The sequence below is a fragment of the Rhinoraja longicauda genome, chromosome 42, assembly GCF_053455715.1.
Source record: "Rhinoraja longicauda isolate Sanriku21f chromosome 42, sRhiLon1.1, whole genome shotgun sequence".
NCBI classification, from domain to species: Eukaryota; Metazoa; Chordata; class Chondrichthyes; order Rajiformes; family Arhynchobatidae; genus Rhinoraja; species Rhinoraja longicauda.
The window spans coordinates 10,484,917-10,629,095 of NC_135994.1; the positions used below are offsets into that span (position 1 = coordinate 10,484,917).

At 48.4% G+C, this 144,179-nt stretch overlaps 1 protein-coding gene across 2 annotated transcripts; it reads right to left on the reverse strand.

Moving 5' to 3' along the window:
- Positions 1-15,162: 15,162 nt before the first annotated feature.
- Positions 15,163-84,080, reverse strand: cd63 (CD63 molecule). 2 transcript variants are annotated; one of them, XM_078431256.1, is made up of 8 exons: positions 83,951-84,080; positions 83,162-83,250; positions 30,485-30,673; positions 28,895-28,969; positions 26,414-26,506; positions 24,719-24,850; positions 20,968-21,051; positions 15,163-17,791 (listed from the first exon to the last, which is right to left on the reverse strand). In XM_078431256.1, exons 2-8 carry the CDS (start codon positions 83,225-83,227, stop codon positions 17,726-17,728), a joined length of 705 nt encoding a protein of 234 aa, XP_078287382.1. In that variant the 5' UTR covers positions 83,228-83,250; positions 83,951-84,080; the 3' UTR covers positions 15,163-17,725. The 2 variants fall into 2 exon arrangements, with proteins under 2 accessions (XP_078287382.1, XP_078287381.1); XM_078431255.1 differs by lacking the exon at positions 83,951-84,080 and adding an exon at positions 83,658-83,889.
- Between the last annotated feature and the right edge of the window lie 60,099 nt (positions 84,081-144,179).

Here is a 144,179-nt window from a genome sequence, read left to right on the forward strand (position 1 = left end):
GCAATGGATAATTAATGCTGCATCAGCAACCTTTACTGGGTTGCTGCAAAACCTTTACTGGGGTGCCGACAGTGCCACTGGCCCCTTGGATGAAGTATTGAGAGTTCCTTTACCACAAGTCTTCCAGCGTGGAATCAGGCCCTTCGGCCCAACTTGCCCACACCGACCAACATGTCTCATCTACACAAGTCCCACCTGCCACCATAACCTGGTGCCCAAAGTCCTTCTATTCCATCGAGATTCAATAAAGACAACTTCAGTACCCAAGCTACGATCTATTTTATGCAAACCTTTGATTTACTATGACCACTGTTAGCTATCCACCATATTATAGGAAATATGTTCTCAAGTTGGAAAGGGTACAGAGAAGATTTATGAGGATGTTGCCAGGACTCAAGGGCCTGAGCTATCGGGAGAGGTTGAACGTTGGTTATCCATTGCACGCATTCAAACAGCTAGGAATCCATGGCAAGAGCTACAGGTTATCGCAGGGTGCCTGAGTGTGGGAATCAAGTCAGTCACGACCTGCTCCTGATGGTTATGTGGTTTTGTGCAAGTGGTGCCACAGGAGACTCCAGTTCAAGAGTCAAGAGTGTTTCCCTTGTCATATATGTACAGAGAATGGAACGATGACATTCAGACTTGCTTCAGCTTTACCGGCACGCTAACGCAACAACGCGACTAAATGTGGAATAAACAAGACCCGGGTTCCATCCCCACTATGGGTGCTGGCTTTATGGAGTTTGTACGTTCTCCCCATGACCTGCGTGGGGTTTCTCCGAGATCTCCGGTTTCCTCCCACACTCCAAAGACATACAGGTTTGTAGTTTAATTGGCTTGGTAAATGTAAAAATTGTCCCTAGTGGGTATAGGATGGTGTTAATGTGTGGGGATCGCTGTTTCACCCAGAGAGTTGTGAATCTGTGGAATTCTCTGCCACAGAAGGCAGTGGAGGCCAATTCACTGGATGTTTCCAAGAGAGAGTTAGATTTGGCTCTTAGGGCTAAAGGAATCAAGGGATATGGGGAAAAAGCCGGAATGGGGTACTGATTTTGGATGATCAGCCATGATCATATTGAATGGCGGTGCTGGCTCAAAGGGCTGAATGGCCTACTCCTGCACCTAGTTTCTAAGTTTCTATGTTTCTAACAGGAAGTTCTTTGGAGTGCAGGAGGATGAGGGGTGATCTTATAGAGGTGTATAAAATCATGAGAGGAATAGATCGGGTAGACACACAAAGTCTCTTGCCCAGAGTAGGGGAATCGAGGACTAGCGGACATAGGTTTCAGGTGAAGGGGAAAAGATTTAATAGGGATCTGAGGGGTAACGTTTTCACACAGAGGGTGGTGGGTGTGTGGAACGAGCTGCCAGAGGAGGTAGTTGAAGCTGGGACTATCCCAACATTTAAGAAACAGGCAGGTACATGGATAGGACAGGTTTGGAGGGATATAGGCCAAACGTGGGCAGGTGGGACTAGTGTAGATGGGACATGTTGGGCTGAAGGGCCTGTTTCCGTGCTGTATCACTCTATCACTCTCTGCCACTACTACTGTACTACTTTTGTGAAATGAAAGAACATAAACCAATTGAAGTCATGATGTAATGATGTGTTCTGAGCTATTTAATTTATTCCATGAATAATGGTCCACATGTGATGATAAATGGCTTCTGCAAACTACCAATCTCTGCATCGCTCAATATTAGAGGATTATAATTTGACAAAGTAGTTTGCTTCAGGAATAATAAGTGACAAGGTTGTGTCCGGACTAGGCGGTTCATTACTGCTGCCGACGTCTGCGTTTCCATCTCACATCTGGCAGCATCATCGGACGTAGATGGCTGCGTGCCCAAGGACATCAATACTAACACGCAGCAAGCTTGTGTCTGCACTGCATCAACAGCTCGGCCTGTCTGTGTTTGTAACAGCGGCTCAATCAACCGCTGGGGATAGAACATCTTGTAGCGAGTTATGAACAATGTAGAGATAACAACCCCCAGCTCACCGCGCCGCGCCACGCCGCTAACGCTGCTTCATTTCCCATTACTTTGTGGACGTGTTCACAATGAATTTCCTCAAGAACATTTCATTTCAAAATTGGGTATTTGTACATAAGGTCATAAGTGATTAGGAGTAGAATTAGGCCATTCGGCCCATCAAGTCTACTCCGCCAATCAATCAAGGCTGATCTATCTCTCCCTCCTAAACCCCTTCTCCCCATAACCTCTGACACCCGCACTAATCAGGAATCTATCTATCTCTGCCTTAAAAATATCCACTGACTTGGCCTCCACAGCTGCCTGTGGCAATGAATCCCACAGATTCACCACCCTCTGACTAAAGAAATTCCACTCCTCCTAAAGGAACATCCTTTAATTCTGAGGCTGTGCCCTCTGGTCCTAGACTCTCCCACTGGTGGAAACATCCTCTCCACGTCCGCTCTATCCAGGCCGCTCACTATTCAGTACGTTTCAATGAGGTCCCCCCTCATCATTCTAAACTCTGTAGTGCGGAGGAGATGGGTGCGGAGGTGCCGTGTCGAACTCTGCACTGAAGAGTTTACTCGAGTCATGAACCAAGGGAAGGCAGAGTGGGAAAGGGGAATGGTGGTTGGGGGGGGGGGGGGGGGGGGGGGGGGGGGGGGGGGGGGGAGGGCTGAGATGGGCTGGGATCTTTCTTCAGATGCGTACAATGTTGCAACGCAAAAGCAGCAGATGCATTCCTGCCCAATGACAGTACTGTCCTACCCCAGCCCTCGCCTCTCTCTCCCTCTATGGCCCCCTGTTCCATTCCAACGTAAGATTGAATTGATTTCCGGATGGATCAAGTCTGCAAACAGACATTCCCTTGTTCTCTCCACGCCCGCATCTCTGCAACTTAAAACACAAGCGTTTTCTCGGGGTCCCAGTTCCGAGGGAGGGTGGTCCACCTGAAACGCCAATCCTGTTCCTCTCACCACTGATGCTGACTGACCTGCTGAGTGTTTCCAGCCATTCCTGTTTCGATTGTCTCTCACCTCCTGCCTTGGCAATGAGTGGTCTTTGAATGACCACTCCCTTAAGGTCAGAAGTGATAGGAGCAGAATTAGGCCATTCGGCCCATCGAGTCTACTCCGCCATTCAATCATGGGTGATCTATCTCTCCCTCCCAACCCCATTCTCCTGCCTTCTCCCCATAACCCCAGACACCCGTACTGATCAAGAATGCCTTCAGCCATGCCTGCATCTGCATTCCTGCTCAGCACCACTGCACCAGTGACAGCCATACGTTCAGCTGCCAGACTCCAAGTGCGTGTGTTCCATCCCCAAGGCTTTTGGTGTTTAATTTTGGTGTCTCCTCGAGTGTCTAATACTTGTCTGCTTTCTCCAGGCGTACGGTAGAGAGCGTGGCCAGCTTGCATCATGGACCGCGTGCATCACGGCCTGGTTTAGCAACTCAAACGCCCAGGAGTGGAGGAGATGACAGAGAGTAACATCACATCACGGGTACTGACCCCCCCACCATCGAAGGCATCTACAGGAGACACTGCCTCAAAAAGGCAGCCAGCATCATCAGAGACCCACACCACCCTGGCCACACTCTCATCTCACCCCTGCCATTGGGAAGAAGCTGTCCTAATTTGAGGAAGGACGTCCTTGCTTTTGAGGCAGTGCAGTGTAGGTTCACCAGGTTAATTCCCGGGATGGCGGGACTGTCATATGAGCAAAGATTGGAAAGACTGGGCTTGTATTCACTGGAGTTTAGAAGGATGAGAGGGCATCTTGTAGAGACGTACAAAATTATAAAAGGACTGGACAAGCTAGATGCAGGAAAAATGTTCCCAATGTTGGGGGAGTCCAGAACCAGGGGCCACAGTCTTAGAATAAAGGGAAGGCCATTTAAAACTGAGGTGAGAGGGAACTTTTTCACCCTGAATTTGTGGAATTCTCTGCCACAGAGGGCAGTGGAGGCCAATTCACTGGATGAATTTAAAAGAGAGTTAGATAGAGCTCTAGGGGCTAGTGGAATCAAGGGATATTGGGAGAAGGCAGGCACGGGTTACTGATTGTGGATGACCAGCCATGATCACAATGAATGGCGGTGCGTACAGGCTCGAAGGGCTGAATAGCCTCCTCCTGCATCTATTCTCTGTGTTTCTATGTATCTAAGGAACCTGAAAACTGTAACATCCAGGTTCAGGAACAGTTTCTTCCTTACATTATTACTTCAGTTTTTGCACTAGTATTACAGTTATTGATCTTTGAATTTTAAAATATCAGGTCTTATCTGTGTATATTGTGTGTAGTGGCTTGCTGCCATGCTGCAAGAGAGGAATTCATTGTCAGTACATTTGAAGCAGTTTTGACTTGACTCGGTGACATATGCGTCTTTCACCAATCCCACAAAATGTTTGTATTCCACAAAAGCATGCCGCAAATCCCAACAGACAATGTGTTTGCTGTTCCGCTGCGGGACCAGGGTAGTCGGCATGCTAGGAGGGGTCCTGATTGGAAAGATGGCGACACATAGATGCACCCCGACCATTCAGCTCCACACTGCTGGAGACAGCAAACGCAGCCCCGGCAGGTCCCTTACCGTAGTAACCATGCAGTAATTCTCATTCCAGGCACCGCAGCAACCAAAGAAGGCAACAAAGTTGATGATCACGCCGACTATAATGATGACAATGGGAGCTCCAGAGGCAGCAACACTGGTGATGTGTAGCGTGCCATTCAGCTTGGTCTGGACAAGAATCCCAACCACAATGAGTGCAATGCCCGAGATCTGGAATGAGGAGAGACACAGAGTTAATATGAATCTGGGGGGGGGGGGGGGGGGGGGGGTTATAAAGCAAAAAATGCAAATATCTTAGAAATGTAAGACATCAGTCCGAAGAAGGGTGTCGACCCAGTGGGGATGGAACCCGGGTCTCCGGCGCTGCATTCACTGTAAGGCAGCAACTCTACCGCTGCACCACCGTGCACCACTGTGACTCGAACCACATTTGAGAAAAATAAAGGGCAAACTGCTCAAATACAGCAGTGGCAGTGAGAGAACTGCAGAGTTGTGGGCAGATGTTGAATTGGGAGCAGGTTGCCGTTTGGTCTCCTGAACCTTCTTCAGTCAGTCAGATCCAATTACCAGGTGCTGCCAAGCAAATAGCCCATGGGAGAGGCCATCCCAGTGAGTGCCTGGAATGGGCAATTCAAACGTCCCCCACAGCCTTGCCAGTTCTTTCTCACCTCATGTAGAAAGTCAAAGCCCCTTAGAACATTACTGAATGTGCAGGAAGGAACTGCAGATGCTGGTTTACAACGAAGATAGACACAAAAAGCTGGAGTAACTCAGCGGGTCAGGCAGCATCTGTGGAGAGCATGGATAGGTGACGTTTCACAGAGTGCTGGAGTAACTCAGCGGGTCAGGCAGCACCTGTGGAGAACATGGATAGGTGACGTTTCACAGAGTGCTGGAGTAACTCAGCGGGTCAGGCAGCATCTGTGGAGAACATGGATAGGTGACGTTTCACAGAGTGCTGGAGTAACTCAGCGGGTCAGGCAGCATCTGTGGAGAACATGGATAGGTGACGTTTCACAGAGTGCTGGAGTAACTCAGCGGGTCAGGCAGCATCTGTGGAGAACATGGATAGGTGACGTTTCACAGAGTGCTGGTGTAACTCAGTGGGACAGGCAGCATCTCTGGAGAGAAGGAATGGGTGACGTTTCGGGTCGAGACCCTTCTTCAGACTGATATCAGGGGAGTGGGCGGGATAGAGATAGAACGTAATCAGAGACAGTAAGACTGGTGGGAGAACTGGGAAGGGGGAGGGGATGGAGAGAGAGAGGGAAAGCAAGGGCTATTTGAAGTTAGAGAAGTCAATGTTCATACCGCTGGGGTGTAAGCAAAACCCAAGTGAAATATGAGGTGCTGTTCCTCCAATTTGCGCTGGGCCTCACTCTGACAATGGAGGAGGCCCAGGACAGAAAGGTCAAATTGGGAATGGGAGGGGGAGTTAAAGTGCTGAGCCACCGGGAGATCAGGTTGGTTAAGGCGGACTGAGGGGAGGTGTTCAGCGAAACGATCGCCGAGCCTGCGCTTGGTCTCGCCGATGTAGAGAAGTTGACACCTGGAACAGCGGATACAGTAGATGAGGTTGGAGCAGGTGCAGGTGAACCTCTGCCTCACCTGGAAAGACCGTCAGGGTCCTTGGATGGAGTCGAGGGGGGAGGTAAAGGGACAGGTGTTGCATCTCCTGCAGTTGCAGGGGAAAGTGCCTGGGGAGACAATAGACTATAGACAATAGGTGCAGGAGGAGGCCATTCGGCACTTTGAGCCAGCACCGCCATTCACCGTGATCATGGCTGATCATCCACTATCAGTATCCTGTTCCTGCCTTCTCCTCATCTCCTGCCTATCTTTAAGAGCTCTATCTAGCTCACTCTTGAAAGCATCCAGAGAATCAGCGATGATCACATTGAATGGCGGTGCAGGCTCGAAGGGCCGAATGGCCTACTCCTGCACCTATTTTCTATGTTTCTATGTTTCTAATCGGCCTCAACTGCCTTCTGAGGCAGAGAATTTCACAGATTCACAACTCTCTGACTGAAAAAGGGGGTGGTTTGGGTGGGAAGGGACGAGTGGACCAGGGAGTTGCGGAGGGAACGGTCTCTACGGAAAGCAGAAAGGGGTGGAGATGGGAAGATGTGGCCAGTAGTGGGATCCCGTTGGAGGTGGTGAAGGTGTTGGAGGATTATGTGCTGTATGCGACGGCTGATGGGGTGGAAAGTGAGGACAAGGGGGACTCTGTCCTTGTTACGTTTGGGGGGAGGGGGAGCAAGAGCGGAGCTGTGAGATATCGAGGAGTCTCTGGTGGGAGCCTCATCTATAATGGAAGAGGGGAATCCTCATTTCCTAAAGAATGAGGACATCTCGGATGTTCTAGTATGGAACACCTCATCCTGGGCGCAGACGGAGGAATTGGGAGTAGGGGAGAGAGTATTTACAGGAAGCAGGGTGGGAAGAAGTGTAGTCTAGATAGCTGTGGGAGTCAGTAGGTTATAAAATCGAGTTGTCCAGCGGTGAGCAGTTTAATAATTGGCAACTAGCTAACACACAGGAATCACGATAAAACTGATGCAATGTCTCACAAATCTGATTGATTTTTTATGAAGACGTGACCAAAATGTTCGATGAGGGCAGAGCTGTAGATGTTGTGTACATGGACTTCAGTAAGGCATTCGACAAGGTTCCGCATGGTAGGCTGCTCTGGAAGGTTAGATCGCATGGGATCCAAGGAGAGATAGTTGAATGGATAGAAAATTGGCTTCATGGAAGGAAGCAGAGGGTGATGGTGGAAGGTTGCTTCTCAGACTGGAGGCCTGTGACTAGTGGTGTGCCTCAGGGTTCAGTGCTGGGCCCGTTACTGCTTGTAACTACATCAATGATTTGGATGAGAACATAAAGGGCAAGATGAGCATGTTTGCTGATGATACAAAAGTGAGTGGTTTTGCAGATAGTGAAGATGGTTGTGAACGATTGCAGCAGGATCTGGATCGATTGGCCAGGTGGGCGGAGGAATGGTTGATGGAATTTAATACAGAGAAGTGTGAGTTGTTGCATTTTGGGATGTTGAACAAGGGCAGGACCTACACAGTGAATGGTAGGCCTCTGGGTAGTGTTGTAGAGCAGAGGGATCTAGGAGTACAGGTGCATGGTTCCTTGAAGGTCGAGTAGCAGGTAGATAAGGTGGTCAAAAAGGCTTTTGGCACTTTGGCCTTCGTCAGTCAGAGTATTGAGTATAGACGTTGGGAGGTCATGTTGCAGTTGTATAAGACGTTGGTGAGACCGCATTTAGAATATTGTGTTCAGTTCTGGGCAACATGTTATAGGAAAGATATTGTCAAGCTTGAAAGGGTTCAAAGAATATTTACGAGGATGTTGCCAGGACTGGAGGGTGTGAGCTACAGGGAGAGGTTGAGTAGGCTGGGTCTCTATTCCATGGAGCGCAGGAGGATGAGGGGTGATCTTATAGAGGTGTATAAAATCATGAGAGGAATAGATCAGGTAGATGCACAGAGTCTCTTGCCCAGAGTAGGGGAATCGAGGACCAGAGGACATAAGTTCAAGGTGAAGGGGAAATGTTTTATTAGGAATCCGAGGGGTAACTTTTTCACACAGAGGGTGGTGGGTGTATGGAACGAGCTGCCAGAGGAGGTAGTTGAAGCTGGGTCTATACCATCGTTTAAGAAACAGTTATTCAGCCCATCAAATCGATGCCAATTCTCAGAGCAATCCCATTGCCCCACATTCTCCTGTTTTGTGTTGTGTGGGCAGCACCGCGCCAGAGACCCGGGTTCGATGCTGACCTCGGGTGCTGTCTGTGTGGAGTTTGCACGTTCTCCCCGTGACGGTTTCCTCCCACATCCCAATGTTGTGAGGGTTAGTTGGCCCTCTGTAAATTTCCCCTGGTGTGTATGGAGTGGATGAGAAAGTAACGTAGAATTAGTGTGAACGGGTGATTGATGGCCGGCGTGGACTCGGTGGGCCAAAGGTTCTGTTTCCATGCTGAAGATAGACATAAAAAACTGGAGAAAACTCAGCGGGACAGTCAGCATCACTGGAGAGAAGGAATGGGTGACGTTTCAGGTCAAGACCCTTCTTCTGAAGAAGGGTCTCGACCCGAAACGTCACCCGTTCCTTCTTCTGAAGAAGGATCTCGATCCGAAACGTCACCTGTTTCTTCTCTCCAGAGATGCTGCCTGTCCCGCTGAGTTACTCCAGCACTTTGTGTCTGTCTTCGGTGTAAACCAGCACCTGCGGTTCCATGCTGCATCTCTAAACTAAACTAAATCTGCACTCCTCATAATCCCATCAATTCCAGGTTTTACTACTGCACAGCAGGAGGAATTTTCCGTGGGACAATTTACCTCCCAAACCAACCCTTATTTGGACCGAAACCCATGGGGTCACAGAGAGAATGTGCAACTTTCAGAGATAATGCTGGAGGTCAGGATCAAGTCAAGTCAAGTATATTTGTCACATACATATACAAGATGTGCAGTGAAATGAAAGTGCCAACACCTGAGGATTGTGCTAAACTACAAAACAAAATAGAAAAAAAAAATTTAACACAAAAAATAAGTTAATACAGTAAATTAAATTAGTCCCTGGAGTTATAATAGTTAACAGTCCTGATGGCCTGTGGGAAGAAACTCCGTCTCATCCTCTCTGTTTTCACAGCGTGACAGCGGAGGCGTTTGCCTGACCGTAGCAGCTGGAACAGTCCGTTACTGGGGTGGTAGGGGTCCCCCATAATGTTGCTGGCTCTGGATCTGCACCTCCTGATGTATAGGTCCTGCAGGGGGACGAGTGTAGTTCCCATGGTGCGTTCAGCCGAACGCACTACTCTCTGCAGGGCCTTCCTGTCCTGGGCAGAGCTGTTCCCAAACCAGACTGTGATGTTGCCGGACAAGATGCTATCTACAGCCCCAGAGTAGAAGCACTGAAGGATCTTCAGAGAGACTCTGAATTTCCTCAACTGTCTGAGGTGGTAAAGACACTGCCTTGCCTTACCCACCAGTGCGGCAATGTGCGTTGCCCATGTCAGATCCTCTTTGATGTGGACTCCCAGTTATTTAAAACTGCTCACCCTATCCACAATAGACCCATTTATCTCTAGTGGCGTGTACGTCCTTGGATGTTTAGCCCTTTTGAAGTCCACAATCAGCTCCTTTGTTTTAGTGACATTCAAGAGGAGGCTATTGTCCTGACACCAGAGTGCCAGATCAGCCACCTCCTCCCGGTAGGCCTTCTCATCGTTGTTGGAGATCCGGCCCACCACCACAGTGTCATCAGCAAACTTGATGATGGAGTTTGAGCTGAACCTGGCCCCACAGTCATGTGTGTACAGGGAGTACAGTAGGGGGCTAAGGACGCAGCCCTGGGGGGATCCTATGTTCAGGGTGAGGGAGCTAGATGTGTGTTCCCCCATCCTGACCACTTGGGGCCTGGCAGTGAGAAAGTCCAGGACCCAGGCACACAGAGGGGTGCTAAGCCCCAGTTCCAGCAGCTTCTCAGCCAGTCTGCTGGGGACTATTGTGTTGAATGCTGAACTAAAGTCAATGAACAGCATCCTCACATAGCCCCCCTGGCTGTCCAGATGAGAGAGAGCGGTGTGTAGAACCTGGGAGACCGCATCATCCGTGGACCTGTTCGGACGGTATGCGAACTGTAGTGGGTCCATGTTGCGAGGAAGGAGGGCGCAGATGTGCTTCTTGATTAGCCTCTCAAAGCATTTCATGACAACCGAGGTGAGGGCCACCGGTCGGTAGTCATTCGAACCCACATCTCCGGAGTTGAGGCAATAACTCCGCGTCCTACACGTTCTATGCTGGATCTGTGCCCACTGCAAAAGCCACCTACTCCTCCTGTCTTAAACCCACCAGTAGGTCAGCACGGTGGCACAGCAGTAGAGTTGCTGCCTCACAGCGCCAGAGACCCGGGTTCCATCCTGACTACGGGTGCTGTCTGTACGGAGTTTGTACGTTCTCCCTGTGACCTGCGTGGGTTTTCTCCGGTTTCCTCCCACACTCCAAAGACGTGCAGGTTTGAGGGTTAATTGCATTGGTATAATTGTAAAATTGTCCCTAGTGTGTGTTGGGTAGTGTTAGTGTGCGGGGATCGCTGGTCGGCTTGGACTCAGTGGGCCGAAGGGCCTGTTTCCACACTGAATCTCTAAAGTAACGACCTGTTGGGTCAGATGACCGAGGAGCCCAATAACGTCACACAATCACCGCCTGCCCACAGATCCTTCTCCCGAGGACCTCTAGATACCACAGTGCTGCCCCTGTCACCCCACCTCCACTGCCACAGGCCTGTGCATGACGAAGGAAGGCCTGCTCTCTCACCCAGCACGGGGACTCCATATGCAGCGATTCTTTTTTTTAAACTAAATTAAATGTATTGTTACTTACAATAGAAGCTACAGATCAAACTATGACACCCGGTACCATATACAAAACTGCCAAATATTCCTTACAACTCAACATCAAAGTGCCCAGTGCCAGCGGTCCCAGAGTTCCCAGAGTGGCGCCAGTGGGAACCACGTGTTCATTTTCAACGGACACCCGGGCACGGACGTAGCCCTGGAAAAGGGGCAGGCAGTGGGCTCGGGCAGAGCCCCCGTGAGTTTTCATTGCCCTGGTATTCTTCATTGTTTCATCTTGTTTTGAACTTTTGTTTAAAAAAAATAGGAGCACATGGAATCCAAGGCAAGCTTGATCCAAACGTGGCTTGGCAAAAGTCATAGAGTCACAGAGTGATAGAGTGTGGAAACAGGCCTTTTGGCCCAACTTACCCACACCGGCCAACATGTCCCAGCTACACTAGTCCCACCTGCCAGCATTTGGCCCATATCCCTCCAAACCTGTCCTATGCACGTACCTGTCTGTTTCTTAAACGTTGGGATAGTCCCAGCCTCAACTACCTCCTCCGGCAGCTTGTTCCATACACCCACCACCCTCTGTGTGAAAGCGTTACACCTCAGATTCCTATTAAATCTTTTCCCCTTCACCGTGAACCTTTGTCCTTGACTTACCCTTCACCTTAAACCTATGTCCTCTGGTCCTTGTCTTACCTACATCTACCCGATCTATTCCTCTCATGATTTTATATATTGCAATAATACCTGCTTGGGACTCTTGATGTTTGCGATGCACATTGGGTGTGGGATTGTAGGTTAACACATGCGGGTTTATCGGTTAATCGCACTCCAAATTGCTCCCAGTGTAAAAAGTAGACGCAAAAGCGGGTAACGCAGAACTCGTGCACCTGGAGAGGCCGGATAGCACTGTGAGAATCATGTTCTGTGATATCTCCTGTGCGTTCAACACCATCCAGCCTGGGCTTCTGGGGGGCAAGCTGGAGCGCACAGGAGTGGATCACAACCTCACATCCTGGATTCTGGACTCCCTCACCAACCGACCACAGTATGTGAGGACGAAGGACCTGGTCTCAGACAGGGTGGTCTGCAGCACTGGGGTTCCGCAGGGAGCAGTGCTAGCTCCATTCTTGTTCACCCTGTACACTGTGGACTTCAGCCACAGCTCTGCAGACTCCTATCTACAGAAGTTCTCTGACGACTCTGCCATCGTCGGCCTCATCACGGGAGACGAGGACAGTGCGTTCAGAGAACTGATCAAGGAGTTTGTGGACTGGTGTCAGCGGAACTGCCTCCGGATCAACGTGGGGAAAACCAGGGAGATGATGGTAGATTTCCACAGGGCACAGCCAGGTCCCCCCGACACCGGTGAACATCCAGGGAATGGACATCAGGAGGGTGGACTCTTATAAGTACCTGGGTGTCCACCTCAACAATAAACTGGACTGGACTGAAAACACCGATGCGCTATACACAAAGGGCCAGAGCAGACTTTATCTGCTGAGGAGACTCAGGTCCTTTGGAGTGCAGGGGGAACTCCTAAGGACCTTCTACAACACGGTGGTTGCATCGGCCATCTTCTATGGAGTGGTCTGCTGGAGCAGCAGCATCTCAGCGGCAGAGGGGAAGAGACTCAACAAGCTGGTCAGGAAGGCCAGCTGTGTCCTGGGTTGCCCCCTCAACTCAGTGCAGGTGATGGGAGAGAGGGGGATGATGGCAAAGCTAACATCGCTGCTGGACAACGACTCCCACCCCATGCAGGACACTGTCACTGCACCGAGTAGCTCCTTCAGTGACAGACTCCTTCACCCCAAGTGTGTGAAGGAGAGATATAGGAGGTCCTTCCTTCCCGCCACTGTGAGACTGCACAACCAGCACTGCTCCCAGCAGACCAGTCAACAATAACAGTAGTCCACCTGCCGCTTGCCTTTGAAAGACCAGTGCCATTCGCAGGCTGTTACATCTACACATTATGCCAAAAGTTCACCTCCTGGTTGATAAGGGATAGATCTATCACTGTGTTGACAGAACTGCATCAAAACATCGACACATAAAGCACCCAATCAAGTGCCATGAGATGACCAGCATTCGCTTGGTGCTTGGCCAATGTCCGTTCCTTGCCCAACCAGTTAGCGTGTCTATCCAGTTATTTCATTCACTGCAGGATTAGGCGGCAGCAAGGCAGCAGAGTTGCTGCCTCACAGCGCCAGGTTCAATCCTAACTACGGGCGCTGTCTGTACGTTCTCCCCGTCACCTCGTGCGTTTTCTCCAGTTTCCTCCCACACTCCAAAGACGAGGTTAATTGGCTTCTGTAAATTTCCCCCTAGTGTAGAACAGAACTAGTGTGTGGGTGACTGCTTGGCAGAGTCAGTGGGGCCAGTGCAGGCTCGGGGGGGGGGGGGGCAGTGCGGGCTCGGGGCTAGTGCAGGCTCAGTGGGGCCAGTGCAGGCTCAGTGGGGCCAGTGCGGGCTCGGGGCTAGTGCAGGCTCAGTGCGGCCAGTGCAGGCTCAGTGGGGCCAGTGCAGGCTCAGTGGGGCCAGTGCAGGCTCAGTGGGGCCAGTGCAGGCTCAGTGGGGCCAGTGCAGGCTCAGTGGGGCCAGTGCGGGCTCGGGGCTAGTGCAGGCTCAGTGCGGCCAGTGCAGGCTCAGTGGGGCCAGTGCAGGCTCAGTGGGGCCAGTGCAGGCTCAGTGGGGCCAGTGCGGGCTCGGGGCTAGTGCAGGCTCAGTGCGGCCAGTGCAGGCTCAGTGGGGCCAGTGCAGGCTCAGTGGGGCCAGTGCAGGCTCAGTGGGGCCAGTGCAGGCTCAGTGGGGCCAGTGCGGGCTCAGGGCTAGTGCAGGCTCAGTGCGGCCAGTGCAGGCTCAGTGGGGCCAGTGCAGGCTCAGTGGGGCCAGTGCAGGCTCAGTGGGGCCAGTGCAGGCTCAGTGGGGCCAGTGCGGGCTCGGGGCTAGTGCAGGCTCAGTGCGGCCAGTGCAGGCTCAGTGGGGCCAGTGCGGGCTCGGGGCTAGTGCAGGCTCAGTGCGGCCAGTGCAGGCTCAGTGGGGCCAGTGCAGGCTCAGTGGGGCCAGTGCAGGCTCAGTGGGGCCAGTGCAGGCTCAGTGGGGCCAGTGCGGGCTCAGGGCTAGTGCAGGCTCAGTGCGGCCAGTGCAGGCTCAGTGGGGCCAGAGGACCAGTTTCCACACTGTATCTCTAAAACTAAAATCAAAATTAAAGGACCCAATTGGGAGGGTTTCAGAAACAAATGTCAAATGTAATAACTTAAATATTTTGGAATCGGAATGATTACTCATTGTTTCCCTCACATCAACCCAAGTCTACTGTCGTAAAACAAAGTTATTGCTGGGGAAGTCTGCTGGGACAGTTGTCACATCACGAGGGAACCACGGACATTTACTGTCCATCCCCACCCACTTGCTGGGCCATTGAAAGCAGATGAAAGGCAACCAGAGGGTGTGGGTCTGGATTAACATTGATCAGACCCAGCATGAACAGCCAATGCTTTGCTCTGTGTAGAGAGGAACTGCAGATGCTGGCTTACACCAAAGATAGACACAAAATGCTGGAGTAACTCAGTGGAACAGGCAGCATCTGTGGAGGGAAGGTATGGGTGACATTTTGGGTCAAGACCCTTTGACTTGAAGGGCCAAATGGCCTCCTCCTGCACCCGAAGGAAACATTTTCTATGTTTCAGACTGAGAGTCAGGGGAGAGGGAGTCTAGAGATATGGAATGGCAAGGTGTGAAAACGACAGATCATAAGGAAATGTCAAATGGTTCATTGTTCGTGGAGGGGAAGGTGACGATGAGGCACACAATCAGAAATATTTATTCAGGAGGATAGTGAAACTAGTTAGAGAACTAGGATGGGGAGGGGCAGAGAGAGAGAGAGAGCAAGGGTTACTTGAAGTTAGAGAAGTCAATGTTCATAACGCTGGGGTATAAGCTGCCCAAGCGAAATACGAGATGCTGTTCCATCAATTTGCGCTGGGCCTCACTAACCATGGCGGAGGCCCAGGACAGAAAGGTCAGTGTGGGAAAGGGAGTGGGAGGTCGTGTAGGCCTAGGCAGACTGAGCGGAGGTGTTCTGCAAAATGGTCACCTTTTACTGCTTCTTGATGTAAAGTTTACAATTCCCCAGGCTCTGACCAGATTCAAACTCTTATCCATATCCCAACTGTTGACTACAAGTCACCATGCAAACAGTGCAAGAAGCAGAGGGTGTCAATGAAACGAGAGATTACAGACATGGTGTACAACCTAGAAAACTTTTATTTTGCCACATACAGAACATGAAAAGTCTCGACACTTGAATATACAGGGAGCCATATTGGTAAATAGCATGCAATCACGTTTCCATGCCAACAGACTGGAAAAACCCCCCATCAAATTTAGAATTCTACACAAGGGATCCTAACCCTCTCTACTATAGTGGTCAGAAAGCTGGAGCGTAGTAGTTGCATGCAGGCATTGTTCTGGGGTTTGGGGGGGGGGGGGGGGGCAGGAGAGAACAGAGGACACTCCAATATATTATAAGACTTAGAGGTGCTTCACCCATATTCCTGTAGGAGGTGAGCATTGACTTGAAGTTAGGATGCCTTCAGAAAGGGGAGTGGGACTTTTCAATGTTTTTTTCTGGGGGATGGGGGCAGGAAAGCAAACTGCACCCTTCCCCACACTACTCAACTTACAGAGGCGCTGGTGACGTGGGATGCAATGGATCCAAAGCTTCAGATTTGAGCTCCCTTTTTGAAAAGCTGCTTCGCTTGACTAAGTCAGGTGGTGGTGAAGAGTGTGTTTGGGGGGGGGGGGGGGGGGAAAGAGGGCGGGGGGGGGGGGAATGTACAATTCACATTCCAGACTAAGCCTCAGCAAATGATGTATGTGGCAGGCCCCGTTATTCCCACAATATATTAAAAAGACATTTCCTCCACATATCCTGTGGAGACAGCAAAGACCCCATTGCAGTAGCCCAACCAAAAGCCTGGTTCCAAGAAACAAAGCATATTTTTTCGTTTAAATGTCCTGGCCTGCCTTCCAAAATCACCTTTGACAAAAATTCAATTGTTGTTTGAGCAAGGCCGACCGCCAAAGTTCAGGTGAAAATGGAAGAAGGTGCTAAAGGAGATGGACACAAAACGCTGGAGTAACTCAGCGGGATAGCAGGCAGCATCTCTGGAGAGAAGGAATGGGTGACGTTTCGGGTCAGACTGAAGACGGGTTTCGACCCAAAACGTCACCTATTCCTTCGCTTCAGAGATGCTGCCTGACCTGCTCAGGCACTCCAGCTTTGTGGGTCTATCTTTGGATTAAACCAGCGTCTGCCGTTTCTTCCTACACAAAATAAAGCAAAGGTTACTCTTCATTTTGCCATGCTGCTTGTTGTCGGTTTCCACATCTCATTGTGGACCAGCACAAGGAGAGAGACTGTGCCAGTTCAGCAAGGTAATGCAGTCCTGGGTACTGGAGGCATAAAGGACAAAGTGCTGGAGTTACTCAGCGGGCCAGGCAGCATCTCCGGAGAACAAGGATCGGCGACATTTTTGGGCAGGACCCATCGTCAGACTAAAGAAGGGCCCCAACCTGAAATGTCACCTGCCCATGTTCTCCAGAGATGCTGCCCGACCTCCTGAGTTACTCCAGCACTTTGTGTCCTTTAATGCAAACCAGCATCTGCACTTCTACTGCTGGAGGTGTACTTGGCCAAAAATGGCCAGCTACCCAGAGAACAAGGCAAAAGGGTCAAAGAATACATGGGCATTTTAAATCTCATTTGTTTTGGTAGTGGATAAGTCAAATCAAACAGGACACTCACATAGACTCTGAAAGGAAAGAAAGGGTTTTCCCTGAAGAAAATGTTGATCAAGTGGAACTGTAATCCAGCCCCTGTGAGCAGGGGCACTGGTAGACGGCCGGGCAAAGAGCACTTTTGGAATAAAAGCAGAAATGCGGATCATCCTTGGCAAGGGAAAGCAAATGGCTGCTGTGATCAACACCCTCTCCATTGGGAGTCATCTCGTTGCTTTAAGCTGCAAGGTTAAGTGGGCAGGGAGTGTTGTTACAAGCCATTCACCCTCTCTCAAAATAAAAACTTTCAACCTGTTCCCCTTCCTGACCCTTCTCCCCTTTGAGACAAGGAATGCATGAGCTCAGGGGAAGGCAAGCAGTGGGTCTTGCAGCGTAAAGCAACGAGATGACTCCCAATCTCGTCCTGTAGCCCCTTGAACAAACACACACACACACATGGAGTGTTGCCCAACTGAGGGTGAGCAACAGAGAAGCCTGCTGGCAAACTGGCTGATCAGAGGGCTCTTCTTGAAATGGGGGAGAACAATGTGGAATTCTCTGCCACAGAAGGTAGTGGAGGCCAATTCACTGGACGCTTTCAAGAGAGAGTTAGATTTAGCTCTTAGGCCTGACGGAATCAAGGGATATGGGGAGAAGGCAGGAACGGGGTACTGTTTTTGGATGATCAGCCATGATCACATTGAATGGCGGTGCTGGCTTGAAGAGCCGAATGGCCTACTCCTGCACCTACTGTCTGTTTCCCAGCCCATTTTGAGTAGCTCACAGCATCCTAATGAAGCACCCTAGTGGTATGCAAGAGACAAGCTTGGGATAGGGGGTAGAAAACGAGCAAAGTTTGCTGGGTCACCTAGGTTACATTATAGTGCTCATACATTTTAAAAAATGTCAAAGTTAATGAAGAAAGGCACAGACATTCATTTTCTTTTAACCAAAGAATATTGGGATCAACGTTCACAACTGCGGCAAAAAAATACAAAGTATCCAATGAAGATTGGCAGTTGAGGTGAAGATTACATGACTTCATAGCCACGCTTTATGCCCTTCATCAGCACGCAAGCAAAGATAATCCCAAGGATCTGAAAGGAGAAAACAAAAGGTTGTAAAAAGTGACATTACACTAAAATGTAAGTAACTGGCAATTTGGCCAATTGTTTGAGGGACTGCAACATACATTTGCCAGGGGAACATCTCTCAATGATAGATTAGACATAGAAACATAGAAAATAGGTGCAGGAGTAGGCCATTCAGCCCTTCAAGCCAGCACCACCATTCAATATCGAAGGTATCACAAAATGCTGGAGTAACTCAGCAGGTCAGGCAGCATCTAGGAGAGTGGGAATGGGTGACGTTTCGGGTTGAGACCCTTCTCTCTCTCTCTTGTCACCCAATCCCTCTCTCCTAGATGCTGCCTGACCTACTGAGTTACTCCAGCATTTTGTGATACCTTCGATTTGTACCACCATCTGCAGTTATTTTCCTACACCGCCATTCAATATGATCATGACTGATCAACCAAAATCAGTACCCCGTTCCTGCTTTCTCTCCATATCCCTTGATTCCCTGTGCTCTAAGAGCTAAATCTAACTCCCTCTTGAAGACATCCAGTGAATTGGCCTCCACTGCCTTCTGTGACAGAGAATTCCACAGATTCACAACTCTCTGGGTGAAAAAGTTTTTTCTCATCTCAGTCCCAAATGGCCTACCCCTTATTCTTAATTCTCTTTTGATTTTATTCAGACCAAGATGGTAGCAGTCTCCTTGGACAAAATTATTATCAATGTGATATTGGACCATAAAAGAGTCACCAAGACAATTCGACGATTGGACATAATTGAACCTGCAACCTCTAGCACCAAGGGCAGGACACACCAAGCCGCTATCTGCACAGCACCAGTCACATACATACCAGTCCAACTGGATCCAAATTCTGGAAAAGGTGCAGAGAAAAAAAAACTGCAGATGCTGGTTTAAATCGAAGGTGGACACAAAATGCTGGAGTAACTCAGCGGGTCAGGCAGCATCACGGGAGAGAAGGAATGGGTGACGTTTCAGGTCGAGATCCTTCTTCAGACTGATGTCAGGGGAAGGGGCGGGACAAAGATGTTGGCTGTGGGAAGGTGATAGAGTTATGCAGACAATGGACCATTGTGGGCTCCACCTTCCCTTGATCATCGTTACTTGTTGCATATCTTTCATTCATTTATTCTTTGTATCGTTTGTTTCCCTTTCCCCTGACTCTCAGTCTGAAGGGTCTCGACCTGATACATCACCTATTCCTTTTCTCCAGAGCTGCTGCCTGACCTGCTGAGTTACTTCAGCTTTTTGTGTCCATTTTCAGGTGACTAACCAACATGGAACATTAGTTGGTCTCTCTGCAGATGCCACCTAATCTACAGAGAATTTCCAGCTTCCACCATTTGGTTTTGCCCCAATGTTCGGTACCCAAGAGAAACAAAGGCCAACTCTTCAAGTAGATGGAAGAATTCTTGGCCAATTCTTCATTGGAAACACACCAACAGGCTGGCTGTAAAACAGCGCGGGCTAGTTGACCAAACAAGTTATTTAAGACCAATTGCCTGCATTCTACCCTGACAGTAGATTGCATTGAAAGTCAATTGTGAAATTAGTAGGAAGGAACTGCAGATGCTGGTTTGAATCAAAGATAGACACAAAATGCTGGACTAACTCAGCATCTCTGGAGAGAAGGAACTGGTGACGTTTCTGGTCGAGACACTTCTTCAGTGAAATCAGGGTATAGGGACAGGAGAGCAAGGTGCCTTTCATTCCAATATCCAACTCGCAGATACTAGCCAGCGTGAACAGTAACTGGTCTACAATTGGGTAGATACCCTCCTAAAGCTTTTGACAATTACAAGGCAGCTGGCGTTGAACACAACAGGCAAGGAAGCTTGCAGTGTACCCAGCTCATTGGGACCCACGTTGCAAGAGTCAAACTACCCCTGCCGCCTGCCTTCCCTTCCCCACCAAATGATCTCTCAACTCAGGCCAGGAAAAGGACTTCATCTTGGTCCAGAATCTTGGGTAGACACAAAAAGGTTGGAGTAACTCAGCAGGTCAGGCAGCATTTCTGGAGAACATGGATAGGTGAGGTTTCACAAAGTGCCTGAGTGACTCAGTGGGTCAGGCAGCATCTGTGGAGAACATGGATAGGTGACGTTTCACAGAGTGCTGGAGTAACTCAGCGGGTCAGGCAGCATCTGTGGAGAACATGGATAGGTGACGTTTCACAGAGTGCTGGAGTAACTCAGCGGGTCAGGCAGCATCTGTGGAGAACATGGATAGGTGACGTTTCACAGAGTGCTGGAGTAACTCAGCGGGTCAGGCAGCATCTCTGCAGAACATGGATAGGTGACGTTTCACAGAGTGCTGGAGTAACTCAGCGGGTCAGGCAACATCTCTGGAGAACATGGATAGGTGACGTTTCACAGAGTGCTGGAGTAACTCAGCAGGTCAGGCAGCATCTCTGGAGAGAAGGAAAGGGTGATATTTCGGGTCGAGATCCTTCTTCAGACTGATGTCCGGGGAGGGGGCGGGACAAAGATAGATATCTTTGTCCCGCCCCCTCCCCTGACATCAGTCTGAAGGGTCTCGACCCGAAACGTCACACATTACTTCTCTCCCGAGATGCTGCCTGACCCGCTGAGTTACTCCAGCGTTTTTGTGTCTACCTTCGATTTGAACCAGCATCTGCAGTTATTTTCCTACTGGTCCAGAATCTTGGTGCCTTTTCTACCTGCATGGAACAGACTCGTGTCCGGAACCTTCCTCTGGTCCATTTCCACTTGGGTCATTAGCAATGCCTGACCCAAGGAAGAAACAGTACCAATAAATAACTCAAATAGACCAGATTTTGAATTTGGCTTCAACTACTGAGGCTATGCAATCCAAATGTAAGGGGGCAGGGCTTCCTCGATTGGTTTGTGAAGGTGTCTATCCATTGCCTGATAGGGTTACACACACTTGCCCAAGAGACGGTTCTTCCAAATGCTCAAATCAGTGCCCTAAGGGGCGGGCTGGAGGGAGCAAAGCACTGGGCAGCAGCAGAACCAAGGTTTCCCTTGGCCAGATCTGCTCAGGCCAAAGCAACATGGAGAAAGAGGCCCAGCAACAGGGAAAGGGTTTATTCACTGCCTGACAAGAGACACGGCTGGTGGAAAACAACACTCTAGAGCAAGCTGTCAAAGTTGACATCTCCAATGGTCACTTTGGCCTTCGCACAGAAGAATCTTACCTGGAATATGGCAATCCCAAGCGCCACACCAGCCACGATCGCAATGTTGTTTTTAAGCCAATCTTTGATCAGATTCACACAGCCCTATATTTAAGAAAATAAAAAAAATTAGCGACAGACATAGAGGCGACAAAGAATGAAGCAGCAAATCATGAGAGCCAGGCATCGGGCCCAGTGTGTGGGAGCGTCAGGATGTCCCAGGCATCTTGGTTCAAAGGGCAGGCACGCTGCATATGCTGGACAAGCTCAGCAACGCGGAAAATAAAAGTGAGAACAGAACGTTGGGGCCTGCAGACAAAGGGATGCTCACTCTGGAAGCACCTACCCAATATGCCACAGCATTCCAGGCCACGTCCCATGCAAAACCAGGACTCTCGGAAATACAGGGAAAAACAGGACCCCCCCCCCCCCCACCCCCACGAAAGAGCACATCCATCGAGGGACTACAACTCGCCCGACCTGAACCTTGCATGATGTGCCCACTCTAGTATTCCTTGGCCATTCCTGGACATAACAGTGGCATGCCCGAACACGAGGGCAGGCACAGTCTGAGCCCGTCTCACACGGACGGGCACAGTCTGGGCCCCTGTCACACGGATGGGCACAGTCTGGGCCCCTGTCACACGGACGGGCACAGTCTGAGCCCGTCTCACATGGATGGGCACAGTCTGAGCCCCTGTCACACGGACGGGCACAGTCTGGGCCCCTGTCACACGCACGGGCACAGTCTTGGCCCCTGTCACACGGGCGGGCACAGTCTGGGCCCCTGTCACACGGGCGGGCACAGTCTGAGCCCGTCTCACACGGGCGGGCACAGTCTGGGCCCCTGTCACACGGATGGCCACAGTCTGGGCCCCTGTCACACGGGCGGGCACAGTCTGGGCCCCTGTCACACGGACGGGCACAGTCTGGGCCCCTGTCACACGGACGGGCACAGTCTGGGCCCCTGTCACACGGATGGGCACAGTCTGGGCCGTGTCACACGGACGGGCACAGTCTGAGCCCGTCTCACACGGACGGGCACAGTCTGGGCCCCTCTCACACGGACGGGCACAGTCTGGGCCCCTCTCACACGGACGGGCACAGTCTGGGCCCCTGTCACACCGGCGGGCACAGTCTGGGCCCCTGTCACACGGACGGGCACAGTCTGGGCCCCTGTCACACGGATGGGCACAGTCTGGGCCCCTGTCACACGGACGGGCACAGTCTGGGCCCCTGTCACACGGACGGGCACAGTCTGGGCCCCTGTCACACGGATGGGCACAGTCTGGGCCCCTGTCACACGGACGGGCACAGTCTGAGCCCCTGTCACACGGACGGGCACAGTCTGGGCCCCTGTCACACGGACGGGCACAGTCTGAGCCCCTGTCACACGGACGGGCACAGTCTGGGCCCCTGTCACACGGATGGGCACAGTCTGGGCCCCTCTCACATGGACGGGCACAGTCTGGGCCCCTGTCACACGGACGGGCACAGTCTGGGCCCCTGTCACACGGACGGGCACAGTCTGGGCCCCTGTCACACGGGCGGGCACAGTCTGAGCCCGTCTCACACGGGCGGGCACAGTCTGGGCCCCTGTCACACGGATGGGCACAGTCTGGGCCCCTGTCACACGGGCGGGCACAGTCTGGGCCGCTGTCACACGGACGGGCACAGTCTGGGCCCCTGTCACACGGACGGGCACAGTCTGGGCCCCTGTCACACGGATGGGCACAGTCTGGGCCGTGTCACACGGACGGGCACAGTCTGAGCCCGTCTCACACGGACGGGCACAGTCTGGGCCCCTCTCACACGGACGGGCACAGTCTGGGCCCCTCTCACACGGACGGGCACAGTCTGGGCCCCTGTCACACGGGCGGGCACAGTCTGGGCCCCTGTCACACGGACGGGCACAGTCTGGGCCCCTGTCACACGGATGGGCACAGTCTGGGCCCCTGTCACACGGACGGGCACAGTCTGGGCCCCTGTCACACGGATGGGCACAGTCTGGGCCCCTGTCACACGGACGGGCACAGTCTGAGCCCCTGTCACACGGACGGGCACAGTCTGGGCCCCTGTCACACGGACGGGCACAGTCTGAGCCCCTGTCACACGGACGGGCACAGTCTGGGCCCCTGTCACACGGATGGGCACAGTCTGGGCCCCTCTCACATGGACGGGCACAGTCTGGGCCCCTGTCACACGGACGGGCACAGTCTGAGCCCGTCTCACACGGGCGGGCACAGTCTGGGCCCCTGTCACACGGGCGGGGACAGTCTGGGCCCCTGTCACACGGGCGGGCACAGTCTGGGCCCCTGTCACACGGGCGGGCACAGTCTGGGCCCCTGTCACACGGACGGACACAGTCTGGGCCCCTGTCACACGGACGGGCACAGTCTGGGCCCCTGTCACACGGACGGGCACAGTCTGAGCCCGTCTCACACGGATGGGCACAATCTGAGCCCCTGTCACACGGACGGGCACAGTCTGGGCCCCTGTCACACGGACAGGCACAGTCTGGGCCCCTGTCACATGGACGGGCAGAATCTGGGCCCCTGTCACACGGGCGGGCACAGTCTGGGCCCCTGTCACACGGGCGGGCACAGTCTGGGCCCCTGTCACACGGACGGGCACAGTCTGGGCCGTGTCACATGGGCGGGCACAGTCTGGGCCCCTGTCACACGGACGGGCACAGTCTGGGCCCGTCACACGGACGGGCACAGTCTGGGCCCCTGTCACACGGACGGCATAGTCTGGGCCCCTGTCACACGGACGGGCACAGTCTGGGCCCCTGTCACACGGACGGACACAGTCTGGGCCCCTGTCACACGGACGGGCACAGTCTGGGCCGTGTCACACGGACGGGCACAGTCTGGGCCCCTGTCACACGGGCGGGCACAGTCTGGGCCCCTGTCACACGGACGGACACAGTCTGGGCCCCTGTCACACGGACGGGCACAGTCTGGGCCCCTGTCACACGGACGGGCACAGTCTGAGCCCCTGTCACACGGACGGGCACAGTCTGGGCCCCTGTCACACGGACGGGCACAGTCTGAGCCCCTGTCACACGGACGGGCACAGTCTGAGCCCCTGTCACACGGACGGGCACAGTCAGGGCCCCTGTCACACGGAAGGGCAGCTCCCTTTCTACAAAAAGTACAAGGATAATGAAGCCATTGTTTTTCAAAGACAACCCAAGAGCTTCAGTCACTTCTTTACATGTTAAACTTAAACATCCCCAAAATGACCCGGTGGACTAGAAACTCATTCTGTGCATGGTGTGGCATTGGCATTTATGACCACGGAGTGTCACTGTGCCCCACGAGGGCACAGGTTCAAATGCAGCCACAAGGTACAGTGTGATGGCTTCACACACTGAGTCTACAACACCAGATGCACAGGGTGTACAGACACTCCAAAGACGTACAGGTTTGTAGGCTAATTGGCTTGGTAAAATTGTAAGTTGTCCCTAGTGTGTGGGGGATCGCTGGTTAGCGCGGACTCGGTGGGCCGAAGGGCCTGTTTCCACGCTGTATTTCTATACTAAACACTACTCCCTCAACCACGCCATTCTCTCCCACAAAACGTTCCGAGCGGGCCAGATGAGAGATGTTGAAAGCAACAACAATGAGAGATTCCACCAGCATCTCCTCTCGCCATGTGAAGCGGCAAGCGTTGGGGGCAAAGTCCCAGGGGTTCCTAGCCCTGAGAACAGCCTGGAGTACACCCGCCCTCGTGGTTTCAGCGCGGCAGAGGACCCACCATGACCCACCTGTTGGTTGATGACAGCAGCAGTCGTGTTGCGGCCACAGTTTAGTATGTCAATCTTACAGCAGGAATCCGGCACTCTGTTGTTCAGTTGACGGAACCAATCAGTATAATTGGCAGCGCCACAGCATTTGAACTGCAAAAAAGGGAACATAAAGATTGAAGTTAACAGGTTATACACACACACACACACATCACAATGGGAAAGAACGACATGTGTTCACACTTTGTTAACAAGAGCTCAGAGGCTCAAGATTATTAGTTCAAACCACTGGGTTAGCAATATCAGTTGAATACTGGATGGATCCCAGGTCTCTGGCGCTGTGAGGCAGCAGCTCTACCCGCTGCACCACTGGCGCTGCACAGGAGGATGAATGCAAGGGGAAAGTGTACAGTTGGTAGCAAGACCCTCAAAAGCATTGATGTAAAGAGGGATCTTGAGGGTCCAAGTTCATAACTTCCCGATATTGGAAACACAAGTAGATAGAGCAGTAAAGAGAGTTGGGGCTAACGGGATCAAGGGATATGGGAAGAAGGCAGGAACGGGGTACTGATTGTGGATGATCAGCCATGATCATATTGAATGGTGGTGCTGGCTCGAAGGGCCTCCTCCTATGTTTCTATGTTTCTATGTATGGTAATGCTTGCCTTCATTAATCAGGGCATGGAGCACAAGAGTCAGAAGGTCATGTTGCATCTTTATAGGACTTTGGTAAGGCCGCAGTTGGAGTATTGCGTGCCGTTCTGGCTGTCTGAGGGATTCCCGTCAAAGACTCTAGTTGAAGGCATAACTCCACTCTGGGGGGGGGGAGGGGGGGGGGGGGGGGGAGTTCACAGAGACTCCATGCCGGTCAAGTTTATGTAGACAGAATGGCGAGTGCTTGTAACTGGCTGCTGGGAACGATGGTGGAAGCAGATACGATCGTGGTGCTTAAGTAGCTTTTAGATGGGCCGAGGAATATGCAGGGAGAGGGGGGATACAAATCACATGCAGGCAGTTCGTTTAATTTGGCACCATGTCCAACAAACATTGTGGACTAAATGGCCTGCTCCGCACTGCACTGATCCATGCAGAAAGCAACTGCAGACGCTGGCTTAAACCCAAAATGGACACAAAAAGCTGGAGTGACGCAGCGGGTCGGGCAGCATCTCTGGAGAGAAGGAATGGGTGACGTTTCGGGTCGAGACCCTTCTTCAGTCTCTTCTCTTCTGAAGAAAAGGGTCTCTTTTGAAGAAGAGTCTTGACCCGAATCGTCACCCATTCCTTCTCTCCAGAGTTGCTGCCTGACCCGCTGAGTTACTCCAGCTTTTTGTGTCTTTCTTGGGTTTTATGTTCTCTTCGCCCAGGCCCCTGGAGAACAATAATACAAATACAAGCTCAAAGCATTAGTCAGTGCTCATCTCCAGTCAGTTCTCACTCCAAGTCAGTGTTCATCCACAATTAAATTAACATGAGCCTTGAGAAGATTTTACAGTGGTTGCCTGGAAATGCTCACGCTTGCCAATAGGGGGGGGGGGGGGGGGGGAAAGCAGGGGTGAAGAGACCACAGACTATGATACCACTTGCACAAAGACACCTCTGCTCAAGTACGGTTATTCCCTTTCCGTTAATAAAAAAGGAATATCTCCTTTAAATGTTTCACCATTGACCCAGCATAATGAAGCTAACAGTCAAGAGGCTCCTCGAAGGTACACTCACCCTTTTCTGCAAATTGTCAACGTTGGCAGCATTATCTGACTGGTTGTAATTGGTCATGGTTTCATTAAATGTCTTCTCAAAGGCATCTCGAATCTGTCAGGTACAGACAAGAACAATACTTGAAAAATCAAAGTCTAGCTATCAGCGCGACAGAACAAGGGTGCCCGCCAGTTCTCAGGCAGCGGAGGTGAATACTGCAATGAGAGTTTGATGCTCAGTCACCAACAACCTCATGTTTTGTGCTGTTGTTACTCAAGGCGACAGAAGTAGAGGCAGTGACAAACCTCACTGATCGGTGAGGAATCAGGTGGACAGGGTGGTGAAGGCAGCTTCTGGCACACTTGCCCTTCGTTGGGAAGTGTTTCGTTTAGTTAGAGATACAGTTTAAGGATACAGCGCGGAAACTGGCCCTTCGGCCCAATGGGTCCTTGCCGACCAGCGATCCCCGCACACTAACACTATCCTACACACACACACACACGCACGGGTCAATTTTTTTAAAACATTTACCAAGCCAATTAACCTACAAACCTGTACATCTTTGGAGTGTGGGAGGAAATTGAAGATCTCTGAGAAAACCCACGCAGGTCACGGGCAGAACGTACAAACTCGGTACAGACAGCGCCCGTAGTCGGGATTGAACCCGGGTCTTTGGCTCTGCAAGACAGCAACTCTACCGCTGCACCATCGTGCTGCCCAAGTGTAGTGCGTGCAAACGTTGGGACATGGTAATGCAGCTGGGAAAGCCTTTGGTGAGACCACACTTCGAGTTATGGTCGCTCAGCCATAGGAAGGATACAAGTTTGAAAGGGTGCAACAGCGAGGGATGTGTTACCAGGGCTTGAGTTAAAGGGAGAAGCTGGATAGGCTGGGACTTGCCACTTTGCAGCGTAGGAGGGCGAGGGGAGATCTTTGAGGTTACGAGATAATGAGGGGCATAGATAAAGTGAACAGTCTTTTTCCCCTGCCCCATGTTTGAGGATTCCAAAACTAGAGGGCAAATGCTTAAAGTGAGAGAAAAGAGGGCCCACAGAGCAACTATTTTCTACTTAAGAGGAGAAATTATATATGGAATGAGCTGCCAGTTCAATCTATAAAAGCGGATTAAATTTACAAGCTTTAAAAGACATTTTAACATATGGATGGGAAGGATTTAGGCCAAATAGGCCTAGCCCAGTGTGCCATCTTGGTCAGCACAGACAAGGTGGGCTGAAGGGCCCATTTCCATAGGGTACAGCTCAATGACTATGACCATCACTTAGAACTTTGTTCACTGCTAATGGAGGGCACATTTTAATCACGGTGGCGCAGCGGTAGAGTTGCTGCCTCTGCAGCACCGGAAACCTGTGTTCCATCCCAACTACGGGCGCTGTCTGTACGGAGTTTGTACGTTCTCCCCGTGACCTGCGTGGGTTTTCTCCAAGATCTTCGGTTTCCTCCCACACTCCAAAGACGTACAGGTTTGAAGGTTAATTGGCTTGGTAAATGTAACAATTGTCCCTAATGGGTGTAGGATAGTAACAATGTGATACAGTGAGGAAACAGGCCCTTTGTGAATCATAGAGTGATACATGTCCTTCGGCCTAACTCGCCCACACCGGCCAACACTGTCCTAGCTACCCTAGTGTCACTTACCTGTGTTTGGTCCATATCCCATCCAAACCTGTCCGATCCACATACCTGTTCAGCTGTTTCTTAAACGATGGGATAGTCCTAGCCTCAACTATCTCCTCTGGCAGCTTGTTCCATACACCCACCACCCTCTGTGTGAACAAGTTACCCCTTGGATTCCTATTAAATCTTTTTCCCTTCACCGTGAACCTGTGTCCTCTGGTCCTCGATTCCCCCACTCTGGGTAAAAGACTCTGTGCGTCTACCTGATCTATTCCTCTCATGACTTTGTATACCTCTGCAAGATCTCCCCTGTAGTCACCACCTGACCTGCCAAGTATTTCCATCAACTCTAGTTTTTGATTTTAGACAATAGACAATAGGTGCAGGAGGAGGCCATTCGACCCTTCGATCCAGCATCGCCATTCAATGTGATCATGGCTGATCATCCACAATCAGTACCCCGTTCCTGCCCTATCCCCAAACCCCCTGACTCCGCTATCATTAAGAGCTCTATCTAACTCTCTCTTGAAAGCATCCAGAGAATCGGCCTCCACTGCCTTCTGAGGCAGAGAATTCCACAGATTCACAACTCTGAGTGAAAAGGTTTTTCCTCATCTCCGTTCTAAATGGCCGACCCCTTATTCTTAAATTCTTCAGCTCCATTTTGATTTTAGAATGCTCAAAATCATTGAAATCCAGCAAACATTCTTACAAAGTGGAAGAAGTTCCTTTGAACCGTCCAACCTTGTACTAGTTTCAAAAGGCATTATCCCATCCAATACAAACCACCTACTGCGTCAAAATAACATTTTTAAGGTATCCACACACATGCAGCAGTGCCCAGAGATGGAATAATACACCACTCACTTCATCCTTGAAAACATAACCAGCAATGGAAGCAGCAACCTCCACAAGAAAGATGACGACAAGAAGGACTGCAAACTAGAAGAGAAAATATAATGGTCATTTCAACAGGTTGGAGACCAGCTTCTTAACTTCAACTGAGAGAGAAGTACAATTACTAGATACTGTTCCCTTCAAGAAATTTACTTAAAAAACCCCACAGAAGACTTCATTCTTGAAATCAGAAGGCATTCAATGTTATTGTTCACCATTATATATATTTTTTAATTGGACCAACAAACGTCTTGGAGATAACCCCACGCATTCCACTTTACTGGATCATCTCAGACAGATGAATGGGTGGTGAGAGAAGGGAAAGAAAAATTGGCAAGCACGCTGGATCGCTAGATATCCCAAGTACCCAGCAACAGTGAACAGTCAACTAATGGGCATACAATCCCAGTATTGTGTGCAGTTCTGGTCACTCCATCACAGGAAGGACGGTGGAGGCTTTGGAGAGGGTGCAGAGGTTTAAACATAGAAAATAGGTGCAGGAGTAGGCCATTCGGCCCTTCGAGCCAGCACCGCCATTCAATATGATCATGGCTGATCATCCAAAATCAGCACCCAGTTCCGGCTTTCTCCCCATATCCCTCGATTCATTTAGCCCTAAGAGCTAAATCTAACTCAGGTTACCGGAAGGCTGCCTGGATTGGAGGGTTTCAACTACAGGGAGACGTTGGACAGACTTGGATCTTTTTCTCTGGAACGTCAGAGATTAAAGGAAACCCGATAAAAGTATATAAAATTATGAGAAGCATAGATAGTGTAGACATCTACACTTACACCCACCCCCCCCCCCCCCCCCCAAACACGAGAGGGCATAGCTACAAGGCGAGGGGAAAGTATAATGGAGATGTGTGGGGCAGGTTTATTGTTTTAAACCCACAGTGGCTAGGGCCTGGAACACAGCCAGGAGTGGTGGTGGTGGAAGCAGGTAAGAGAGTGGCATTTCAGAGGCTTTTAGATAGGGAATAGAGGGATATGGATCAAGTACAGGCAGATGAGATGAGTTTAACTTGGCATTGTGTTCAGCACAAACCTTGTTCCTGTGCTGTACTAGGAAAATAACATTGGGAATGCCAAAGAAGCCGGGAGACATTGCCCCATCATTCAGCTTGTTGAACCTGCATTACAGGCATTTACATTTTTAATTTTTTTTGTTTGGTGTTACAGCTATTTCCCCAGGACCAAAAAGGGTATTCAATATTCAACAACAACAAAAAATTGTTGAAAACATTGGCGACGCAGTGGTGCTGGTTTCTGACGGGCACGGTGAAGGACGCCCCACACATCTCTGTCCTCCATACAGCTGGCCAGCACCTCTTGTGTCTCTACATATGCGTCTTTCACCAATCCCACAAAATGTTTGTATTCCACAAAAGCATGCCGCAAATCCCAACAGACAATGTGTTTGCTGTTCCGCTGCGGGACCAGGGTAGTCGGCATGCTAGGAGGGGTCCTGATTGGAAAGATGGCGACACATAGATGCACCCCGACCATTCAGCTCCACACTGCTGGAGACAGCAAACGCAGCCCCGGCAGGTCTCTTACCGTAGTAACCATGCAGTAATTCTCATTCCAGGCACCGCAGCAACCAAAGAAGGCAACAAAGTTGATGATCACGCCGACTATAATGATGACAATGGGAGCTCCAGAGGCAGCAACACTGGTGATGTGTAGCGTGCCATTCAGCTTGGTCTGGACAAGAATCCCAACCACAATGAGTGCAATGCCCGAGATCTGGAATGAGGAGAGACACAGAGTTAATATGAATCTGGGGGGGGGTTTAAAGCAAAAAATGCAAATATCTTAGAAATGTAAGACATCAGTCCGAAGAAGGGTGTCGACCCAGTGGGGACGGAACCCGGGTCTCCGGCGCTGCATTCACTGTAAGGCAGCAACTCTACCGCTGCACCACCGTGACCAACCGTCCTGTGACTCGAACCACATTTGAGAAAAATAAAGGGCAAACAGCTCAAATACAGCAGTGGCAGTGAGAGAACTGCAGAGTTGTGGGCAGATGTTGAATTGGGAGCAGGTTGCCGTTTGGTCTCCTGAACCTTCTTCAGTCAGTCAGATCCAATTACCAGGTGCTGCCAAGCAAATAGCCCATGGGAGAGGCCATCCCAGTGAGTGCCTGGAATGGGCAATTCAAACGTCCCCCACAGCCTTGCCAGTTCTTTCTCACCTCATGTAGAAAGTCAAAGCCCCTTAGAACATTACTGAATGTGCAGGAAGGAACTGCAGATGCTGGTTTACAACGAAGATAGACACAAAAAGCTGGAGTAACTCAGCGGGTCAGGCAGCATCTGTGGAGAGCATGGATAGGTAACGTTTCACAGAGTGCTGGAGTAACTCAGCGGGTCAGGCAGCATCTGTGGAGAACATGGATAGGTGACGTCTCACAGAGTGCTGGAGTAACTCAGCGGGTCAGGCAGCATCTGTGGAGAACATGGGTAGGTGACGTTTCACAGAGTGCTGGAGTAACTCAGCGGGTCAGGCAGCATCTGTGGAGAACATGGATAGGTGACGTTTCACAGAGTGCTGGAGTCACTCAGCGGGTCAGGCAGCATCTGTGGAGAACATGGATAGGTGACGTTTCACAGAGTGCTGGAGTAACTCAGCGGGTCAGGCAGCATCTGTGGAGAACATGGATAGGTGACGTTTCACAGAGTGCTGGAGTCACTCAGCGGGTCAGGCAGCATCTGTGGAGAACATGGATAGGTGACGTTTCACAGAGTGCTGGAGTAACTCAGCGGGTCAGGCAGCATCTGTGGAGAACATGGATAGGTGACGTTTCACAGAGTGCTGGAGTCACTCAGCGGGTCAGGCAGCATCTGTGGAGAACATGGATAGGTGACGTTTCACAGAGTGCTGGAGTCACTCAGCGGGTCAGGCAGCATCTGTGGAGAACATGGATAGGTGACGTTTCACAGAGTGCTGGTGTAACTCAGCGGGTCAGGCAGCATCTGTGGAGAACATGGATAGGCGATATGTCGTGTCGGGGACCCTTTAGAAGAATTGTAGTAGGGGAAACCCCTGGAAAAGAGGTGGTGACTGGACAAAACCTGGCAAGCGATAGGTGGGCTTTAAAAAAAAAAAAAGGATGAGAGATAGGGAATCAAGTATACAAATGCAAACATATCAGAAATTTAAGAAGCGGCTTACGACAACTAAACCACCAGAGTAGATTTAGAAAGGTTTGCAAAGAGTCGAGGGGGGTTTAGAAACATAATAAATAGGTGCAGGAGTAGTCCATTCAGCCCTTCAAGCCAGCTCGATCATGATCATGGCTGATCATCTGAAATTAGTACCCCGTTCTTACTTTCTCCCCGTATCTCTTGATTCCTTTAGCCCCAAGAGCTAAATCTAACTCTCTTGAAAACATCCAGTGAATTAACCTCCACTGCCTTCTGTGGCAGAGAATTCCACAGATTCACAACTCTCTGGGTGAAGACGTTTTTCCTCATCTCAGTCCTAAATGGTCCACCCCTTATTCTTAAGCTGTGACCCCTGGTTCTGGACTCCCCCAACATCAGGAACATTTTTGCTGCATCTAGCCTGTCTAATCCTTTAAGAATTTTATATGTTTCTAAAATCCCCTCTCAAGCCCAGTCGACCCATTCTTTCACCATACTTCAGTCCCACCATCCCAGGAATTAACCTGGTGAACCTACGCTGCACTCCCTCAATAGCAATAATGTCCTTCCTCAAATTAGGAGACCAAAATTGCCCTCAATACTCCAGGTGTGGTCTCACCAGGGCCCTGTACAACTGCAGTAGGACCTCCTTGCTCCTAAACTCAAATGCTCTCGCAATGAAGGCCAACATGCCATTAGCTTTCTTCACTGCCTGCTGTATCTGCATGCTTACTTTCAGTGACTGATGTACAAGCACACCCAGGTCTCGTTGCACTTCCCCTTTTCCTAATCTGGCACCATTCAGATAATAATCTGCCTTCCTGTTCTTGCCACTAAAGTGGATAACCTCACATTTATCCACATTATACTGCATCTGCCCTGCATCTGCCCACTCACACAACCTATCCAAGTCATCCTGCAGCCTCATAGCATCCTCCTCGCAGCTCACACTGCCACCCAGCTTTGTGTCATCGCAAACTTGGAGATGTCACATTTAATTCCCTCGTCTAAATGGTTAATATATATTGTAAACAACTGGGGATCCCAGCACCGAGCCTTGCGGCACCTCACTAGTCACTGCCTGCCATTCTGAAAAGGATCGTTAATTCCTACTCTTTGCTTCCTGTCTGCCAACCAGTTCTCTATCCATGTCAATACCCTACCCCCAATACCATGTGCTCTCATTTTGCACACTAATCTCCTGTGTGGGGCCTTGTCAAAGGCTTTTTGCAAGCCCAGATACATCACATCCACTGGCTCTCCATTATCCATTCTACTTGTTACATCCTCAAAAAATGCCGAAAGACTAGCCAAGCATGACTTCAGCTTCATCAATCCATGCTGGGGGTGCTAGTGAGCAGGAATGGAGTAAGCAGTGTTGTGCAGAGCTCTTCAGAACTTTTTTTTATTTAAGTATTATTTTGGCGTAATATAAAGAAAAATACCTACAATATTTCAACCAACTTGTTCACTAACTGAACGGAAAAACAAACTATGGCTGGTAGAAACACTAAAAGTCGCAAAACTAACATTGCAACAACCGGGCCGGTCAAGATTAATCAACCGTTTCCCTCCAGGGCCTCGAGTAACTCGAGTGATTCAGGTGACCCCGCTGCACAATCTGCAACAGCAGGAAGCTCGATTGATGTCATGGCCTTTAAGAACGAGCTGCTGTCAGCGTTGCGGGCGGATTTTGCGGCTGTTTAAGGATGAGATCGAAACTGTGCTTGAAAGTGAAATGTCTGCTTTTAAATTAGCGATACAAGCTGCCAGAACCGAACTATTTAACTTTAAAGTTGCTATAAAAAAAACAAGCTGTCAGTGATAGGAAACACCGTGGAGGAGATGGAAAAGGGACTTTCTGGATGGTCGGATGATGTTGCGGTTTTACAGCATACAGAGCAACAACTCTCAACACAGGTTGCTGCCTTAGTGGACAAATGTGAAGATTTGGAAGGGAGGTCCAGGCGCAATAATGTCCGAATAGTAGGGGTACCAGAAGGCCAGGACAGTTACAACACAACAGCAGTCGCTGTACTGCTGAAAGACGCTTTCCAACTCGAAAAGGCTCCTTTGTTGGACAGAGCACACTGGACCCTACAACAACCGCCGAAACAAGGGGTCCCTCCTAGAGCCATAGTGGCCCGTCTTCACAATTTCCAAGAGAGCTCCAACATCCTACGCCTTGCCAGAGAACGGAGGCGAGTGACGGTAAATGATCTAACCATTTCAGTCTACCCGGACTACACAGCGAAAGTCGCTGGTGCATGAGCAGCATACAACAGCATCAGACAGCAGCTGTGTGGGATCGAGGGGCTTCACTTTGGCATACTCCACCCGGCACAACTTCGTATTACCTACAATGCAGTGGAGAGGTTTTTCAACTCACCCGATGAAGCCCAGAAATACATCACACGGGACATTACAAAACAAGTGACTGCTGCCTGTTAACCTCTCATGGAAGGAGGAGACTATCTCTGACTGTATTTATTACTCAAACTGACTTAAATTAGCCTGTCTGGGTAAGTGTTGTGCCAACACTGTAATTATATCAAGTTAATGTCAGCATAAGCCTGTTACTGTACAATTTGCATTACACAGTATTATACAATGTTTAGGTGGCAATTGCAAATATGTTTAACTTCCTGATGTGAGTTTAAGTTTAGTTTAAAATTAGCTTGTTAAAGCATTGTTTGCCAATATTCCGTAAATAGATTAGGCTGCGTTATGTTTATTAATTTTGGTATACCCTATTTGGCTTGACGTAATTTAAATCAGCCTGCTTGACTACATATTTGGGGTATAAAGTGACAAGCCGATGTCAAATTTAACGTCAACATCCGCCGATTGGAGTGTAAGGTGATGTACATTATTTACATTCTATATTATTTTGAGTTATTCGCAGTAACATTAAATCTCTTGATGCGAGTTCAAACATAAATAATGGAGGATTAGAGTGAGCTAGTTAAAACTAGATTAAAAAAAGGGTTCTTTTACATATTGATACCTACGCCTAAAGGATTTTTTTCATGTTCTGTCGAGTTTAGCTTTTAACTGAGTAGTTTCCCTAATATAAGCACATTGTGTGGATGTTGTTACAATGGGGAAAGGGCTCAACCCAGTTAGGATGGGTGAGAAGGGAGGGGAAATGAGGGACTTAAAGATGTTTTTCCATTCAGATTTATTCTTCCATTTATTCTTCTATTTATTTATTTTTATTTTTATTTTTTTAATTTATGTAACAATAGGGGCCTGACATGCAAATGATCATTTGTCTCCAGATATACTCATTATCTCTGGTCATGGCACAGAATGTGACTAGAGGAGGAATGGCTACTTGCCCAATCTCGTTTGTGAGCTGGAATGTTAAGGGGATGAACCGTCCTGTGAAACGTAAAAGAGTCCTGACACATTTACACCAGTTAAAGGTGGACATTGCTTTCCTTCAGGAAACTCACCGACATATATCTAGCCATTCACGTTTGCGTGCTAGATGGGTTGGTGAAGTTTATCATTCGCAGCGCAGCGGTAGAGTTGCTGCTTTACAGCGAATGCGGCGCCGGAGACTCAGGTTCGATCCTGACTACGGGTGCTGCACTGTAAGGAGTTTGTACGTTCTCCCCGTGACCTGCGTGGGTTTTCTCCGAGATCTTCGGTTTCCTCCCACACTCCAAAGACGTACAGGTATGTAGGTTAATTGGCTGGGTAAATGTAAAAATTGGCCCTAGTGGGTGTAGGATAGTGTTAATGTACGGGGATCGCTGGGCGGCACGGACTTGGAGGGCCGAATAGGCCTGTTTCCGGCTGTATAGATATGATATGATAAGTCAAAAGGGGCAGCACTTCTTATTAGTAAACATGTGCCTTTCATCTCTTCCCAGATCGACGCAGACACTTTGGGCCGATATGTCATTGTTACAGGCAAATGATATAACACCCCAGTTACCTTAGCTAGTGTTTATGCCTCTAATTAGGATGACGCTGCATTCTTCACTCATTTCTTCTCCCGATTACCTGATTTAAATGAACACCATTTGATAATAGGTGGAGATATGAACTGTGTGTTGACCCCTAGCCTAGATCGTAGCTCTGTTAAAACTATGCCAACCTCTAAGGCTGGGCTTTCAATTCAGTTGTTTCTTGATACCTATGATATTGCTGATGTTTGGCGTACACTTAATCCCACTGCTCGCAAGTATTCCTTTTTCTCAGCTGTTCACAAAACATTCTCATGCATCGATTATATTTTAATGGATAAGTGTCTTATTCCTTCGGTTCGGGAATGTGACTATCATGCGATCGCAATTTCTGATCATGCTCCCCATAAACTGAAGCTTAATCCACCAGCCACAAAACCTGTTTATAGGCCTTGGCGTCTCAACCCACTTTTACTTTCAGATAAAACATTTTCAGATTTTATCTCATCACGGATTGATCTCTTTCTAGAAATTAATCAAACACCAAATGTCATCATCAACAGTATGGGAAGCACTTAAAGCATACTTAAGAGGTCAGATTGTTTCTTACAACGCACAGTTACGAAAAATCAGAAATACCCGTACAAATGAATTGATGAATAAGATTAGTAGCCAGTCTGAAGAAGAGTCTCGACCCAAAACGTCACCCATTCCTTCTCTCCTGAGATGCTGCCTGACCTGCTGAGTTACTCCAGCATTTTGTGAAAAAATACCTTCGATTTGTACCAGCATCTGCAGTTATTTTCTTATAAGATTAGTAACCTTGATTCACAATTAGCAACATCCCCATCAGCTGATGACATTAAAGAACGCCTACTCCTCCAAAAAGAATTTGACCTACTAACCACACTAAAAGTGGAGAACCTCTTGGTTAGGTCCCGCCATGCTTACTATGAGCATGGCGATAAAACAGAGAGGATCCTTGCACGCCAACTTCACCAAAAAGCAGCAAGTCAGGCAATCCCTGAGATCCGGGATGAATCTGGTATGATCTGTATGGATCATTCTGTCATCAACTCATGCTTTATGAGGTTTTACCGTAACTTGTATTTATCTGAATCGCTGAAGGATGATCAATTAATTAAATAATTTCTTGAAAGCGTTGCGATCCCTCACATCGACCCTGTGTCAGCAGCCGAGCTAGAGTCTCTGTTTTCAACAGGAGAAACTGAGATGGCCATTAGGAGTATGCAATGTGGAAAATCCCCTGGTCCAGATGGATATCCAACAGAATTCTTTAAGAAATTTTCTAATCAATTGGCTCCCATTTTTAAATCTGTGTATAATGACCCCTTGTCAGTTGGCTCACTGCCTGAAACATTGCAACAAGCTACCATTTCACTTATTCTGACAAAGAGCAAAGATCAACAGGAATGTGGCTCCTATCGTCCTATCTCTTTGCACAATGTGGACAGCAACATTTTTGCAAAAATGATCGCTCGCCATCTTGAAAAAATCCTTCCAACAATAATCTCACCAGACCAGACGGGCTTTATAAAACGTCGGCAATCCTCCTTCAACGTTAGGCGCCTGTAAAACATAATCTATAGCCCTTCTCCACCGACAGACCGCTAGATGCTGAAAAGGCTTTTGATCGGGTGGAGTGGGACTATTTATTTCATACTCTTGAGAGATTTGGATTTGGACCAATTTTTTTATCAGGGATCAAAATTCTATACAGCTCGCCAATGGTGGCAGTACGTACTGATAATAATATATCACCTGATTTTTGCTGACACGAGGGACAAGGCAGGGTTGTCCACTGTCCCCCCTCCTTTTTGCGATTACAATTGAGCCGTTGGCTATAGCCTTACGTAGCAATAAAGATATTAAAGGTATTACAAAGGCAGGATTGGAACATAAAATCTCCTCATCTCTTCATGTTCATTTAAAGACATGTTTATAAATGGTTTGTTTGCATCTTTTGCACAGATTGTTCAGAAATTCAATATCTCTAGGTCACACTTCTTTAGGTATATGCAAATTCGCAGTTTCATATCTTCTAATATCACTCAATTCCCTTCACAGCCCTCAGACACACTCCTAGACTCAATTAATAACATTACATCAATCAGAAAGGGAAAGATAGGTGACATCTATTCTTTACTAATAAAAGAAAACATGACAAGTCTTAACTCCCTAAAAGAGCAGTGTGAAGGGGATCTGGGTATGAACATTTCAGGCTCCATCTGGTCAAAGCTGATTGGGCGTATATACACATCTTCCATATGCATGAAGCATACTGTAATGCAGTTTAAGATTTTCCACCGACTGCACTGGACCAAAGCTAAGCTAGCCCAATTCACACCCAATATAGACTCCATGTGTGACCGCTGTAGGCAGAACCAAGCCACTTTCATTCATATGTTTTGGCATTGTCCTAGGTTATCTAATTTTTGGCAATTAATATTCGATATGCTCTCCCAAACTACTAATGAATCCTTAGAACCATCTGCTCCCCTTGCTTTATTCGGCGTGGTAACACAAAATCTTGCATTAAATAATAATAAACTAAATCTTTTGTCTTTTGCCACGCTGGTGGCCAGACGACAAATCTTGATCAGATGGAAAGATTGTAACCCTCCAACATTGGCACAGTGGATTAGGGATATGTTGTATTTGATTAAATTGGAGAAGATTAGGTATACTGTTAGGGAATCAGCTGACAAGTTTACATTGAACCTTTTCTTAGTTGTATTGATGCTTTAGTCTCTGATAATTTTATGGTTGAGTAGTCTTTGATATGTGTGTATGTAATTAAGAATGGAATTGAAGTATGAGAATGGTCCCTGAAATGTCTTAACATTGATTTTTCTGCTTCCTTCCTCGGTTTTTAGGCGTGTTAGTGCCCTAGATAATATGGTGTACTGCTAGAAACCTCTAACAATTTATCTTTTTTTAAAAAAACATTTATTTATTTATTTATATTAATTTTATTTTTTTCTTTGCCTTTTTTTTATGCTTATGTTTATGTTTACTTATTTACTTATTTTTCTTGCATATCTTAAGTTGTATACCCTCTGTGGGTGGGGGGATATCTATCAGCACTAATGTGTTCATGCATTGAATTGTCAAAGCTGTATTAATTAAAAAATCAGAAATAAACTTTGTTCAAAAAAAATAATCCATGCTGACTTTGACCGATCCTGTCACTGCTTTCTAACTGTGCTGCTATAACACAACTCAAGCATCTTCCCCACTACTGATATAAGACTAACTAGACTTTAATTCCCTGTTTTCTCTCTCCCTCGTTTCATAAAAAGTGGAGTCACATTGGATCAGTTCCTGTGGACTGGAGGGTAGCCAGAGTCGAGAGAACATTGAAAAATGATCACCAATGCATCCACGATTTCTAGGGCCACCTCCTTGAGTACTCTGGGATGCAGACCATCAGGCCCTGGGGATTTAACTGCATTCCGTCCCAATAGTTTACCTAACACCATTTTCTGACTAATGTAGCTTCCCTTCAGTTCCTCCCTCCCACGAGATCCTCAGTCCCCTAGTATTTACGGGAGATTGGTTCTGTCTTCACTAATACACAAACAAAGTACTCGTTTAACTGCTCTGCCATTTCCTTGTTTCCCATTATAAATTCACCCGTCTCTGATTGTAAGGGACCTACATTTGTCTTCATTAATCTTTTCATTTTTACATATCTAAAGAAGCTTTTACAGTCCGTTTTTATATTCCTGCACGCTTTCTTTCATGCTCTCCCCCCCCCCTCTTAATTAACTCATTTGTCCACCTCTGTTGAGTTCTAAATTTCTCCCAGTCCTCCGGTTTGCTGCTTCACCCATTCCTTCTCTCCAGAGATGCTGCCTGACCCGCTGAGTTATTCCAGCACTCTGTGAAACGTCACCGATCCACGTTCACCACAGATGCTGCCTGACCTGCTGAGTTACTCCAGCATTTTGTGTCTACCCCCAAAAACCATGCTACATATCCATTTGACGAAGGGTAATGACAAACATTAACTGTCCTTTTCCCTCAGTGCTGTCCTGATTCTGCCAGTCCTGCAGAGTTCCTCTAGCACTTTGGGGTTTTTTGTACAAGGCTAATTACTTGCATTAGTGCAAGTGCATAAAGGTTGGCAAGATTGCTTCCGGAGCACTACAAACCAGGGGAAGACGAACCACAAGCTTGACGATGGAGGCTTCAACGGGAGCTAAATGGCCCAGTCCTGGTTTAGTTTAGAGATACAGCGCAGAAACAGGCCCTTCAGCCCACCGAGTCCACACCGACCAGCGATCACCCCGTACACTAGCACTATCCTACACACTAGAGATCATTTACAATCTTTACCAACGCTAATTAACTTACAAACCCGCACGTCTTGAGTGTGGGAGGAAACCAGAGTACCCGGAGAAAACCCACGCTGTCACGGGGAGAACGTACAAACTCCGTACAGACAGCACCAAAAGGAATGTGACGAGAGAGAGATTAATGCAGAATAGGTGCAAAATGGGCGTTTGATGGCCAACATGGACTGAAAAACCCTGTCCCGTGCTGGATGTCACCCTAAGTTACCCACTAACTGGATAGGATCCAAAGAACAAAACCACAGAGTTGCCAGTCCCCCAGCAACACAGAAATGATGAAGCAAGTGTAATCAAGGAACATCTATCCATACTGATGCACGGTGATTCCAGTACACTACACCCTGGATGTACAGCGAACCCACTGAAGCAAATAGCAAGACTCAACCAGATCTAGCAGATCTTTACTTCAGTGCCACTTTCCAACACTAACCCTTGATATCCGAAAATTAATCAATATAACGGCACACAGAGTCGCAGCGGGTAGAGCTGCTGCCTCACGGTGTCAGAGACCCAGGTTTGACCCCGACTTCGGGTGCTGTCTGTGTGGAGTTTGTACGTTCTCCCCGTGACCTGCGTGGGTTTTCTCCAGGTGCTCCGGTTTCCTCCCACACTCCAAAGACGTGCAGGTTTGTAGGTTAATTGGTCTCTAAAGGGTGTAGGGAGTGGATGGGAAAGTGGGGTACCGTAGTGTGAACGGGTGATCAATGGTCATCATGGACTCAGTGGGCCGAATGGCCTGTTTCCGTGCAGCATAGCCAAACCAACGGTAAAACCACATACATACACAAAGAAAAGCAGAGGTCGAAATTTCCAGGGGCAGATTGTTTCCATTGTGGGATGTCAAGGGAGACTGAAAGTGGCAAGCGATTGGACAATTGGATCACTTTGCCGTTGATGGGGGAAAAGGAGCCTGTCGGGCTAGCACAGATACGAGGAGCCAAATGGCCTCGTCGGCATCAGAAGACCATTAAGAGAGGCAGCACCAGTTCCGTGAATAACTACCAGAGTGAAGTAATAAAGTCAGAGAGTGGCAAGATGGAAGGAAGCACATGCCTGCCAAAGAGAGACACACGCACGCACGTGCACACAGTGAAGCTCCCTCCGACGCACCCACACACACCCACAAAACCCCACACACCCACAAAACCCCACACACCCACAAAACCCCACGCGCACGCACGCGCACGCACACACAGTGAAGCTCCCTCCGACATACACCCACACAAAACCCCACACACACCCACACACAAAACCCCACACACGCACGCACGCGCACACCGTGAAGCTCCCTCCGACACACCCACAAAACCCCACACACACACACAAAACCCCACACCCAACCCCAAACACACGCACGCACGCGCACACAGTGAAGCTCCCTCCGACACACCCACACACACAACCCCAAACACACGCACGCACGCGCACAGTGAAGCTCCCTCCGACACACACACACACACCCCAAACACATGCACGCAAGCGCCCTCCGACACACACCCACAAAACCCCACACCCAACCCCAAACACACGCGCAGTGAAGCTCCCTCCGACACACCCACAAAACCCCACACACACACACAAAACCCCACACCCACACACAAAACCCCACACCCAACCCCAAACACACGCACGCGCACAGTGAAGCTCCCTCCGACACACACCCACAAAACCCCACACACCCACAAAACCCCACACACAACCCCAAACGCACGCACGCACGCGCACACAGTGAAGCTCCCTCCGACACACACCCACAAAACCCCACACCCACACAAAACCCCACACACACAAAACCCCACACACCCACAAAACCCCACACCCAACCCCAAACACACGCGCACACGCACGCAGTGAAGTTCCCTCCGACACACCCACGAAACCCCACACCCCAAAAACCCCACACACAAAAACCCCACACACACAAAATCCCACACCCAACCCCAAACACACGCACAGTGAAGTTCCCTCCGACACACACACAAAACCCCACACACACACACAAACACACACACACACAAAACCCCACACACACACAAAACCCCACACACACACACACACAAAACCCCACACACACACAAAACCCCACACACACACAAAACCCCACACCCACAAAACTCCAAACACACACGCGCACATGCACGCACAGTGAAGCTCCCTCCGACACACACAACCCGACACACACACAACCCCACACACACAAAACCCCCACCCCCAAACACACACACACCTCTTGCTGTTAATGGAACCACTCACCAGTTCCGTAAGTATGGTAATGATGAAACAAGCACACAGCAAGCACTAAATGGAGACAGATAATAGGAAGGCTGGAAATGAGAATCTGCTGTGTGCTCATTCGCTTTGAACACAGGAGAAAAAACAGAATGACAAAAAATCTAGAAGCTGGTCGTCCAAAAAGTGAGTGGCACACGTGCACGGGCAGTGCAGTGGTACAGTTGCCTGTGTGGAGTTTGCACACTCCCTGCAACCACATGGGCCTCTCAGGGTAATACCACATCCCAAAGACAGTCTGGCAGATTAATTGGCCACTCGGTCACCCATTGGTGTTGGTTAATGGGGAGTGGGTAGGCAAGAGAATAAATTAGTTAAGTTTAGAGATACAGCACAGAAACAGGCCCTTCGGCCCACCGAGTCCGCACCGACCAGCGATCCCTGCACACTAACACTATCCTACACACACCAGGGACAATGGACAATTGGTGCAGGAGGAGGCCAGTTGGCCAATCGAGTCAGCACCACCATTCAATGTGATCATGGTTGATCATCCACAATCAGTATCCCGTTCCTGCTTTCTCCCCATATCCCTTGATTCCATTAGCCACAAGAGCTAAATCTAACTCTCTCTTGAAAACACCCAGTGAATTGGCCTCCACTGCCTTCTGCGGCAGAGAATTCCACAGATTCACAACTCTGGGCGAAAAAGTTGTTCCTCATCTCAGTCCTAAATGGCCTACCCCCTATTCTTAAATTGTCACTCCTGGTTCTGGACTCCAACACAGGAAACATTTTTCCTGCACTAGGAAGACACTACATCACTACAAGGGAAGTATATTTATTCACAAAATGCTGGAGTAACTCAGCAGGTCAGGCAGCATCTCGGGAGAGAAGGAATGGGTGACATTTCGGGTCAAGACCCTTCTTCAGACTGACTGCTCCACTACAAGGGAAGTGCTCCATCAAAAAGTCACCTCATTAAACACAGCTAATGAGATTGACGATTGCCATTAAAGTATATCAAATGGGGGACTTTGTAAAAAGTGTGCCATTTTAAAGTTTTTTTTCCCCAACACACAGCTACTTCAGGGTTGTCTGAAGCCTTTAGAAATATAGTCTCAAGAGGATATTAGGAATATATTAAACAAGGTAACTCAGAAAAAAAGCCTCCCACATCTTTAAACATTCCCCCCTCACCTTCAAGCAATGCTTTCTGGTCTTTGACATCTCCACCTGGGAAAATGGTCCCGTGTCTACCCGAACCAATTGCCTCAGAGTCTTGTATCCTTTCACCAAGTTTCCCCTCGGAGGATGCTGACTGCCTCTGTCCTTGGCTCCCTCTCATTTCTTGGCTGTAGATGGCTTCGACCCCTCTGATAAACTCCCACCAGGTTCCGACTAACTGTGGATAACCTGGCTCAGTCTCAGACTGCGGACAGGCGTGGGGAGGAGCAAACCGAACGTGCTGAAGTGGGGATATACTGAAGATGCGGCAGACTGCAAGTGTGGACGGGGCCTTCAGACTATGGAACATCTCCTGAGCTGTGACATGCTGCATGACACATGCACTGTAAAGGATCTTGCAGAGGCCAACGATGTGGCACTAACATTTGCTCGCTATTGGCAAACAGGTGTGTGATGATACGGAATAATAATACAGCACACTGCAGAGCCCAGGTGCTTCATGGTTATCGAGTTGATGTGTCTCCTGCATGCTTTCCATCCACCGTCCATTCTTTGTGTCACTGGTTTCCTGCTGCAGCTTCACCTGCAGGTGCATTTAGCACTGTTTCGTCCCCCAAAGCATGGAGTTCCCAATGTGCAGGAAGGAACTGCAGATGCTGGTTTAAACCGAAGATAGACACAAAATGCTGGAGTAACTCAGCGGGACAGGCAGCATCTCTGGATAGAAGGAATAGGTGATGTTTTGGGTCAAGACCCTTCTGAAGAAAGGTCTCAACCCGAATCGTCACCCATTCCTTCTCTCCAGAGATGCTGCCTGTCCCGCTGAGTTACTCCAGCTTGTTGCATCTATCCAAGGAGTTTCCAATCCAGGAATGCCAGGCTTTTTTCTGAACTCTACATAGACCTCATTACACACCTGAAAAACCAAAAAGGCACATTTCTATCACATGCTTTGATGCTGTCATTTGCCGTCAACATTGTGGAATTCTGTAATTGATATTATAACACTAAATCACTAAATCTGCTCGCTTGTGCCTTCTTGGCACAGGTAATATGGACCCTTGGAATGGATTTCATTAAAAAATATATTGACCTTGCTTTGATCACTGCAAGGAAGTGTATTACAATCCACTGGAAATCTACAGTATTGCATTGGTTAAATGAAATCTCTAGCTACATCCCATTAGATAAAATCTATTACAACATAAGATGTAAGAGTCAGGACTTTTTAAAAATATGGCAACCACGTATAGATTTTATGGCAAGGAGGGCAGCTCCAGGGACTATTAGCTGCTATGTGGTGTTACAAAGTATTTCCTGTTTGTGGCCATATATAGCAATGTTTGCCATCCAGTGTAATTGTAATGCGATTATGGTACAACTTGCACATTATCAAAACTGTCAAGCAAACCATATAATTCTCGAAAATATTTTTTGGTTTTTTTTTTTGTCTTTTTCTTTTCCTCGCCTTATACTGTGCATAATTGTAAAATGAATTCTCATTTGTATTTTTGTGTAGCTCAATAAAATAATTTTAAAAGAGGAATGCCATGCTTTTATTGTTAGTTTCTGACCATTTTCACACAAGTAGGGCTTGTTTTTGGTTGAGAAGCCAAGAACCTCTTCACAGATGCGAGCTGTTGAAGGCTTAGGGCCGCCCAGACACTGGTTAACATTGGTCCAACTGGAGAGCCCTTGGTCAATGGTAACCGTTGGGCAAAGGCCGTGGCTATCAGCCACCATGCACTGCTGTGTGAAGGCTGCACAGAGGGGGGTTGGCAGCGGTGGTCTCAGGGTCAGAGGTCAGGGCGAAGAAGGGGCAGAGTTTAGAGCAGAAGGCCAGAGCTAGTAAAGACAGCACTGCAGCATTCACGCTGGAAGTGTGTGTGCTCCATGGCACAACGCAGAGGAAGAACACAACGATGCTTCAGTTATGAGGGCGGTCACGGTGGCGCAACGGTAGAGTTGCTGCCTTACAGCGAATGCAGCGCCAGAGACCCGGGTTCCATCCCGACTACGGACGCTGTCTGTACGGAGTTTGTACGTTCTCCCCGTGACCTGCGTGGGTTTTCTCCGGGATCTTCGGTTTCCCCCCACACTCCAAAGACGTGCGGGTTTGTAGGTTAATTGGCTTGGTAAATGTAAAAACATTGTTCCTAGTGGGTGTGGGATAGTGTTAGTATGCGGGGATTGCTGGTCGGCACGGACCCGTTGGGCTGAAGGGCCTGTTTCTGCGCTGTATCTCTAAACTAAAACTTTTTTTAAAGGTGAATGTTTTAGAAGTGCCTGGGATGGCAGAGTGAACCCATTTCCTCAGTAGGCCACGTGGGCTATGGAGTGCATTTAGTAGAGTAGGCGATTCCCCTCACCACAGAATTAGAGCCCCACTTGTGAATGCAACACAAATCCATGCAGTACTGAAGTACTGCACTGCCAAAGGGGCCGCATTGCAGACAAGATGCTAACCAGAACTTCCGACTGCCGCTGCCAGGTGCTGAGAATAGCTCGCTAAAGTACATGCCGGAAGCAGAGCGAGTTTGCCACTGGCTGGTGTTGGTCCGTCCAAATCCAGGCACGAGTGGCCTTCAAGGGGTCTTTGGATAGCCATCATGCAGGGACCAATGCTATAACCCACAGCACCAGGGCCACACCAATCAGTTCACATTTCAATGAGATCAGCTTTTGAACAACATCAGTCACAAACACAAGATTGTTGAGAGCAGGTTTGCATCTCTGCACGGCTGCCAGCACATCGAGACAGGAATGCAGCAATGAAATCCCCCTGCAAATTAGGACCAGATCCGTGTTTCAACCAAGCTGCACTACTTAGAGGAACTGTACTGAGCAGAAGCAGTCAGATCATTTGCAATGGAAAAGGCATCCGGTAGAAGATGACACCAGGCACCTCCCGACCTGATGGGTGACCTCCACAGGCAAGATCAATCTCTGCAGTGAATGGCCAGAGTGGCCAGGGGGCAGTGCATCAGGACACAGCTTCACACACCTGCAACAAGACAGCTCGTCCTAGAGAGCAGAGACACAGAGTGCTGGAGTAACTCAGCGGGTCAGGCAGCATCTGTGGAGAACATGGATAGGTGACGTTTCACAGAGTGCTGGAATAACTCAGCGGGTCAGGCAGCATCTGTGGAGAACATGGATAGGTGACGTTTCACAGAGTGCTGGAGTAACTCAGCGGGTCAGGCAGCATCTGTGGAGAACATGGATAGGTGACGTTTCACAGAGTGCTGGAATAACTCAGCGGGTCAGGCAGCATCTGTGGAGAACATGGATAGGTGACGTTTCACAGAGTGCTGGAGTAACTCAGCGGGTCAGGCAGCATCTCTGGAGAGAAGGAACAGGTGACGTTTCAGGTCGAGACCCTTCCTCAGACTAGTTAGGGATAAGGGAAACGAGAGATATAGACAGTGATGTGGAGAGATAAAGAACAATGAATGAATGATATGCAAAAACGTAACAATGATAAAGGAAACAGGCCATTGTTAGCTGTTTGTCGGGTGAAATCAAGAAGTTGGTGCGACTTGGGTGGGGGGAGGGATGGAGAGAGGGGGAATGCCGGGGCTACCTGAAGTGAGAGAAATCAATATTCATACCACTGGGCTGTAAGCTGCCCAAGCGAAATACGAGATGCTGTTCCTCCAATTTGTGTGCTCCAGTGCACGCCTCGTGTACAAGGTAGCTTCGCCTTCAGTTGGACTTCCGTTTTGTAACAACTAATGGATGGACAGAAATGCCACAAACTAAGGAAGAGGAAGACTGGCGTAGGCATGGGACCAACTCAACCCAACCAAGATGGCATTTCCCCATTTAGCATGGCACGGTGCACAAACTCCCGATGCCTCTTGCTCCAAAACTGGGGATTGCCACAGGCAAAACGTGTGTTAACTGCCATAAGACCGGCCCCTGGGACAGGCGCTATTTAATAGCAGAGTGTGAAGATGCAAAAACTTCCATGACTAGCAGCCCAAAACAGCCAGCAAAACCCACACTGCACCACAAGGCATTTCCTCCAAGCAATAACCCTTTGCTGCCCTTGTGAACGTACGAGTCATTTAGGGAACTGGTCACCGGGAGATCCAGACCAGGAAATCACCTTGGAAACTTGAGAAACAGGCACCCATTTTCCCCAGCTAATTAAAAAAAGTTTCTCATGACTCATTAGACCACGAAAACCTATTTGTGCTTCAATAAATCTGTTTCCACAATCTCACCCAGGGAGTCCATTGAATAGAAGACAGACACAAAAAGCTGGAGTAACTCAGCGGGACAGGCAGCATCTCTGAAGAGAAGGAATGGGTGACGTTTCGGGTCAAGACTCTTCTTCAGACTGAGGGACAGGCAGCATCTCTGGAGAGCAGGAATGGGTGATGTTTCGGGTCGAGACCCTTCGTCAGACAACAAACAGTCCGTTGGATAGGTCGTTTTCTCACCAATGTTAGCCTCTCATGTTAGCTCCTTTTGTTTTCAGTTAACTGGTGTCAGAACAACAAATCAGTCATTCACCCCACTTCAATGAGGCATCAGCACATGACAGTTGTGTTCCAAGAAACTGGCTCTCAATACAATGGTTGCACAAAACCACCAACAACATCCCAGTGATTGGAGAACGAATGAACGAGGCACAGGGAATTGAAAGGGAGCCGTTGAGTTTCCTTGCACTGGGTTTTGTGCTGTTAACGTTCTCAAACCAAACAAAGCAGCTCTTGAAAATGGTCCAGACACACCAAAAGAGAAACAAATTAAATACATTTGACAAATTATTTGGGAGAAAGAATGACAAATAGCACGTAAAAAATGCATGCTGAATCCTAACTAAAAATATCCGCTCTGCATTAAACATGCTCCATCACTCCTTCTCCCCCTCTCCTCCAAAGCTTCCCCTGTTAACTAAATGTGTGGGAAGGAACTGTAGACGCTGGTTTAAATCAAAGATAGACAAAATGCTGGAGCAACTTCAGACTGATGACGTTTCGGGTCGAGAACCTTCTTCAGTCTCAATGGTCTCGACCTGAAATGTCACCCATTCCTTCTCTCCAGAGATGCTGCCTGCTAGCATGCAAAACAAATCTTTTCGCTCATTACATGCGACAAAAAATCCAAACCAGATCCCCTCTAATTTAAGTCTTCCTTCCATTCTCCTCAGTCGTTGCAAGCCCCAATGTTATTGTCCACAAATCTACAATTAAGTTTAGAAATCCCATTTAAACCAGAGGCAATTCAACAATTGCACTGCATATGGTATGCACAGATTGGTACAGCTTTGAAACAGGCCCTTCGGCCCAACTTGCCCACACCGCCCAACATGTCCCAGCTACACTAGTCCCACCTGTCAGTTTGGCCCATATCCCTCCAAACCTGTCCTATCCATGTACCCATCTGTTTATTAAATGTTGGGATAGTCCCAGCCTCAACTACCTCCTCTGGCAGCTTGTTCCATACACCCATCACCCTTTGATTGAAAAAGTTACCCCTGTGGAGGCCAATTCTCTGGATGCTTTCAAGAGAGAGCTCTTAATGATAGTGGAGTCAACAGATATGGGGAGAGGGCAGGAATGGGGTACTGATTGTGGATGATCAGCCATGAGCGCATTGAATGGCAGTGCTGGCTGGAAGGGCCGAATGGCCTTCCCGCGCCCCCCCCCCCCCCCTGACATCAGTCTGAAGGGTCTCGACCCGAAACGACACTCATTCCTTCTCTCCTGAGATGCTGCCTGACCTGCTGAGTTACTCCAGCATCTTGTGAATAAATACCTTCGATTTGTACCAGCATCTGCAGTTATTTTCTTACACTCCTGCACCTATTGTCTATTATTATGGGGAGACGGCAGGAGAATGGGGTTGAGAGGGAAAGATAGATCAGTCATGATTGAATGGCAGAGTAGACTTGATGGGCCGAATGCCTTTCTGCTGCTCCTGTGACTTATAGTCATTGAGTCATAGTGTGGAAACAGGCCTATCGGCCCAACTTGCCCACACCGGCCAACATGTCCCAGCTACACTAATCCCACCTGCCCGCGTTTGGTCCATATCTCTTCAAACCTGTCCTTTCCATGTACCTGTCTAACTGTTTATTAAACGTTGGGATAGTCCCAGCCTCAACTACCTCCTCTGGCAGCTTGTTCCATACACCCACCACCCTTTGTGGGAAGAAGTTACCCCTCAGATTCCCATTAAATCTTTTCCCCTTCACCTTAATCGTATGTTTAAGTCTGGTCCCCAATTCACCTGCTCTGGGCAAGCGAGTCTACCCTATGCATCGACTGATCTATGCTCTCATGATTTTATACACCTATACAAGATCACCCCTCATCCTCCTGCACTCCAAGGAATGAAGTCCATGCCTACTCAACCTCTCCCAATGTGAAAGATCCACTGCTTTTCACTGTACTTCTGTACACATGATAATAAACTAAACAAAAATGTGAAAGTGCTTCCCAATTTCCCTCTACGGAGGGCAGGCGGGAGGGTTTAGATTCAGCATGGATGCGAGTGTACAGGGCCGACCCCCACTGCAATGGTCAATGAACTACTCAAGATGCCTTTGAAAAAACTGCCTCTCCTGCTCCCCTTTTTAAAGATCACATCCCACCATCCTCAAACAACAATGCTTACAATCAAGGCTCCAGATAGTGTTGTGAAGCAGCAGTATGCCAGGGCATATCATGGGCAAAACTGCCAGCTGTCACAAGTGCTTGGACAACCAAAATACATTCAGGCCAAGAAAAGTACCGCCAAGGAAAGGGAATTCAAAACGCAACAACGTCCTCCAGTTATTTTTTTCCCCTCCACACCCCTGAAATTCAGTAGGTCCTTTAGTTTAGAGATACAGCGCGGAAACAGGCCCTGCGACCCACCGGGTCCGCGCCGACCAGCGATCCCCGCACACTAACACCATCCTACACACACTGGGGACATTTTTTACATTTACCAAGCCAATAAACCTACAAACCTGCACGTCTTGAGTGTGGGAGGAAACCGAAGATCTCGGAGAAAACCCACGCAGGTCACGGGGAGAACGTACAAACTCCGTAAGGCAGCACCCGTAGTCAGGATGGAACCCGGGTCTCCGGCGCTGCATTCACTGTAAGGCAGCAACTCTACCGCTGCACCACCGTGACCGACCGTCCTGTGACTCGAGCCACATTTGAGAAAAATAAAGGCCAAACAGCTCAAATACAGCAGTGGCAGTGAGAGAACTGCAGAGTTGTGGGCAGATGTTGAATTGGGAGCAGGTTGCCGTTTGGTCTCCTGAACCTTCTTCAGTCAGTCAGATCCAATTACCAGGTGCTGCCAAGCAAATAGCCCATGGGAGAGGCCATCCCAGTGAGTGCCTGGAATGGGCAATTCAAACGCCCCCCACAGCCTTGCCAGTTCTTTCTCACCTCATGTAGAAAGTCAAAGCCCCTTAGAACATTACTGAACGTGCAGGAAGGAACTGCAGATGCTGGTTTACAACGAAGATAGACACAAAAAGCTGGAGTAACTCAGCGGGTCAGGCAGCATCTCTGGAGAGATGAAGGGTCTCGACCCAAAATGACACCCATTCCTTCTCTCCACAGATGCTGCCTGTCCCGCTGAGTTACTCCAGCTTTTTGTGTCGATCTGGACCTATTTTTTATGTTTCTATGTCATGGGGAGAACGTACAAACTCTGTGGGGAACATTTGAATTGCCCATTCCAGGCACTCACTGAGATGGCGTCTCCAATGTGCTATTTGCTTGGCAACGTCTGGTAATTGGATCTGACTGACTGAAGAAAGTTCAGGAGACCAAACAGCAACCTGCTCCCAATTCAACATCTGCCCACAACCTGTAGTTAGGATCGAACCCGGGTCTCTGGCGCTGCAAGTGCTGGAAGGCAGCAACTCTACCACTGCGCCACCGTGTCTTGACTTTACTCTCAACCACAGGACATCTGGTTGTAATTCCAGCATCTCAGCCTTCACAAAGCATGGCGATGGTGCCTAGCACCAGCCACAATACACCAGCCAAGGCCTAAAATGACATTTCATTCAAGGGTTTGGTACAACATTTTCTCGTTTATTTGTAAAAAAAAAAAAGCATGTTTCCATAAAACCTCGAATCAGATTTGGAAGTCAGCTTGAGGACAATCTTACTTGCATAAGCCCCAAAAAACATTGGATGGTCCAAATCTTAACACTAGAACTAGCTTCATCAACTTAAACTGGTAGCTAAGGAACGGGCACATAAACACATTGTTTGTTGGACAAGGGAAGGTGGTTACAAGGGTTGCAGCATGTGACACTGACCGCCGGCTGGCAACAAGGAAATACCAAGTGACTTTCTAGCAGCTTCAACTTGATAAGTGATAAGCGGAGATAAGACAGATGGTGGAGTCTGATATTGAAGACGGGAGTGAAATGCAGAATCAGAGGGAGGGTGGGGGGGGGGAAGGAAGGTTAAGGAGGAAAATATGGGACCGCAGAAATTTACTTTTTCACTCAGAGTTGTAAATCTGTGGAATTCTCTGCCTCGGAAGGCAGTGGAGGACAATTCTCTGGATGCTTTCAAGAGAGAGTTAGATAGAGCTCTTCATGATAGCGGAGTCAGAGGGTATGGAACGGGGTATTGTTTGTGAATGATCAGCCATGATTACATTGAATGGCGGTGCTGGCTCGAAGGGCCAAATGGCCTACTCCTGCACCTATTGTCTATGTACAGTAAAGCTGTCGATTAGTCTTAACATGGTCTCACTGATAGAGTGGGTCCACGTTGACAGCACTGAATACAGTAGATCATGTACAGAATTTTCGGCCTCACGTACAAGGACTGAGAGAGGGGTGGTGTAGGGACAGGTGTTGCACCTCCTACAGTTGCAGGCGGGGACAGAGGAATGAGGGAACCAGGGAGTTCGAGCGGTCACTGTAGCAAAGGAAGTGTGCCGGATGGGGAAGAGATGACCGTTGGTGGAAACTAGCAGAAACATTGGAAAATGCTTCAGATGGAGATTGGTGCGGCGATAGGCAGAACTCCTCACGACCTCGCCTAACTTTAGTTTAGAAATACAGCACGGAAACAGGCCCTTTGGCCCACCGAGTCTGCACCGATCAGCGATCCCCGCACACTAACACTATCCTACACACACTGGGGACAATTTACATTTACACCACACCAATCAACCTACAAACCTGTACGTCTTTGGAGTGTGGGAGGAAACCGGAGATCTCGGAGAAAACCCACGCAGGTCACGGGAAGAACGTACAAACTCCGGCACAGACAGCACCCGTGGTCGGGATGGAACCCAGGTCTCCGGTGCTGCATTCGCTGCAAGGCAACAACTCTACCGCTGTGCCACCGCTCACTTGCACAGTCCACCAGGGCCAGTTGGAGCTCTGGTTGCTCGCCACCATCCCTCCCACTGGATCCTCACTCTCTTCTCATCAGATTCCACTATCTCCCTCCTTGCGTCTCCACTCTACTCTCCTCTCCCCTCCTCCACCAGATTCATCAACCCCTCAGACCTGGACCCACGATCACTTGTCAGCTTGTGCCCCACCCCATCCCAATCCAAAACCTCCCCCGTCTATTCCCTCCACAGATGCTGCCTGACTGGCTGAACTCCTCCAGCAATTTGGTTGCTCAAGAAGCCAGCGCCTACATTTTTCTTGTGTCTCCATGTGATATTAAGGGCAGATACAGGATGAATGTCTCAATCCAACAGAAAGACAACACCCAAATTCCTTTGTAGCTTCAACCTCTTTTCCTAAACACATCCAGTTGTTAATCAGCATCACCGATTCCAGCCCTGACCACTCCACCACTGCGAAGGACATTTTCAGTCAGGCTTGGACATGGAGCATTATATTCTTATGGCACCTGGTATAAAGCGTTCTGTAACAAAACAAATACCCAAGCCTATTCAACAAGTCAGATCTGGTTTCTTTATTGAGCTTCCAGGCTTGTCAGAACACCCAATGTTCTCCTAAACACAAAGGGGGCAAATGGCTTGATGCAGATCACATTTAATTATACTCCGGGTATAATAATCACAGTAATCAAGTTCTCCTTGAACTGTGTATCTGGGCAACTTCCTTGCATCTGCTCAAATAAACAGTGCACAAAAATGTCAAGGCAGCATACAGCCTTGAGTCAGGGCAAGGAGTATGAAAGTTGGGGAAGTCATGTTGCAGCTGTATAAAACATTTGGAAGTGTGTGCAGTTCTGGTTGCTGAATTACAGGAAGGACATGGAGCCTTACGAGAGGATGCAGAAGAGGTTTACTGGAATGCTGCCTGGATCAGGGGGTATTAGCTACAAGGCTGGACAAACGTGGATAGTTTTCAAATGACACCGAGACTGGCAATGCTGACAGGGGAGAGGGTGATCTTAAGTGCCAGAGAAATAGATGTGTTGTGAAAGGAACTAATAATTGGCAGATCGAGTTTAATCCAGACAAATGTCAGTCATGCACGGTGGCACAGCGCTAGAGACCCGGGTTCAATCCTGACTACAGGTACAGTCTGTACAGAGTTCATACGTTGTCCCCGTGACCTGCGTGGCTTTTCTCCGGTTTGCTCCCGTACTCCAAAGACGTACAGGTTTGTAGGCTAATTAGCTTGGTATAATTATAAATTGCCTATAGTGTGTAGGATAGTACAAGTGTAGGCGGTGATCGCTGATTGGCACAGTCTCGGTGGGCCGAAGGACCGGTTTCCGTGCGGTATCTCTAAACTAAACCATCAGAATTAATGAGGCTAGGATGAACACTGAATGGAGGAGGCTTGAGTACGAGAAGCAGAAGGAACTCGAGAGTCTATTGATCCTTGAATGTGGCAACACAAGCAGATTAGATGGGTGGTAAGGCATACAGGATTCTGGCCAACTTTAGTCAGGGCATTGAGTACAGATGCAGAGGTCATGGCCCAACCTTACACAACATTGCTCACTCAGCTGGAGCATGGCACACAGCTCCAATCACCGATGTACAGGAAAGATGAGATGGCGCTGGAAGCATGCAGTTACGTTAGAAGCCAGGATTGCAGTCACTGGAGTGGAGGAAGTTTAACGGGGGACACAATTGAGGTGTGCACAACTGAGGGATATTGACAGGGTTGCCTGCAGGAAACCTTCCTCCACATTAGGAGGTCGATAGAACCAGAGAACAAGTTTAGGGGCAAGAGACAAGAAATGTAGACGGGATCCAAGGGTGACCTTTACACAGAGAGGAGAGTACCTGCAAAACACTGGGTGAAAGAATGGTAGAAGTTGGGTTGCTGACAGTATTTAACAAGGATACAGTTGAACAATTGAATTGCTTCGGCTAAAAAGGCTGCATGCCAAGTGTGTGGTGGAATTAATACAGAAGGTTGCCCTCTGGTCAACATATAAAGTAATTGGTATCATGGCCTAGTCCTAAGCTCCAGGATTCTTATCAGCACAAGAGCTGCACCAACACAATGTGCTGCCCAATACGTACCCCTCAGTCAACATTAGCAGATCACATTACTGCTTACGGACGATTGATATGCATATTGGCCAGCACATTTAAGATGGTAGAAAGCTCTATGAACATGGGAACATTCCAAATGAAAAGAAAGTCAGGCTAGACGATTATTTTAGAGATACAGCACAAAAACAGGCCCTTTGGCCTGACCGAATCCACACCGACCAGCAATCCATGCATATTAATACTGTCTACACACACGGGACAATTTACACTTATACCAAGCCATTAACGTACAAACTTGTACATCTTTGGAGAGTGGGAGGAAACCCACGCATGTCACAGGGAGAACGTACAAACTCCATACAGACAAGCACCGTAGTCAGGATCAATCCCGGGTCTCTGGCACTGTAAGATAGCAACTCTACCGCTGCGCCACCTTTATAATCGGGTTACTTTGGACGAGCAATATTCCCAGGCGTTTCAATCTAGTTTATTCAGAGGCTGTGGGACCAGACAATTGCTCAGCTTGTAAGAACTAATTTATTTGAAGGAAACTATTTCTGTGAGAAAACATGCACATGTGTTGTTCACACAGACTGGCCAGTGTTCTACATTCCCACTGCAATGTCATGCAAGCGTTATATCATTTACAAAACAAGCTCGAATCAACTTGTAAATGGAGCAGACGTCAGGCAGCATAAGATGCAGGTTGAAAACAAATATTGGAAATTCAGGCTGAGTAGCAGACCATAATTGTTTGAAGATTTGCAAAGTGGTTGCATATATAAAAGGACAAGGTATTAGAAACTTTCAAATGCTGCTCAGTTTAGAAGTGAGGCATTAGATAAACCCTCATCCAAAAGCAAGCACATACCAAATGATTCATCTGTTGAAGGGTGGACTAGCATTGGACATGACCAGATGATCTTGGCAATACTTCCACAAGAGGTGTCACCACCCAAGTAGAAAGAAATAGCAAGGTGGTTCCAACACTGGCAGTTAAACAGAGGAAGAAAAACCATGCCAAGTAATTCTGTATGGGAAGCTCAGACAATTTTATTTCACAAAGTGAAAGTTCTGCACGAGATTCACCTCTACATTGTTCAGAATGAAAAACACATTCTCAGAACATAGAACAATACAGCACAGGATCAGGCCTTTCAGCCCACAATGTCTGTGCTGGACGATGCCACGGTAAACCAATCTCATTTGCCTGCACATGATCCACATCCATGTACCTATCTAAAAGCCCCTTCCCTTAAATGGCACGATCATAGCTGCCTCTCCACCACCCTTTGAGTTAAAAGACTTAACCATCCATCTCCTTTCACCTTAAACATCTGCCTCCTCGTCTTTGACATTTCCACCCTGGGGAAAAAGGTTCCAACCAAAGATACTAGAGGAGCAAGATGGACCACTCCGTCTAAATCACCTATACTGAAGTGTAATACGCAAAGGAGTCCGCCATTTTAGTAAGCAAAACCCGCCATTCGCTCTGCCTCTCGCAGTGTAATCAGTGTTTTGGGGGACAGTATGTGTGATGATACCATTAAAATGCAGAATACATCTCATCTATCAACTCAGATTGTTGTCATTTTTCTTTTTAAATGTTTCTGCAAGTTTCTGCCGACTAAAATGGTGCCGTGACATACTGCGGTTTTTAGGGTCGAGTGGTCATAGAAACATAGAAAATAGGTGCAGGAGTAGGCCATTCGGCCCTTCGAGCCTGTACGCACCGCCATTCAATATGATCATGGCTGATCATCCAACTCAGTAACCTGTACCTGCCTTCTCTCCATACCCCCTGATCCCTTTAGCCACAAGGGCCACATCTAACTCCTTCTTAAATATAGCCAATGAACTGGCCTCAACTACCTTCTGTGGCAGAGGATTCCACAGACTCACCACTCTCTGTGTGAAGAAATGTTTTCTCATCTCGGTCCTAAAAGACTTCCCCCTTATCCTTAAGCTGTGACCCCTGGTTCTGGACTCCCCCAACATCGGGAACAATCTTCCCGCATCTAGCCTCTCCAACCCCTTAAGAATTTTATATGTTTCAATAAGATCCCCCCTCAGTCTTCTAAATTCCAGCGAGTACAAGCCAAGTCTCTCCAGTGTTTCTTGTCTATCTGGTCTATCTTGCTCCTCTAGTATCTTTGGTTCCAACTGACTGTGCCTCTCAATGTTATATACATCTATCACGTCTTTCCTCGTGTCTGGCATTCAGAGAAAATAAAATGCCTCCAAGCTCTCCGGGCAGGTAATATCCTCTAACCTCGCCAGCATTCTGCTAAATCTCCCCTGTACCTTCTCCAAAGCCTCCACAAAACAGCTTCCCCATATATAGTCACCACTGGACAGTGGGAACTATATACAAAGGCTTTTCAAGGAGACCGGGATAAAATTAGGACAATACTATGAAAATCCAGACAAGTTTGAACTGGAGTTCAAAATTCTGCAGGGAAAAAGAGTTTGCATTTGTTTCTCCCAGAAAGGACAAATAATATCCAGAGTAACATAACTGAATAGCCAAAACCGGAGTACAAGCTTGGGGCAATCACACTGACAACAAGCATCAATCCAATGTCAACACAGCCACAAGGAAAGATGACCCCAAACTGAATATTGCAATTTCCCTCCTCTTCCCTCCCCCCCACCCACTCCTCCCTCCCCCACCCACTCCTCCCTCCCTCCCCCCACTCCTCCCACCCTCCCCCCACTCCTCCCACCCTCCCCCACCCACTCCTCCCATCCTCCCCCACCCACTCCTCCCACTCCTTCCTCCCTCCCCCACCCACTCCTCCCACTCCTCCCTCCCTCCCTCCCTCCCCCACCCACTCCTCCCTCCCTCCCCCACCCACTCCTCCCTCCCTCCACCACTCCACCCACTCCTCCCTCCCCCACCCACTCTCCCTCCCTCCCCCACCCACTCCTCCCTCCCTCCCCCACCCACTCCTCCCTCCCTCCCCCACCCACTCCTCCCTCCCTCCCCCACCCACTCCTCCCTCCCTCCCCCACTCCTCCCTCCCTCCCCCACTCCTCCCTCCCCCACCCACTCCTCCCTCCCCCCCCCCACCCACTCCTCCCTCCCCCCCCCCACCCACTCCACCCTCCCCCCCCCACCCACTCCACCCTCCCCCCCCCACCTACTCCACCCTCCCCCCCCCACCTACTCCACCCTGCCCCCCCCACCCACTCCACCCTCCCCCCCCCCACCCACTCCACCCTCCCCCCCCCCACCCACTCCACCCTCCCCCCCCCCACCCACTCCACCCTCCCCCCCCCCACCCACTCCACCCTCCCCCCCACCCACCCACTCCACCCTCCCCACCCACCCACTCCACCCTCCCCACCCACCCACTCCACCCTCCCCCCCCCACCCACTCCCCCCTCCTCCCACACCCCCATCAAATGAGGAAACACATCAAGAGTGTACATGAATAATGTTCGCAGGTGTGAGGAGACACACCCTACAGGGCTTCAAGTTGAGACAATTGCAGGATGTCAAAGGCACAAACTTGGGTGAAAGGAAGGTTCAGAATCAGACATTTCAAACAAGGAGCAGCAACTTGCTGGGATAATGTACCAGCCACTGAAAAGCAATTTAAACATTAATTTGTGCAGTCTCATTATTTCGGTTGCAACGCATCCATCTTGAGATGCACTCAAGTACTTAGTTATTATCCAAGTGTAACAGCCAAAGTGCACACAAGCTCCCAGTACACAATCTGATAAATTGCCTTTCCATTTGATCTGGCTTTAAAGAAGTAATACTGGTCAAGACATCGAGTACGATCCCACGGTCTTTTCGTTTAAAGATACAGCGCAGAAACAGGCCCTTTGACCCACCGAGTCCACGCCAACCAGCGATCCCCACACATTAATGCCATCCTACACATTAGGGACAGTTTACAATTTTACTAACCAATCAGCCGACAAACCTGCACACCTTTGAAGTAGGGGAGGAAACCGGAGCACCCGGAGAAAACCCACGCAGGTCACGGGCAGAATGCACAAACTCCGTACAGACAGCATACGTGGTCAGGATCAAATCCACATACACGGAAAGCAACAGAATGATGTTTGGTGGAACCATGAAACAGGTGCAAAAAGGGAGAATTTGACCATTACTGAACCTTGCATCGCTGATGATTGCAAGAGACAGAAATGACAACTTTGACTTATAACATATATAACATATAACAACTACAGCATGGAAACAGGCCTGTCCGGCCCTACCAGTCCACGCCGACCATTCTCCCTGACCTAGTCTCATCTACCTGCACTCAGACCATAACCCTCCAATCCCCTCCTATCCATATACCTATCCAATTTACTCTTAAATAATAAAATCGAGCCAGCCTCCACCACTTCCACCGGAAGCCCATTCCATACAGCCACAACCCTCTGAGTAAAGAAGTTCCCCCTCATGTTACCCCTAAACCTTTGTCCCTCAATTCTGAAGCTATGTCCCCTTGTTGGAATCTTCCCCACTCTCAAAGGGAAAAGCCTACCCACGTCAACTCTGTCCGTCCCTCTCAAAATTTTAAAAACCTCTATCAAGTCCCCCCTCAACCTTCTACGCTCCAAAGAATAAAGACCCAACCTGTTCAACCTCTCTCTGTAGCCCAAGTGCTGAAACCCAGGCAACATTCTAGTAAATCTCCTCTGTACCCTCTCCATTTTGTCGACATCCTTCCTATAATTTGGCGACCAGAACTGCACACCATACTCCAGATTTGGCCTCACCAATGCCCTGTACAATTTCAACATTACATCCCAACTTCTATACTCGATGCTCTGATTTATAAAGGCAAGCATACCAAACGCCTTCTTCACCACCCTATCCACATGAGATTCCACCTTCAGGGAACAATGCACAGTTATTCCCAGATCCCTCTGTTCCACTGCATTCCTCAATTCCCTACCATTTACCCTGTACGTCCTATTTTGATTTGTCCTACCAAAATGCAGCACCTCACACTTATCAGCATTAAACTCCATCCACCTCACTATCAACTACTCCACCTATCTTAGTATCATCTGCATATTTACTAATCCAATTTGCCACACCATCATCCAGATCATTAATGTAAATGACAAACAACAGTGGACCCAACACAGATCCTTGGGGCACTCCACTAGACACTGGCCTCCAACCTGACATACAATTGTCAACCGTTACCCTCTGGTATCTCCCATTCAGCCATTGTTGAATCCATCTTGCAACCTCACTATTAATACCCAACGATTTAACCTTCTTAATCAACCTTCCATGTGGAACCTTGTCAAATGCCTTACTGAAGTCCATATAGACAACATCCACAGCCTTGCCCTTATCAATTTCCCTGGTAACCTCTTCAAAAAATTCAAGAAGATTAGTCAAACATGACCTTCCAGGCACAAATCCATGTTGACTGTTTCTAATCAGGCCTTGATTATCCAAATAATTATATATATTGTCCCCAAGTATCTTTTCCATTAATTTTCCCACCACAGACGTCAAACTAATAGGTCTATAATTGCTAGGTTTACTTTTAGAACCTTTTTTAAACAAAGGCACAACATGCGCAATGCGCCAATCTTCCGGCACCATCCCTGTTTCTAATGACGTTTGAAATATTTCCGTCATAGCCCCTGCTATTTCTGCACTAACTTCCCTCAATGTCCTAGGGAATATCCACTTTTATATTCTTCAAAAGTGTCCGTACCTCCTCTTCTTTAATCCTCCTAATTTCCATCACTACTCTACTTGTTTCGCTTACCTCACATAATTCAATATCCTTCTCCTCGGTAAATACCGAAGAAAAGAAATTGTTTAATATCTCCCCCATTTCTTCCGACTCAGCACATAGCTGTCCACTCTGACTCTCTAATGGACCAATTTTATCCCTCACTATCCTTTTGCTATTGACATATCTGTAGAACCCCTTGGGGTTTACTTTTACATTACTTGCCAAAGCAGCCTCATATCTTTTTTTCGCTTTTCTAATTTCCTTTTTAAGATTCCTTTTACATTCTTTATATTCCTCAAGAACCTCATTTACTCCCTGCCGCTTATATTTATTGTATATCTCCCTCTTTTTCCGAACCAAGTGTCCAATTTCCCTGGAAAACCATGGCTCTTTCAAATTATTATTCTTTCCTTTCCACCGAACAGGGACATAAAGACTCTGTACTCTCAAAATTTCACCTTTAAATATCCTCCATTTCTCTATTATATCCTTTTCATAAAACAACAATTTCCATTTCACTCCTTTTAAATCCTTTCTCATCTCCTCAAAATTAGCCTTTCTCCAATCCAAAATCTCAACCCTTGGTCCAGATTTGACCTTCTCCATAATGATATTGAAACTAATGGCATTATGATCACTAGACCCAAAGTGCTCCTCAACACATACCTCCGTCACCTGACCCATCTCATTTCCTAACAGGAGGTCCAACACTGCCCCTTCTCTGGTAGGCACCTCTACGTATTGCTGCAAAAAACTATCCTGCACACATTTTACAAACTCCAAACCATCCAGCCCTTTAACAGAATGTGATTCCCAGTCTATATACGGAAAATTGAAATCACCCACAATCACCACTCTGTGCTTACTACTAATATCTGCTATCTCCTTACATATTTGCTCTTCCAATTCTCGTTCCCTATTTGGCGGTCTATAATACAAGTGTTGCAGCTCCAGACATGGATAAAGGCCCCACCCCCACACACATCTGGAGATGGCTATACTAGGAGACCAATGTGCTGCATCAGATCTATGTCAAGGAATGCAAACATGGAGATGGGCAAATGGAGAGCACAGTCGGCAAAGATACATGGGTATCACAAAGGCAGCAATTCCAGGTTAACAGACAACGTAGCATTGAATACCAGTAGGTGACGACTTGGCTGCACCAGCCTTGTGGCTGCACCAGCCTTGCTTGATGTGTTGGGCAGCCATTCACCTCCGGAATACCCCCCCCGATATCAGTCTGAAGGGGGGTCTCAACCCAAAACATCACCCATTCCTTCTCTCCAGAGATGCTGCCTGACCCGTTGAGTTACTCCAGCACTTTGTGACACCTTCGATTTGTACCAGCATCTGCAGTGATTTTCCTACTCAACATTAGCCTGCGGGTTGGATTGGATGTGTCCTGCTATTTGTGACTAGGACACACCCGAACAACGTTTCCACGTTAAAGATAGACACAAAACGCTGGAGTAATTCAGCGGGTCAGGCAGCATCTTTGGCGAAAAGGAAGAGGTGACATTTCAGGTTGAGAACATTCTTCCGACACGCATTTAACAGAGAAGGCAATTCCAGTAGGTGACAACTTGGATGGGCAGTGTCAGCCTTGCTTGATGTGGTGGGCAGCCGTTCCCCTCTGGAATAAAGCTCGAGTGCGGGTCTGAAGAAAGGCCCTCACAGAAGAGCAAGCCCAGTTTCCACATTGTCCTGCAGATGCCAGTGTTATCCCTGTCCCTGTGCTGGGACATCTTGGCTGGAGACAGCCGTTTAGGAACTACAGGTCTTCAGTACTACTGCTGAAGTCATCCAAGTCTCCATTGTCTTCAGTTGCTTCTCGGCCATCACTCACAGCAAATCCACTTGCATGTGCAAAATAGTCATAGGAAGATGTCCAGTGCTTTAAACTCGGCTGCAATTATCAAGAACCACCCTACCATAGGGAAAACAAGCAACTCATTTGTTACGTGCAAAGGGTAGTGTAAGAAAATAACTGCAGGTGCTGGTACAAATCAAAGGTATTTATTCACAAAATGCTGGTGTAACTCAGCAGGTCGGGCAGCATCTCAAGAGAAGGAACGGGCAACAGTTCTTCTGTAGAAGGGTCTGGACCAGAAACGTCACCCGTTCCCTCTCTCCAGAGATGCTGCCTGTCCCGCTGAGTTACTCCAGCATTTTGCGTCCAACTCATTTGTCCCAACAGGATGGTTTGGAAATCAAAGTTGCAGTACTTGGAAGAAAAGGAAAGCCCCTGCAAACAGTTTTGCTATTGCTCAAAATAATTGTCACCGTCAGACGAGGATGAGGAAATCCACAGTGGACAAGGCAAATCTATCATTCAGACACTGCTTTCTTTACTGAAAGCAGGCTGCTCATGAGAACAGCAACTTGGAACAATACAAATGCAGTGGATGAAAACACACTTTTTTTTTTTTTTTAAACAGATGATCACTCAATGCAGATGACTCCAATGTGGTGATAATAGTGGTAGCTTCAGGTAAAGGACGCAGGCAATTCCCACACTTACTGCTTGTGCAGACTTGCCACCTCTCTCTCCCATCAACTGGGAAGAGAATGTGCAATTTACTGCAAAACACCACAAGAGCCAAAGTGCTGTTCCAGCACAAACTCTCATAGAGAAGCAGAGTTCAGGAGACAGATTAGCATGCCAGGCACAAGCTCAATGGTGGGGCAGCACCATTCAGACATTTGTATGCATGTAGTACAAGGTTTAAAAGGATGCACGCTAGGAGCCCACGCAGGCTAGATGGCACGCAGCCAACCATATCTATACCTCCTTGGTGATGGCAGAGAAGGAACTGCTTTAGCATGACCAACACAAAGGAGGCTGTAGTGTACAGTCCAGTGGGCAGAATTGGCAATGCCACTCTCTTCTATTTCTTCGCCAGGTTACGAGGGCACAGCTTGCATCCTGCCCATGGAAGGGGATCGGTGCACCCAGGTGGCAATGTCCACGCCCAGCTTCACCTCACGCACGAGGCCTCAAAGGTGCAGGAGGATCGGCCAGGGCAGCCAGGGCGCCAACCGGGCATCAGCTCCTTGCCCCTCAGCTGTGCAAAGTGACTCACCGGTGCCACCTTCAAGCTCACCAGCTGCATCTTCAGGTAGTGCGCAGGTGAAAGAGAAAGGGTGCAGTCGTGTTCAGGCGTTCAACAACCTGCTCTTCCAGGTCTACAAAAGACAGGAGAAAGAGAGAGAGAGAAAAGGTATGTTAGAACATTTTATTCTCGACACCGTCAGAAAAACGTTTGCATTAAGACATACCTGAAGAGGTTGATTTGCAACATGTACAACCGGAGCCTGTGCTGCAGGACACCATAAGCAACGTTCATCTGTCTGCCCAAGAGCATGCAAGGATTACAGGAATGGGACACTAGCTCCGAGCTGTTACCCCACACCACAACCACAACTTGCACGGCAGTGCTCGTGGGCACGGCCGAGAGGGAGCTAGGATGGTTACAGGAGGCAGCAGGAAGATGCCAGCACCGCCTGAGCCAGTGCTTGGAGTGCCTGAAACATCACCGTCACTTCTTCCTCCTTGCTGCTGGAGATCAAGGGGGAAACAAAGGCCACAAGGGCCTTGTTTACGACCACATTCAAGTCGACAACCTTAAACATCATTGAATTGAGCAGCCATTAATTTAGAGTGTTGATGCAGCACATTCAAGGACAGGGCTCGATCTAAATTCATCCCATCCATTCTCAATGATTGCCCATGCAGTTGCATTTTGCTCCCTTGTTGCCAAGATTTTCAGCTTCAAGTTGCAGCTTGAATGTGCGCTGTTAGAAAATAGTTATGAAAAGCTACATAATCAGTTGCAGGAGTGTCGGAAAGGCTGGCAGAGATCACCAGCAAATGCAAAAAAAGATCAACAAGACAAAAAAAATAATAATTTGACACTGATACACAGGCCAACCACAGTGTGTGGGACTCCTGAGTAACCGTACCTTGGCAGTTTCCTCAGGGCTTGCCATCTTCTTCTGTATCCGTGCCCAGCACCAGCAGAGGGCACGCACTGTTAACTGGGGCCTCCTTTCAGCCACGACGCTGTGCCATCTTCGGGTTGCTAAAGCGGGCACCCCTTCTCGCTGTCCTCTTGTCCCACTCGCCGCCTGCCAAACAGAGGGCTCCAGGTGCTGCACCACGCCAAGAACGTTTGCGCACCGAGAGCTTTCAAACCCTGGGTTATCAGAACCTTGCAGCAACCACATGCATCTTGTGCGCGCCTGCTGCCGACAAAATGGCAGCTGCAGCCTGTTGAGACCTGCCGCTGCATCATAGAAACATGGAAAAATAGCAGCAGGCCATTCAGCCCTTCGAGTCAGCAACGCCATTCAATATGATCATGGATGATCATCTACAATCATCCATATCCCTTGATTCCGTTAGCCCGAAGAGCTAAATCTAACTCTCTCTTGAAAACACCCAGTGAATTGGCCTCCACTGCCTTCTGTGGCAGAGAATTCCACAGATTCACAACTCTCTGGGTGAAAAATTGCCAGCCCGTCTTTCCTCAGACAGGCTGGCAATGCCCATCTTGGCAGCGAGCCTGGCGCATGCAAGCAGTGAATGCAACAATCAGAATGGCCGCCTTGTATGATGTACTGCTGCAGCACTGAAGAGCTGGCGGGGAGTGTAGCAGGGAAACAAAAGAAAAGAGAGATTCATGATCCTCCTCCCAGCCACTCATTCTGTCCTGTGGAAAGATTTGCGCCAAGCTAGTCACCACTTGCTTCAACCCCCTACTTCTGAACGGTTGTTGCTCTGACAGCCAAATAATGAATGAGTCCTTGGACCCAATGCATTCCCCCCCCGGAAAGATTTGCAGCCCATTCCCACGATCCAGCCGAAACCAAGATGCCCCGTGTCACTCACGGGGAGCAGCTACTCAGGCAACAGCATTTCTTGACCAGAATATCAAGTTCATGAACCCATCCTCCCGAAAGCTGCCTTTGTGCAATTTTGATCGGAAAATCGCTCATTCCCCACCCCAACTAAAAACAAAAGACTTAGCGTTGCTATACCTCAAAACCTACACATCATGGCCTTGTGTAGGAAGGAACTGCAGAAGCTGGTTTAACCTGAAGATGCACACAAAATGCTGGAGTACCTCAGCGGGACATCTGGAGAGAAGGAATCAATGACGTTTCGGGTAGAGACCCTTCTTCAGATCGTTGCCTTGCAGGCTAAAAGAGCTGGGCTGTTTAACCCCCACTGCTAGCTCAGGTGCGTGTATAAATGCAGGCAGAGTTCATTAAGCTTGAGAGACTGGTGGGGACACAGCCAACACAATCCTTGCATTGACCAGCTCTGCTTCCTTCCCCCACTGACACCCCAGCAGAGCCCGCTGAACAGCCACTCATCTCCTTGCCTCAGATCCAACATATCCTGCCATCCGCTTTTCAAATATCAAACAACCTTGAGACTGAGCTCTATTGCAACTCACGCATGGCCAGTCTTTGGATTTCAAAGATACAATGCAGAAACAGGCCCTTCGGCCCACTAAGCCCACGCCACCCAGCATTCATCCTGTACACTAGCACTGTCCAAAACACACTAGGGACAATTATACAAATTCACCAAACCTGTACGTCTTTGGAGTGCTCCGGGAGTAAACCGGAGCACCCGGAGAAAACCTACACGGTCACGGGGAGAACGTACAAACTCCGTACAGACAGTAGCGGTAGTCGGGGTCGAACCCGGGTCTCTGGCGCTGTGAGGCGGCAACCACGCCACCCAAGTTTGGCCTCATCTTGCCCAAGGCAATGGCATCAGGAATTTGGAAGGGCACAGACTCGTTGGGTGACGAGGCCATTCAGCTGGTAGTCAGTGCCAGCCCCAGGCAAAAGACATCTAGCTACTCCCACTCCCATCACCATGGTCCAGAACATTGCCCTTAGACACTTCTCCAGATCCCTTTTGAAAGCTTCCACCAAACATGCCCCACACCCTCCAGAGTACCCCACACCGCAACCACTGGCTCAGTCTAAACATGCCCCACACCCTCCAGAGTACCCCACACTGCAACCACTGGCTCAGTCTAAACATGCCCCACACCCTCCAGAGTACCCCACACCACAACCACTGGCTCAGTCTAAACATGCCCCACACCCTCCAGAGTACCCCACACTGCAACCACTGGCTCAGTCTAAACATGCCCCACACCCTCCAGAGTACCCCACACTGCAACCACTGGCTCAATCTAAACATGCCCCACACCCTCCAGAGTACCCCACACCACAACCACTGGCTCAGTCTAAACATTCTTCATCTCACCTTTGGCCAATCGTCCTGGCTTTGCTCTCAACCCTCACATCAATTCTTCAGGATTTGAAACAGGCGTGGGATGTCCTCAATCTCCTACTTCAAAGAGAACTATCCTAGCATCTGTAGTTCATCCACCCCTCTCCATAAATAAACCACTGGATAAATCTCTTGCACAGTCCAAAACCTTCACAAAGCCATGGTCTTGGTAATGATTGGTGGACATTAACTATTGCTGGTGGCCATTAACTGCACATGCAAACAGAAACTCCAGCATCTTTAAAGATTTGAACTCGGAAGTTCAGCCCCAAAATGCAGGAAACATACTCAAAGTACACTTGGGAAGCTGTAACAAGCCGGTAGACAGGAGGACAGTTCCCCCACTCTGCACTGTTGGGTGTTGGAACCAGTGGGGCATCAGTGCACTGGCGTTTAGAACTGTTAAACCCCTGCCTTGTGATCATGCAGAAGAACCCATTCACTGTTGGAGGAAACATAGAAAATAGGTGTAGGAGGCCATTCGGCCCTTAGAGCCAGCACCACCATTCAATCTGATTATGGCTGGTCGTCCACAATCAGTACCCCGTTCCTGCTTTTTCCCCCCCAAATCCCTTGATTCCATTAGCCCCAAGAGCCAAATCTAACTCTCTCTTGAAAACATCCAGGGAATTGGCCTCCACTGCCTTCTGTGGCAGAGAATTCCAGATTCACAACTCTCTGGGTGAAAAAGTTATTCCTCATCTCAGTCCTAAAAGCAGCCAATAAACAGCAGTGCAGGCTCCCAGGTGTAGTAGTGCAACAATGCGCAGTGTATTTTGATGCTGCTGATCAAAGCATGAAGAGTGGTATGGAGGGAAGATAGCTCCATGGGAACAATTCCCAGCACCCTGGGGGGGAAGGAGCCACTCCAGCTTAAGTTGCCAAACCTGGCATCCTGAGACAGGGCGGGTACTCCACAACATGAACCACGTTCAGGTATCAGACCCACTGGCTGTTCAATACCACAGAGCAAGATGCCAACCCACAACCACACTGAAAGCCAAAGACTTACCAACTGAGCGGCAACCGCTGGTTTCAGGCTGCACTGTGGGCATACATGGGAGGGGAAGAGTGCAGAGATGAGTAGATGCACGACCATTCCTGGAACTGGTACATGTGTAGCTGCACAATAATTTCCCCCCCCCCCTCTCCCTCCCCCCCTCCCTCCCCAATGCACCCAGCCATCACCAAAGCTGTCCCAGGGGGATCATGGCTCACAGCAGACTGGCGACTTGACCCCACCCCACTGCACGGAGCTCTCACTGATCCAGCTCACTCCCACCATCAACAGTAGCCGTCTGGCCCTGCAGACAGCCGTGGGTCTTTGCACCCATTCAGACGGCAGCAGTGCCGGAGCAAGGTCGCAGTTCCGCGGCACGCTCCTGCCTTGCGCGCCACGTCCCCAGAGCACATAATGAATTAAGCGCCATTAGGCATGGTGCTTGCCCGAGGCTGGGACAAGCACTCACACCTATCCAAACGCCAGCAGAACCTATTGCTCACTGCGCATGTGGTCAGCAACTGCGAAGTCCAGCCTGCAAGTACATGAAGGGCAGAGAACGATGTTACACTGAAAACTCACCACACAAAAAATAACTTTGACATTAAACTTTTAAAAACAGCCAACACTTACTCATGCAAAATAAAGCAAATCGCTTTGTGATTATATACACAGGCCTTTTGCCAGTGGTGAGAGAAGAAATTGGAAAGCCCAATTGCAACAGCTTGCATTGATATAGTGCCTTTAGTGCATTTAGAAAATAAAAATAGACAGCAATTAAACGAGCAGGTTTTTAAAAAGGAGTCTTAAAAATAGTGGGGTTATTTCTGGGAAAGCATTGCAGAGTTCACAAACTTGGCAACGGAAGACATGGACAATGGCAAAGGCATGAAATACAGGGCCAAGGCTACACCGGGGGGAACATTAGAGACTGGGGAGATATGTTCAGCTAGAGGAACTCAAAGGCATCAACAGCATTCTACCTTAATCGTCCATGGCATAAACCAGCCTTGATCATCCACAATCAGTAACCCGTTGCTGCCTTCTCCCCATATCCCTCGACTTCGCTATCTTTCAGAGCTCGATGCTTTCAAGAGAGAGTTCGATAGAGCTCTTAAGGATAGCAGAGTTAAGAGGTATGGGGAGAAGGCAGGAACGGGGTACTGATTGTGGATGATCAGCCATGATCTCAGTGAATGGCGGTGCTGGCTCAAAGGGCCGAATGGCCTCCTCCTGCACCTATTGTCTATACTAGCCAGATACAGCAGAAGCAGATAAGGTGAATGCACATTTACCCAGGGTAGGAGAATCAAGAACCAGAGGACATACTTGTTAGATGAGAGGGTAAAGATTTAAAAGGAACCCAAGGGGCAACCTTTTTCACTCAGGGTGGTGAGTTAATGATTGAGCTGCCAGAGGAGGTTATTGAGGCAGGTACTATAACAGCATTTAAAAAGACATTGGGACAGATACATGGACAGGAAAGGTTCAGAGGGATGTGGGCCAAACGCAGGCAAGTGGGACGAGTGCAGATGTTGGTCAACATGGATGAGTTGGGCCAAAGAGCCTGTTTCTGTGCTGTATGACGATGATCCTTTCATGGTCTCCTATAACCCTAGTGGGTTGCAAGTGGACAGCACATCACTGAACACGTAGAACCCATGGGGCAATACGTGGAGAGTCTGGAGTTGTGGGTTCAACTCCCTTTCTGCTGAGGCAGGACCACCGTCAGCAAGCCACAAGAAAAACCAAGCTCCGCTTAAAACAAAATGGCAATTGGTCTCTGGGGAGGTACCAGCCTCCTGAAGACCACAACAAACCTGCCCCAAGTTGCCCAACAAACCTGGAAGCAGCGAGAATGAGAGCATGTTAAACGAGCTTTGCAGAGACTAGGGCAAAGACCTGTTTCGCCACTAACCATGGTACAACAGTGGCCTCAACCCATTGCATAAAACGATATGTACAAAGGAAACGGCAGATATTGGCCAAAGTAGTTAGACCATGTCACTTGGGGGGGGGGGGGGGGGGGGGGGGGAGGGGGAGGGGAGGGGAGGGGAGGGGAGGGGAGGGGAGGGGAGGGGAGGGGGGGGAGGGAGGGGGGGGGAGGGGGTCTCCAAGTATGATGGAGGACAAAGCACGTCAGAAAAGACCAAGCTTACACCTCCTTGCGCCATTGACATCCTGAAAGGGAAACAGTCCCACTAAATTGAAGGCACACTTCACTGGGGAGCCAAGGCAAAACAAATCTATTTGCGCATCTTTCACCAAGTTCAAGTGCGTTGTGGCCAGTGAGTTACTCGAGGCAATGATCAGTACAGGAGGAATCAACTAGCCCAGCTCAAATCTTCCACGGTGCGTTAACGACAGATTACTTGCTATGACTTGATGGCGGAGGAATTTGTAATGCCACAGACTAGAATGCCATAGAAATTTCACACCGCACATTTAACTCGCACGCAAAGACTGGTGTTGTACTGCCAGGTATTCATGGTTCCTGGTAACTTGAACAACACAGGTGAGCAGACTGCCGGCCGATAAAAAGTTCAGCAATAGTCATGAGGCAGCGAGCAAAGCCTCAGGAAAACCACTCCCAGGCCTTGACTCATTGGATCGCCCCCGACTGGGTGGGCACGTCACCAAGCAAGCATCTCCAAGGCAGCCAGCTACTTGCATTAAATACCTTCCTCTGGAGAAATGCTGGAATGTCTGCACAAACAGCATTCAAAAATACACAAAAGCTGAGTTTCAGCCCCTGCTCAAAGCCAATTCCCAATCTAAGAAAGGAAGCAAGAGGCAGTTTGAGAGCTTAGTGCAACACAGTCACAAGCTTTACACAGTCACAAGCTTTACACCAGATACAGTCACAACACAGTCACAACAGTCACAAGCTTTACACCAGATACAGTCACAACACAGTCACAACACAGTCACAAGCTTTACACCAGATACAGTCACAACACAGTCACAAGCTTTACACCAGATACAGTCACAACACAGTCACAACACAGTCACAAGCTTTACACCAGATACAGTCACAACACAGTCACAAGCTTTACACCAGATATTACATGGAGCTTGTCGTGGGCTACCTCAAGACCTGGAGACTAAAACAGAGTGTGGCAAAAGCAACCACAACGGCCTTTCACCTGAACAACAAGGAAACTCAACGCCAGCTAACTGTCACCCTCAATGTGTCACCCCTACCCTACAACCCATTCCCTACATACCTTGGGGTGAAGCTAGATCGGCAGCTGACCTACAAGCAACACCTGGAACCTCTCCATGCTAAAGTCTCGGCACGGAACAACCACCTGCGTTGCTTGGCTGGATCGTCATGGGGCGGCAGGACATCTACTCTTAGAACCAGTGCTCTTGCACTCGTGTACAGCGCCGCTGAGTACGCTGCCCCAGCATGGTGCCACAGCGCTCATACCAGCAAGCTAGACGCCACCCTCAACGCCACCATGCGGATCATCACTGGCTGCCTACGCCCTACTCCCACGGATCTCCTGCCGGTGCTCGCAGGTATCGCACCCGCCAAGCTTCGCAGAGAGTTCTTCATTCATAGGCTGGTGTGCAAGGCCCCATCGGACCCAAACATCCTTTGCACCACCTCGCCCAGGATTCACAGCAACTGGGACCTCAACGCCTGTCGTCTCGTCACCCTTTCTCCCGTCATGCAGCGACCCTCTGTGGCTCCGGTTTCAACATACTAGGAGCATGGAGAACCAGCTGGGAACAGGCATCGCCACCTCCTCAATTCACTGTCGCACCAAACACCAGAGCCCCACCCGGCTCGGACATGCCCCGCAAAGAGTGGGTTGCCCTGAACCGGCTCCACACAGGGGTCGGCCGGTTCAACGCCAACGTGCATCGTTGGGGTTGTGTCCATCAGCAGCCTGCGTGTGTGGAGCAGACCAGCAAACAGCGCAGCACGGCATGTCCGACTGCACTGTCCTCCGTCCCCCTGGTGGAGGGGTAGACCTCACGGCCCTCGACAACAGCACATTGCACTGGCTACAGCGCCTGGAGGCCGTTACATAATTTCTGTTGCAAGAAGGAGAAGACATCCGCTTTCTTACACAACACACAAGAGTTCCATATCTATGTTTGCCTGATGCTGTTCTGGCCCTGTCCCAATGAGGTAGGGCTGCTTGCAATGCCACAAAGCCAGCAAGCTCACAGCCTGCTCACCCTGCCACGGAGGCAGTGGACAGCAAAGATACTAGAGGAACAAGATGGACCACTCCGTTGAAATCGCCTATACTGAAGTGTAGTACGCAAAGGAGCCATTTTAGTAGACAAACCCCACCGTTCGCTCTGCCTCTCGCAGTGTAATCAGTGTTGTGGGGGAACAGTATGTGTGGTGATACCATTAAAATGCAGAATATATCTCATCTATCAACGCACAGATTGTTGTTATTTTTCTTTTTAAATGTTTCTGCAAGTTTCTGCCTACTAAAATGGCACCGTGACGTACTACGGTTGTTAGGGTCGAGTGGTCTATCTTGCTCCTCTAGTATCGTTGGTGGACAGGGCCCATTGGGGCATTGCTCCCAGCCCAGAGGTTTGCAAAAGCAGGCAGCCAGTGCAGACAGAGATGGGGAGAAGGTTACACTCACTCACACATTGCCTCCCTCCAAGCCCGGCCACCGCAACGTTCAGAGGCTTTGCCACACCCATGACTTGCAGCTCCCAAACAAGCAGTCACATCATCGCCAAATCACTTGAGCCAGGAGAAATTGGCAGCTTTCCCATCCCCCTCAATCAACACCTTCCATCAATGTCAGAGGGCAGATTCTTCCTGGGGTGATCAGGACGAAGGCACATAATCCAACTCCTTCCCCGACAATCATTGGCCTTACAACCTGCACCATCATTCAGCGGTAACGCACACGTTTACCACTGCACTGAGGGGGAATGCAACGTTGCCAAAGGTGGGGGCGCAACAGTAGAGTTGCTGCCTCACAGCACCAGAGACCCGGGTTCCATCCTGACTACGGGTGCTGCCTGTACCGAGTTTGTACGTTCTCCCCGGGTTTTGACCACTTGGGCTTCGGTTTCCTCCCACACTCCAAAGACGTGCAGGTTTGGAGGCTAATTGACTGCGGTGAAAATTGCAAGCTGTCCCTAGTGTGTGCAAGACAGTGCTAGTGTATAAGGTGATCGCAGGTCGGTGTGGACTCATGGGCTGAAGGTCCTGTTTTCACACTGCATGTCTAAAGTCTAAAGGTGTGACCGTTCAGATGAGGTGTGCAGCCACACCGCCAGCCCATGACAGGACGGGGCACGGCAACCTGCAGATGAAGAGCAACAGTGGTGGGGTTGATGGGGCTGCTGCCTCACAGCAACCCAGGCTGAATGCCAACTCCCACTGTTATCCACATGGAGTTTGCATGTGCTCCAGGTTTCCCCCTTGGTGTTCTGGTTTTCTCCCCACATCTCAAAGGTGTGAGGACCACAAGTTTAACTTGACCCAGCATGGGCAGAAATAGGGAGGAGCTGATGGACGTAGGTTAAAAGATAAGACACAAAGTGCTGGAGTAACTCAGCGGGTCAGGCAGCATCTGTGGAGAACATGGATAGGTGACGTTTCACAGAGTGCTGGAGTAACTCAGCGGGTCAGGCAGCATCTGTGGAGAACATGGATAGGTGACGTTTCACAGAGTGCTGGAGTAACTCAGCGGGTCAGGCAGCATCTCTGGAGAGAAGGAATGGGGGGGCATTTCGGGTTGAGACCCTTCTTCAGACTGGTTACAAGGTAACAAGTGAGGACATGGGATGGATAGGATTCCTCTGAAAGCCACTAGCCTCCTCGTTTGGCCAAATGGCATGCCAGGTAGTGAGAAAAACCTGAGTGGTAAGGTTCTATGGCCCTTCTAGATACAAAGCAAGGGAAACTCTTCCATTTCCCCCTTTCAAAACAAAAATTTATTGAAGAACACAGTCAATTAGAGATGGCTTGCAGTGTGCAAACAGAAGTCCTGTTTAAAAAAAACGTACAGAACATTTAACAAATGCAAGTCCGTCTTTCCTTGTTGGAATAGTCACCATCTTCACGCAACCACCCAGCTTAAATTGATCGTTGAAAAACATCAGGATGGCAGAAACATGAACATCACAACATAACCATCCCGGACAGACAAAATGCTGAAGTAACTCAGCGGGTCAGGCAGCACCTAGAAGGAATGAGCGACGTTTTGGGTCGAGCCTCAGCGGGCGAGACCCCAGGATGGCGTGTTGCCTCCCTGGTGCCAGGGTTCAGGACGTCTCGGAGTGGCTGCACTGCATCCTCTAGAGGAAGGGGGAGCAGCCGGAGGTGGTTGTGTATTTTGGCACAAACGCTACAGGTAGGAAGAGGAAGGAGGTTGTGCAACACAAGATTACGGAATTGGGTAGAAGACTGAAAAGCAGGACCTGCAGGGTAGTGATCTCAGGATTGCTTCCAGTATCTCGTGCTAGTGAAAGCAAGAACAGGAAGATTGGGGAAATGAATGTGTGGCTGAGGAGTTGGTGCAGGAGGCAGGGATTCAGATTTCTGGATCATTGGGATCTCTTCCGGGGCAGGGGTGACAGTTACAAAAGGGACGGGTTGCCCCTAAACTGGAGGGGGTTCAACACCCTAGTGGGCAGGTTTGCTAATGCTACACGGGAGGGTTTAAACTAGATTGGCAGGGGATGGGATCTCGTGTAGGACAGAGGCACGTGAGAGGCTAGAAGTTGGTATGGAGGGTGGTGTGGGAAAGGTTAGTGGACAGAATAGGCAGGTGAAAGGTGGAGAGTGAGAGGGAGGGTTGGTTTAAACTGCACGTATTTTAATGCAAGGGCCTGATGGGTAAGGCAGATGAGCTTAGGGCATGGATAGGTACGAGCGACTGGGACGTTGTAGCCATGACTGAAACCTGGTTAAGGGACGGACAGGACTGGCAGCTCAATGTTCTGGGATACAGGAGCTTCAGGAGAGACAGGGTGAGGGGAAAAAGAGGAGGGGGTTTGCATTGTTGGTTAAGGAGGATGTCGCGGCTGTGGTCAGAGGTGACATTGCGGACGGTTCGTCTAGTGAGGGTGGAGTTGAGGAACAAGAAAGGGATGGTCACCTTGTTGGGGGAATACGACAGACCCCCGAATAGTCAACGGGAATTAGAAAAACAAATATGCTGGGAGATTGCAGACAGCTGCAGGTCAAATAAGGTTATTGTAGTAGGGGATTTTAACTTTCTCAATATAGACTGGGAAATTCATAGCGTGAAGGCTTTAGATGGGGTGCAATTCCTCAAAAGTGTTCAGGAGAGTTTTCATAAACAGTATGTGGAGGCCCCCACATGTGAGAGGCCAACGCTGGATCTAGTATTGGGAAATTGGGACGGGCAAGTTAATGAAGATGGATGCATGGGACAGGTAGAGGCAGCTGGGATCAAGTGCATCCCTGGAGGAGTTTTGGGAATGAAAGAGTAAACTAAAAAAGGAGATCAGAAGGGCAAAAAGGGGCCAGGATATAGCTCTGGCGGGAAGCATTAAGGACAATCCCAAAGGATTTTATAAATACATAATGGGGAAAAGGGTAACTAGAGAGAGAGTGAGACCTCTCAGGAATCAAAGCTGTCACCTCTGTGTGGAGCCACAGGAGATGGGCAAGGTCCTCAATGAGTATTTCTCCTCTGTATTTACCGAGGAGAAAGACAGTAGGACGGAGGAACTTGGGGCAGTAACTGGAAGTGCCTTGAGAGCAGTCAGTGTTACTGTCGAAGAAGTACTGAAGGTACTGTCGTGTATGAAGGTAGACAAATCTCCAGGGCCTGATCAGATATATCCGAGGACATCGTGGGAAACTAGAGAGGAAATTGCGGGAGCCCTGGTTGAAATTTATTAGTCGTCCTTAAATACAGGTGCGGTGCCGGAAGACTGGAGGGGGGCAAATGTTGTGCCTCTTTTCAAAAAGGGCTGCAGGGAGAATGCTGGGAACTATAGGCCGGTGAGCTTAACATCTGTAGTTGGTAAGTTACGGGAGAGTATTCTGAGGGAGAGGATATGCGGGCATTTGGATGGGCAAGGGCTAATTAGGGACGGTCAGCATGGGTTTGTACGTGGGAGGTCGTGTCTCACAAATCTGATTGATTTTCTATGAAGACGTGACCAATAAGGTTGATGAGGGCAGAGCTGTAGATGTTGTGTACATGGACTTCAGTAAGGCATTCGACAAGGTTCCACATGGTAGGCTGCTCTGGAAGGTTAGATCGCATGGGATCCCAGGAGAGATAGCTGAATGGATAGCAAATTGGCTCCATGGAAGGAAGCAGAGGGTGATGGTGGAAGGTTGCTTCTCAGACTGGAGGCCTGTGACTAGTGGTGTGCCTCAGGGATCGTTACTGTTTGTAATCTAGATCAATGATTTGGAAGAGAACATACATGACCAAGTTTGCTGATGATACAAAAGTGAGTGGTTTTGCAGATAGTGAAGATGGTTGTGAACGATTGCAGCAGGATCTGGATCGATTGACCAGGTGGGCGGAGGAATGGTTGATGGAATTTCATAGAGAAGTGTGAGGTGTTGCATTTTGGGACGTTGAACATTGGCAGGACTTCCACAGTAAATGGTAGGCCTCTGGGTAGTGTTGTAGAGCAGAGGGATCTAGGAGTACAGGTGCATAGGCTTTTGGCACTTTGGCCTTCATCAGTCAGATTGCAGTTGTATAAGACGTTGGTGAGACCGCATTTAGAATATTGTGTTCAGTTCTGGGCACCATATTATCGGAAAGATATTGTCAAGCTTGAAAGGGTTCAGAAAAGATTTACAAGGATGTTGCCAGGACTGGAGGGTGTGAGCTACATGGAGAGGTTGAGTAGGCTGGGACTCTATTCTATGGAGCGCAGGAGGATGAGGGGTGATCTTATAGAGGTGTACAAAATCATGAGAGGAATAGATCGGGTAGATGCCCAGAGTCTCTTGCCCAGTGTAGGGGAATCGAGGACCAGAGGACATAGGTTCAAGGTGAAGGGGAAAAGATTTAATAGGAATCCGAGGGGTAACTTTTTCACACAGAGGGTAGTAGGCCTATGGAACGAGCTGCCAAAGGAAGTAGTTGAGTCTGGGACTAACCCAACATTTAAGAAACAGTTAGACAGGTACATGGATAGGACAGGTTTGGAGGGATATGGACCAAGCGCAGGCACGTGGGACTGGTGTAGACGGGACATTGTTGGCCGGTGTGGGCAAGTTGGGCCGAAGGGCCCGTTTCCACGCCCTATCACTCCCTTCTTCAGGTTGAAGGGTCTCGACCCGAAACATCAGTGTGAAGAGTCCCAGCCCGAAACATCACATATTCCTCTACTCCAGGGACGCTGCCTGTCCCACTGAGTTACTCCAGCATTTTGTGCCTATCTTTGGTGTAATCCAGCATCTTCAGCTCCTTCCGATACATATCCATCCCATCCCAGGAATCGGGTCTCGCAATGTGTTGCAACATTCGAGCGTGGGTGTGGCAGCAGAACAGTCTATATACTAAGTGTTACATCTGACTAAAGTAGTGCTTGTCATGCAAGGCTAGCAGTCAATTACAATTCTCCTCCCACATGTGAGGCAACTACCCGATGACACACTGTCCGGGCTTCAGTTGCAGAGGTGGAAAATAACTGGGAAGGCAAAGAATTTGTTAAGAACAGCCTCCTTCTACCCAGGCAGATAATCATCGTGAAGTGTAGAAGTGAAGACACAAAGCCTTTCAGTCCCTCAAGCATCTCAATTGGATCATGCCTCAATAATGTTGGCCTAGAGACGTTGAGTATAGCAGTAAAGAGGTCCTTCTGCAGTGGTACAGGGCCCTAGTGAGACCACACCTGGAGTACTGTGTGCAGTTTTGGTCTCCAAATTTGAGGAAGAACATTCTTGCTATTGAGGGCGTGCAGCGTAGGTTCACGAGGTTAATTCCCGGAATGGCGGGACTGTCGTATATGGTGAAAGACTGGAGCGACTGGGCTTGTATACAGTGGAATTTAGAAGGATGAGAGGGGATCTTATTGAAACATAAGATTATTAAGGGATTGGACACGCTAGCGGCAGGAAACATGTTCCCCAATGTTGGGGGAGTCCAGAACAAGAGGCCACAGTTTAAGAATAAGGGGTAGGCCATTTAGAACGGAGACGAGGAAAAACTTTTTCACTCAGAGAGTTGTAAATCTGTGGAATTCTCTGCCTCAGAAGGCAGTGGAGGCCAATTCTCTGAATGCATTCAAGAGCTAGATAGAGCTCTTAATGATAGCGGAGTCAGTGGGTATGGGGAGAAGGCAGGAACGGGGTAGTGATTGTGGATGATCAGCCATGATCACATTGAATAGCGGTGCTGACTCGATGGGCCAAATGGCCTACTCCTGCATCTATTGTCATTCAGCTCAGTTTAATTGAGAGATACAGCGCGGAAACAGCCCCTTAGGCCCACCGTGTCGGCGCCGACCAGCAATCCCCGCACATTAACACTATCCTACACCCATGAGGGACAATTTTTACATTTACCAAGCCAACTAACCTACAAACCTGTACATCTTTGGAGTGTGGAAGGAATTCAAAGATCTCGGAGAAAACCCACGCAGGTCACGGGAAGAACGTACAAACTCCATACAGACAGCACCCGTAGTCGGGATGGAACCCGGGTCTCCGGCGCTGCAAGCACTGCAAGGCAGCAACTCCACCGTTGCGCCACCGTGCCATCACGTAAAAGGTTTGGCTAGAACATTGCAAGGTTATAAATTGTACTTTTTTCTGGGAGGAGCGTTTTCATCACAAACTGAGTGCAATGATTGCAATCTAACTCCGGAAAGACAAAGCTGATGATTGTTTTGCCCCTCCCCCTCTGCCCTATGAAGTTCAAATGGAAATTCCCTTAGCCAACACGAAGACTACAACATGTCAGCCTTGCAACAAGATTATGTTGTTTGGCCCTGAGTTTCTGGCAGGTTGTTTATGCATCTCCAGTACTAGCAAACTGCCCAGCGATACGCATAGCTGCGTTGTGTTCCCACTAAAACAAATTCCAACACGCAACTCTCCTTTGGAAAGGAGAGAGATTGGATTGACCTGCAGAAAATAGCTCAAGCACTCTGAAAGTATCTTCGACATAATGACATAGTAAACAAGTCAGCAAGTTTCCACAGAAGTATGACGAATGAGGTTTAATCAGGCTATTCACAAACAGGCCACTTTTAGTTTAGAGATGCAGCATGGAAACAGGCCCTTCAGCCCACACCAACCATCGATCATCTGGTCACACTAGTTCTGTGCTATCCCATTTTCTCCTCTACTCCCTACACATTAGGGGCAATTTACAGAGGGCCAATTAACCTACAAACCTGCACATCCTTGGAATGTGGGAGGAGACCGGAGCACTCAGAGTAAATCCACATTGTCACAGGAAGAACGTGCAAACTCCACACATATAGCACCAGAGGTCAGGATCGAACCCTGGCACTATGAGACAGCAACTCCACCAGCTGTCACCCACCCACCCACCCCAGAACATGGGAACTTGCCACCATAGAGAGCAGTTACAAGTCAACCATGTTACTTGGTTTGAGCTCAGATGCCCATTTGGGCAGGAGATGCACCAGTGAGGATTTTTAAAAAGCCATACATGTTTCAGTCAGCAGACTAGATGCAATAGATTTAATCACTTCACTTTAAATTCCTAAACTCCTAAAAGAAAATTAGCAACCAAGTCAGGCTGGCCATTGTACTGGGCAACTTAACTGCCTGCTATATACAGGTTTATTGAAAAGCAGCATCCACATGGCCAAACACCTACCAGCATATGGAAACACAGCTGCAAGCCGGTCTTCGTAAGTTTTATTACTACTGCAACTCTACCAGTAGAGTGACTTTATAGTTAACCCTTTTGAGTATTTAACACCAAGTTTAATTAGTTAAAGTGTTAGAGAGATTTGAAAACCAAAAAGGGGTGGGAAAGATTTTGAACCTTCAGTCCTGCCAACTCCAAGGGCAAAACTTTATTTGTTACAGGTGAGCAGAGTTTAACTAAACTAGTGTCCCATCACTTAATGGAGACAGGTCAGTGGTTAAACAAGCTCAATAACACAAAGAAAATCAAAGATCAGGCGGTAGATTGGATTGAATTACTGGAGGGAGGAGAAGGGGGCAAACCCCCCACAGTTTTGTAATGTCCCAAGATTACCAGGCCTCCATGGAGACTAATCTCCTGGACACTGCTTCGAGTAACCCAGGCAACATTTTCTTTCAGGCTTTCAATTAGTTTGGGGAGAGGAGAAATAAAGTCTAATTTGTTGGGTGGGGTGGAAAAAAACAGGACATTGCAAAATAACCAGAAGTTGCCAATTTAAGGACTGTCGCCTGGGGAAACAGAGGGAGTGGGGCAGTCATGCTGTAATACTGGCTGCTCTGCAACTACTTATTTCTAAAAGATTGTGCAGGGAAGATGTTGGCAGGAAAGTGTGGCCAGCCCAAACGCGCTAGTCTTTAACACAACCATTTCCCATCCTGGCCCAGTCAGCGAGGAAAAAAAAGATAGAAATCACCAAACTTTGCTGCATTACCCAAAATAAAGCTACAGGAAACTGTGGTCTTGAGTATTTCTCATCCACCCCCCCATATTTCCACCACCCTAATAGTGCCTCAAGATCAGTTCACATTAAAAACATTAATCACCCCTGTCCGCACTTAAACAGGCTGTTGGCAGATTGCCTGCCTCTTAAAGCTCAAGGTGTGGTTTCACACCAGTTGAACTGTACCAAGTGCTGCACATCCTCCATGCAACACTTCTGCTGAAAGTGCAAAATGACAGCATGCAGAAGTCAAACCTGGATCACAGCCCAGCAGAGTGTTGAACGACCAGAGGCAAACACACCACACACATCACCCATCTGGGGTCCCCCATCTGAAATAGGGGCAATGGCAATTGTTCATGGCGAACAAGTCATAGAAAATAAGGCAAAGGTGACCAACGAGCATTGGGACAGAGGAAGGAAAGCAGAAAATGAGGGAGTATTTTTAGCAAGGGTACCTTTCCAAAACAGGTGGCGACATGCTAAAAAAACACTTGAGTGACAATCCGTGTTTGACTGGCTACAGAAGTACACACAAGGCACACAGGCATCTGTACTTATTGCGTGCAGTTCAAATCACCCAACCACAGGAAGGATATCATTAGGTTGGACGGGGCGGCGAAAAGATTCACCAGGACTCGAGGGGTTAAGTTATGAAGTAGAGGCTGGGACTTTGTAGGAGCGCAAGAAGCTGAAGGGTATACAACATCACGAGGCATAGATGAGATCAGTGTTTTTACCAGCGGAAAGAAGTCCAGAATAGAGGGCACTGGTTAAGATGAGAAAGGAAAATATGAGACACAAGGGGCAATTTCTTCACGCAGAGGGTGGTGTCTGGACTGAGCTGCCACAGGGTGCTGTACAGCCAGGTACTATGGTGATGCTTAATGACATTTGGACCGGTACACGGATCAGAAAGATCAAAAGGATATGGGTCAAATTCAGGCAAATGGAACGAGCTCACTTGTAAAAGCTGTTTCGGAAAAAAAAACTGCAGATGCTGGTTTAAATCGAAGGTAGACACAAAATGCTGGAGTAACTCAGCGGGTCAGGCAGCATCTCGGGAGAGAAGGAATGGGTGACGTTTCGGGTCGAGACTTCTTCAGGTCAGTGTGAACGAGTTGGGCCAAAGGCCACATAATCATGCTGTGGACTCTACGATTATTTGGTTCAACTACAATGATTACAACACAAACCAACTTGTCACAAGCATCATGCCTCATGCTTCATTCATGATCTCAGCCACATGCTTGTGAATCACTCAAGAATGGGAAATCACAGCACAGTCCCTGGATGACAATTCTGGAACAAGCAGCACAATACTGAAACTACTTCCAGTACTGCTCACGTAATGGTGAAGTCAGTCACTCCCTCCCCCCACTTTAGGGGAACTAAATATTTCCATTTGTTCAGGGGACAGACATTATTTCACAGAGACAAGGAAGGGCGAGAGAGCGCAGCAAATTAAGTGATGGGAGTCTGTGACCTCCGCCCTATTTGGCATATTTTAAAAAACAGACAGGCATTTTCCTTGCCACACGTTGAGGTATTAACCCGGCCCCTCAACCCCCTCCAATCAGCCCCACCCCACCCTCACCTCGAGTTTGCCCATTGGGAAAAGCAGTCGGGTTGTCGCAGTTACAAGTGGAAGGGCCGTGCCTGGTCAGACGACACACAGAATGAGTGGTCATCGTAGGATTTTGAATAAGTCCTCAACAAACTGGCATTGATAAAAGAAAATCCTTCTTCTCACAACCCCCCCCCCCCCCCCCAAACTAAACAAGGGCATTCCCTCCGCCTCGCATACAATACTCTTCCCTCTTTCACGAAAAGCGTTCGTTCCCCAACTCCAATTTCAGCCGGACCTTAACACTGACCCAAGAAGTGTTAGTACAGTTCTTGTACTGAGTAAAGTACTCAATCAACAATTTCTGAACTTCCAACAAAATTGTCCACGTAGCCGTTCCCTCGGTCGTTTTACATTTTTTGGCAAAAATAAAGAGTATTTGCTTTGGATTTTTTTTTTTTTTTTTAAACTGGAGAGGCGAAAGCAAAAGCGATTTAATTTCGGCGAATGCCAAGTGCAGAAAGGAAAATCTGCGTTACAAAAAGACTAAAAGATTATCTGTAGCAAATAGAAAGCGTTAAAGGGCGACATTTAGATACATTTCCACGGCTCACTCTGAACACTACGAGATGTGATTTCAAAAGTCATTTTTAAAAGTTTACCCAAAGGCAGTTGTGTTTCAGCACCATAACAAGACACACCGAAATGTATGTGAAAAGGGGAATTAGTACAGCGAAAAGGATTGTTTTTGGAAACTCACCCAAAACAAGAAGTTAAATACGAACATTAAGTACTTCACGCACTTCATTCCTCCTTCCAGAGCCATTTTTTTTCACTTGGGACGATAATCTGGAGAAACAAAAACATACACGTATTATAAATACAAGCTTGAATAGTTGAGAGGTCTGGGGAGGGTGGGGGGAGGTCTGGGGAGGGTGGGGGGAAGTCTAGAGCCGACAGTTTAAAGACGTGGCTGAAAAGCATATCCCTCGCCACAACTCCCTACAATCTGGCGTCTCATTCCCCAAACGGGCAGCCTGAAACACAACGCACAAACAAGCAAAGGCTAAATGAAACAGGCGGTGTAAAGATATTACAAATTAACTGGAAGTGCTCAGCAGGCAGGCTGCAGGGGACAGAGAGACAGTGAGCGTCTCGGGTCTAACACCCTTCGCAGCAGATTTGCAACATCGACTCGACCTGCTTGTTGCTTGGTTTGGCTGCCGAGAGAAAGCCGAGAAGCCCTGGATCCCTACCTCAAAGCTCAGCAATCACAGGACTTCGCTCCAGAACGACTGGCTGGCTGTTTGGCAGAGGACTGGCAAAGCAAACACCTCTTTTCCCCCCCAGTCCGCTGATCTGACGTCAAAGCCACTGCGATTTCTACTTAAAGGGGCAGGAGGTTTCCACACGCACTCACTCACCACACACACTCACTCACCACACACACACACCAACCAAGTCAACAGCCCAGCCCCTGCACGACACAGCATCCTCCTGCCTGGCTAAGTTCAGAAGGAATGCTTACTACAAACATGTGCAAACTCACCACCCCCACACACACAAATGGCTTTGTCTCCGTGCAATAAAATCTTCGTTTTTTGAGAATGATGGTTTAATTCACTGCTTGCTTTTTTTTCACACAAAACAAAATTGCAACAGCTGACTTCAACGCCCAATAACACGCTTGCAGGCGAGGCTTGGCGATTGACTGGGTGAATGATTGGTTTGCATCTTGTCACACATTCAGAGCCGCCCCTGCCTGCCTCTCTCCCTCTCTCCCTCCAGCATTGTCCACCTCACCCATATTCCATCCAAGCAGAACACATCCCGATTTTAGAGGGTTTAAAAGCTGCCGTGAGGTACAAGCACGTCGTGTTTTCACACGCAAATGGGAAGATCAGCACCTCACGTTCACTTTGTTAGTCTCCAACCCAATAGCATGAAGACTGCATTCTCCAATTTCAAGTAATACCTCTTCCATCGTGCACATCCCACCACCCCTGTCACCTGCTCATTTCCACTCCTTCCCACCATGGGTGGGGGGGTGGTGGTGGGGGTGGTGGTGTGGGTGGGGTGGTGGTGTGGGTGTGGGTGGGGGGGGTGGGGGAAACCTTTCTCTTTTAGGTCTCTTCCTCACGGCGCGGGGTGCGGCTCGGCCGCGGGGCCTTCCACCGCCCGGTGCGGCTCGGCCGCGGGACCTAACATCGCCCGGTGCGGCTCGGCCGCGGGACCTAACATCGCCCGGTGCGGCTCAGCCGCTGGACTTAACAGTGCCCAGCGCGGCTCGGCCGCGGGACCTAACATCGCCCGGCGCGGCTCGGCCGCGGGACTTAACAGTGCCCGGTGCGACTCGGCCGCAGGGCCTAACATCGCCCGGCGCGGCTCGGCCGCGGGGCCTTCCATCGCCCGGTGCGGCCGCGGGATTTTTCATCGCTGGTGCGGCTCGGCCGCTGGACTTAACAGTGCCCGGTGCGGCTCGGCCGCGGGGCCTTCCATCGCCCGGTGCGGCTCGGCCGCGGGACCTAACATCGCCCGGCGCGGCTCGGCCGCGGGACTTAGCTGCGCACGGCTCGGCCACGGGACGTTTCAGCAACCAGTGCGGCTCGGCCGCGGGGCCTTCCATCACCCGGCTCGGCCGCGAGACGTTTCAGCGCCCGGTGCGGCTCGGCCGCGGGGACTTCCATCCCCTTGCGGGGACTGTGCGGGTCAGTCGGGGACGAGCTGTCTGTCCGTGGGCGTGGGGAACAGAGTGGAAGTTTTGTTGCCTCCATCACAGTGAGGGGGTGTTTGGAGTCACTGTGATGGACGTTTGTGTTGGGGTCATGTGTCTTGTGTTCTTTTTTTTTGTGTGACTGCTATGTAATTTCGTTCGGTACCTTGGTACCGAATGACAAATAAAGCTCTGTTGACTGTTGACTATATCTCTCCTTCACACACTTGGGGTGAAGGAGTCTGTCACTGAAGGAGCTACTCAGTGCAGTGACAGTGTCCTGCATGGGGTGGGAGTCATTGTCCAGCAGCGATGTTAACTTTGCCTTCATCCTCCTCTCTCCCACCGCCTGCACTGAGTTGAGGGGGCAACTCAGGACAGAGCTGGCCTTCCTGACCAGCTTGTCGAGTCTCTTCCCTTCCGCCGCTGAGATGCTGCTGCTCCAGCAGACCACTCCATAGAAAATGGGCAATGCAACCACCGTGTTGTAGAAGGTCCTTAGGAGTGCCCTCTGCACTCCAAAGGACCTGAGTCTCCTCAGCAGATAAAGTCTGCTCTGGCCCTTTCTGTATAGCGCATTGGTGTTCTCAGTCCAGTCCAGTTTATTGTTGAGGTGGACACCCAGGTACTTATAAGAGTCCACCCTCTCGATGTCCATTCCCTGGATGTTCACCGGTGTCGGGGGGACCTGGCTGTGCCCTGTGGAAATCTACCACCATCTCCCTGGTTTTCCCCGCGTTGATCCGGAGGCAGTTCTGCTGACACCAGTCCACAAACTCCTTGATCAGTTCTCTGTACGCACTGTCCTCGTCTCCCGTGATGAGGCCGACGATGGCAGAGTCATCAGAGAACTTCTGTAGATAGGAGTCTGCGGAGCTGTGCCTGAAGTCGGCAGTGTACAGGGTGAACAAGAATGGAGCTAGCACTGCTCCCTGCGGAACCCCAGTGCTGCAGACCACCCTGTCCGAGACCAGGTCCTTTGTCCTCACATACTGTGGTCGGTTGGTGAGGGAGTCCAGGAACCAGGATGTGAGGTTGTGATCCACTCCTGTACGCTCCAGCTTGCCCCCCCAGAAGCCCAGGCTGGATGGTGTTGAACGCACTGGAGATATCACAGAACATGATTCTCACAGTGCTATCCAACTTCTCCAGGTGTGAGAGAGCTCTGTTCCACAGGTAGATGATAGCGTCCTCCACCCCGATGCGAGTCTGGTAGGCGAACTGCAGCGGATCCATTGATGGTCTCACCAGGGGGCGGAGATGGGCGAGGACCAGACGCTCCAGTGTCTTCATCAGGTGTGATGTCAGTGCCACCGGCCTGTAGCTGTTGAGTTCCTTCGGGTGTGGCCTCTTTGGTTCCGGTACCACGCAGGATGTTTCCCACAGCTGTGGAACTCTCTCCAGTTTCAGGCTCAGATTGAAGACGTGCTCCACTATCCCGCACAGCTGGTCTGCACAGGACTTGAGGAGCCTCAAGCTGATGCCGTCCGGACCAGCTGCCTTCCTCGCATTGATCTTCCTGAGCTCATTCCTCACCTGGTCTGTGGAGAAAGACAGATTGGACCACAGGGGCTGGGTGCTCAAGGGTGTGAGGGGGTGTGGAGGGGGGGGGGGAGGAGGGGGGGGTGGTGGGGTTGGGGCAGGAGAAGCAGGAGCAGTGGGTGGTGACTGTGACCCAAGTGCTGTGGGAGGGGAGGTGGGGCAGTGTACTGGACATGCAGACAAGGGGGGCTGCAGCAGGGGTGACTGGACCGGGGGAGGGGTAGGTGACTGATCGAACCTGTTGAAGAAAAGGTTTCATCATCAGTCTACTAAGGGTTGAAATGGCGTCTGCAATTTTAGAAACATAGAAACATAGAAAATAGGTGCAGGAGGAGGCCATTAGGCCCTTCAAGCCAGCACCGCCATTCATCGTGATCATGGCTGATCATCCACAATCAGTAACCTGTGCCTGCCTTCTCCCCATATCCCTTGATTCCACTAGCCCCTAGAGCTCTATCCAACTCTCTTTTAAATCCATCCAGTGAATTGGCCTCCACTGCCCTCTGTGGCAAAGAATTTCACAAATTCACAACTCTCTGGGTGAAAAACTTACTTCTCACCTCAGTTTTAAATGGCCTCCCCTTTATTCTAAGACTGTGGCCCCTGGTTCTGGACTCCCCCAACATTGGGAGCATTTTTCCTGCATCCAGCTTGTCCAGTCCTTTTATAATTTTATACGTCTCTATAAGATCCCCTCTCATCCTTCTAAACTCCAGTGAATACGAGCCTAGTCTTTCCAATCTTTCCTCATATGACAGTCCCGCCATCCCAGGGATTAACCTCGTGATCCTACGCTGCACTGCCTCAATAACAAGGATGTCCTTCCTCAAATTAGGAGACCAAAACTGCACACAATACAATACAATACAATACAATACAATACAATACAATACAATACAATACAATACAATACAATACAATACAATACAATATACAATATATCTTTATTGTCATTGTACAGGGGTACAACGAGATTGGGAATGCGACTTCCATACGATGCAATAAATTAATTAGCTAGTCAGTATTAATTTAAACAACCCAGTGAAACAAAATTAGAGACAGTTTTAAAACAGAATAAAGTGCAAGTAGGTCTGTGCCGGTTCACTGTTGGATGTGACCATCCGGCTCAGCAGGACCGGTTCATAGCAGCTATGGCCCTGGGGATGAAGCTGTTCCTGAGTCTGGAGGTGCGGGCGTAGAAGGCCTTGTATCGTCTGCCCGATGGTAGAAGTTCGAACAGACTGTTGCAGGGGTGTGAAGAGTCTTTGTGGATGCTGGTGGCTTTTCTGAGGCATCGTGTGTTGTAGATGCCCTCCAAGGCTGGTAGCTGTGTTCCGATGGTCCTCTGAGCTCTATGGACTACCCGCTGAAGAGCTCTCCTCTCTGCCTCCATGCAGCTGAGGTACCACACAGGGATGCCATGCGTTAGGATGCTCTCTATGGTGCAGCGGTAGAAGGTCGTCAGCAGCTGTTGGGGTAGACCAGACTTTTTCAGTGTTCTTAGGTAGAACAGTCGTTGCTGTGCCTTCTTGACCAGCGCAGTGGTGTTATTGGACCATGTGAGGTCCTCCGAAATGTGAGTGCCCAGAAACTTGAAGCTGGACACTCTCTCCACACTGTCCCCGTTGATAAAGATCGGAGCGTATTCCCCATTGTGTGATCTACGGAAGTTGATGATCAGCTCCTTGGTCTTGGTGGTATTTAGGGACAGGTTGTTATCAGAGCACCAGTCCGCCAGGTTCTGCACCTCCGCTCTGTATTTTGTTTCATCACCGTTGGTGATCAGCCCGATCACCATTGTGTCGTCTGCAAACTTGACAATGGTGTTGGTGTCGAATGCAGGAACACAGTCGTGTGTGAAGAGGGAGTAGAGCATGGGGCTCAAAACACAGCCCTGTGGTGTGCCGGTACTCAGGGTGATGGTGGAGGACAGGTGCGGGCCCATTCTCACTGCCTGCGGTCGCTCCAGCAGGAAGTCCAGGATCCAGTCACATAACGACGAGCTGAGGCCTAGCTGGTGGAGTTTGGTAATGAGCTTGGTGGGGATGACCGTGTTGAAGGCAGAGCTATAGTCATTGAGTAGCATCCTCACGTACGTGCCCTGTCTCTCCAGGTGAGTCAGGACAGTGAGAAGAGCCAGAGAGATGGCGTCCTCTGTGGATCTTTTTCCCCTGTACGTAAATTGATCCAGTGAGTCAGGGATGCTGGATTTGATGTGTGAGAGGACCAGCCTTTCAAAGCACTTCATGACTATAGGAGTTAGGGCAACCGGACGGTAGTTGTTTAGGTTGGTGATCTTTGTTTTTTTCGGCACCGGCACTATGGTAGCCGACTTCAGGCACTTGGGGACCGTAGCCAGAGATAACGACAGGTTAAAGATCCTGGTGAATACCTCAGCCAACTGTTCAGCACAGTCCCCAAGTACCCTTCCTTGAACTCCAACCGGGCCTGCAGCCTTCTGCAGTTGTACAGGGCCCTAATGAGACCGCACCTGGAATACTGTGTGCAGTTTTGGTCTCCTAATTTGAGGAAGGATATTCTTGCTATTGAGGGCGTGCAGCATAGGTTTACTAGGTTAATTCCCGGAATGGCGGGACTGTCATATGTTGAAAGACTGGAGCGACTAGGCTTGTATACACTGGAATTTATCAGGATGAGAGGAGATCTTATCGAAACGTATAAGATTATTAAGGGGTTGGACACGTTAGAGGCAGGAAACATGTTCCCAATGTTGGGGGAGTCCAGAACAAGGGGCCACAGTTTAAGAATAAGAGGTAGGCCATTTAGAACTGAGATGAGGAAAAACTTTTTCAGTCAGAGAGTTGTGAATCTGTGGAATCTGCCTCAGAAGGCAGTGGAGGACAATTCTCTGAATGCATTCAAGAGAGAGCTAGATAGAGCTCTTAAGGATAGCGGAGTCAGGGGGTATGGGGAGAAGTCAGGAACGGGGTACTGATTGGGAATGATCAGCCATAATCACATTGAATGGCGGTGCTGGCTCGAAGCGCCGAATGGCATCCTCCTGCACCTATTGTCTATTGTCTATTGTCTATTGCCTTGCGTGGGTTGACCCTTTGCAGAGCGCGTTGTACTTCCTGTGTGCTCAATGTTAAGACCTGTCCCTCCGCCTTGGCTGGGGTTCTTCCACTCAAGGTGGTGTTGCCAGTTTCGAAGCGGGCAAAGAAGGTGTTTAGTTCGTTGGTTGGTGTGATATCGCTGTGGGGGCAGGCAGGGCTGCTCTTGTAGCCAGTGACGTCCCTGACACCCTGCCACATGCTTCTGGTGTCCGTGGTGTTGAAGTGGTCTTCCACCCGTTGCCTGTGGGTGTCTTTGGCCCTTTTTATACCTTTGTTCAGGTTTGATCTGGCAACACTGTATGCTGAAGTGTCACCAGATTTAAAGGCATTGTTGCGTGCCCTCAACAGATTCTGTACCTCCTTGTTCATCCAGGGTTTGGGAACATCTTTGCTTCCTTGTCCACTGTGACATTCTCCACACAGCTGTTGATGTAGGAGAGCACAGTGGATGTGTATTCCATCCAGACATGGTCTCACCAGGGCCCTATACAACTGCAGAAGGACCTCTTTGCTCCTATATTCAAATCCTCTTGTTATGAAGGCCAACATGCCATTTTCTTCACTGCCTGCTGTACCTGCACGCTTACTTTCAGTGACTGATGTACAAGGACACCAAAGTCTCGTCGCACTTCCCCTTTACCTAATCTGATACCATTGAGATAATAATCTGCGTCTTTGTTTTTGCCGCCAAAGTGGATAACCTCACATTTATCTACATTAAAATGTGTAAAGAAAAAGAGAGGAGCTAACACAACTCGGTATAACACCAGCAAGATTGAATGTGTGGACACCAAGAATGTATCGAGAGTTTTGCATAGTTTTTATTTGTATATTGTATGAATAAACTCCCTACTCTGGGAACATTTCCCTCACTTTTCTTTTTCACCCCCCCTCCCCATTCCCATCTACCCACCATCCCTCCATCTGGTTCTACATTTCTCTTCTCCCCCTCCACCATCTTCCTTTCTTATCATTCCACCACTTGTACTCTTTTGTCTTCTCCACTTTCATTTGAGTTTAGTTTAGAGGTACAGCATGGAAACAGGCCCTTCGGCCCACCAAGTCCACATGGACCATCACCCGTTCACGCGAGGTCTCTGTTATCCCACTTTTGCACCCATCCTACACACGAGGGGCAAATTTACAAAAGGCCGGTTAGCTAGGGGTGCCAACTATCTCATTCCCATATAAGGGACAAAGTGACGTCACCGCCCCGCGCCCCACGTGACCTCACCCACCCAGCGGCCACGTGCTCCAGCTCCCCCAATGGCGGCCGCCCAGGCTGGGACACGGACTGCTACGCAACATCCGTTAGGTGGCGCCCAGGCCTCCGGACCTACACTCTCCGGGCCTACACTGCCCGGACCCAGACTGTCCGGACCTACACTGTCCGGACCTACATTGTCCGGAACTACACGGTCTGGACCTACAGTGTCCGGGACTCCGGGCCTACAGTGTCCGGTCCTACAGCTCCCCCCGGGCCTAATACGGGACAAGGATGGTCCCGTACTGAACAAACCAATATACGGGATGTCCCGGCTAATACGGGACAGTTGGCAACCCGACAGTTAACCCACAAACCTGCATGTCTTTGGGATGTGGGAGGAAACCGGAGCACCCAGAGGAAACCCACGCAGTCACAGGGAGAATGTACAAACTCCACCCAGCACCTGAGGTCAGGATGGAACCCGGGTTTCTCCCGCGCTGTGATGCGGCAGCAGTTCTATAAGTTGCGCTATTGTTGCTACCACTTATCACCTCCAGCATTGGTTACTATCACCACTCTTCTTTTGCCATTCAACCCCTGCTTACCTGGATTCCCAATTCACTTGCCCCACCCTTTCCCCTCATCTCTGTCCACCAGTTAATCTCCCCCCTTGCTACATCAGTCTGAGGAAGGGTCCTGACTTGAAACATTATCTGCCCATTCCCTGCCTGACTCATTCAGCTCCTCATCTGCAGCTCCGAATAGGGTGTGTGTTTTGGGAGTCTGGTATCAGGTGTGTTAGTAGTGTGGCTTGCTCAGTGACTGGATATAACCAGGACCTCATTGGGGATATTGGCCTTGTAGCATCCTCCAAGTCCACCGGAAGGCCAAGTACACGGACATTAGTGTTCTCTCCAAGGCCAATATCCCCAATGAGGCCCTGGTTCTACTCGGTCATTGAGTAAGCCACATGGCTTACACACCTTAGTAGGGTGGCACGGTGGCGCAGCGGTAGAGTTGCTGCCTTACAGCGAATGTAGCGCCGGAGACCCGGGTACCATCCCGACTGCGGGTGCTGTCTGTACGGAGTTTGTACGCTCTCCCCGTGACCTGCGTGGATTTTCTCCGAGATCTTCGGTTTCCTCCCACACTCCATAGACGTACAGATTTGTAGGTTAATTGGCTGGGCAAATGTGAAAATTGTCCCTAGTGTGTGTAGGATAGTGCGAGTGTACGGGGATCGCTGGTCGGCGCGGACCCGGTGGGCCGAAGGGCCTGTTTCCGCGCTGTATCTCTAAACTAAACTAAACTAAACTAAACTAAACCTGTATTTCTCCCCAACCTTGAGGTACATGCTGTAGGTAGACCAGGTCACAAAAACATATAGAGGGGCAGGGATTGCTTCTGCCAAATCGACCATGAGCTTGTGTCAGGTCTGAGGTATTGAGCTTCCAACAATCTTTTCCTCAGTCGACCATATCCCCAATGGTTGCTCACCACCTTGATTCCGTTAGTCCCAAGAGCTGAATCTAACTCTCTCTTGAAAACATCAACTGGGGATGGAATGTCCAGGCAATGCCTGGATCAGGATCCTTCTTCAAACATGGTCAGCAAGAATGTTTCAGAGACGCAGGTCCTTTGCCAAAGGGCTACAACGGGATTGGGAGAAAGTATGGAAATTGGACTAATTGCAGTTCAGATATCACTTTAGATTTTAGCTGTTTTCAGAGGGACAACAAACTTCTCATATGAGCATATACTCTGTTCTTGCGTGCATTGAACAAGGAATGAATTGATGACTTGGACACCAGGAAAAATCAAAATGACGCCACGGGCTGGTTTTAATGCAGTAAAATGGTTGTAACTGGGTTAAATAAAGAATCTGCACAAGGTTGCAATTGCAAAGCCATCTTTGCCCATGTGAAGTTACCCACATGCAGTTTAAAGTATCATCTGGGCGCAGCGGTAGAGTTGCCAATGCAGCGCAATGCAGCGCCGGAGACCCGGGTTCCATCCCGACTGCGGGATCTGTCTGTACGGAGTTTGTACGTTCTCCCCATGACCTGCATGGGTTTTCTCCGAGATCTTCGATTTCCTCCCACATTCCAAATACGTGCAGGTTTGTAGGTAAATTGGCTTGGTAAATGTAAAAAGAAAAATTGTCCCTGTAGTGTTAATGTGCGGGGATCTCGGGTCGGCACAGACCCAGTAGGCTGAAGGGCCTGTTTCCGCGCTGTATCTCTAAGCTGGAAGTAGTGCGAAGCTGTCATGTGTGATCCAGGCCAACATCGTCTGACTCAGTACTGCAGTGGTCACAGTATCGTGGATGATTCTTGAGCTGTCGACTAATGTTGACTAATATGCAAAATATTACTAGTCAAAAGTGCCGTCGATAGAAAAAACATTTTGTCCCTTGTTGCATGGTTAGCAGATTTTAATTTCTTGCATTCAGCTGTATGCTTACCTTTGGATTCTCCAAGCAGAACAGGAGAAGAGCAGCCACCTCTGTGGCCATTATGTGGGCAGCACGGCGGTAGAGTTGCTGCCCTACAACGCTTGCGGCGCTGGATACCCGGGTTCCATCCCGACTATGGGTGCTTGTCTGTATGGAATATGTACTTTCTCCCCTTGACCACGTGGGTTTTCGACGGGTGCTACGGTTTCCTCCCACACTCCAAAGACATAAGGGTTTGCAGGTTCATTGGCTTGGTGTAGGTGTAAATTGTCCCTAGTGTGTGTGTAAGATGGTGTTAGTGTGCGGGCATCGCTGGTTGGCATGGACCCGGTGGGCCGAAGGGCCTGTTTCCGCGCTAAAATCTCCAAACTAAACTAAACTAAACTATAGGAGGAGAGAACCTGGGGAGAGACCTGGAGCAAGAGGAAGGCCAAGCTTGACTGAAGGATTCAGGAGAGTCCCTGCTTCCTCCAGCAGCACCAAGATAACAACAATGTTGTAAATAACTGACCGTTATAAGCCTGGCTGGTGCTGAGTTGGCCCACATGAGAAGCCATAGTAAGCTTCCTGACACTGGGCTCAGTGTCAAAATCAGCAGCTGCACTTTAACGATATGGTTTGCATGTTGATAGCAGGCCCACTTCCTCCCAACAGGAGATTGGCAAAATAAAGACCTGATCCAAGTTCTCTCCAGTTGACAACTTACACATACACCCAGCCAATTAACCTCCAAACCTGTACATCTCTCCAGTTGTACTCTCAGCTCACACTTACACAGCAATATTGTGTGCGTGCATATATCTTCTTTGTGCGTTTGAGGCAGCAGAAGTTATGAAGCTGCTTCTGCTTCTGCTTCTGCTGTCTCTGTTTGTTGTCGTTCACCTGACTGGGGCTCACCACAGGGAGGTCGACAACGTGAGCATATATGTGTGCGCATGTGTGTGTATGGCTACGTGTGTTCTTGTGCTCGCCCGAACCACACCCCAGATCACTTCCTCCATAGTAACCATCCAGTGCATTCCAACTGGATGCATTGGGATCAGGAGCCTGAGAAGAAAGTTGCTACCCTGATCTTAACTACGCAGTTAAACCCAGGCCTGCAGCATCTTGAAAAGAAAAGACCTGCATTTTTATCGCACCTTTCACATTCGGCAGGACCGAAGGTGCTTATTTAAAACAGGCCCATGGGAAAGAATGGGGGCAGCAAGATTAGTTTGGGATTGATACAGCAATATTGATGAAGAGAGACACAAAATGCTGGAGTAACTCAGCGGGACAGGCAACATCTCTGGAAAGAAGGAATGGGTGACGTTTCAGGTCGAGACCCTGTTCAGACCTTCTTCACTATTGATGCGAGTGGGCAGTGAGAATGTTAATGCCTACTAGACCAAACCTCTCCCTCTCCTCCCCCCTCCCGCTCCCCTCTCCTCCCCTCCCCCCTCCCCTCCCTCCTCTCCCCTTCCCCTCCCCCCCTTCTCCTCCTCCCCTTCCCCCCCCACTCCATCCCCCTCAACCCCCCTTATCCTCCCTCCCCCCTCCCTCCCCCCTCCCTCCCCCCTCCCTCCCCACTCCCTCCCTAGGAGATAGATTTAAACTTTAAAATGTGAATAACTTTAAAAATATAGCACCGATTTCAATGAAACTTCTTCCATTAGCACCAAAGGGACGACGGTGAGTAAGGTGGGCCTAAAATTGTCGCGCTATCGTGTACCGTTTTGGCTGTAGTTCAGGAACAAACAAACAAACAAGAGTTTTGGTATATAGATAAGCTGAGAACAATGTTGTGGAATCGGTTTGGGAATGATACAGGGCAGAGTAATGGAATCATTGTGGGATCGAAGGCAATGAGTGGAGAGGAATGCAGTGGGATTTGTTTGGGAATTGTTTGGAGCTGTGAGGAGAGAATAGGGCAATGGGATTCATTAGGGCCGTGGTGAGAGAGAGAGCATGAGGTTCACAGGGCATTCATCTACAAAGGTCTAGTACAGACACAATGAACTGAATAACCTATTTCTATAGGCACATCTTTGTACTTCCAAACCTAGGCTCGAATGAAATCAGACCCAGCAGTCTTGCCAGCCGTATCTGAAAACTATCACGAACTTACCTTCAGTACCATAGCCTTCTACCCCCTCCTTCCACAGAAGGAAAATCCCAGCATTTTTTAAAACAAAAGCTCATTCAAACAGATTATTCATGGGACTGGAAAAAATACCCCTTGGGTCTGGTTAAATGTGCAGTTGGCTTGTGACTAAACGTCATGACACCCTCATGATTCTAAAGTTCATCACTTAATTCTCAACACATAGGAAGCTGTTCTTTAAGTCTATGCCGGCTCTCTGATCAATTCCATCTGCCTGCTTCCCTTAACTAATTGCCTGCGACCTATTCTCTCTCAACCCCCCACAGTCCACCATTCACCGATACTGTGGTTGCAATTTACAGAGGCCCCATCAACCTCCCAACATTGCAAGTCTATAGGATGTGGAGCAAACCGATGCACCTGGAGGAAACCCACGTGGTCACAGATAGAGCGTGTACATGGACAGCACGGGGATCAGGATCGAACCTGCATATTGAGACCCGTGCAACACCACCTGTTGCTCATAGTGCTGCCGAAAAGGATAATGAGAGGATTTCAGTACAGGAGTAAAGTGGTTCTTCTGCAGTTGTACAGGGCCCTGGTAAGACCACATCTGGAGTATTGTGTACAGTTTTGGTCTCCCAATTTGAGGAAGGACATCCTTGTAATTGAGGCAGTGCAGCGTAGGTTCACGAGATTGATCCCTGGGATGGCGGGACTGCCATATGAGGAAAGATTGAAAAGACTAGGCTTGTATTCACTGGAGTTTAGAAGGATGAGAGGGGATCTTATAGAAACATATAAAATTATAAAAGGACTGGACAAGCTAGATGCAGGAAAAATGTTCCCAATGTTGGGGGAGTCCAGAACCACGGGCCACAGTCTTAGAATAAAGGGGAGCCCATTTAAAACTGAGGTGAGAAGGAACTTTTTCACCCAGAGAGTTGTGAATTGTGGAATTCTCTGCCGCAGAGGGCAGTGGAGGCCAAATCACTGGATGAATTTAAGAGAGAGTTAGTTAGAGCTCTAGGGGCTAGTGGAATCAAGGGATATGGGGAGAAGGCAGGCACAGGTTACTGATTGAGAATGATCAGCCATGATCACAATGAATGGCGGTGCTGGCTCGAAGGGCCAAATGGCCTCCTCCTGCACCTATTTTCTATGTTTCTATGTTTCTAAGGCTGACTTCCCTACAGAAGCTCATTGCAACAGAACTGTGACACTATCATTCCGATCATCATTTCTTTCAGGTCCAATAAAATATGCAAAGGAATTGAGACATTTTCAAGTTCCTCTTCTGAAAATGTTGATGGCTGTTACACTGTATCTGGTCTTTCCTGTTTCCTTTAACCCTAACAGTCAAAGTCACTCACAACTTTAGAACATGCTGATAGCCTGCCCAGGGTGGAAAGAATTATCAGCTGTGGTTCAGATTGGAGCTACACTCTTGCCTTCCCAACAGAAGGTCGTGGGTTCCAACACTGCTCCAGAAACAGAATGCAGTATTGAGCAAGAAGACAGACACAAAATGCTGCAGTAACTCAGCGGGACAGGCAGCATCTCTGGAGAGAAGGAATGGGTGACGTTTTGGGCCAAGACCCTTCTTCAGACTGAGAGTCAGGAGAAAGGGAAACAAGAGGTATAGACGGTGATAGAAACTCTCTGGGTGAAAAAGTTTCTTCTCACCTCAGTTTTAAATGGCCTCCCCTTTATTCTTAGACTGTGTCCCCTGGTTCTGGACTCCCCAACAGGGAACATTTTTCCTGCATCTAGCTTGTCGAGTCCTTTTATAATTTTATACGTCTTTATAAGATCCCCTCTCATCCTTCTAAACTCCAGTGAATACAAGCCTAGGGTATTTATTTTCACAAAATGCTGGAGTAACTCAGCAGGTCAGGCAGCATCTCAGGAGAGAAGGAATGGGTGACGTTTCAGGTCGAGACCCTTCTTCAGACTGATGTCAGGGGGGTGGGACAAAGAAGGATATAGGTGGAGACAGGAAGATAGAGGGAGATCTGGGAAGGGGGGGGGGGAAGAGAGGGACAGAGGAACTATCTAAAGTTGGAGAAGTCAATGTTCATACCGCTGGGCTGCAAGCTGCCCAGGCGAAATATGAGGTGCTGTTCCTCCAATTTCCGGTGGGCCTCACTATGGCACTGGAGGAGGTCCATGACAGAAATGTCAGACTGGGGGTGGGAGGGGGAGTTGAAGTGCTCAGCCACCGGGAGATCAGGTTGGTTAAGGCGGACTGAGCGAAGGTGTTGAGCGAAACGATCGCCGAGCCTGCGTTTGGTTTCGCCGATGTATAGAAGTTGACATCTAGAGCAGCGGATACAATAGATGAGGTTGGAGGAGGTGCAGGTGAACCTCTGTCAGCAGCGGATACAATAGATGAGGTTGGATGAATACAAGCCTAGTCTCTCCAATCTTTCCTCATATGACAGTCCCTCCATCCCAGGGATTAACCTCGTGAACCTACACTGCACTGCCTCAATAGCAAGGAAGTTCGTCCTCAAATTAGGAGACCAAAACTGCACAAAATACTCCAGTTGTGGCCTCGCTAGGACCCTATACAACTGCAGAAGGACTTCTTTGCTCCTGTATTCAAATCCTCTCGTTATGAAGGCCATCATGCCATTAGCTTTCTTCACTGCCTGCTGTACCTGCACGCTTACTTTCAGTGACTGGTGTACAAGGACACCCAGGTCTCGTTGCACCTCCCCCTTACCTAACCTGACACCATGTAGAGAGATGTAGAACAAATGAATGAAAGATATGCAAAAAAGGAGGAAGGATGTGCTGGCCCTGGAGAGGGTCCAGAGGAGGTTTACAAGAATGATCCCAGGAATGAGTAGGTTAACATATGATGAGCGTTTGTCAGCACTGGGCCTGTACTCGCAGTCAGTGGATATTTCTAAGGCAGAGATAGACTAATTCTCAAGGGTTATGGGGAGAAGGCAGGAAAATGGGATTATAACCCAATATATCTTTGGTGGTGAAGCAATGCTATATTTATATTCACTGTATTCTTGTATCAGTGATACTTAGCTGAGTGAACTCAGGTAGGCGACATTGCCCACCAGGATAAAACCTACTGCCGTGTTGAGGCTCATGTTGATGCACTGACCATTTAACTAGAAGTTTGTTTTGAAGTGATTCTGCTGTGTGACCTGGTCGCTGATGTAACTGTGCCATGAGGCCAATGTTGCCGGTGGCTTCACTTTCTCTCTGTGCTGCTTTGCTGTGACAGCTTCCCTTCTGCAATGAAGCCGCTTCACTGGAGTAGCTTTGACCAACCTGCTGGCTTCTATGTGTGGCCGTGTGGCCTTTTATCAGAGAGTTCAACCATGTTACTGTTTGGCATGGAGTGTGGAGGATGGACGTTGTTATCTCACACACCCACGCCCCTCTCACACCCACGCCCCTCACACACCCACGCCCCTCACACACCCACGCCCCTCACACACCCACGCCCCTCACACACCCACGCCCCTCTCACACCCACGCCCCTCACACACCCACGCCCCTCACACACCCACGCCCCTCACACACCCACGCCCCTCACACACCCACGCCCCTCTCACACCCACGCCCCTCACACACCCACGCCCCTCACACACCCACGCCCCTCACACACCCACGCCCCTCACACACCCACGCCCCTCACACACCCACGCCCCTCTCACACCCACGCCCCTCACACACCCACGCCCCTCACACACCCACGCCCCTCACACACCCACGCCCCTCACACACCCATGCCCCTCACACACCCACGCCCCTCACACACCCACGCCCCTCACACCCACGCCCCTCACACACCCACGCCCCTCACACACCCACGCCCCTCACACACCCACGCCCCTCACACACCCACGCCCCTCACACACCCACGCCCCTCACACACCCACGCCCCTCACACCCACGCCCCTCACACACCCACGCCCCTCACACACCCACGCCCCTCACACACCCACGCCCCTCACACACCCACGCCCCTCACACACCCACGCTGCAGATCCCACGGTAACCTCACTACTGCTCCGTGCTGTGCACTGTTGCTGAGTGTGAACCGTGCTTTGGACAAACCTCTTGGGCTTTGCTCCAGGGCATCACCATGGACATGGCAACTCTACACACAGTGTCAAGTGCAAGGTCCTGCTTGTTTAATAATATCAATTGGCCTCGCTCAAGGATTAAAGCACAAGCAAACTTGTTGAAGGCCACGCGGTCTAGAAAGACATTGAGACTGGCAGTCTCGCCTGGCTTCTGATTCCGAGTTCCAACTTTGTAGCATTTAGAGCTAAAGTTGCAACACTTTGCTGAACAAAACTCTTTTGTTTTTTGTGGTGATTGAACTTTAGGTTTCTCAACCAGTTCAGATAGGAGGTAGACACAAAATGGTGGAGTACCTCAGCAGGTCAGGCAGTATCCCTGGAGAGAAGGAATGGGTGACGTTTCGGGTCGAGACCCTTTTTCACTGATGTCAGGGGAGGGGTCAGTTAGGAGCATGGTTTTCTTGTTCCCATGCAGCACGCACGCCACGCCACGCCACGCCACGCCACGCCACGCCACGCCACGCCACGCCACGCCACGCCACGCCACGCCACGCCACGCCACGCCACGCCACGCCACGCCATGCCACGCCACGCCCCATCTGCACGATTTTGCTCTGCCCTGAGAGAGAGAGCACTCACTAGAACACTCTCTAGCCATGGTTCACACAAGTTATTGGAGTAGAGTTAGGCCACTCGGCCCATCGAGTCTACCCCGCCATTCAATCATGGCTGATCTCTGCCTCCTAATCCCATTCTCCTGCCTTCTCCCCATACCCCTTGACACCCGTTCTAATTGAGAATTAGTCTATCTCCGCCTTAAAAATATCCACTGACTCGGTCTCCACAGCCGTCTGTGGCAACGAGTTCTGCAGATTAACTACCCTCTGACTAAAGAAGTTCCTCCTCACCTCCTTTCTAAAAGAGCGGCCTTTAATTCTGAGGCTGTGCCCTCTGGTCCTAGACTCTCCCACTAGTGGAAACATCCTCTCCACATCCACTCTATCCAGGCCGCTCACTATTCATTATGTTTCAATGAGGTCCCCCCTCATTCTTCTAAACTCCAGCGAGTACAGGCCCAGTGTCGTCAAACGCTCATCATAGGTTAACCCAATCATCCCTGGGATCATTCTCGTAAACCTCCTCTGGACCCTCTCCAGAGCCAGCACATCCCTCCTCAGATATGGGGCCCAGAACTGCTCAGAATATTCCCAATGTGGTCTGACTTGTGCCTTATAAAGCCTCAGCATTACATCCTTGGTTTTATATTCTCTCGAAATAAATGCCAACAATGCGTTTGCCTTCCTTACTACCGATTCAACTTGCAAATCCAGCACCAGCACTCCCAAGTTCCTACACATTTCTTGCTGGTATAGTTATATCAGTTATGATTATTACAGGTGTCAGGGGTTATGGGGAGAAGGCAGGAGAATGGGGTTAGGAGGGAGAGATAGATCAGCCATGATTGAATGGCAGAGTAGACTTGATGGGCCGAATGGCCTAATTCTGCTCCTATCACTTATGACCTGATGACCTAATGATATCACAAACACAGCGCTAGTTACTTTCTTACCTGGATGGACCAGCCAATGCCAGCTTACTTCACATCTATGCACAGATAAAGTAAAACAGCACAACATAGGTTAAAAACCATCTGAACAACTTTACAACTGAAGACACAAGGGACTGCAGATGCTGGTTTACAAAGGAAGACACACAGCGGGTCAGGCAGCATCTCTGGAAGCCACCAGAGATGTCCTCCAGAGATAGACACAAAATGCTGGAGTAACTCAGCGGGTCAAGCAGCATCTCTGGAGAGAAGGAATGGGCGACGTTTCGGGTCGAGACCCTTCGTCAGACTGAGATGCTGTCCTCCAGAGATGCTGCTTGACCCGCTAACTTACTCCAGCACTTTGTGTCTGATTTTATAACTGAGCTTACACCAATTTCCAGCAAGTCTAGATTGGCGTCTGGATGTAGTGCACCAAATTGGGGCAAACCAAGTGCACCATGTTTTGGCTAGAGCGGTCTCAGGGGGGTGAGTCATGCAGCTGCAGGTAGTTTTGGCGTTATGCATCAGCAAATTGTGAGTTCAACATGAGAAATATATCTCATTGAGGGCTGGCACATGTCTTAACTTCAATCAGAAAATATTACAAAGAAGTTTCACGAGTTCCCGTGATGTTCCTCAGGCTCAGTCAGATGACAGCAGATGATTATGACAGAAGAATTACACAATGGAATTTAGACATTTCCCCTACTGCTTACAACCAACGCAGACAGTTTTTAAATGGATTGACTTGAAGCTATCTAATTTTATTCCTGCCTTTGCGATTGAGCTCAAGTGGAAATGTACGGACTTCAGATACAACTCGGACTCCTGCCACCTGCAGAAGTTTCCGGATGACTCTGGAATTGTGGGCTGCATGAGTGAGGGGAGGAAAGCTGAATACACAGGTGTTGAGTGGTGTGGGCTGAATCACCTGCAACTCAACACCAACAAGGCTAAGGAGTTAGTGGTGGACATTAGGAGGAGAGGAACACCACTGTCCCGTTTCAATCAAGGGCATGGATGTGCAGTTTAACAAGGAGTACAAGTACCTTGGAGTTTACCTAGACGGTAAACTGGACAGGTCCAGGAACACTGAGGCACTGTATAAGAGAGAACAGAGCCGTCTGTACTTTCTGAGGAGGCTCCGCTCTTTCAACGTCTGCAGTAAGATGCTGCAGATGTTCCACCAGGCAGTGGTAGCCAGTGCCATCTTCGTTGTCGTGTGCTGGGGCACCAGAGCAAAGGCCGCGGGCACCAACAGGATCAACAATCTCATCAGGAAGGCTGGCTCCGTCTTGGGAGTGGAGTTGGATTCACGGGAGGTGGTCTTGGAGGGAACGATGCTCCTCAAACAATAGACAATACACAATAGACAATAGGTGCAGGAGTAGGCCATTCAGCCCTTCGAGCCAGCACCGCCATTCAATGTGATCATGGCTGATCATTCTCAATCAGTACCCCGTTCCTGCCTTCTCCCCATACCCCCTCACTCCGCTATCCTTAAGAGCTCTGTCCAGCTCTCTCTTGAAAGCATCCAACGAACTGGCCTCCACTGCCTTCTGAGGCAGAGAATTCCACACCTTCACCACTCTCTGACTGAAAAAGTTCTTCCTCATCTCCGTTCTAAATGGCCTACCCCTTATTCTTAAACTGTGGCCCCTTGTTCTGGACTCCCCCAACATTGGGAAGATGTTTCCTGCCTCTAATGTGTCCAATCCCCTAATTATCTTATATGTTTCAATAAGATCCCCCCTCATCCTTCTAAATTCCAGTGTATACAAGCCTAATTGCTCCAGCCTTTCAACATACGACAGTCCCGCCATTCCGGGAATTAACCTAGTGAACCTACGCTGCACGCCCTCAATAGCAAGAATATCCTTCCTCAAATTTGGAGACCAAAACTGCACACAGTACTCCAGGTGCGGTCTCACCAGGGCCCGGTACAACTGTAGAAGGACCTCTTTGCTCCTATACTCAACTCCTCTTGTTATGAAGGCCAACATTCCATTGGCTTTCTTCACTGCCTGCTGTACCTGCATGCTTCCTTTCAGTGACTGATGCACTAGGACACCCAGATCTCGTTGAACATCCCCTCTTCCTAACTTGACACCATTCAGATAATAATCTGCCTTTCTATTCTTACTTCCAAAGTGAATAACCTCACACTTATCTACATTAAACTGCATCTGCCATGTATCCGCCCACTCACACAACCTGTCCAAGTCACCCTGCAGCCTTATTGCATCTTCCTCACAATTCACACTACCCCCCAGCTTAGTATCATCTGCAAATTTGCTAATGGTACTTTTAATCCCTTCATCTAAGTCATTAATGTATATCGTAAATAGCTGGGGTCCCAGCACCGAACCTTGCGGTACCCCACTGGTCACTGCCTGCCATTCCGAAAGGGACCCATTTATCCCCACTCTTTGCTTTCTGTCTGTCAACCAATTTTCTATCCATGTCAGTACCCTACCCCCAATACCATGTGCTCTAATTTTGCCCACTAATCTCCTATGTGGGACCTTGTCGAAGGCTTTCTGAAAGTCGAGGTACACCACATCCACTGACTCTCCCCTGTCAATTTTCCTAGTTACATCCTCAAAAAATTCCAGTAGATTTGTCAAGCATGATTTCCCCTTCGTAAATCTATGCTGACTCGGAACGATCCTGTTACTGCTATCCAAATGCTCAGCAATTTCGTCTTTTATAATTGACTCCAGCATCTTCCCCACCACTGATGTCAGACTAATTGGTCTATAATTACCCATTTTCTCTCTCCCTCCTTTCTTAAAAAGTGGAATAACATTTGCTATCCTCCAATCCACAGGAACTGATCCTGAATCTATAGAACATTGAAAAATGATCTCCAATGCTTCCACTATTTCTAGAGCCACCTCCTTAAGTACCCTGGGATGCAGACCATCAGGCCCTGGGGATTTATCAGCCTTCAGTCCCATCAGTCTACCCAAAACCATTTCCTGCCTAATGTGGATTTCCTTCAGTTCCTCCATCACCCTAGGTTCTCCGGCCCCTAGAACATTTGGGAGATTGTGTGTATCTTCCTCAGTGAAGACAGATCCAAAGTAACGGTTTAACTCGTCTGCCATTTCTTTGTTCCCCATAATAAATTCCCCTGCTTCTGTCTTCAAGGGACCCACATTTGCCTTGACTATTCTTTTCCTCTTCACGTACCTAAAAAAACTTTTGCTATCCTCCTTTATATTATTGGCTAGTTTACCCTCGCACCTCATCTTTTCTCCCCGTATTGCCTTTTTAGTTAACTTTTGTTGCTCTTTAAAAGAGTCCCAATCCTCTGTCTTCCCACTCTTCTTTGCTATGTTATACTTCCTCTCCTTAATTTTTATGCTGTCCTTGACTTCCCTCGTCAGCCACAGGTGTCTCTTACTCCCCTTAGAGTCTTTCCGCCTCTTTGGAATAAATTGATCCTGCAACCTCTGCATTATTCACAGGAATACCTGCCATTGCTGTTCTACCGTCTTCCCTGCTAGGGCCTACTTCCAGTCAATTTTGGCCAGCTCCTGCCTCATGCCTCTGTAATCCCCTTTGCTATACTGTAATACTGACACTTCCGATTTTCCCTTCTGCCTTTCCATTTGCAGAGTAAAACTTATCATGTTGTGATCACTGCCTCCTAATGGCTCTTTTACCTCTAGTCCCCTTATCAGATCAGGATCATTACACAACACTAAATCCAGAATTGCCTTCTCCCTGGTAGGCTCCAGTACAAGCTGTTCTAAGAATCCATCTCGAAGGCACTCTACAAACTCTCTTTCCTGGGGTCCATTTCCAACCTGATTTTCCCAGTCTACCTGCATGTTGAAATCTCCCATAACCACCGTAGCATTACATTTGTGACACGCCAATTTTATCTCCTGATTCAACTTGCACCCTATGTCGAGGCTACTGTTTGGGGGCCTATAGATAACTCCCATTAGGGTCTTTTTACCCTTACAATTCCTCATTTTTATCCATACTGATTCAACATCTCCTGATTCTATGTCACCCCTTGCAAGGGAATGAATATCATTCCTTACCATCAGAGCAACCCCACCCCCTCTGCCCACCTGTCTGTCTTTTCTACACGTTGTGTACCCCTGAATATTCAGTTCCCAGCCCTGGTCCTCTTGTAGCCATGTCTCAGTGATCCCTACAACATCATACTTGCCCATGACTAACTGAGCCTCAAGCTCATCCACTTTATTTTTTATACTACGCGCATTTAAGTACAACACTTTAACTTCTGTATTTACCTCCCCTCTCACATCGGTCACAAATGGCCCTGCCCTTAATCTCTTTTCCCCTCTAGAACTTCTGTTCCCATTCTTCCGAGAGTCTTCTGCAATATCTCCTGTATTCCCTTTAACCTCATCTTCATCTTCACAATTTGTTAACCCCTCCCCCCCACTACTTAGTTTAAAGCCACAGGTGTCGCACTAGCAAACCTGCCTGCCAGAATGTTTGTCCCCCTGCTGTTAAGATGTAACCCGTCCCTTTTGTACAAGTCACCCCTAGCCCAGAAGAGATCCCAGTGGTCCAGAAATCTAAATCCCTGCTCTCTGCACCAGCCCCTCAGCCATAAATTCATACCCTCTATCTCTCTGTTCCTGGCCTCACCAGCACGAGGTACCAGTAGCAGTCCAGAGATAACCACCAAACTGCGGAGCATCCTGGACAATACAGCTCACCCCCTCCATGACACACTGGTCAACCTGAGGAGCACCTTCAGCAGCAGACTGATTCCAAGATGCAGCACAGAACGCCACAGGAGATCCTTCCCCCCGTGGCTATCAAACTGTACAACTCCTCCCCCTTCTGTCGTGGGGTAGACTGACTCCCCTTCCATCTCAAACCCCCACCCCCCTCCCCAATCTTTGCACATCCCCAACCCTGGACTTTCCACTTGTCACTTTAACTTCATGTATCTTGTTGTGTTTTATGACTGTTGACAGACCAATTTCCCTCCTGGGATAAATAAAGTTCTCTCGTATCGTATTGTATCGTAAAGGAAATTGCAGAGATTTCAAGAGAGAAGAAGACCCACCTTTTCTGGGCAACGCATCACGATTTGGCCGCCTGGCGAACAGGCAAGCGAAAGTTGCAAGTTTCAAGGCGCAAGTTTCTTGTGGAATTTTAAATGATTTGCACAACCAAGTCCTTTTGGAGCCACAATCTGTGATCCTGGAAGTGAGAGTGTAGGCATCACTGATGTCCTTAAGATGATCGTTTAATAGAGAAGATGTTGAGCATGAGGAGAACAGATGGGGAAGATGTATAGCGTTGTTTACCCAGGGTAGGGGCATCAACAAGAGGACAGAGGTTTAAAGTGAGCGGGGCAAAATTTAATACGAACCTGAAGGGCAACTTGTTCACTCAGAGGGTGGTGGGTATATTGAACGAGCGGCCAGAGGAGGTAGTTGAGGCAGGGACAATAACAACACTTAAAAGACACTTGGACAGATACATGAATAGGAAGGTTTTAGAGGGGTATGGACCCAATGCAGGCAGTTGTACCCAGCGTAGATGGGGCACCTTGGTCAGTATAGACAAGTTGGGCTGAAGGGCCTGTTTCTGTGCTGTATCATTTCATGATGTGTCTCTCAGATGTTGCCCTATGTGGGGCCAGATCAGAGGCATGGGGCCACAAGTTGCCAGTAAATCCACAGTAACTGTCTCTATCCCTCCCACACCCAAGTCGCTCTAGCTTCTTGTTTTCACCCTACGATGGCCTGTTTCCTTTATCATCGTCACTTTTTTGCATATCTTTCATCCATTGTTCTTTATCTCTCCACATCACCATCTATATTTCTCATTTCCCTTATCCCTAACCAGTCTGAAGAAGGGTCTCGACCCAAAATGTCACCCATTCCTTCTCTCCAGAGATGCTGCCTGTCCCGCTGAGTTACTCCAGCATTTTGTGTCTACCTTCAGTTTGGAATGGAATGGAATACTTTATTATCACATGTGACTAGGCACAATGAAATTCTTTGCTTGCAAAACCTAATGTATAGTTCAAACCAGCATCTGCAGTTCCTTCTAACGCATTAACTGTTTCTTTCTCCACTGATGCTGCTCGGTTTGCTGAGTGTTTCCAGCGTTTTCTGTTTTTATCTTGGGCATTTGGGGAGAGGTGGCCCATCCTCAGAGGGCAGTTAGAGTGTGGAACACAAAAGCACAAGAGTGATTTGGAGAGACTGCTGTGGAACATGAGTAATGGCATGAATTAATTGTGCTGAATGTCCTGGTTTGTGTTTTGGACTCGAGGTGGTGGCCTCCTTTTTTAAATCGAGTCAACTTCGTTCCCATAATCTTCAACCTCTGGCATTATGTGTCAATGGACGATTCACCGTGATTACTCTGTTTCTGTTTTTTGCTGCACAACCAAAGATACTAGAGGAACAAGATAGACCACTCGACCCTAAAAACTGTAGTATGTCATGGCGCCATTTTAGTCGGCAGAAACTTGCAGAAATATTTTTAAAAGATAATAACAAAAATCTGTGAATTGATAGATGAGATATATTCTGCATTTTAATGGTATCATCACACATACTGTTCCCCCAAAACACTGATTACACTGCGAGAGGCAGAGCGAACGGCGGGTTTTGCTTACTAAAATGGCGGGCGTTACGCTCCTTTGCGTACTACACCAGTATAGGCGATTTCAACAGAGTGGTCCATCTTGTTCCTCTAGTATCTTTGTGCACAACTGCCAACAGCTGGGCTATCTCGTGCAGGTTTCACTGGCGTGAGTACCGGTTAGAAACATAGAAAATAGGTGCAGGAGTAGGCCATCATGGCTGATCATCCAGCTCAGTAGCCTGTACCTGCCTTCTCTCCATACCCCCTGATCCCTTTAGCAAAAAGGGCCACATCTAACTCCCTCTTAAATATAGCCAATGAACTGGCCTCAACTACCTTCTGTGGCAGAGAATTCCACAGACTTACCACTCTCTGTGTGAAGAAATGTTTTCTCATCTCGGTCCTAAAAGACTTCCCCCTTATCCTTAAGCTGTGACCCCTGGTTCTGGACTTCCCCAACATCGGGAACAATCTTCCCGCATCTAGCCTCCCCAACCCCTTAAGAATTTTATATGTTTCTATAAGATCCCCCCTCAGTCTTCTAAATTCCAGCGAGTACAAGCCCAGTCTATCCAGTCTTTCCTCATATGAAAGTCCCGCCATCCCAGGGATCAATCTGGTGAACCTTCTCTGTACTCCCTCTAAGGCAAGAACGTCTTTCCTCAGGTTAGGAGACCAAAACTGCACACAATACTCCAGGTGCGGTCTCACCAAAACCCTGTACAACTGCAGCAGAACCTCCCTGCTCCTAAACTTAAATCCTCTTGCTATGAATGCCAACATACCACCTGCATGCTTGCTTTCAATGACTGGTGCACCATGACACCCAGGTCACGTTGCATCTCCCCTACTCTGCTTTCCTGTTCTTGCCGCCAAAGTGAACAACCTCACATTTATCCACATTATATTGCATCTGCCATGCATTTGCCCACTCGCCTAATCTATCCAAGTCACTCTGCAGCCTCCTAGCATCCTCCTCGCAGCCTCCTACCGGCACGGTAGCGCAGCGGTAGAGTTGCTGCTTTACAGCGAATGCAGCGCCGGAGACTCAGGTTCGATCCTGACTACGGGTGCTGCACTGTAAGGAGTTTGTACGTTCTCCCCGTAACCTGCGTGGGTTTTCTCCGAGATCTTCGGTTTCCTCCCACACTCCAAAGACGTACAGGTATGTAGGTTAATTGGCTGGGTAAATGTAAAAAAATTGTCCCTAGTGGGTGTAGGATAGTGTTAATGTACGGGGATCACTGGGCGGCACGGACTTGGAGGGCCGAAAAGGCCTGTTTCCGGCTGTATATATAATATGATATGATAACACTGCCACCCAGCTTCGTGTCATCCGCAAACATAGAGATGTTGCATTCAATTCCCTCGTCCAAATCATTAATATACACTGTAAATAACTGGGGTCCCAGCACTGAGCCTTGCGGTACCCCACTAGTCACTGCCTGCCATTCCGAAAAGGACCCGTTTATTCCTACTCTTTGCTTCCTGTCCGCCAATCAATTTTCTATCCACCTCAACACTGAACCCTCAATACCGTGTGCTTTAAGTTTGTACACCAATCTCCTATGTGGGACCTTGTCGAAGGCCTTCTGAAAGTCCAGATATAACACATCGACTGGTTCTCCCTTATCCACTCTACTAGTTACATCCTCGAAAAATTCTATAAGATTCGTCAGACATGATTTGCCTTTGGTAAATCCATGCTGACTTTGTCCGATGATTTCACCACTTTCCAAATGTGATGCTATCACATCTTTAATAACTGACTCTAGCATTTTCCCCACTACCGATGTTAGGCTAACTGGTCTATAATTCCCCGTTTTCTCTCTCCCTCCCTTTTTAAAAAAGGTTGCAAAAAAGGTTATTTAGATTCTTATGTGGGCAAGTTTGGTGAGATGATCCATATCCAAGCTGTCGAGTTGTGACTTGAAGAGTGACAAGGTTGGTGCACATCTGGTGGTGTCGGGAAGGATGTTCCACTCTGGGATAGTCCATGGATATAGTGGCTATAGATAGCTATTTTTGTTTGCTCTAATTCTAGTATAAACTAGACCAAGTGGACCCATTGGGCCCAAACCTCTCCTGCATTGGTGCAGCACCCTCTCCTCCCCCTCCCCTCCCCCCTCCTCCCCCCACCCTCCCCCCCCCACCCTCCCCCTCCCCCCGCTCCCTCCCTCCTCCCCATCCCCTCCCCCATCCCCTCGCCATCCCCTCCCCCCCCCCACTCCATCCCCCTCATCCCCCCTCCCTCCCTAAGAGATAGATTTAAACTTTAAAATGTGAATAACTTTTAAAATACAACACAGATTTCAATGAAACACCTTCCATTAGCACCAAAGGGACGACGGTGAGTAAGGTGGGCCTAAAATTGTTGCGCTATCGTGTACCGTTTTGGCTGTAGTTCAGGAACAAACAAACAAACAAACGAGAGTTTTAGTACATAGATGAAATGACCTGAGGACTGTCTTATAAATTTCTGGGTATTGGATTAAATAAAGTGAGATATGTTACTGGGGCTGATGGCATGAGTCTCTTTGTAGACAGCACATAAGCGGGCTTTGGTGTGTCTTGACTCCAGCGACTCCCAGCCACGGCGATTTAACATATCGGAGAATCTTGACTGTCTTGAGTAGTCGTTACAAACAAACCATGCTGCACGCCTCTGAACCTGGTCAAGGCTATAGTCAAGGGTGTCATTGTTATTTTTCTGGTGAGGGTCCCATATTGTCTGGCAATATTCCAACAGTGGGCGGACATGTGTTTTGTACGCTACCTCCTTTGTTGGTTTCCAATCCAAGTGGGGTGCTCATATAACATATATAACATATAACAACTACAGCATGGAAACAGGCCTGTCCGGCCCTACCAGTCCACGCCGACCATTCTCCCTGACCTAGTCTCATCTACCTGCACTCAGACCATAACCCTCCAATCCCCTCCTATCCATATACCTATCCAATTTACTCTTAAATAATAAAATCGAGCCAGCCTCCACCACTTCCACCGGAAGCCCATTCCATACAGCCACAACCCTCTGAGTAAAGAAGTTCCCCCTCATGTTACCCCTAAACCTTTGCCCCTCAATTCTGAAGCTATGTCCCCTTGTTGGAATCTTCCCCACTCTCAAAGGGAAAAGCCTACCCACGTCAACTGTGTCCATCCCTCTCAAAATTTTAAAAACCTCTATCAAGTCCCCCCTCAACCTTCTACGCTCCAAAGAATAAAGACCCAACCTGTTCAACCTCTCTCTGTAGCCTAAGTGCTGAAACCCAGGCAACATTCTAGTAAATCTCCTCTGTACCCTCTCCATTTTGTCGACATCCTTCCTATAATTTGGCGACCAGAACTGCACACCATACTCCAGATTCGGCCTCACCAATGCCCTGTACAATTTCAACATTACATCCCAACTTCTATACTCGATGCTCTGATTTATAAAGGCAAGCATACCAAACGCCTTCTTCACCACCCTAGCCACATGAGATTCCACCTTCAGGGAACAATGCACAGTTATTCCCAGATCCCTCTGTTCCACTGCATTCCTCAATTCCCTACCATTTACCCTGTACGTCCTATTTTGATTTGTCCTACCAAAATGCAGCACCTCACACTTATCAGCATTAAACTCCATCTGCCATCTTTCAGCCCACCCTTCCAAAAGGCCCAAGTCTCTCTGTAGACTTTGAAAATCTACCTCACTATCAACTACTCCACCTATCTTAGTATCATCTGCATATTTACTAATCCAATTTGCCACACCATCATCCAGATCATTAATGTAAATGACAAACAACAGTGGACCCAACACAGATCCTTGGGGCACTCCACTAGACACTGGCCTCCAACCTGACATACAATTGTCAACCATTACCCTCTGGTATCTCCCATTCAGCCATTGTTGAATCCATCTTGCAACCTCACGATTAATACCCAACGATTTAACCTTCTTAATCAACCTTCCATGTGGAACCTTGTCAAATGCCTTACTGAAGTCCATATAGACAACATCCACAGCCTTGCCCTTATCAATTTCCCTGGTAACCTCTTCAAAAAATTCAAGAAGATTAGTCAAACATGACCTTCCAGGCACAAATCCATGTTGACTGTTTCTAATCAGGCCTTGATTATCCAAATAATTATATATATTGTCCCTAAGTATCTTTTCCATTAATTTTCCCACCACAGACGTCAAACTAATAGGTCTATAATTGCTAGGTTTACTTTTAGAACCTTTTTTAAACAAAGGCACAACATGCACAATGCGCCAATCTTCCGGCACCATCCCTGTTTCTAATGACGTTTGAAATATTTCCGTCATAGCCCCTGCTATTTCTGCACTAACTTCCCTCAATGTCCTAGGGAATATCCTATCAGGACCTGGAGACTTATCCACTTTTATATTCTTCAAAAGTGTCCGTACCTCCTCTTCTTTAATCCTCCTAATGCTCATGTTTTAAATGGAACACCTTGTGTGGGTGCTGCTCGATATTGCATCAAGAATTATTATTATAAAATGATTCAGTGCAGAAACTGTTCCACCCTATCAACATTCCTCAGCCCATAATTAAACAAATGTTCAATTATTTCTTTGTAGTTATGTTGGGTGAGAGAGGAATGTTGGCCTAGGCAATTGGGAGAGAATAGCGCCAAACTATTGTCCAACTTTGGAGAAGTAAGGAACAGTTGATGCTGGATTACACAAAAGGAATTCCCATCCTGAACCTTCAATGCCTCTGTTTCTTTTCTGCGACGCATTCTTACAATGGCCAAGATTACAATACGATACGACAGAACTTTATTGATCCCAGGAGGGATATTGATCAGCCAACAGTCATAAAACACAAAATACATGAAACATGAAATTATAGTGAGGAGTGGAAAGGATTGGGTGCTCCTCAGGTTGACCAGTGTGTCATGGAGGGGGTGAGCTGTATTGTCCAGGATGCTTTTGGTCCTAAGCTCTCATAGATCTTTGTTAGACAATAGACAATAGACAATAGGTGCAGGAGGAGGCCATTCGGCCCTTCGAGCCAGCACCGCCATTCAATGTGATCATGGCTGATCATTCACAATCAGTACCCCGTTCCTGCCCTCTCCCCGTACCCCCTGACTCTGCTATCATTAAGAGCTCTATCTAGCTCTCGCTTGAATGCATTCAGAGAAGGCCTCCACTGCCTCCACTGCCTTCTGAGGCAGAGAATTCCACAGATTTACAACTCTCTGAGTGAAAAAGCTTTTCCTCATCTCCGTTCTAAATGGCCTACCCCTTATTCTTAAACTGTGGCCCCTGGTTCTGGACTCCCCCAACATTGGGAACATGTTTCCTGCCTCTGGTGTGTCCAATCCCTTAATAATCTTATATATTTCAATAAGATCCCCTCTCATCCTTCTAAATTCTAGTGTATACAAGCCCAGTTGCTCCAGTCTTTCAACATACGACAGTCCCGCCATTCCGGGAATTAACCTCGTGAACCTACGCTGCACTCCCTCAATAGCAATAATGTCCTTCCTCAAATTTGGAGACCAAAACTGCACACAGTACTCCAGGTGCAGTCTCACTAGGGCCCTGTACAACTGTTAGCCCGTTGTCTTGGTAACATTCCTGGGCAGAGCTTCCTAGGATGTTTTTTATTATCGTGAAGGTGCAAATAAAAATGCATGGTATTGTGTGAGAAGCGCAAACTGCAATGAAAATGATGCCTGGAAATTCTCCACTTGCTTTGGATTCTTGGCAGTGTTATCTGCATTCTATAGTTGAGTCATCGTGTTGCTTTCCTTGTCTAAACTTCATTCCATTGCTTCCAAAGGAATGAATGTCAGAGAACACAACACAACACACTGACACTACTGAATTGGGATGAACTTTTAAGCATGAATGTAGACACAAAATGCTGGAGTGACTCAGTGGGACAGGCAGCATCTCTGGAGAGAAGCAATGGGTGACGTTTCAGGTCGAGACCCCTCTTCAGACTTCAGATTGAGCATGAATCCTTGCCGTGAGGTTTACTACCATAGAATACGTGACCTATGACAGAGTAGCAGTGCGTACAATGCTCTCTCTGGACCACAGCTACACTGACAGACGTGCGCTGGTGTTGTTGCACGCTTGGAGGAACAATCATGCGGCTAGCCACATTTCTGCAGCCTTTGATCACACCCTCCCAAGGACGCAGCAATTCCTGAACACGTGGGCTTGAACAATGACATCGTGCATGCTGTAGACCTGAACAGCTTCCCCTGTAAAACCCACCCATTTGCCAACCACCTCAATTTCAATGTGAACGTGTTCACCCGCGGGCTTGACTGCCGCTGGACGGGATTCTGACATGCCACACATGTCTTTGCAAGCCTCACAATTCCTGTTTGCCCTGCCTCTAATAAATGATGTCGGTGTGCAGGAAGAACAGGAGTGGCCACATACTTTGGCCGCAACCTGTCCGGGCACGAGCAAGTGCCTTGGTGCCTGTCAGGTCGGGGCTGGCAGGTCACATTACACACACTGTACACTTCATTACTTTGAGGTTCCACTGGGATGGTTGCACATGTCATTTCAGGTGAGAGCTTGTGTGTGCTCGTAGCAAAGGGTCAAATTCAAACGTTTAATAAAATTAACCAAGTGCATCTTTTCACCATGACTAATCATTCAGTTACTTAAACATAATTTGATGTGCAGCTTTGAAGTCAGGGCCAAATTCCTTGGTGCTGCTTGCAAGTTAGTTGTTCCTCAAATTTCTTATTCAAACTCCACCCCCCCCCCCCCCCCCCCTGATTTGGCGAAAACGAACTGTGGCTGAGATCCTATCAGTGTCTTCAAGTGATGCAGCGTGAAACAGGCCCTTCAGCCCAACTTGCCCACACCGACCAACAATGTCCCAGCTACTCTAGTCCCACCTGCCTACACTTGGTCCATAATACTGAGGCGAGAAGAAACGTTTTCATTAAAACTGAGGTGAGAAGAAATGTTTTCACCCAGAGAGTTGTGAAATTGTGGAATTCTCTGCCACAGAGGGCAGTGGAGGCCAATTCACTGGATGGATTTAAAAGAGAAGGCTCTTGGGGATAGTGGAATCAAGGGATATGGGGAGAAGGCAGGCACAGGTTACTGATTGCAGATGATCCGCCATGATCACAATGAATGGCTGGCTCGAAGGGCCAAATGGCCTCCTCCTGTACCTATTTTCTATGTTTCTATGTTTCTATATCCCTCCAAACCTGTCCTATCCATGTACCTGTCTAACTGTTTCTTAAACGTTGGGATAGTCCCAGCCTCAACTACCTCCTCTGGCAGCTTGTTCCATACACCCACCGCCCTTTGTGTGGAAAAGTTACCCCTCAGATCCCTATTAAATCTTTCCCCATTCATCTTAAACCAATGCCCTCTGGTTCATGATTCCCCTACTCTGGGCAAGAGACTCTGTGCATCTACCCGATCTATTAGTGCTTTTATGTGTAGGGAAATAACTGCTGATGCTGGTTCAAATTGAAAGTAGACACAAAATGCTGGAGTAACTCAGTGGGTCAGGCAGCATCTCGGGAGAGAAGGAATGGGTGACGTTTCGGGTCGAGACCCTTCTGAAGACTGATGTCAGGGGAGGGGGCGGGACAAAGATAGGATGTAGTAGGAGACAGTTGTAGAAAAATTACTGCAGATGGGGTTGTAGGAAAATAACTGCAGATGCTGTTGTAGGAAACAATATTAGTGCTTTATAATACTTTTTGGTCAATTCCATGCCTTGAGCAAATAAAAGGATAGCAGCTGCTTTGTCAGCTGACTTCTCAGATGGTGCTGACACATAAACCACCAATGACACTTTTCATGCTCCTCCAATGTTATAAAGCGTAAGGGGGGATGTAATTTAACTCAGGAAGCAGTCATTTGGGTAATGGGGAGCAAGGGAAATGGGAAGGCTGAAGGAAATGAGGGAAGTACTACAGGAGCCTGTTGGGAAACAGGTTTCACTGACATCAGTGGCTATTAAGTATTGTCCACAAGGCCGGGCATGGACCTCCCCTCTCTCGGAGGGATCCTCTGGAAGTGCTGCCTCAGACCAATATCATCACATCACCCGAACCACGCTCTCATCTACTGCGACGGTTGGGAAGGTGGAACACAAGCCTGATAACCATGACCTCCAGGCTCAAGAACAGCTTCTTCCCATCACCCATCAGGTTCTTGAACCACCCTGCACAACCCTGACCACAACACTACCTCAGCACCAAGCTAAGATGGGCTTTTTAATTGGTTGCATTATGTTTTTCCACTTGCATTATTTTGGTCTGGTTACCTGGTCTAACTGATCATTTAATGTTTAGTTTAGTTTAGAGATACAGCGCGGAAACAGGCCCTTCCGCACCGACCAGCGATCCCCGCACACTAACACCATCCTACACACACTAGGGACAATTTTTACATTTACCAAGTCAATTAAACTACAAACCTGTATGTCTTTGGAGTGTAGGAGGAAACCGAAGATCTCGGAGAAACCTCACGCAGGTCACGGGGAGAACGTACAAACTCCATACAGACAGCACCCATAGTGGGGATGGAACCCAGGTCTTGTTTATTCCACATTTAGTCGCGTTGTTGCATTAGTGTGCCGGTAAAGCTGAAGCAAGTCTGAATGTCATTGTTCCATTCCCTGTACATATATGACAAGGTGAACACTCTTGACTCTTGAACTGGAGTCTCCTGTGGCACCACTTGCACAAAACCAGGAGCACTGGTTTATAAAGACAGGAACATTAGATTGTAGGTGTGTGGCCTTACTTACCGCCAGACAGAGGGAGACCATCCAGCCTCTGGGGCCCACGCCATGACCAATCATAACAATCCTACTCGCCCTTTCTTTGTGTCCCTGTAACCCTGCTACTTATTTTCTGCCACATGCCAATCAACTGCCCTTTTGATTCTTTTGCCACTTATCTACACCAGCACTAATTTACAGCAGCCAATTAACCTGCCAACATAGAAACATAGAAACTAGGTGCAGGAGGAGGCCATTCGGCCCTTCGAGCCAGCACCGCCATTCAACATGAAATCATCTAAAATCAGTACCCCGTTCCTGCTTTTTCCCCATATCCCTTGATTCCTTTAGCCCTAAGGGCTAAATCTAACTCTCTCTTGGAAACATCCAGTGAATTGGCCTCCACTGCCCTCTGTGGCCGGGAATTCCACAGATTCACAACTCTCTGGGTGAAAACGGTTTTCCTCATCTCAGTCCTAAATGGCCGACCCCTTATCCTTAAACTGTGACCCTTGGTTCTGGACTCCCCCAACATCGGGAACATGTTTCCTGCATCTACCCTGTCCAATCCTTTAAGAATTTTATACGTTTCTATGAGAAACACATCTTTGCGATGCGACAGACTGGAGCACCTGGTGAGAACATGGGAGAACATGCAAACTCCACACACACAGCAAGGTTGGAATTGGAACCCAGGAGGAACAGCAGTAACTGCTGCGCCAGGTTTGAGGTGTAAGAGGTAGACTTGCTTTGGATTCTTGAAATAAAACCCAAAGTCAGTTTGAGATCTTTGTCTTGAACTCTTCCATCCTTCAGCCTGACAGGTACCATGGGATTCTATGAGCATCAGCCCTCTTCTAGTGCTGCCCTCAAGAAGGTATGAAGTGGTGAGTGTAGGTAAGAGCGGGACAAAGATCTCACCTGAGACACAAGAGGTTACAGATGCTGGAGTCAAAAAAACAAAATGCCGGAGGAACTCAGTGCATCTACTGGGGCAAAGGAACTGTTGACGTTTTGGTTCAAGGCCCTGCATCAAGACATCATCTACCTGAGACATTCATTTTACTGCAAGGGGGATTATCAAGTAAAAATCAGGTGCAGAAATGTTGGCTATTTCTTCTTCCCAGCCCAATCAGTGGCCAAATGGCAATTGTTTTCTCGATTTGTTTCTGGTTTGTGAGGTTTCGCATCATTCTGGTTAATGGTTCCCTGGGGTTAAGGGATTGTTTGTTGAGATTCCAAGAGTACAACATGCCATGTCTGCACAGGATAATAGTTTGCAGTATAATTGAAAGGAACTTTGCATATGTTCTGTTTGTGAAAGTTAATGTGTGGTGTGATATTAAGGAAGGAGACAATGGGGTTATTTGAAATTCCTTTCTCTGTTTGCCCATTATAATATAGCCTCCTTAAACCATCTACAGGCAATGGCTAAATAAAGAACCTTATCTAGAAATTCAATTGGATAGACCTACCATTGTCAGCGTTATACAAATGCAAATCAATTTCTGATTTTCTGATTTGTCAAGCTGTGTCTATTGTTGCAAGCAGGCATTGTGAAAGGAATTGAACATGATGCAATCCTCTGGCAACAGGACTTCATTGTCAAAGATGTCTCCATTGTACCCCATTTTCATGATGTATCTGCAATGCTGCTCTGCTGAAGACAATGTCCAACTAAGTTGTGCCAAATACTACGGATATATCTGTCATCTTCTCTTCTGATCATCAGATCGGCTAACTGTTCTCAATTCCCATTTCTGGAGGGGAGCCATTGCTGCAATATGGGCGATATAACCTCCATCCCCAACTGTGCTGTGGAGTTTCATGAGCTGAGCAGTCACTCGATGGCAGTGACTGAGGCAAGTCACAGTGCAATCACCAGTGGACCTGCTAGCCATATGATCGACACAAAATGCTGGAGTAACTCAGCGGGTCAGGCAGCATCTCTGCAGAGAAGGAATGGGTGATGTTTCAGGTCGAGACCCTTCTTCAGACTGGTTAGAGAAAAGGGAAACGAGAGATATAGACGATGATGTGGAGAGATAAACAACAATGAATGAAAGATGTGCAAAAAAGTAATGATGTTAAAGGAAACAGGCCATTGTTAGCTGTTTGCTGGGTGAGAACGAGAAGCTGGTGCGACTTGGGTGGGAGAGGGATAGAGAGAGAAGGAATTCAGGGCTTACTTGAAGTTAGAGAAATCAATTGGGGTGTAAGCTGCCCAAGCGAAATATGAGGTGCTGTTCCTCCAATTTGCACTGGGCCTCATTCTGACAATGGAGGAGACCCAGGACAGAAAGGTCAGTGTGGGAATGGGAGGGGGCATTAAAGTGTTTGGCAACCGGGAGATCAGGTAGGTTCAGGCGGACTGAGCGAAGGTGTTCGGTGAAACGATCGCCCAGGCTGCGTTTGGTCTCGCCGATGTATAAGAGTCCACATCTTGAACAATGGATACAGTAGATGAGGTTGGAGGAGGTGCAAGTGAACCTCTGCCTCACCTGAAAGGACTGTCAGGGTCCCTGGACAGAGTGTGGGAGGAAACCGAAGATCTCGGAGAAAACCCACACAGGTCATGGGGAGAACGTACAAACTCCGTACAGACAGCACCCGTAGTCGGGATTGAACCCGGGTCTCTGGCGCTGCATTCACTGTAAGGCAGTAACTCTACCGCTGCGCCACCGTGACACCCATTATTGTTACAACAGCAGATCAGAGCTGGTTATCCTACAATGAGTCACTCGCACTGACATCCCAGAGCCTTTCCGCTTCCACAAGGCATAGGTTATCCAAGAGAATACATGGACATATAAACGTGAAAGTCGTGATCTCAGATGTATTATTTAGTGAAGAACCTGAAGTGGAAGAGAAGGAATGAGGGAGGTCATGCTTTGACACCCCTTGGTCTTCTGACACAGGCAAATATAAGCAAGCTGGTGTACATGCCTGGATCTCTTCAAAGCCATCGTGAAAGAATTACATGGAAACACAAGAGACGACACTTGCTGGAATCTTGGGCAAAAAACAAACTGCTGGAGGAATTTAGCAAATCTTCAGCAGTTATGGATGCAAATGGGCAGACAGCATTTGGGTCTGAAGTTGGGACCTGATCCAAAACGTCGTCTGTCCATTTCCCTCCACAGATGCTGCCGAACCTGCTGAGTTCCTCCAGCACTTGGTTTTTGCTTTGTGGAAAAGTTACATTTGTTCATGGTCTAGCTGTCATTTGCATGTCGTTTGCATTTCAGAAAGCAGAAAAGCCGGAAACCTCCAGCTCTGTGCCGAACAACTGGCACCGATCTACACAGACATTTTCAACCAGTCCCTGCAAACCTGCACTGTCCCTGCCTGCTTCAAGGTCTACACTCTTGTCCCTGTAACCAAAAAGACAAGGATCACTGGTCTTAATGACTACAGGCCTGTCACACTGACCTCTGTAGTCATGAAGACCTTTGAAAGACATGTGCTGGCCCAGCTGAAAAACATCACAAACCCCCTGCTGGACCCCCTGCAGTTTGCACACAGGGCCAATAGATCGGTGGACGACGCAGTCAACCTAGGCCTGCACTTCATCCTCCAGCACCTAGACCACAAGGGGACCTATGCCAGGATTCTGTTTGTGGACTTTAGCTCTGCATTTAACACCAGTGTGCTAGAGCTACTACACTACAAACTCTCCCAGCTGACTGTGCCTGAACCCCTCTGTCAGTGGATCATCAACTTCCTGACAGACAGGAAGCAGCATGTGAGGCTGGGAAAGCACATCTCGGACCCGCAGACCCTCAGCATAGGAGCACCGCAAGGCTGCGTACTCTCCCCTCTCCTTTACTCTCTCTACACCAACGACTGCACCTCCACAGACTCCTCTGTCAAGCTCCTCAAGTTTGCGGATGACACAACCCTGATTGGACTGATCCAGGATGGGGAGGAATCTGCCTACAGATGGGAAGTGACACAGCTGGCATCCTGGTGCCATCGCAACAACCTGGAGCTCAATGCTCTCAAGACAGTGGAACTAATTGTAGACTTTCGAAGAGCTCCCCCTCCCCTCCCCTCCCCCCACTCACCATCAACAACACCATAGTCACATCTGTGGAGTCATTTAAGTTCCTTGGAACCATCATCTCCAGGGACCTTAAATGGGGGGCCACCATCGACTCCACAGTCAAAAAGGCCCAACAGAGGATGTACTTCCTGCGGCAACTGAAGAAACACAATCTGCCACAGGCAATGATGGTCCAATTCTATACTGCTATCATTGAGTCCGTCCTCACCTTCTCCATCATGGTCTGGTTTGGCTCAGCCACCAAGCACGACATCCGGAGGCTGCATCGGTTTGTTCGCACAGCTGAGAAGGTTGTTGGCTGCAACCTTCCCCCCATTGATGAACTGTACACTGCAAGGGCCAGGAAGCGAGTGGGCAAGATCATCTCTGACCCCTCTCACCCTGGCCACAAACTCTTTGAAGCACTTCCCTCTGGAAGGCGACTCCGGACTGTCAAAGCAGCCACAGCCAGACATAAAAACAGCTTTTTTTCCACGACTAGTAGTTCTACTCAATAACCAAAGTCTGTAGTCTTTTTTTTGCTCTGGTTTATTTCCACCCACATGTTTAGACCGTAATGTTGTATCCTTATTGTTTTGATGTGTTTATGCTTTATTCTTAATTGTTAACTGTATATTTGTGTTGTCATTTGTGAGCGGAGTACCAAGGCACATTCCTTGTATATGCACATACTTGGCCAATAAACTTATTCATTCATTCATTCATTTCCATTAGAGCAGTGACTGTAAGGGGTTTCAGCGCCGAGCTTTCGCCCGACCTAAGGTTCCCGTGCCTTGCTCTGATCCCTTGACCAGGCCGTGCACACTGGTTCCCCGTGAGTGGTTCGACCCACTCACCCCTTACGGTTCTAGACACTGGACTTAGGTGCAGGAGCTCTTATAGTGCAGAAAAAATTCAACCAGACCAGATTTTAAAACCAGGGTTTAAATGAAAAAGGCTTTTATTCAGCACTTGGGACTATTGTCCATGAATACTTATTATACAGTTCGATAAGACATATCTATAATACACATACCGAATACATGAATATCTTTTATTTATTAATCACAAAACGCACAGTTCACTAGACATATACCCGAATACCCCTTTTCGCTGAAAACTTAAAAGCACACAGTTCCACGAGACATATATCCGAATACCTTCTTCGCTGAATTCTTGAAACACACACAGTTCCACAAAACATATACACGAATACCCTTTTACTTATGAATTCTTAAACACAGTTCTGCAGGACACATACACGACTGTCAGATGGGGAACGCACGACGCATCGCAACCTTGACCAAACCCTATTTTAATACACACCCAACGTTTATTCACAACCACCCTCCTCTCTACACTAAACTATGTCCAGGATATGTAGGATTTGAAGTGCATGCTCACCATGGGGTTATTACTGGGGTTACTGGCTGTTCGGTTTTTGCAGTATTTCCTCTCGAGTTGCGTGCCTGTTCCTCTCTCTTGCATCCGTTCTTCTTTCCGACTTTCTTCTTGACTTCAGTTGACTTCGAACCCGGTTTTCTCTGCGCTTCTTGCCTCCTGTCCGTCTTAACTTTTTCACCCAAAGTAGTGGCCAGTTATACTGTTTCTGACCCGTCCTATCTCCCGCCAGATCTTGGAATCTCTTTGTTCAAAAGATATGTATGAGGTTTATCTTCTGATCTGCCTTATGTTCGGGGATACCGGGGATGGCCAGACGGTGTAAATTGGGATTTCATTGTGAGGTGATGGGTGTTAACTGGTTTCCCATCACCTACCAGGTAGTTTTCTATGGGCTATTGTGCCCCCTCACTGAGATGAACTGTTTAGGTCGGCTTGGGGCATTGTGAGTATGCTGATGTCAGCGCCCCAGTGTCTGGACTCCGACCTGGTTTCGTAGGTTTCTGCATGGCCAATACCCATCCTTTGTTCTGGCCATGGCTTTGCAGAAAACCTAGAGACTGGGATGTAAGGTTTTTACCTTTTGTGGCTGGTCACGAGGTCCTGCGGCCATTTTAGGACCCACGGATTGTGACATCCTTTGTTAATCTGACCGCAGCCTTTCTCCGCTATCAGCCCCAGTCTCCCGTTTAAAATGTCCAAACTGCAGCTCTTTGGTTTGCGTTGCTTTTCAAAATGAGGGAAAACTTCTCAAATCTTACAGTCCCTCCTGTTGATTTGCATAACCCCAGCTTATCGAATCAATTAAATAATGTGGTTGAGCAATGTTTTCCCGATTCTCCATATCCAGACCCCTGAGGTTTTAACTAAACTAGTGTTTCATTGCGAACTTACAGTCCCCATCTCTTAGGCTGACCTTTACTGCCCGTGTCCCGGGCAAAACTATATTACAAGTATGTACATTTTCATGTCGGACATATACACCTACACCTTGTCCCAGGCCGATGCCTCCGCCATCCTCCTACTGGTGTCAGCTGTAATGTAGGACACGAAAACAACACAACAGCAAAACGATACATTTTGTACATTTCTTCACAATCACTCTTGATACAAATTTGAAGAAAACAATACAAAAAACACAGTTTATACAAATTTTAAAGGGGACAATATAAAACACAGTCTACTCGGTGTGGAGGGGGGCACGTCCTCCTAGCAGCTTGCGGCTGGGTCCTGCTCGCCCACCCGCACGTAACGGTCTCTCCATTCTCCTTGATATACCCGGTAAGTCTTTCAGTTTCCCTGGGGCACCACTCCGGCAACCGCACCTCGGTGAGGTTTAAAATCACCGAGGCTACCGCGTAGTGCACCCCCTGGTACAATACCTGGTCAGTCGGTATCAGTACCAGGCCATTCCCGGGCCCCTTAGTGGTTTTTGGGCACTCACCCTCCTGTGCTACTGCCAGCGGAACTGTGGGAGGTGTCATGCGTGGTCTGGTGATGAGTTCAGTGGCGTTTACCGGGATCGGGGAAAGGGGGACCCCACAAGCCCGCGAGCTATCATCCCACCTCATCCCCTTACCGTCATCCTGCCACTGTCTCTGAAAAAAATATGCTGTTGCCCGTGGGGCAACGATACCTTGAACCCCACATACACATATAAATCCCCTCATCCGGTTCCCACCATTTGTCCCAACACACACTCAACTGTTCTTTAGTCCCAGAAATAGTTCTGTGAGTGTTGTTGTTAAGTCTCTCCCACTCAACAGTGGAGTTGGCCATTGTCCTGCTCATTTTCCTCAGCCACCACCGCCTGCTCGTGGGGACCTTCCCCGTGCATACCAGGCAGATCCTTTTGCCAACGGTGGCGCTGATCTTTTGGGCGATGATCTTGATTCTCGGGCACAATAATGAAGAGTCCCGATAAGCAAAACCTGGGGCGCTGGAATACTCTGAAGAGTTCGATCCCAGCCACCCCGGCCACCGGCCTTCATGGAAGTAAACTGCGGTCTCCTCCGCTTCTCTCCTTCCAGTCCCATCGGTCGCGATGGGAGCCGTGTCCCCGGAGCAGCCGTAGACGATGATGTCCTTGGTGCGGCCCCGATAGGCCCACCCACATCCGATCGCCGTGGCAAAGATCCACCATACGAGTGCCTCCTTCCACTCCAGAAAATAGATAAAGAAGAATGGTATAGCCAGCCTCTTGGGGAGCGCTTGGCTTTGTTAAACGCCTCTGCGGGCGGGACTCTTGACCCCCAGCCTGCACCCCACACCCACACATCCTGGACGCATCAACTTTATTTAAACTCTAACTATCCCCACAAAACTTATCTAAAATAGCTTATCCTTATCTAAAATAGCTTATCCTTATCTAAAATACCTATCCTTATCTATATTACCTAAAATATCTTAAATAGCTTATCCTTATCTAAAATAGCTTATCCTTATCTAAAATACCTATCCTTATTTATATTATCTAAAATATAATACAGTGCCGCCTTCCCAGGGCGGCTCAGCTAATCCCTGTCAGGGCTGCAGCGGGTCGTCTCCTGCGGCTGCACCACGCTGTCTCCCACCTTTGATCCTCCGCAGCCTGTCGCTGCCTGGCGGGGGCTAGGTCCCCTCCGGGATGTAAGCTCCCTCCTCCCTACTTGGCTCCTGTACCTCGGGGTGTGATTGACCTCTGGCCAAAACTTCCTAAGTTGGGGTTTCCTGCTGGACCTACGGAGGATCACCTTAGACACTGCCCCCTGGACAGCCTGGCTGAGGACCGGTTCCTGCCGTGCCGCAGCTCGGGTACCCCCCGCAGCTGCCGACCCTGGCCCCGCCTCATCCAGCTCTGCCCCCTTGGTGCTGGGTATACCCGCGGCATCCGGCCTCACTCTACCTGTATCTACAGGTGGTGAGCCTTCGCTCGCTACCCCCGCCTTCCTGGTGCATGAGTCGGGGACGTTACTGTCGTCCCCCTCCGACTCCTCTTCCTCCGTAATGGGATCCAGCCCCTGGTCGAGCTGATCAGGCTCTTCCTCACCTGAATCCCACCCAAAACGGGAGACCCTCCATTCCTGGAGAATGTCCTCCCCCCTCACGCAGGCAACCTTGCCTGTCTGCGTGACCTGCCTCATCCTTGGCTGTGAACGCGCGCCAGCCTGTTCCTTCCCTGTGAACCCCGCCAGTGCGAAAGGGACCCCCGTGGACAGGGGAGAGTCAAAGGGTTCCTCTGTGTGGACCACGGTGCATGAAGCCCCCGTGTCCAACAGATAACTGCCCCTTTGCCTCTCCACTACCATCTCCACAAGCGGTCTCTTCCACGCATCGTAGCGGAGAGGACACAGATAGGCAGGCTGCGTGGGCTGATGTCATTGGGGAATGTCCAGTGCCCCCCTCGCACCCGGGGAGCCGGTAGCGACTGCCACCTTCCCCTGGGCGGCCATGAGGGACTGCATCACCTCGATCATCGTTTCGATGATCTCGGGCTTAACTGGGACCTCGGTGCGCTGGGTGGTGCCAACCCTATCTTCCTTGGTGTGGGCCCTGCAATCCTTCCGCCAGTGCCCCACCTTACCGCACCTGAAACACTTGGACTGTGCGGTAGGGTTACCCTCCTGTCGCCACTCCTTTTGGGCCAGTGCAGTAGCCTCCGCTACGTACACCTTCCCTTTTTCGAGTCGGGTAGACGTACTCCGGGTGTTTCTATACCCAACCGTGAGATGGTCCAAAACCGCCTCCTCCGTGCTATTTGTGGGATCAAACCAGGCTTTCGCCTGTTCCCTGACGGCTGCCAGGCTGTTTGACACCAAGCAACGGAGCCACTGGGCTCTCCCATTCCCGGCCAGGTCATCCCGCGTGGGGACGTGCGGGCAACTGCTCTGATATACTGTCCACAGTCGCGCCGCAAAAACCCTTGGGGGTTCTCCCTCCATCTGGAGGGTCTTCCCTAATCGGGCAAATGGACCCTCATCGCCTACCCCCAAGACTTCCAGGACCTCGTCCCGCAGGAGATCGTAGGTCCTGGTCCCTCTTTTACTCTCGTCTGAGAGGCATTGGAGGATCGAGCTGTCCAGGGAGAACAGCAACATTTTTGCCCGTTCTCCCTCGTCGCAACCGTTGATTGCGGCAGTTTGCTCGATCTCCCTAAAATGCAGCGAAGGGTCCCCTGATTCGGACAACTTGATTACATGTCCGATCATAGCTCTTAACTGCTGGGAGCTGTGGGGCACCACGATCTCGCTCTGAATGGGTCCGGCGTCCCCATTCAGCGCGGTGGGTCCCCGTCTGGTTTCCAGGACCGGGCACATGGGTGCCGGTGCCGAGTATTCTACCGGGAGCTCCTCTCTCTCTCTTTCCCCTACACTACCCCTTTTCCAGGATGCCTCGTAGCTAGAGGAATTGTGGAGTCTGGGGGCTGAAGCCACCATGGTCTTTCTAGGGATCGGAACCGGGACCTTCGCACCCGCTAGTGACTGGCCCGCGGGGGGGTTCATCAAACAGACCAGCCCGCTTGCTTTATTTAAAGCACCCCGCAGACCCTCTATCTCCTGCAGGCAGGCCCCGTGGTCGGCCCCTTCCGACCTGTCCTCCAAAACCATTTTATAGGCTGCCCTAACTCCCTTAAGTTTCTCTTCCTGGGTCTCCAGCTGGTGGCTCAGGGAAGCGCACTGCTCCCTGAGCTTGCCCTTACTGCGCATAGCCTCAGTGATCTGACACTCCATCAGCTCTACCCTGGCCTTGTGGCGGTTGGTCACGACCCGGCGCTCCTTGTTTAAAGAGTCCAGAGCCTCAATCAACTGGTTCCCACCCGCAGCCTTCTCCTCTACCTCCTCCTGAAGGACCCTGATCTGGGCTGCCTGTGCCACAACCACACGGTCCAAAAGCTGGACCTGCTTTTTATAGCAGGTCAGCCAGACCGCCTTCTCTACAGATTTCTTATGGGCTTTACTGGCCGTCCACCGGATTGCTGCATCCAGTGGGCGCTTGTCATCTAGTAACGCACACATCCATTGTTTGGTGATATTCACCTTACTAAACACATAGTCCGCAATGCACTCGTCCATTATATCCCTAGTTTTAAAATCCTTTTCTGGTACACTATCATCCTGCTGCCAGTGTCCCTTCGTGGTCGCCATTATCTGTAAGGGGTTTCTGCGCCGAGCTTTCGCCCGACCTAAGGTCCCCGTGCCTTGCTCTGATCCCTTGACCAGGCCGTGCACACTGGTTCCCCATGAGTGGTTCGACCCACTCACCCCTTACGGTTCTAGACACTGGGCTTAGATGCAGGAGCTCTTATAGTGCAGAAAAAATTCAACCAGACCAGATTTTAAAACCAGGGTTTAAATGAAAAAGGCTTTTATTCAGCACTTGGGACTATTGTCCATGAATACTTATACAGTTCTATAGTACATGTCTATGAAACACATACCGAATCACACGAATACTTATAACTATGAATCATAAAACACACACAGTTCTATAAGACATATACACGAATACCTTTTACTTATGAATTCTTAAACACAGTTCTGCAAGACACATACACGAATACCTTTTACTTATGAATTCTTAAACACAGTTCTGCAAGACACATACACGACTGTAAGATGGGAAACGCACAACGCATCGCAACCTTGACCAACACATATTTTAGTACACACCCAACGTTTATTCACAACCACCCTCCCCTCTACACTAAACTATGTCCAGGATATGTAGGATTTGGAATGCATGCTCACCATGGGGCTATTACTGGGGTTACTGGCTGTTCGTTTGGCAGTATTTCTCCTCGAGTTGCGTGCCTGTTCCTCTCTCTTGCATCTGTTTTTCTTGCCTGTCTTTTCTTCCTCCTGCATTCGTTTTCTTGCCTGCTTGCGTTTCTTGCAGGTTTTCTTCTAGCTTCAGCTTCTTCTTCCAGTATTTCTTCTTTAGTTGAAATCCAAAAGTAGTGGCCAGTTATACTGTTTCTGACCCGTCCTATCTCCCGCCAGATCTTGGAATCTCTTTGTTCAAAAAGATATGTATGAGGTTTTCTTCTGATCTGCGCTTATGTTCGGGGATACCGGGGATGGCCAGAAGGTGTAAATTGGGATTTCATTGTGAGGTGATGGGTGTTAACTGGTTTCCCATCACCTACCAGGTAGTTTTCTATGGGCTATTGTGCCCCCTCACTGAGATGAACTGTTTAGGTCGGCTTGGGGCATTGTGAGTATGCTGATGTCAGCGCCCCAGTGTCTGGACTCCGACCTGGTTTCGTAGGTTTCTGCATGGCCAATACCCATCCTTTGTTCTGGCCATGGCTTTGCAGAAAACCTAGAGACTGGGATGTAAGGTTTTTACCTTTTTTTTTTGTGGCTGGTCACGAGGTCCTGCAGCCATTTTAGGACCCACAGATTGTGACATCCTTTGGTAAACTGACTGCAGCCTTTCTCCGCTATCAGCCCCAGTCTCCCGTTTAAAATGTCCAAACTGCAGCTCTTTGGTTTTGTGTTGATTTCAGAATGAGGGAAAACTTCTCAAATCTTACATGACTGATGCAAATCGGGCAAGAAGTAGATACGGTCACCTGACATGCAGTGCAGCCTCACCAAACTGTCAGTGCTAGTTCAAGTGTGACAGCAGCAGTGTGCAGGAGTCAGCAGGACCTGCCTCAGTCACTGCCACTGAGAGAGCTTTCACACAGAGGGTGGTGTGTGTATGGAATGAGCTGCCAGAGGAGGTAGTTGAGGCTGGGACTATCCCAACGTTTAAGAAACAGTTAGACAGGTACATGGATAGGACAGGTTTGGAGGGATATGGGTCAAACGCGGGCTGGTGGGACTAGTGTAGCTGGGACATGTTGGGCGGTGTAGGCAAGATGGGCTGAAGGGCCTGTTTCCACACTGTATCCTATGACTGTGTAGCTCATGAAACTTCACATCACAGTTGGGGGTGGAGTTTTGATCTCAACCTCTTGACTGGGATCGTTGCATTTTTACAAAACCCCAAGAAGGAAGAAATTAAAGTAAAGAAGAGGAGTAAATGGTCTGCCCAGCAACTACTTGTTTAGTGGGTAAATGCTTCCCTGACGTTGAATGCACATTGGATGGAGTGTAGGTTGCAAGGTACTCTTACAATAGCGATCACCTATTGGCAGGGCAGGGATACTGCCAGGAGCCACACAGGGCAGTGTCCACAGCCCCACCACCTTCCCGGCCTTCATCAGTGACTCTTCCATCATACAGCCTGATCTCCCGGTTGCCAAACACTTTAATTCTCCTTCCCATTCCCACACTGACCTTTCCGTCCCAGGTCTCCTCCATTGTCGGAGTGAGGCTAAACGCAAATTGGAGGAACAGCATCTCATATTTCGCTTGGGCAGCTTACAGCCCAGCGGTATGAATATTGATTTCTCTATTTCTCTAACTTCAAGTAACCCCTGAATTCCCCCTCTCTCCATCCCTCCCCCACCCAAGTCGCACCAGCTTCTCGTTCTCACCCGACAAACAGCTAACAATGGCCTGTTTCCTTTATCATCGTTACTTTTTTGCATATCTTTCACTCATTGTTCTTTATCTCTCCACATCATCGTCTATATCTCTCGTTTCCCTTTTCCCTAACTAGCCTGAAGAAGGGTCGACCCAAAACATCACCCATTCCTTCTCTCCAGAGATGCTGCCTGTCCCGCTGAGCTACTCCAGCGTTTTGTGTCGATCATATGGCTAGCAGGTCCACTGGTGATTGCACTGTGACTTGCCTCAGTCACTGCCACTGAGTGACTGCTCAGCTCATGAAACTCCACAGCACAGTTGGGGATGGAGGTTATATCGCCCATATTGCAGCAATGGCTCCCCTCCAGAAGTGGGAATTGAGAACAGTTAGCCGATCTGATGATCAGAAGCTGAGATACAGAGCAGAAACAGGCCCTTTGGCCCATCGAGTCTGCGCCGACCGGCGATCCCCACATATTAACACTATCCTACACACACTAAGGACAATTGTTACATTTACCGGTGGGCCGAAGGGCCTGTTTCCACACTGTATCTCTAAACTTCACACCTTCACGGGAGCATCCTCTGAAGCAGCAGGCGTTAGATGCCTGGGAATCATACTTCCAATTTCTTCACTTTGGTCGTTGGTGATTACCCTGGTGGACTGGCTGTTAGAGGCCAACTCCTCCCCACCCAATTTGTCTTTCTTTGTTTTGACTGCACCTCGATAAACTGCTGCACACTAGACCAAGGGAGAGGCCAACTTTCAAGAGAGCTCCAGTCTGTAATACAGCACTGCTGTGACTGACAGAAATTAAATTGCTGTTCTCCAGTCTGAATTTTTGAGCTCTTTGACAAGCACGCAAGTTCACTGAAATTAAACTTTTTTTAAAAATCCTCCCTGTGATGCTGAGTTTCATTATTAAATGGCTCGTTGCCAAGGCCTTTGTACTGTCCTGGTGGTATGGTTTTCTGGACGAGTGATTTGTTAGTACTCACAACTGGGCAAAACACAGACATTTTACTGTTCAGCCAGAAAATGGCAACTTGCAGTACTGTTGAAGATGGACACAAAATGCTGGAGTAACTCAGCAGGACAGGCAGCATCTCTGGAGAGAAGGAATGGGTGAAAGTTTCGAGTCGAGACCCTTCTTCAGTCTGTGTCTATTTTGTGTCTATCTTCGATTTAAACCGGCACAACCGGTAAATGTAACAATTGTCCCTAGTGTGTGTAGGATAGTGTTAATATGCGGGGATCGCTGGTCGGCGCGGACCCAATGGGCCGAAGGGCCGTGTTTGATGGATGACTTAATGGACCTGCCCCTGAGTGAAATATAGCTGCCACTGAGCACCGTAAAGCATGAAATCGCTCACCCAACTCAACTCATTCATTCCTCACTGCTGCTTGGGGAATTTTAGGCACGTACTTTGGTAATACACTGCGTAAGATTAGAAAAATGAGGAACCCTTGCATGGTAATAACATCGCCCCATTCAGCCCATCGAGTTTGTGCTAACTTGACGAGTAAAATAGCACCACTCCTCCCCCATATCCCTGCAATTCTACCTCCCTTATCCTTCCAGTTCCTGGAGTTTGGCCGAGTTTTTGTTTCCGACATTCCATTTTCTGAATAAATTGGTGTCGTTTGCCACAGAATAGCTTGTTGTGAGTCATGTGCTTTGCCCAACCATCAATTTGTTGACTCATATTGTGGTGTCAATAAATACTGTTGAGAAAATTGCATAACATGAGTGTACGCCAGAAATTATTTTAGCTTCATAGAAATCTTGCCATCATTCTGCACTATGCATATAGAGTCATAGAGCACAGAAACAAGCCCTTCAGCCCACCAATTCCATGCCAAGCACCAAATGTCCATTTTGCGCTAATCCCACACGAATGTCATTTTATTCGCCCCACATTCTCATCAACTCCTCCAAGATTCCACATCACTAGAGCCAGGATGTTTAGGCGCTAAAAATCTCTGAAATAGGCAGGCAAATAGGCATAATAAAATTACAAAAAAGGCACAAAAAAGCCATTTATTGACAATAAAAGGCATAAAAAGGCATGTATTTCCACCACCAAAATATGGTTAAAAATGATAATATAAAGGTATACTACATTAAATGGCCAAAGTTGCCTGGTTGTACATAATTACTAGCATTTTTTTCAAATTATCTGGTGTTAAACTATGCCGTCTGTCAGACAGAATATGCTTCAGTTGTGAAAAACTTATTTCTACCCCAGCTGAGGTCACTGGTGCAGACCCGAAACAAGCAACAGACTCTATATTCATGTCAATATCTTGTGCATAACAACTACCTTGGAGAACTTTAGCTATGTTTTGTATTTCTTCAAGACCTTTGTTACCTAAAATCACTCTCTCACATTTTCCTTGTATGTCTTTACCTACATCGCCAGGAACTTTACAAATATCGTCAGTTACTTTGTTAAAAACCTGCAAGTAGTGACAGAAACTTATTGGGCGCAGAAATAACTATGAAAGACGTTGAAGAGACCATTAAATCCATGAAAAATGGGAAGACCCCTGGCCCCGACAGCTTAAACAATGAATTTTATAAAAAAATTAGTGATTTGATCTCTTCACGTTTGCAAACTGTATATAGTTACGCCTTTAAACAACAGAGATTACCACAAACTCTGACTGAATCAACAATAATACTTATTCCTAAAAAAGATAAGGATTCTGAAGACCCTGGTTCATACAGAGCGATAGCTCTTTTAAATACTGATCAGAAGATATTAGCGAAAATCTTAGCTCATAGATTAAGTTTAGTTATAGATAAATTGATACACTCCGACCAATCAGGCTTTATATCTAAACAATATAATATATTCAAATAGAATATATGATTGCTAAACGAAGATTTAGCAATCATTTCGCTAGATGCTGAAAAAGCATTTGATCAAGTAGAATGGCCCTATCTTTTCTCAGTAATGGAAAAATTTCAATTAGGTGAAAATTTTTGTTCATGGGTGAAACTTTTATATACATCCCCAACAGCTAGAATATTAACTAATCAAATGCTGTCATCCAAATTTCATTTATTTAGGGGTTGTAGACAAGGATGCCCACTATCTCCGCTTCTATTTGCCCTCGTTATAGAACCACTTGCTGAGAGTATTAGATCTAATCCAGACATTCACGGTTATAACACTAAACATACAACCAATAAAATTTCTTTATACGCGGATGATGTATTAATATACATTACAAATCCTGAAATTAGCATTCCGAATTTATTAAATCTCATAACTCAATTTGGTTCATTTTCAGGTTATAGAATTAACTGGTACAAAAGTGAAATTATGCCAATAATGGAACAAAATCCGGCCATACTTCAACAATTTCCTTTTAAAATTGCCTATGAAAAGTTTAAATATCTTGGAATTTACGTGACTAGGAAATATACTTCTTTATTTAAATTAAATTTTCCTCCTTTACTTACTAAATTACACAGAAATATCCAATTTTGGAAAACACTCCCTCCCCCAAGGTGTCCCCCAAGGCTCAGTCCTTGGCCTCCTCCTCTTCATCCTCTACCTGTTCCCCCTTGGTCAATTAATCCGCCGTCATGGTCTCAACTTCCACTGCTTCGCCGATGATATCCAGCTCCTCATCTCCACCAAGTCAATTTCCCCCACCACACACTCTACACTGACAAACTGCATCACTGAAATAAAATCTTGGCTTCAATCAAATTTCCTCAAACTCAATTGCAACAAATCTGAAATCATCATCATTGGTCCAAAAACGCTCACCAAATCCACCCAAAACTTCATCCTCAACATTGATGGTCTCCCAGTATCCACCTCACCTCACATCCGGAATCTTGGAATCATCTTTGATCAAGCCCTCTCCTTCGACAAACACATCAAACACATCACAAAGACAGCCTTCTTCCACCTCAAAAACATTGCCCGTCTCCGTCCATCCCTCTCCTCCACAGCTGCAGAAACCCTCATCCACGCCTTCATCACCTCCCGTCTGGACTACTGCAACCTAGGGCGCACCCTCAAAAATCATCAGTAAACTTCAATACATTCAAAACTCCGCTGCCCGTCTACTCACCCACACCCCGATCCGTGACCATATCACCCCCGTCCTTTATAAACTCCACTGGCTCCCCATCCCCCAGAGAATCCAGTACAAAATCCTCCTCATAACCAACAAAGCCCTCCATAACCTGGCCCCATCCTACCTGACCGACCTCCTCCACAGGCACACTCCCACCTGCACCCTCCGCTCTGCTGCTGCCAATCTCCTATCCCCCCACATCCGGACCAAACTCAGATCCTGGGGGGACAGGGCTTTCTCCATCGCTGCTCCCACCCTATGGAACTCACTACCCCAAAACGTTAGAGACTCCTCCACACTCACCACATTCAAAACATCGCTGAAGTCTCACCTGTTCAGTACTGCCTTCAACCACTGAAGGTCACCTCACCTTCTGTCTCCTTTCTCTGTTCGTTTATTTATTTACTTATTTATCTATTTATTAATTTCCCTATGTTCTCTAAATCTCTGTAAAGCGTCTTTGAGTATATGAAAAGCGCTATATAAATAAAATACATTATTATTATTATTATTATATCATTAGTTGGTCGTAGTAATGCTATAAAGATGATCTTTCTTCCACAGCTACTATACTTATTTCAAGCAATTCCGATCTATCTTCCAAAATTTTTTTTTAAAATCGATTCAATTATTACTAATTTTATTTGGGACTACAAGACTCATAGAATAAATAAAAGACATCTATGTAAGTCTAAAACTAATGGAGGAATTGCCTTACCTAACTTCTTATTTTATTATTGGGCGGTTAATATTAAAAATATAACCTTCTGGTTGGATGACACTGATCAACAACCGGATTGGTTAAAGATGGAGAAAGAGGATTGTTTACCATTTGACATTGGTGCGATCCTCTTAGCTCCAATAAATTTAAATAAAAAAACATATGGAGGTAATCCGATTATCCATAGTGTTATCCGTACCTGGAAACAATTAAAACTTACTTTAAAACTGAGTAAATTATCCTCTTTCCTCCCTTTCCTCCCACAATTATTGCGAATAACCCTTCTTTTAAACCGGCTGTCTTAGATAGAGGATTTGCTCAATGGAAAAGTTATGGAATTAAAATGGTGGGAGATCTTTATCATAAGGGAACTTTTCTTTCTTTTCAGGATTTACAACAGAAGTACGGATTACAAGTTAATAATTATTTTAGATATTTACAATTTAGAGATTATGTAAAATTACACATGCAAGAATATAAATTTAGAGGTCCAGAAACTCTTGATGAATGCCTGAAACGACATTATAATTCAAATAAATTAATATCCTTTATTTATAATACTCTCCTAGATACTGATATTCCGTCATCAGAATCATATAGACGAGCATGGGAGGACGAATTGAACCAACTCATAATGCAAGATATATGGGATGAAAGTTTACAACATATACACCAATGTTCATTAAATACTAGACATTCCTTAATACAATTTAAAATAATACATAGACTACATTTTTCGAAGACGAAATTAAATAGGATTTTTCCTAGTATCTCTCCTAGTTGTGATAAATGTCAATTTCAAGAAGCTAATTTAACTCATATTTTCGTAACTTGCATAAAAATGCAAAATTTCTGGTTGGATATTTTAAAAATAGTTTCTAAAGTTATCGAAAAGCAATTGGATATGGATCCAAAATTAATAATATTAGGATTATCAGAACATATTACAAACTTTACAACAAGTCAGGTACATTTTCTTGATTACAGTTTAATAACTGCGAAAAAATTAATACTTAAATTTTGGAAAAAACCAATAACCCCCACAATTAAAATGTGGATTACGGAAATGACAGAGACCTTGCATTTGGAAAAAATAAGATTTGCCTTAATTGACAAACCTGATTTATTTTTTAAAATATGGTCTCCATTTATTGAATTTTTAGAAAAGTAAATGGGTTTGACACAGGACTAAAATTAAAATTTTAAATTAAAAGTTGAAACTTGAGTTTAGGGTTGGATGTACAACTGTGGTTATTGTCTCCCGGATCTACCCCCTTTAATTTTTATAGTTATAACTCTTTTTTTATTCTCTCTTCTCAATAGTTTATAGTTTTTTTTTGTTTTTTTTTTCTTTTTGTTTTTTTTCATTCTTCTTTATTTTTATTTGCTCTCTTTAAAAAAATTTTAATTGAAGCTATGTAAGAATTTTGTAACAAATTTGTCTTTTATTTCTATCTGTACATATGCTTTTCAAAAATAAAATTAAAAAATAAATTAATTTAAAAAAATTAAAATAAAAAAAAACCTGCAAGTAATTCACTAATGTTTTGCCACGTTTCTCAAGGGAAGTGATAGCTTGTGGGAAGTTTGCAAAATTGGAAGCAATAAACACAAGATCCCAGTGGAGCGACTTTTTCTGCATGATTTCACTGACGATCCTGACTGCAGCAGATTCTTCTTCAAAACAGTTGACGATGGGGGGGAGGAGAGGAGGGAGGGAGGGAGGGAGGGAGGGAGGGAGGGAGGGAGGGAGGGAGGGAGGGAGGGAGGGAGGGAGGGAGGGAGGGAGGGAGGGAGGGAGGGAGGGAGGGAGAGGAGAGGGAGGAGACGAGGGGGGGAGGAGACGAGGGGGGAGGAGACGAGGGGGAGGAGAGGAGGGGGAAAGGGGGGAGGGGAGGGGGAGGGGGGAGGGGAAGGAGAGGGTGCTGCACCAATACAGGAGAGGTTTGGGCCCAACTTGGTCAAGTCTTTAATAAAGTAAAGCATTTTTGCAGCAACACCATCAGACAAAATTTCACACTGAACTGCGCAATGAGATATTAGAATGTGGATTTAAGTCGTGTGAAGGAAGGAGTTAGTGATGGAGACAATTTAAGGAGCAAATTCCAGAGATTTGATCTTTGGCCACTGGCGACAGCCAAACTATGGTACTGCACTTACCATCAACTCCTTTACTGCGTACAAACTCCCTGACTGTGCTGCGTCCCACGAGACTGTTTCCAGACAGACAGCCGCTTCTGTGGGTAGCTATAATATCACGTGAAGCTTATTCTTAAAGAATGAGACAGAATGTTACTGCATTTTAACGCAGGCTCTCTCCTATTTGTTATTTTTGAGATTCAAGGATCTCCGTTTCGTGCAGTAAATCTAAACACGGTCTTTGTTGATGTTTCTTTATCTGTTAATGGACCTGTTTGGGTAGGTTGTGGTCCAATAGTTTTGTTTGTTTCATAGCCTTCCAAGGATGAAGAAGTCTTGTGAATGATTATTATGGATGCAGTTCACTGAATATAATATCAAGATTTTTAAAAGAGGCACTGGAGTCAGTACAAGTAATCAGGTATCAAAAGCATGCATCAAAAGCACACTCCAGGTCATCAGGACCAAGGGGAATGGTCTGTGCACATTGGCATCTTTCAGATTGGCCATAAACTAAAGGTCCCAATCTGATGCTTGGCGCCTGGAAACAATCCCATGATCCTGTTCATAGAAGAAAAGGGAGTTAATTATCCTGGTGTTTTGACTAAAATTTGTCAAAGACTACCATCTAGAACATTGCTGTTGAGAAACACTGTGGCACAGAATGGTGGCTTAGTTGTGTACACACTCATCATTGTATACACACATACAGAATCAACCAGAACCAGAACCATCAATGAAGTTTAAGAGCAACTCGCAGTGGCAAAATGGCTGGATGTGATTAGAGATACCTTTGAGTGCATTCCAAACATTGTTCAGGAGAGCTCAAGAGGTGGCATTTCACATACTCATGAGAATAAATGTAATGTAGATAATTATAGGGTGTTGGAGGAACCATGAACTGACTGTACCCAAACTAGTTTGACTTGTTTAAAGTGCAAACAGGTAACAGCTGTACACCCAGGGAGTAGAAAAAGAATTGTTGACATACAAATTTCATTTAAAATTGTGCTACCTTTGAAATCTCATGCTTTTGAAATTTTAATGTAACAAAATATATCAGAACAACACTTCCTGGATTGCACCCCTTATATCTAATTGCTATCTTATATGTTCAGATCAAACACGCACAATTCTAACCTAATAAGGCCAGCATATAGGAACTCAACTTGTACACAATAACTTTCAGATCCTTAAGAAAAGCTTCAAGCTCTTTACGAATTTGGCTGTAATGTAAAAAAAGCAAATACTGAAATATAAAATAATGCACAATAAATGAAATTAAAAAATACAGAACTTCAATCAGTTTATGAAGTGAAATTTGCAGTAAAATTGTTTAATCAATTCAAAAATTGAACTTATTTCAATGCAAGGGGCCTGACGAGTAAGGCAGATGAGCTTAGGGCGTGGATAGCTACGAGCGACTGGGACGTTGTAGCCATGACTGAAACCTGGTTAAGGGACGGGCAGGACTGGCAGCTCAATGTACCGGGATACAGGAGCTTCACGAGTGAGAGAGGCGAGGGTAAAAGAGGAGGGGGTGTTGGGTTATTGGTTAAGGAGGATGTCACGACAGTTTTCAGAGGGGACATTACAGAAGGTTCGTCTAGTGAGGCTATCCGACGACACTGTGGGAAGCTAGAGAGGAAATTGCAGGAGCCCTGGCTGAGATTAAAGAGTCGTCATTAAATACAGGTGAGGTGCCGGAAGACTGGAGAGTGCCAAATGTTGCACTTCCATTCAAGAAGGGCTGCAGGGAGAATGCTGGGAACTATAGGCCGGTGAGCTTAACATCTGTAGTTGGTAAGTTACGGGAGAGTATTCTGAGGGAGAGGATATACAGGCATTTGGATGGGCAAGGGCTGATTAGGGACGGTCAGCATGGTTTTGTACATGGGAGGGCGTGTCTCACAAATCTGATTGAGTTTTTTGAAGGTGTGACTAAAAAGGTGGATAAGGGCAGAGCTGTAGATGTTGTGTACATGGATTCCAGTAAGGCATTCGACAAGGTTCCGCATGGTAGGCTGCTCTGGAAGGTTAGATCGCATGGGATCCAAGGAGAGATAGCTGAATGGATAGAAAATTGGCTCCATGGAAGGAAGCAGAGGGTGATGGTGGAAGGTTGCTTCTCAGACTGGATGCCTGTGACTAGTGGTGTGCCTCAGGGTTCAGTGCTGGACCCGTTACTGTTTGTCATCTACATCAATGATTTGGATGAGAACATACAGGGCAAGATTAGCACGTTTGCAGATGACACTAAAGTGGACGGTATTGTAGTGAAGATGGTTGTAAAAAATTGCAGCAGGATCTTGATCGGTTTGGCAGGTGGACTGAGGAAAGGTTGATAGAATTTAATACATAGAAATGTTGCATTTTGAGAGCACTGAAATGGGCAGGACCTATACAGTGAATGGTAGGGCTCTGGGGAGTGTTGTAGAGCAGAGGGATCTAGGATTGCAGGTGCATGGTTCCTTGAAGGTGGAGTCGCAGGTAGATCGGGTGGTCAAAAAGGCTTTTGGCACATTGGCCTTCATCAGCCAGAGTATTGAGTAGAGAAGCTGGGAGGTCATGTTGCAGAGGCTGACGAGGCTGCATTTACAGTATTGTGTTCACATTTGGGCACCATCTTATGGGAAAGATGTTGTCATCGCAGAAGGATGAGGGTGATCTTGAGAGGAATAGATTGGGTAGATGCACAGAGTCTCTTGTGTAGGAAGGAAGTCATCTGCTCCCAGGATGTGTTCTATGCCTCATTCTTTAGGGAACAGGGGGTTCCCCACTTCCATCATAGATGAGGCCCTCGCTAGGGTCTCCACGGTTTCCCACAGCTCTGCCCTTGCTCCCCCTCCCCCAGTCGTAACAGGGACAGAGTCCCCCTTGTCCTCACTTTCCACCCCATCAGCTGTGACATACAACACATAAACCTCCAACATTTCCACCACCTCCAGCAGGATCCCACCACTGGCCACATCTTCCCATTTCCACCCCTTTCCGCTTTCTGCAGAAACCGTTCCCTCCGCAACTCCCTGGTTAACTCATCCTTCCCACCCAAACCACCCCCTCCCCAGGTATCTTCCCCTGCAACCGCAGGAGATGCCACACCTGTTCCTATACCTCCCCCCTCGACTCCAAGGACCCCGACAGTCTTTCCAGGTGAGGCAGAGGTTCACCTGCATCTCCTCCAACCTCATCTACTGTATCCGCTCTTCCAGGTGTAGAATCCTATATATTGGCGAGACCAAGCCTAGGCTCCGCTCAGTCTGCCTAAACCTACCTGATCTATCTTCGGTTTAAACCAGCATCTGCAGTTCCTTCCGACACAACTTGGATGGACTGCCTGGATTGGGAGAGGTGCTTGGACACTAAGTGGTGGCAGATTGGGGTCTGGGCTGCTGAGCCATTGGATCAGTGACACGATTGGGGAGTTGTGGATGGTGCCAGTGGTTGGTGGAGATGGTGGTGCTGCCCAAGAATCAGGCATGTGAATTTTCCTCATTTCCACGGATTTCAGCGTTTTAAAAATCCAATTACCGCGCTTTTTGCATGGTTTCTGCGTTTTTCACTTTGCCAAATAAACGGAGAAATTGGTTAGAAAAAAATAAAGAAAAAAAAACAATGTACAGACTTGTAATGAACACTAGGGTTCCGCTAGAGATCGCTAGGGGTTCCGCGAGAAATCCACCGCGCGCCCTGGAAGTCTCCCCGAAAATGTGGCACCTAGGCTGGGCAAGGCAGCCAATCTCAACCTCATCGGGACTTCCATGGCCGATCGGTGGGTTGAATTTGCAACCTGCGGCCGGGGCTCTGGAACTCGGAGCTAGAGCCAGCACATCTATCCCCATAGCCGACATCCTTGGCCTGCTGGATAAACCAGCAAAACTCTGGAACCAAGAGTGCCAGAAACTCAGTGGTGGAACTGTAATGAGTACATATTAAATTTAAGTGCAAGATTATATAACTAAATTAATGAAGTCAGAGTTAAAATATACAACACAGCAGAAAAGCCAATTACCACCTTTTTGGACTGATTATCAATTAATGTGCGAATTTACTTCAAAATGTTATTAGTGTAGTGACATATTCACATTATTTTGTAATGTCCGTTTTTACTTTGAAATGCACTAAAAGAGGCCTGAAACTGGTCATTTTGTGTGTACATTTTTTGACCCCCGTTGTACGCCTCGCGCAAGGGCTCGGATCTTTTCTTTTTTTTAACCTCACTCACATGCCTGATGAATGGAAAGGGACGAACAGACCTGTCTCACAAGTGTCCCAGTCAATCCTTCAGGAGGCTGCCCCTGTTGCCTCAGAAGTAAGCAACATCTGCTGCCCGCAGGACAAGAGGACCCAGCGCCTCCTGCATGTCCCTAAAGGAACATTGTACGTACAATGACTTAATTCCACCTGCTTCATCCCCGAAATCCTATTGGTGTGACTTGCAACAGTATTCAGTTAACTGTCACACAAGATAAATTCAAATATTTAACTCTGGGAGAAAAAAAAAATATTTGAATTGCTGAGCACCAGGCTAATCAAACACAAGGCATCACATTGTCTTCTGACATTTGCACAGTATCTACAAATGTAGAGGGAGAATTGTAATGTAGCACAGCTGTGTTTACTATTAAATTTACAATACAATACAATATATCTTTATTGTCATTGTACAGGGAGGGGTACAATGAGATTGGGAATGCGACTTCCATACGATGCAATAAATTAATTAGCTAGTCAGTATAAATTTATACAACCCAGTGAAACAAAATTAGAAGAGTTTAAAACAGAATAAAGTGCAAGTAGATCTGTGCCGGTTCACTGTGCGATGTGACCATCCGGCTCAGCAGGACCGGTTCATAGCAGCTTTGGCCCTGGGGATGAAGCTGTTCCTGAGTCTGGAGGTGCGGGCGTAGAAGGCCTTGTATCGTCTGCCCAATGGTAGAAGTTCGAACAGACTGTTGCAGGGGTGTGAAGAGTCTTTGTGGATGCTGGTGGCTTTGAGGCATCGTGTGTTGTAGATGCCCTCCAAGGCTGGTAGCTGTGTTCCGATGGTCCTCTGAGCTCTATGGACTACCCGTTGAAGAGCTCTCCTCTCTGCCTCCATGCAGCTGAGGAACCACACAGGGATGCCATGTGGTGCAGCGGTAGAAGGTCGTCAGCAGCTGTTGGGGTAGACCAGACTTCTTCAGTGTTCTTAGGTAGAACATGTTGTACTTCGTGGTCCGGTACCTGTTGTACCTTTAGTGACTCTGGAAGGACCACAAGTGCACTTGTGTATAAAAGGTTACATTGCTGGAGCTCAACTCCAGGCTGTTTATTCCGTGGCCACCTGCATCCAGAGTGACCACTTATATACACAGCCATACAAAGTAGTTCTTGGATACACAAAGTAGTCCCAGCAATATCACAACATCCCCCTTGTCTTATATAAAATTGGTTTCTTTACCATTCGAGGGCTAAAATATATTTAACAAACAAAACCAAAACACCATTGCTTTTTGCAAACAAAACCAATAACACAACTAAACACAATTGCTTTTTTCCGCCATCATGGTGGTCACTCCTCTGTGGAATTTCACTCATCTCCGGGTGGTCACTCATCTCCGGGTGGTCACTCATCGCCGGGTGGTCACTCATCTCCGGGTGGTCACTCACTCCGTGTGGTCACTCACTCCGTGTGGTCACTTATCTCCGGGTGGTCACTCACTCCGGGTGGTCACTCATCTCCGGGTGGTCACTCACTCCGTGTGGTCACTCCACAGATATATACATTTATACAAAAGCATCAAATATAATACATTAAGCTTTCATTACACAGATCACTACACAGGTCATTAAACACAAAATATTCATTTTGTTCCATATCTTCCCCTCAAGAAGACGTGCTGTGTAGATCAAACGTAGTGTAGGCTCTAGATGCTCCACCACCATGATTTGCCTGCCACTGCTGGCCTCCCACTGCTGGGCTGGCACTGCTGGGCTCCCACTGCTGGGTTGGCAATGCTGGGTTCCCACTGCTGGGTTGGCACTGCTGGGCTCCCACTGCTGGGCTCCCACTGCTGGGCTCCCACTGCTGGGCTCCCACTGCTGGGCTCCCACTGCTGGGCTCCCACTGCTGGGCTGGCACTGCTGGGCTCCCACTGCTGGGCTGGCACTGCTGGGCTGGCACTGCTGGGCTCCCACTGCTGGGCTCCCACTGCTGGGCTGGCACTGCTGGGCTCCCACTGCTGGGCTGGCACTGCTGGGCTGGCACTGCTGGGCTGGCACTGCTGGGCTCCCACTGCTGGGCTCCCACTGCTGGGCTGGCACTGCTGGGCTCCCACTGCTGGGCTGGCACTGCTGTAATCGCGGTCCGATCGCGCCTCCGCTGCAGTGCGCTCTGGCCCCGCCCACAGGTGCTCCCCGGCAGCTGTCGCTCAACTTTTCGAACGCGCTGCCGCTGGCCCTGCCCACAGGTCCCGGCCCCGCCCACAGGTGCTCCCGGCAGCTGCCGCGCAATTCCAACGCGCTGCCGCTGCCTCGGGCCCAGGGCCGTCCCGACTCTATGGTTGACGCGCCTGGGTGAGTATTTAGTGCCTCGGCCTTACCGGCCGCCGCACCTCCGCGGGTGGTCGGTCCCTCCGGTCGCCGACCCCCTCCGGTCGCCGCACACCTCCGTGGGTGTCGGTCTCCTCCAGGGCTCTCCCGGTCGCCGCACACCTCCGTGGGTGTCGGTCTTCCCCGGTCATCGCACACCTCCGTGGGTGTCGGGTCTCCCGGTCTTTCCGGTCACCGCACATCTCCGTGTGTGTCGGCTCTCCCGGTCTCCCCCGCGAAGCAGTCGCAGGCTTCTAATCTCGGGCCTACACAGGTGCTGGGGCGCGACGTGGGCCTACACGCACCTCCCCCAGCAGCTTGCAGCGTCACGTCGGCAACTGGCGCCGACTACTGAGCAGGTAACTATACCAACTCACACTGGCCCTGTCGGGATGCACTCCAAACGTCCCGTACCGAGCTAGAAACTTTTATTTTGTTTCCCTTCAGGGCTTTTTTTTTTTTTTGCTTTTTTTTTTTCTTCTTTTTAACCTTTTCTGCTCGGGCATGCTTCATTCCCTCCCTAGGCGAAACACCAAGCCGCTGCCACCATGTTGTACTTCGTGGTCTGGTACTTGTTGTACCTTTGTTGTGACTCTGGACGGACCACGAGTGCACATGTTTAAGATGTTATCATGGTGGAGCTTAACTCCAGGCTGTTTATTCCAAGGCCGCCTGGATCCAGAGTGACCGCCTAATCACACCTATCACTTATATACACAGCCATACAAAGTAGTTCTTGGATACACAAAGTAGTCCCAGCAATATCACAACATCCCCCTTGTCTTATATATTACAACAGAACAGTCGTTGCTGTGCCTTCTTGACCAGCGCAGCAGTGTTATTGGACCATGTGAGGTCCTCCGAAATGTGAGTGCTCAGAAATTGAAGCTGGACACTCTCTCCACACTGTCCCCATTGATAAAGATCGGAGCGTATTCCCCGTTGTGTTATCTACGGAAGTTGATGATCAGCTCCTTGGTCTTGGTGGTATTTAGGGACAGGTTATTATCAGAGCACCAGTCCGCCAGGTTCTGCACCTCCGCTCTGTAGTTTGTTTCATCACCGTTGGTGATCAGCCCGATCACCGTTGTGTCGTCTGCAAACTTGACAATGGTGTTGGTGTCGAATGCAGGATCACAGTCGTGTGCGAATAGGGAGTAGAGCATGGGGCTCAGAACACAGCCCTGTGGTGTTAGTGGAGGACAGGTGCGGGCCCATTCTCACTCACAAGCAGAAGTTTAACCTTCAGCAAGGTTGATTTCAAAGGAATGACACTCAGACAGGTGAGCCACATGGGAAGTTTACA

Bases quoted from the DNA above. Each gene is read 5' to 3' on its own strand.
- cd63 (XM_078431256.1), bottom strand. From the start codon at position 83,227: ATGGCTCTGGAAGGAGGAATGAAGTGCGTGAAGTACTTAATGTTCGTA. The intron at 28,970-30,484 runs GTAAGAGACCTG...TTTCTCTTCTAG, and splicing joins ATTACTGCATGGTTACTACG to TTTGCAGTCCTTCTTGTCGT. The intron at 21,052-24,718 runs GTGGGTCATGGT...TCTTAAATATAG, and splicing joins CTGCTGTCATCAACCAACAG to GGCTGTGTGAATCTGATCAA.